At 40.0% G+C, this 144,179-nt stretch overlaps 1 protein-coding gene and 1 non-coding gene across 5 annotated transcripts; one reads left to right on the top strand and one right to left on the bottom strand.

The window, feature by feature from the left end:
* The first annotated feature begins 12,730 nt into the window (after positions 1 to 12,730).
* On the top strand, positions 12,731 to 12,802 carry TRNAC-ACA (transfer RNA cysteine (anticodon ACA)). Its single transcript has one exon. It is a non-coding gene; the product is annotated as a tRNA-Cys (tRNA).
* A 44,505-nt stretch (positions 12,803 to 57,307) lies between these two features.
* Positions 57,308 to 139,454, bottom strand: HIPK3 (homeodomain interacting protein kinase 3). 4 transcript variants are annotated; one of them, XM_069554711.1, is made up of 16 exons: positions 138,840 to 139,454; positions 111,692 to 112,790; positions 80,508 to 80,631; positions 72,334 to 72,453; positions 71,643 to 71,729; positions 70,966 to 71,150; positions 70,052 to 70,211; positions 69,524 to 69,647; positions 63,590 to 63,711; positions 63,225 to 63,352; positions 62,972 to 63,133; positions 62,155 to 62,454; positions 61,554 to 61,694; positions 59,650 to 59,885; positions 59,240 to 59,367; positions 57,308 to 58,887 (listed from the first exon to the last, which is right to left on the bottom strand). In XM_069554711.1, exons 2-16 carry the CDS (start codon positions 112,786 to 112,788, stop codon positions 58,411 to 58,413), a joined length of 3,591 nt encoding a protein of 1,196 aa, XP_069410812.1. In that variant the 5' UTR covers positions 112,789 to 112,790; positions 138,840 to 139,454; the 3' UTR covers positions 57,308 to 58,410. The 4 variants fall into 4 exon arrangements, with proteins under 4 accessions (XP_069410812.1, XP_069410814.1, XP_069410813.1 ...); XM_069554713.1 differs by having other exon boundaries at positions 63,225 to 63,349; XM_069554712.1 differs by lacking the exon at positions 138,840 to 139,454 and adding an exon at positions 137,979 to 138,690.
* Positions 139,455 to 144,179: the final 4,725 nt, after the last annotated feature.

The raw sequence follows: 144,179 nt of genomic DNA, 5'->3' as shown, positions 1-144,179 counted from the left end.
TGTAATATTAGAATCTATCCTTAATGAAATTAATGAATTAACAAAAATGTCAGTGAAGCACAAAGGAGAAGGGAAATATCTTGGGGGGAAAAATGCTACTTTCTTTAATCACCAGGAAAACCAGCAAGAAAAAAAGAGAATGGAAGTTTTCAGAATGGGAAATGTCATCCATTTTCCTTTCCTACAAAAAGACCTTTAGAGAACAATCAATTATAAATCACCACCTTCACCTCAGATAAAGGCTTTTGCAAAACCATCAAACCAATGCTTTAGTACCCCATGACCTAAGAAAGTCTGGGGTTTCACAAATGTTGGCATTGACATGATTTAGTTTCAGTGTTGGAGGCATAGTTCAGAGGCTCTTTCCAATGTTCACAAATACCTCCCCCCACCCTGAAGAAACAAACACAGATACTACAACATCTGGCCCCTCAATCTCCCAGCATCAGTTACACTTCATTTAACCTTTGATTGTTGTGCTGTTTTAAAGGGGAAAATGTTTCCCAAACAAGCAATTTCTGGCCTTTTTGAAGAGTCTAGTTTAAGAGCAGGACACCTAATCTCAAGGAGAGAGGTGAGGTAACCAACCCTCGAACAGAGGGAAATCTGTGTCAGGTGGACATGGAGAGCTGGGACACAGAGACACCTAAGAACTTGCTCACACAAGGCATCTGCGTGTAGAAAGCTTCCCTTCTAGCTCCAGAACATATCAGTACAGTCATTGTCTGTTTCAGAAAAGAAGGTGCTACAAAAGACACTTTGCAATCTTTACTTTTTATATACAACAAATATCTATCCCTTATTTCAGAAGAATAGAATTCTTTGAAATTATTTTTCCCACAAGAAAGTAGATGATTGAGTGTCAGGGTGAATTCTGAGGGCATTTGCTAAGTAAAATAAGTCAGAGAAACAAATACCATAGGCTCTCACTTATATGTGGAATTTTAATAAGCTGAACTCACAGAAACAGAGAAGACATCGGTAGTTGTCAGAGTAAGAGATTGGGTAGTGGGCAGGGAATGGAGGGTAGAGGAACTAGTAGGTGTTGTTCCTAGGACTCAGTCATGTCCAACTATTCGTGACCCCATGGACTGCAGCACACCAGGCGTCCTTGGCCGTCACCATCTTCCGGAGTTTGCTCAAACTCATGTCCATTGAGTCAGTGACATCATCCAACCATCTCATCCTCTGTCGTCCCCTTCTCCTCTTGCCTTCAATCTTTCCCAGCATCAAGGTCCTTTCCAATGAGTCAGCTCTTGGCATCAGGTGGTCAAAGTATTGAAGCTCCAGCTTCAGCATCAGTCCTTCCAATGAATATTCAGGGTTGAAGTAGGTGAAGGCAGTCCAAAGGTACAAACTGGCAGTTGTAAGATAAATTCTGGGCATGTTATGTTTTAAAACTTTTAAATAAAGTCTTCTGTGTACTGTTTGGAGAAACTAAGGATGCACGTGTGAAGAACCAGGATATGGAGCCCCTAATCTGAGCACATTTCGGAGAAGGCAATGACACCCCACTCCAGTACTTTCGCCTGGAAAATCCCATGGACGGAGGAGCCTGGTGGGCTGCCGTCTATGGGGTAGCACAGAGTCGAGCACGACTGAAGTGACTTAGCAGCAGCAGCAATCTGAGCACATTTTCTAGAAAGCAGAAGCCGAGAGGCAGAAGTAAGGGTAAGAACATCACCCCTTAGGAACCTGGAGGAACCTTAGAGCACTGTACTTCCACCAGTGGCCACAGGGGGTGCTAGAGTTCACCCAAGTAGGGCTTAAAGAGCAAGAAGACCTCTTATGATAACTGGGTACCAGAAAGCGAAGGTCACCCCAAGATGAATAGAAGGGGGAAAGAAGGGGAGGAAGAAAAGGTGGAGGAAAGGAGGATGCGGAGGAGGAGGTGGAAGCGGAGGCAAAAGGGGAAAAGGAGGAAGAGGGAAAAGGAGAGGAAGAAAAAGAGGCAGCCCCAGCAAGGGAACTGCTCCCTGAAAAGTGCCCGATGCTTTTCAATTAGACTTGTGAAGAAAGTGGGAGGTAACTCTGCCCGTGCAGGAAGGAGGGGATCTTCAGAAAGAAGCAAGCGTGCAGGGCAGAGGGCAAATGTCAGGGCTCCTGGAATTTCTAGGTTCTGGGAGCTCTGCTGCGATTTCCCTGCCAGATGACAACACAGCGTCAGCCAGGGTACGTGTGGCTTACAGCGCCCCCCGCCACCGCCCCCCTACTACATCCACCTGTCTGAGAGACACACGAGGTCACAGGATTTGGACCAAAGATCATTTGAAAAACAGAGACACCAAATGGAAAGCCAGGGTGTCCCGGCAGCCGCCCCCTCCCTGCACACGCACAGTCGCGTCGCCATATGGCCTGTGCACCGGTGAAGCCTAAGCGGGAGCCCGCGGGGGCCCCCTGCCCTCCCAGCCATGCTAAAAGCGAGCCAAGTGCATTAAGGCAGCACTCAGTTACCAACAGAAATGCCAACAGTGGGGTGTGCAAGGGGTCCATGGGGTTTTGGATTCTGTTCCTCCCTCTTCTCCGCAGGCAACTTGGGTGGGGGGAGCAACATGGTTTTGTTATATTCATACCAAAAATTACAATAAGACCGTAATCGTGTTACTAAAGTTAAAAAAAAAAAAAAAAAAGAACACTTATCACAGTGGTCATTTTTCATTCTTTGACTGTTGCAGTAATAAGTTAGTTTCGTTGCAACTGTCGGAATCACTCAGAGAAGTGGTACACACGGGTCATAAAAAATAACCCGACTTCAGAAACATTAAGCTTCCCTATAGAAAGTCAGGTCCATAACCTACTGACATATAGCCTTTCTCATCTAAAAACTGGGCCAATGACACCTAGGACACAGATAAGATCCTACTCCCAATGCTGATTTTGGTTCTTTTGAAAACAAAAACATATAGAGAGATAACAGAAAAGACATTACTAGAGGAAATTTAATCTGGAATTTTTTTTAACTTATTATGGCAGCTTCATTTAAATTGCTACTCAGAACCACTGTTTACATATTAATTTTGTAGCTCAAAATAATTTTGGTCATCTTGTAATGTCTTTTCTGTTACCTCTCTACAAAACCCCTTTCACAAACTTAGGTTTTTCTATTATTTATTTTGGCATCAATGCATTTATGATATTTATTCTACTTACTTCAATGCTTTATTGATATCCCATTTTTATTTCTCATTCATGTTTTCTGGATTGAAAGATCCATGAGAGCAAGAATATTTACTCTGTTCACTACTATTTTCTTCATTTTCATTACCAAGGGCAGCTGTTGACTTGATATCAACCCCCCCAAAAAAATTTCTGGGTTGTTATTAAATATTTTAGCTGACTTTAAACTATGGTTTTATTAAACTTCCTTCATCAAGGAATTTTATGGTGCCTTGCCCAGCTTTTCACCTTCCCATGTGTATAAGAGATTTAAAGGACCCATTCTGCCCTCCCTGAGAGTCTGCAAATAGCTTCATTTAACAAGGACATGTCAGAAAGCTAACATGAAGGGCCCACATTCAGAATACAGATCACTAACTTCTATGCTTGGGTATATGAAAGTGGCAATGTCTAGTCCCATTGAAAATAAAATATATAAATCAGCAGTTATGAAATGTTTCCTCAGGCCCCTTGGAAAGCTGAGTGCTAAGGCAGTTCCCCTCTCTTCCAGAAAAACAAAGGTAATTTTAAACATATAATTTTAAGGATTTATAGACATCACCCCCCACAAGGCGGTGTTTTTCAATGTATAGGTTGTGAACCATTAGTGGAATATAAAATCAGCTCAGTGGGACATGACCAGCTTGGAAGGAAAAGGAAGAAAAGGAGAAGGAAGGGAAATGACAGAAAGAAAAGGAAAAGGGAAAGGAAGAAGAAAGATAATGGGAGGTATTTCCTGGCACTGTTCTTTTAGTGTAGTGTGTGTGTGTGTGTGTGTGTGTGTGTGAATTTAGAAAACACTCTAGGGGTTTATAGATTCATGGACCCCTGTCCAAATGATCAAGGATGAAACTGTCATCTTACTTGGTTGCCAAGATCCTTGGAAAAGATTTTTACCTCTCATGTGATTTTTTAACCAGAAGAGCAATGCATGCAAAGACAGAGGTATGAAACAAAAGTCCAAGTTTAAGGTGATGGACAGGGAGGCCTGGCGTGCTGCAACTCATGGGGTCGCAAAGAGTCGGACACGACTGAGCGACTGAACTGAACTGAACTGAAGGTACTCCAAGAAATAAAGCTCCATGGGTGCAGATGACAAGGACTGCAATGGGGGTCTTACAGCTAGAGGAGACCCTGCTTCGTTCCACAAACCGAAGACCACCAGCTCAGGGATGCAGAAGCCAGGTGGGCGACATGAGTGAGTGAAACACACCTGGAAAGGTGAGTCTGTGATTAATGGATGAGGGCACACCCCCATCTAAGAGGCATGGTTGTCCTGCTGTCCAGCCATTGGGCCCTTGGGAAATGTAGGAACCAGAATGCCAGGGCTTTTGGTTTTCAAAGATAAGCCAGAAACCTGGAGATCTCTGGGGAAATTTTCTGATATTTTATATAGACAGGAGAAGCCAAAAGAAAATTGTTTTTAAATATGGTCCAGGCTTACACTTTCAGTCAAATAAAACAGATCTGTGGGCTGTTTTCAGCCTTAGGCTGAGGAAGGAGATATGATTTGTTCTATGATTTAAAAGATCTATGGAAGATGGATTGAGGTGGGAGAGGGGAGGGACACCAGATAGGAAGCTGCAGAAATCATCCAGATAGGAGGTCATAGGGGCTCAAGTAAAGGTTGTAGGAGAAGAGGGTGGACACAGGAAATATTAAGGAGACAGAAGTAACAGGAACCTAAGATGTCCAAGCTGAGAGGAAAGAGTCTAGGGTGACTGGCTTCCAGCTCGTGTGGCTAAGCAGAGGCTCCATTCAGCAGGACTGGCAACACAGCAGAAGGACCAGCTTAGCAGATCAGGCTGGGAGACAGCTGAGTGCAAGGTGTCTGGAGAGCATCTAACCAGAAGTACCCATGGGTGAGAAGAGGGCTGGTGTGCTGCAAAAACTATGCTGGAGGTGTGTCACGTGAGTGGTCTCCACCTAGACGTTGGCAAAGCTGGAAGATAGGGAGGCTAGAGCAGAACCTTGGGCAACCTACGTTTAAGGGATGAACAAACGTAGAAGGTACCACAAAAGTCTTCTATGGAGAAGGTGGATTGAGGCTGGAAGCAGGTTACAAGGTTCCAGGAGAATTGTGGGGAATGAGAAGTAGAATTGATGAGGAATCCAAGAAGGGACTGCAAGTGGGGTGGAAGACCTTGCTGAGATGAGCCGTGTTGGACCAGCTGACTACAGGGATACGGGAAACAAATCCAGCAGCCTGTGGGTTGAAGCAGAGGCAGTGAATGCCTGAACTATCCCAAGGCAGAGGGCATGCAAGTTGAAGAAGGCAGAACGACAAGGGGGCTGAGACATGCATGGGGCTTGGCGGGGGATGGATAAGAAAAAGAAGCATGATGAGGGAGGTGGACCAAGATGAAAGTCAGAGGCGGCAGGGGCTGAAATCTCAGAGAATGGGAACGAGAGAGTGTGCACCAGAACATTAAGAGGTGGTAGACAGGTGAAAACTAGAGTCTGAGGCACAACCTCCTGTGGGCGGGCCAGGGTATGTTTATAGGGGAGGGTGGCTGAACCAAAATGAAAATTAAAATGGTTCCAATTGAGACATCCATAAGGTGGGTTATTCCTATGGATCCTGATGTTGTGGGCACTGATGGCAGGATTTAGAATGCTAAGACTCTGAGAAGCTTGAAATCCTCAATAAATGAGGAGCCAGGTGCCCATAAAGTCAGAAGGTGACAGCAACAAGGAGGAGGAAGGCAGGAATCTCAACACAAGAGGAAGCTTTGTATGAGGGTGAAAAAAATAAAGGTAACAGAAAAACGCATAGCAATTCAAGACAGCCTCCCACCCACAGACGCAGGTAGTGCCAGAGAACAAGCAACTTCTTTGCAGAACAGAAAATACCTAGCTTGCCCACCCTGGATCTTCCTCCCATTCACTCACTCTATTCTGCCCCTTTCGCTTCCCCTCCGCCTACGCAGTGGACCTCCCAGTGCACAGGCCTCTCCAGCCAGGGCCTCCGGGCTCTGGGTCTGACTCTGAATTAACTAGCTGAGTGACCACAAGCAGGTCACTTAGTCTCTGTGTGCCTGACGTTTTGTTGATGTTCAGTTGCCAAGTCGTGTCTGACTCTTTGCGACCCCATGGATTGTAGCCCACCAGGCTCCTCTGTCCATCTGATTTCCCAGGCAAGAATACTGGAGTGGGTTGCTATTTCCTTCTTCAAGGGATCGAACCAGTGTCTTCTACTTGGAGGCAGATTCTTTATCACTGAGCCACCTGGGAAGCCCATGCCTGACATTACTCATCTAAAAAACGGGTATTCATCATGACGATCGTTCCCTTCACCCTGGCTGGCTTTTTAGAAAACATGAGAGTCAAAGCAAGAATATGGTGTTTAATATTTATTTATTTGGCTGCACCAGGTCTTAGTTGAGGCACTTAGTTGAGGCACCTTTGATCTTTGTTTCGGCATGTAGGATCTATTTCTCTGACCAAGGATTAAACTTGGGTACCCTGCATTGGGAGCACAGAGTCTTAGCCACTGGACCACCAGGGAAGTCCCTGGAAAATGTTTTAAAGGACAATTCTATTCCTTAATCCTACTTGGGGAGTTTAAAGCTAAGGAGGTTGCAAATCCTAAAATGAAACTGCAATATTACTGGTTACTTAATTTGACCAAATGACTCTTCTCTGGGCTCAATATCTCTCTATAAAGTGAGAGAGATGGATGAAACGATTGTTACCTGTCTACCTAGCATTTATTTATTTTTTTTATTTCCAAGGATTTCCCCTGTGCTCCAGTTCCTAATGGCATTTCTTTAACTGAGATTCCCTCAGCATCAGCCTACTAAATCACAGGCATTTATGGTCATACCCAACAATCTCTACAGTTAACTGGCTTTCAACAAATGTTTGGTGAACAAATGAGTGCTGAAGGTCACTCAGATGTAGTTAGCAGCTACTATGAGAGATGAGATGAGCTGAACAAGGACAATGGTGAGACTTCAAGGTCAAGGAGAGCACAGAATATGGCACGCAGTATGGCACCCCACTCCAGTACTCTTGCCTGGAAAATCCCATGGATGGAGGAGCTTGGTAGGCTGCAGTCCATGGGGTCGCTAAGAGTCGGACACAACTGAGCAACTTCACTTTCACTTTTCACTTTCATGCATTGGAGAAGGCAATGGCAACCCACTCCAGTGTTCTTGCCTGGAAAATCCCAGGGACGGTGGAGCCTGATGGGCTGCCGTCTATGGGGTCGCACAGAGTCGGACACTACTGAAGTGACTTAGCAGCAGCAGGCACTCAGTAGTTACTGTTGAATAAATGAATGATACAAGAAAACTACTGGAACATTTTTGGCGAGGGGGTTTCCCTGGTGGCTCAGTGAGTAAAGAATCCGCCTGCAATGCAGGAGATCACCGTGCAGTGCTGGAGATGTGGGTTCGGTCCCTGGGTCAAGAAAATCCCTTGGAGAAGGAAATTGCAGCCCACTCCGGTATTCTTGCTTGGGAAAGGTCATGGACAGAGGAACCTGCGGGCTATAGCTCACGGGGCTGCAAAGAGTCAAACATGACTAAGCCACCACTACCATTTGAATATTTTTAACTGAGTATACAGATGCAGGAAATTCTCAATATCCGTTTCAGATCCAGTTGTCTAGGACAAATGTATGTGAATTCCACAAAAAGTAGCTGGAAATATAAACATTCTTTTCAATATTGCTGGCAGGAGAAATGCAGCAGCACCGAGGGTAGGGAAAATGGTAAGTCTCCAAGATAAAACCACAATTCACCAAACTCAAAGGGCAAATGCAAAACCATGTGCCATGGCATCTAAATTTTATTTAGATGTAAGCACAGTGTTACTCAGACTTGTGCATTTTTTAAGGGTTCAAACAAGATCAAAATCACAATGGATTTAATCTACCTGTGTGAGTTTTTAAGATTTCTATAAAGTTCTTTAGAATTCTTGCCAGCATACTTGAATTTCAAGCACTGTGGGGGTCAGAACACAATCTAATCAATGCTCATTATCTCCAATAATAAGAGCCTGGAGAGAAATATCATTTAGTGTGTATCTGAAATTGGAAAGGGCCACAAACCCTCTTTGTGGCAGAGAGGGCAGATGTGAAAGGCCTCTGAAAGCATACAGGATGTGCCTATCAACTAAAACCGCTTTATCTCATCCTCAGGATTGGGGTATAGCTCACTGGGCAGAGGAGGAACAAATGCTAATATGGTCACAGAGAATACTGAGCAAAGTACCAAAGCACAGACGTGGGTTCAGAGGGATAGATCCAACATCATCATGCTCTGCGGTCCTGGGCAAGTTACCTCATTTTACTCAGCCTCAGCTTCCCCATCTGTAAAATGGGAATAATTACAGTTTACATCTCATAAAATGACTGTGAAGATTAAATGCCACAATAAGCATGTCAGGTACCCAGCACAGCATCAGGAACACGGTAAGTGCTAACAGTATAAGTAAAAACTATTACTTTCACTGTAACTTACACATCACAGGGTTGTTCAGTTAAGATAGTCTCCATTTAAAGGTAATTCAAGTGTGAACATTATAGAGACAATTTTATTCCACAATTCCAACTGTCTATGGTAAGAATATATTTCAGAAGCAAAGAGCCAGCTTCTCTTTTAAAGGTTCTGTTACTCTGTGTGATTCTCTAAGATTTGCTCTGGTAAAAATCAACACTTTGGAAGTTCCCAGAGGACCTCCAGCACCATCCCAGACCACAGGCACTCAGCAACCACTGCTGCAAAGTAGGTGCTGAGATCAACAGCACAGTCCTTGAGGAATGAAAATGGTTACATTCTTTTAACATTTATTCCTTGCACTACTTATTTCACACCCAGATACTTTACCTTCCATATTCAATTAACTATTTTCATGCAATTGCGTCCTTGTGAATATTCCTTAAAATCACTCTCAGTACCACTTTGGAAACCTCCCCAAGCACTTGATAATACCTGGTTGGTTGATTTCTATTTGTAAATATTTCATATTTGAAAATAGCTTTGGCTCATAAAGGCCAGAAACCAATAAGACTGTCAGAATTATTGTTAAAATATATGGTATCATGTCTAAGTCACAGAAGTTAATTTCCTATTAATATCAAATTCAGAATAGATTATTAAGCATCCTTCTTCAAGACGGCTTGAGAGAGGAGTCAGATGTCAGTTTCCAATCAGTGTGAGTGGGGCTGGCTCTTTTAGCAGCACCAGCTTTATGATGCCGTGAGCCAAAAAGTGAGTCCACAGGCACATAAGTCATAAGAGGAGCTAAGATACCACAGCCCATGGCCAAAACACGGCCACATCCTCCTTGCTTCTTTATCTTTGCCATTCTGAATGCACAAAACCGAGTGAATACAACATGGACCCATTTCCAGGGTTTAGGAAGAGATTTTAAAGAATCATAATAAGACCAAGGTGGGCACAGGTGACTCAGAAGAGATCTCATATGACAGCATGCAAAGCCAAAATAAACCCTGGGGTGGGGGAGAACAGATGGCCGGTGGGCAGTGGATGGAGCCAGGGGGATTCGGAACGATGGCCCTCTGGATGGCATTCCTCCATGGGAGATGCCTATTTGTAGGAGGTGATGTCCATTTCACCAGATGGCCAGCTCGCCGCCTGGAGTCTCAACCACCAAGTAAGCTTGGTGACTTGAGAGAATTTAGCCTCACCTGAACAGAGAAAACCATCAGAGGTTAAAAAGTGCATCTTCTATACCCTTGGGATGGATGAGAATAGAATACTAGAAAGGTAAAGACATTTGCATTATTTTCTAGCAGTTCTTTGCATGACAAGAAATCAATAATATTTAGAAGAAAATCCCCCCTCCCTGTCTTCTCTCAAAAAAAAAAAAAAAAAACTCTTAGGATATTATAAACACTAACTGGAGCTAAAGGAGCTGAAAATTTCTTTTAAAAAGTGACAGGAGACAAAACTGATTAATAAATGTTTAATTCAGACTATAGATAAACAAAAATTGCCCATAATAAGGCAACTAGGAGCCTGATTCTAAAGACGTAGAAACCATGATAGATTGCAGTTACAATTATATTTGTAAAAGGCACGCACACACAAACACAAAGGGTGAAAGGAAAAACACTAATCCTAAGAAGAGTTGTGTCAGATTGCTGTGATTATGGGTGACTTTTTCTTCTTCCTCTCCCTTGGCTATGATTGGAAGAAGAATGAACGATAAAGGCAAGCAGTGGAGAGTGTTATCCACAGCCACGGACTAGTTCTTTGTTTCTTTGTTTTGACCTTCCAATCCATCCCCTACCAATTTGTGGTTCTCCAGCTTAAGCCATCTGGGTCTCACCATATTGGTTCAATTTCACTCAAACTGGCCTACTTCCTGTTTTATGGCACAAGTCCCCTGGATGTCCCAACGGTGTCAGATTGCTATAAAAGTCTCTATACTTTTAGTGCCTGTACATATCTTGCCACAGACTGGTGAAAAGCAATGTGGACCAATAACACAGGTGCAAAGAGGATGCAGGCCTGGCAGTTACTAATGAATAACACACCACCCTATTGGAACTTTGAATGTTCCAACCAGATAAAAACCTATATGGCTGAGGCATTAACAGAGAGACTTTGTGAGTGATTTCTCCTCCTTTCCAAATTTTCCTTTCTTGTTTTAAGATTGCCTTTCAATATATTTTTTTAAATAGGAGGGAAATGTTTTTTAACTTTTAAAGAAATCATGATGAAATTTAGGAAAAGGGAGAAGACCTAAAACAAATGTTAATTATTTGAAGTTTTCTAAAGAAAAAAGAAAGTGCATAATACTGATATGTTAAAGAGAGCAAAAGAATGGGTGCATTTAACTGAGTCACCTTCGTTCACTCTCACGCACCTGAGGGGCCCAGTGGGATGATGACTCAGCAAAACTTCTCCTTGCAACATTCATTCAAGGCCCTCCATAAGATTAACCCATCTCAGATACTCCACCACATTAATTCTCTCACATTAATCTTCTCTTCTCACAGCACTTCTGTAAATGTAGTATCTTTTTTTCAACTTTTTATTAGGTTGCTGCAAACATAATTGCAATTTCAGACTATGAATTTTAAATCATTATAACTTGGCTCAAATACATCTTTATTAATCAAAATAGGAACACTACAATCAATACTTTTTTGCCAATGAGAAATAAGCTTGTTTATTCCTGTAGTGGAAAAATCCATGCTTCTGGATTTGATGAACTCTTGGAAATCCAGCATCTTCTGCCTTCTGATGGTTGTGGAAGCATTTTCCCTGCAAAAAGCTGTTGAAATGCTTGAAGAAGCGGTAGTTGGTTAGCGAGAGGTCAGGTGAATGTGGCGGATGAGGCAAAACTTTTTAGCCCAATTCATTCAGCTTTTGAAGCGTTGGGTTTGTGTGGCATTCAGCTGGGTGTTGCCATGGAGAATTGGGCCCTTTCTGTTGACCAGTGCCAGCTGCAAGGCATTGCGCCTTTCAGTGCACTACATCAATTTGCTGAGCATACTTCTCAGATGTAACGGTGTTGCTGGGATTCAGAAACCTGTAGTGGATTAGACAGGCAGCAGACCCCCAAGCAGTGACCATGAACTCTTTTTTGGTGCAAGTTTGGCCTTGGGAGGTGCTTTGGAGCTTCTTCTCAGTCCAACCACTGAGCTGGTTGCCTCCAGTTGTCATATAAAATCTACCTTTCTTCACACATCACATCCAATCAAGAAATATTTCATTGTTGCATAGAATAAGAACAGATGACACTCCAGAATAACAATTTTTTGATTTTCAGTCAGCTCATAAGGCACCCACTTATCAAGGTTTTTCACCTTTCCAATTCGCTTCAGATGCCCAATGACCATATTGAATGATCAACGCTGAGTTCTTCAGCAACTTCTCATGTAGTTGTAAAAGGATCAGCTTCAGTGATTGCTCTCAATTAGTCAATGTCAACTTCCAATGGCCAGCCACTGCAATCCTCATCTTCAAGACTTTCATCTCCTTTGCAAAACTTCTGGAACCACCACTGCACTGTATGTTCGTTAGCAGTTCCTGGGCCAAATGCGTTGTTGATGTTGCAAGTTGTCTCCACTGCTTTACAACCCATTTTGAATTTGAATTTAAAAAAAAATTGCTTGAATTTGCTTTTTGTCTAACATCACTTCTATAGTCTAAAATAAATATAAAATAAACAGCAAGTAATGTCATTAGAAAAAATCATAAAGCAAGAAATGTACATTAAAATGATGTTTAACATAAACACATTTATTTAAGAGTGTATTCCAATATCAAACAGCAAAGCTCAACAATGCAAAACTGCAATTACTTTTGCACCAACCTAATATATTGGAGTACGGTTGATTAACCATGTTGTCTCAGCTTCAGTTGTACAACAAAGTGATTCAGTTATACATATACATGTGTCTACTTTTTTCCAATTCTTTTCACAATAGGTTGTTATAGAATATTGAGCAGAGTTCCCTGTGCTATACACTGCTATATTTGAAATGGATAACCAACAAGGACCTATTGTAAACACAGTATCTTAACAATCTATTTCTTTTGGTTACGTGTTTATACATCTCTGTTTATTTCATCCTTCCATCCTCTCAACTTCCCTGGTGGCTCAGATGGTAAAGCGTCTGCCTACAATGCGGGAGACCCAGGTTCGATTCCTGGGTTGGGAACATCCTCTGGAGAAGGAAATGGCAACCCACTCCAGTACTTTTGCCTGGAAAATCCCATGGACGGAGGAGCCTGGTAGGCTACAGTCCATGGGGTCACAAAGAGTCGGACACGACTGAGTGACCTCACTTACACATCTCTGTTTATTTCATCCTTCCATCTTCTTATGGATAGTTTTCTGACAAAAGACTAGAGTCTGGGGAAACAGAGACTTGAAGCTAAGTTGCTGGACCACTGGCAGCTCCCTTCAATGAGTGGAATGGTGGGTTTCTAGTGCCCTGATGGTCACAGGATAGGGTATTCTTCACACAAGGGTAGTTACACCTCCTGCTGCCCAGAATGCTGGGTTACCACCTTCAATTGCTCTAGCTGAGGTCTTCAGCCTGTATAGTCCCAGAGCAACTAGCAAAGATGCAGTGCCAGGGGTAATAAGATATAGAAAAAGTATTGTATTCCTATGGAAAAAAAAAATACAATCAATTCCTTCCAGGTAGCCTCAAACCTGCTACTGCTGCTAAGTCCGACTCTGTGTGACCCAATAGACGGCAGCCCACCAGGCTCCCCCGTCCCTGGGATTCTCCAGGCAAGAACACTGGAGTGGGTTGCCATTTCCTTCTCCAGTGCATGAAAGTGAAAAGTGAAAGTGAAGTTGCTTAGTCTTGTCCGACTCTTAGCGACCCCATGGACTGCAGCCTACCAGGCTCCTCCATCCATGGGATTTTCCAGGCAAAAGTACTGGAGTAGGGTGCCACTGCCTTCTCCAAACACACATATGCTACTTCTACCCATTTCCCTTGTTTTCTACAGAACCAGTCTAATTGTAAAACAGAATTATACTTAAGAGACCCTCCAACTGGCCACGGTTCACCATCCTCCAATGGATACCGTGGCCATGCAGTATCACATAGGAAGACCAGGTATGTCTTCTTTAAGCCCTGGGGATCAAATCTATCCCAGTTTTTCAGGATACAGTTCAAAGGAGTTAGGCTGGAATTGTTAGCTCCCATCTGTAAGAGAGAAAATAGCGACCAGAGCCATCTTTCTACCGGAGGCATCCCTCCTTGCTCTAGATGGGGGTGTGGACAGACTTTACACTAAAGCTTTCCTTCCCTGGTCAGACTTAGTCTGTCCCTTACCGATGCAGGCAACCTACTCATCCCTCCCGGTTCTACCACCGAGACGGGGTGGGGATGCACCAGGGGTAGACCTGATGGCATCCCTGACTGACGTCCAGCTCTTCACCATTACCTCTGATGCCACCCGGGATGCAATCAGAGTAACCTTCCAGAATGCCTCCCAGGCTAAACCGCCAGGGGAAACATTCGTCACCTGACTGCCTGTGCATGACCCTGAGTGTATTCCTGACCACAATAAGACCGATACAAACATAAAACTGAGATGTTTCTTCCAAGCGTCACCACACCAGAATGAGTCTACTCTGGTCCACTAAGAGCCAGCGCTACCAAAGCAAAAAAACCCCATTGCAGTTCCAATCCGAGTAACCTTTAACCTCAGAGATGCTCTTGTAGCTGGAGCTCCATCTAGCTTCCAAACTTCCAATTCCTAGCGAGGCTAGGAGCTTCCTGACTACCAATCCAAGTTTGCGACCTAAGTCATAGTACACAGTAACAGCATAGATCACAAGTCCCTTGAAAGTCTATGATCCGACAGATTAGGTTAGTCCTTCTAATAGGCTACCTGCCCTCAAAGAAATGAGTCACAACAATAACAACAAAAAATTACTTTAAAGGTGCCACAATCAAAAACTCAAACCATAGGAAAACTATCAGAGCTTCTGGCCTCCATGCTGTATTCTGCTAAAAGACATCAGGATGACTTTGAAAACCACACAAACTTTTTTGACAAACAAAAGACAGTTGATCACTATCCATCTGAAGTACAAATGAGTACAATATAATCAGAATTTGTTTTACACACAGGAAGGAAAAATCTCACTTTAAGGAGCAACCATCTGTCTTCCAAAACTACAGAGGTTGAAAATAGCTGATTTTTTTTTTTTACCCTAGCAGTGAGCCAATAAGAAAATACATTGAATTTCCTCATCAGTATATAGATGAAAGGGAGCTCCAATATTTTCAGAAAAATATGGAAAGTGGGAGACAAGAGAAGAAGAAATTTAGACATTTACTCTTCTTTCTAATCCTGTGGCCACCATCCATGTCCAAATCTTAGCACCTTTTTTCTGAGACAATTCCCAGCCTACCACCAGAAGTACATGATAAACACTAAGTAAACAGTGGCTATTATCATTGCCCAGGACAGAAGAGGAATTCATTCATCTAATCAAAAAAGATTTGTTTTTTGTTTGCTTTGTTTGCAAAGGGGTATATTTTTTATTATCAAAAAACTTATATACCATTAATCTATAAGGATATATCATAGTCTGTTTATCGATTTACATGATGAAGGACATCTGGGTTGCTAACTTTGAGTGATTATGAATAACGCTGTTATAAATATTAATATTTTCACATGAACATAAGTTTTCATTTATTTCATTATTATTAGGATAAATGCCTGGGAGTGGAATTGCTGAGTAACAGAGTAAATGTATATTTAACTTGAAAAGAAATCATTTCTTAGATGGCTATACACATCTCATTCTGATCAGCAATATACAAGTTCGACTGCTCCAAATCCTCAACAGCAATTGGCACTGGTAATTTAAAATTTTTACAAAATATTACTCATTATTTTAGTATGAAGTGGTATCTTGTGGTAATAATTTACATTTCCCTAATGACTAATGATGTTGAGTATCTCTTCATGTACTTACTTTTAATTTATTCTTTGGTGAAGAATATTCAAGCCTTCCCAGGTAGCTTGGCAGTAAGGAATTTGCCTGCCAATTCAGGAGACTCAGGAGACACGGTTCGATCCCTGGGTCAGGAAGACTCTCTGAAGAAGGAAATGGCAACCCACTCCAGTACTCTTGCCTGGAAAATCCCATCGACAGAGGAGCCTGGCAGGCTACAATCCATGAGGTTGCACAGAGTTGGACACGACTGAGCAACTCAGCACGCACGCCCATCCAGGTCTTTTACCCATTTTATGTTTATTGATTTCCTTATTATTGAATTTTGAGAATTCTGTACATAAGCTCAACAAAAGCTTATTGAAAACCTACTGTATACCAGGCACTGAGTACACAGCAGTGACCAAAACAGATTAAGCTCCCGTCCTGCTGGAACTGATGTTACAGTGATTTGAACCCAGGTTTCCTCATCTCCAAATCCCATAGCTGTTAAATCAGTTTTAAGCACACTCAAATGCCTAAAGAGGCCATGCAGGTAAAATAAATGTGTTGGATCAGATTACTGGCTGGCTGTTCATCAACCCTGTTCTCTTTTCTTCTGGGTTCATCCCATGTTTCCCGGCTTCTTTCTGCAGGCCGACACAGCCAAGCTACTGAGCCCTAATCCATGGAAAGTGGGCAGGATGGTGCACAGCCCTTCCAGATCTGTTCCCCGCTCTCTTTCCGCTTCTATCTGCTGAACGCAGATAAGCACAGCTGCTTTGGAAGCCACAGAGTGACTGTGGAGAGACTACAAAGACAGAAACCTGCTGGGTCCTTGAAATCACCACGTGGTAGCGAGCTCCCGGGCAGTTAGGAGCACTGGTTGGTCTCTATGTGAGTGAGAAATAAAATTCCAGGGCTTTAAGCCATTATAGACTTGGAGGTTATGTTGTCACCACAGTAAATCCATCTCAGCCAAGACGTGACTGAAGTGGGACGGGTAGGGGTTGTGACAGATGGCCCCTCCCCGCCTAAAGGAGCTGCCACTGCTCAACCTTAGCCAGGTGTTGCCACACGAGAATACTGGACCAGTCTTCCCTGATCATTGCCGTCCTCACTCACCAAGCCTCCCCCAGCACCCTGTGCTCCCCCTTCAGCTCTCACCTCTGTTGGTAACGGCATACTCATTCCTGTGATGAGCTAATTAACGTCTCTCTCTCCACGTGAGCCATGTCTTTCTCCTCCCCTCCTGTTCTCCCCGCACCCAGCACTGTGCCTGCCACATACCTCAATAAATACTGCCTTGAATTAATAACACAAGGAAAAGTCAATCTGAAAACAATCAGTTCAGCTCAGTTCAGTAGCTCAGTCGTGTCCGACTCTTTGCGACCCCATGAATCGCAGCACGCCAGGCCTCCCTGTCCATCACCAACTCCTGGACTTCACTCAGACTCATGTCCATCAAGTCCGTGATGCCATCCAGCCATCTCATCCTCTGTTGTCCCCTTCTCCTCCTGCCCCCAATCCCTCCCAGAATCAGAGTCTTTTCCAATGAGTCAACTCTTCGCATGAGGTGGCCAAAGTACTGGAGTTTCAGCTTAGCATCAGTCCATCCAAAGAAATCCCAGGGCTGATCTCCTTCAGAATGGTTGGTTGGATAGGCAACATTATTTAAGACTGCATGATATAGAAACTAAAGTCAAAGTGAAAGTCACTCAGTCCTGTCCAACTCTTTGTGACCCCATAGACTATACAGTCCATGGAATTCTCCAGGCCAGAATATTGGGGTGGGTAGCCTTTCCCTTCTCCAGGGGATCTTCCCAACTCAGGGATCAAACCCAGGTCTCCCACACTGCAGGTGGATTCTTTACCAGCCAAGCCACCGGGGAAGCAAAAAATCAAATCATGATGCCTGGAGAGGTATGTCTGGAGAGGGGCAAGAGGGGATATGCTTCCTAAGGTGATGATCATGTTCTATGTCTTGACAAGGATTTAGGTTACACAGATGTGTGCATGTGTCAAGACTTGGGATTTCTGTATTTCTCTGTAGGTAAAGTTTACCTCAAAAAAAAACAAAAAAACCCATAAACATGAACTCGAATCTGGCATGCATGCTGAAACATTTAGAGCTGAACTGTACTAATGTCTGCAACTTACTTTGAACACATCAAGAAATAAGATGAAGTGATAGAGGGACTGATAGAATAAACACATATATATGATAAAGCATATATAGCAAAACGTTCATAGTACCATCTAAGTGGTAGGTACAGGGCTGTTCACTGTACAGTACTTTCAACTCTTTTGTATGCTTGCAAATTTAATAAAATGGGGCAGGGCAGGAGGTGGGGGGGAAGCCTGCAGAGTAAAGCTAAAAATACATTGACATTGTAGTCAAATCTGGTTTTAAATCCCATTCCCAAAACTTCCAAGCAACAGTGCCCTTAGGCAAGTCAGGTTCATAAATGTCTTCTCAGTCTTTAGTTTCCTGAAAGCAAAATGGACAGGAACTATCTCTTAGCGTCACTGTAGGGTTCAATTCTACAAAACTCTTTTGATCTAGCAACTAACAAGTAGTAGCTGTTTCATAAATGTTTGTCCTCTTATTCAGAAGTCAACATACCCACAAACTAGGGCAAACCTCCAATGAGACATAAAAGAAGTGAGATTTGTAAAATTTCTCCCTTGCTACATCCCCAGGGAAATTAAAATAAATTAATTGTACTATTTTTATAGGTAAAGATGCTGACCTTCCATCAATCAGTAGGACACTTAGAACTCCATGTCTGAGGAGAGATCTACGCTGTCCACACCCCATCACTCGTTTCCCAAGGGTCACCACCATCCTTTGTCAAAGCCAGTTAGGGTTAAAAACAAAGCTGCATCAGGCAGAAGGATGGAGGAATTGTAAGTAAGGCACTGAAGCCAAGGCTCCCAACCCCCTCTCCAGATGTGCAAGGGCGGGCCCTGAAATCATGATGGCGTTTGACATGCTCTCAGAGGTTGTAGTCACCAGACGGTCTTGGCTTTTAGCATAATTACATGACCTGAGAAATGGCCTTTTAGTCATAAATAAAAGCCTCCAATCAAAACTAATAGTGTGTGTGCAGCAGAAAGATGTCTAAGAAGCCACTGCATGGACCTAGCATCTCTGGGTTAGGAAGATGGAAGAAAGGAGTTCCTTAATGACAGCAGCAAAGGAGGGGGAAGTGCTGACTGTGAGAAGCAAGGAAAAACTATCCCCTTGAGACTTCCTTGGTGGTCCAGCAGTTGGGAATCCGCCTGCCAATGCAGGGGACACGGGTTCAATCCCTGGTTCAGGAGAATCCCACATGGTGTGGGGCAACTAAGCCTGTGCTCTAGAGCCCACGCTCCAGGGCGAGAAGCCACCACCGTGAAGCCCAAGCACCGCAACTAGGGAGCAATCCCACTCGCTCCAACTAGAGAAAGCGCAGGCACAGCAACGAAGACCCAGCACAGCCTGAAAGTAAAACACATTAAAAAAAAAAAAAAAAACTAGGCCAATGCCCCTCCAAGAAAATGAAGTCTGGCATCTTAATTTTTTTTTTTTTTTTTTTTTTTTAATTTTTAGTTTTTTATTTTTTAAATTTTAAAATCTTTAATTCTTACATGCATTCCCAAACATGAACCCCCCTCCCACCTCCCTCCCCAATGTCTGGCATCTTAAAATCAGTGAAAGGGTTAATTACATGTCACAAGTGAGGTACTACAGGCAAAGGAAGTTGCATTTTATTTTCTTTTTTAGAAAGCATTTCCACCTGCCCATAGGATGGCACAGTTAGGACAAGCTATTTTAGGCTGCGTGAGCCAAATCTAACTTCCACCCTCTCTTCCTTGAACTCTTCTTCCCTTTTACATAATTACAAGCCCACCTACTTGGTTAGGCTAGACTTCAAACTCCTTGGAGACATCCTGCACTAAGCGTGTAAGTGGCCCTGCATCCAGTCGGAAGATGGATAGGATCATCTTGGTGCTCAGCCAAACGTGTGCATCTCTTCCCAATTCCACTGTCACATCGGTAGCTTCAAATCAGCCACGGTGACAGTATTTATACCATGGAAATTGGCCAAGTCTATAAATCAGGCTATTGGTTGTCATCATTTTTCACAAAATGAGCACATGAGCTTGTTTTTACTGTGATGAGGGAGGAGACACATTTGGGGAAGTCTGCCTGATCCATACCACCTCATTTAAAACTGCACTCTCCCCGTGGCTATAGCCGAAGGAGGGGTCAGCCTAGGAAGGCATTTTTAAACCATGTGCCCCTCCACCTCTGGCCTCTGCTGATCAGATGAGGGGTCAAATCCTTACTTTTTTGGCCAGACTATGACAGCCTGATGCTCCCTCTTGGGAAATATAGGACTAGGACTGAGACTGGAGGGTGGACACATAAATGGAAAAGTCCTGCCAACTCTGGCTGCAGTGAGCACCACAGCAAGCAAGGCCCCCTTGCTAGAGGAGAACCCAGAAGCTACAGGTAAGCAGAGAAAGCCAGTCTGCAGAAAGAGGCAGATGGACAGACCCAGCCTACAGGAAAAGACAGACAGGAGGCCCCCTGGTCCATGAGACACAAATCCAGTAACCTCAGCCTTTCAGTGTCAAGAAAGGCACCATAAAAAGTGAACTGAGTGCTATAGAATCAAACTGCCTGGGTTCAAATCCCAGCCTTGACACTTACCTGTGTGACAACTGAATACATTACTGTTAACAACTGCTCTTTGCCTTGGTTCCCACACCTGAAAGCTGGGGGTCATAACAGAACCTATGTCACAGGGCTGTTGTGAAAATCAAATGAGTTGATACAGGAGTAAATGCTCAAAAATGTTAGCTATCATTTCTATCAATTAGTTATACTGTCTACGTGGCCCCATTATATTTCATTGCCATTCCAAATCTGTCACATGAGATTTCCCTGTGGCTTGGGGCCCCCTGCTTGAGCTAGTTTTAGTTGAGTAGTAGGTAATCTGTTCCTTGAATCACAGAATAATGTAAAACTCCCAGGACCACTGTGTGACTTTTAGCCAATTACTTTCTCAACCCCCTCCTAGGAGTGATATGAGATTCAAACAAGACCATGAAAACTTCTACAATTGTGAAGTGCTCTACCAAACTCTGAGGACAAGTATCCCCACAGGGAAAAGTAAATATATCACATTAACCATAACAGTGGGAAAACCCTCGTTTCAAATGTCATTATATTGCTGGACTAGAGCAAGAACTCATACTCCATACCACTCGAAAAAAAAGCTTTAGTTTCCCTGGTATTCATCAGGTTGATTCATGTATTCATCTCCAGTATTAATAAGATAATAAGAGGAAACTGCCAAAGATTGCTCTATGGCAGTGATTTTTTAATATACTTCCATCCAGTTTAATTATATTCCAAAAATGCTCATAACCCTGGTCCTCCTATTCTTTTCAAAACAAAGACTCATAATTGATAATGCCATCTGTAGGTGTAGAGATATTTTGGCTCAGCTCTTTTCAATAAGGATTTAGAAGCTGTACTATTCATTTCAACACGTTTTCTTCTCAGGCACATTTTTCTTCAGGCTCCCTTGGTTCACTCTTGACATTTGGTAAATAAAAGACAAGTGACAGAGGAGCAGCATTCATTACCACGGACAGAAGTAGAGGGGTCGGTCTGGGAGCCCTGGTTCCATTCTAGCACTTAATTCCATATTTCGCGTTGAAAGAGTAAAGTGAGAAATATCCTAGGCCTTCCTATTTACTGGCACTGCATAAATACCAAAGTCATTCTGTGTTTCTGACGTCAGGAGGTTTTCTTTCAAGCTAAGAATAGATTTAACATATATAAATCAAAATTAAATTCCCCTCTCGTGGTTAGGATGCATTAGGCAAAGTCTCGTCTGAGTAGACAGATGGCAGGTACAGCAATGACCTTGGGCTAAAGCTTGAGGCAGCTCCTTGGCCCTATTTACATCTGCATTAGTTGGTTTATAAACAACATTTGTCCCTGTTCTATTTGGTGTTTAAAAGGGCCCATGATTTTTCTCAAACATGTGTGGAAATATTTTCCAGGGAAGAAGTCAAAGAATAGAGAAAAGAGAAAGAATGGTCTAAGGATGATATTTTAACTCTGTAGGTTTGAATTCAATGGTTTTAAATGTGTTACCTTTTATAATAAAGGCTTTTCTATATTTCAGGGAGAAGTTCAAATTCTCTTATGACACAATTTGCTTTTTCATATGGAAAGAGGGCAACAATACAATGGTAAATGAAAAAAGAAAGGTAAATATTACCCCCTTTATATCTTAGAAAAATTACATGAGAATACGTATATAAATTTTTGTATGAAAAAAAGATTGGAAGGACCTATTATACTTGCTTAACAACAGAACTCTAGCAAATAGCAACTGAGCCACCCAGGCCTTTCTCATTTTGCTGCATATACTGTGCATTACTTGAATTTATAAAGTACTGTATGTATTACTTTAACAATTTTTAGAAGCCAATGAAGATTAAAGATAAGCCAACATTTGTCTGGGCTTCAGGTTGGAACCATGACAGAAAACCATGGGAAATCTCTTCCCTTTTTAGAATGAGAGGCCTAGACTGGGCTTGCCACTAATGTGGCAAGAACGTAAGAGGAAGAGGTAAGAAATGAATTGGTCTAACCCACAAAAACATCTGCTTAGGGCTCATAAACACACAGCAAGGGCAATGAAGGAAGAAGTGAAGATCCTGAGGCTTTTGTTCACAGGTGGGATAACTAAGGCCCCCAAAAGTGACTTGATAAACAGCAAACAATCAGCTAAAGGTGACCCATTTACTGAACTCATTCAACACAATTTCCCCCCACTCAGATCATTCTAGACCTGAAACCAAACCCTGTCCTAATATCTAAGGGTCCACTGGCAGCCCTGAAAATGAGCAAATATACTAAAGATACCTGATCCTTTTTATTTTACTACAGAAATCCTTGAGGGATCTTCTCATTTTTAAGACCATAGGCCTAAAGAGAAAAATAATACTAATTCTACACAAACACTTTAATAAAAGAGAACAGAAAATACTTTCCTACTATTTTATAGAACAGCATTATCCTTATTCCAAAACCAGACAAACATTTCAGGAAAACAAAGCTACAGACCAATATCCTTCAAGAACATAATGCTTTAACAATTCTTAATGAAAAGATTAGCAAATTAGACCCAACTGGAACAAACATCATGACTAAGCTGGAGTTTATCCCAGGAATGCAAGATTGGTTCAATATCAGACTAAAAAGAAAAACAGGCTAAAAAAGAAAAACTTTGTGGTGATTATAAGAGAGAAAAAATTTGACAAAATTTAATATTCATCCATGATAAAAAAAAAATTTCATAGCAAACTAGGAATAGAAGTAAGCTTCCTCAACCTGATAAAGGGCCTCTACAAAAAAACAAAAACCAAACTACAGTTAATACCATTGTAGTGAAAGACTGAATGTTTTCCCTCCAAGACTGATATCAGTGCAAGGATGTCCACTCTCCCCATTCCAGTTCAACAATGTACTTGACATTCTAGCAAGTGTAATAAAGCAAGAAAAAGAAATAAAAGGCACATAGATTTGATAGAAGGAAACAAGACTATCTATTCATAGATAACATGATTTTGTATTTAGAAAAATCCCAAAGAGTCTGTAAAAAGCTACTAGAACTAAAGTGAGTTTAGAAGGGTCACATGATATAGATTTTTTTTTTTTTTTTTTTTTGGCCATGCTGCACGGTTTGTGGGATCTCAGTTCCCTGACCAGGAACAGAACCTAGGCTCTTGGTAGTGAGAGTGCAGAGTCCTAATCACTGGCCTGCCAAGGAATTCCCACAAGATTAATATTTTAAAATCATATTTCTATATACTAACAAAGAAATTTTAAAATACTATTTACCAAAGCATTGAAAAACATGAAATACCTATACAAAATGCATATGCTGAAAGCTATAAAACACTGATGAAAGAAAGAATACCTAAATAAAAAGAGGGAGACATTCACGGATCAAAAAATTCAATATTGTTGAGATATCAATCTTCTCCAGTTGATCTAGATTCAGTGAAATCCCAATCAAAATTCACACAAACTCTTTTTTATGGAGATTGACAAGAAGATACTAAAATCTATATGGAAAAGCATAAACCCTAGAACATCCAAGAAGATTCTGAAAATGAAGAAAGTTAGACAATCCATACTACCTGATTTCAAGATTTATCACAAAGCTTGAGCCGTAGAACTCAATGAGGGGAAATTTTACCCTGAAGGGGACATTTAGCAATGTCTGAAATGTTCAAAATTCTCCAAGCCAGGCTTCAGCAATATGTGAACCGTGAACTTCCAGATGTTCAAGCTGGTTTTAGAAAAGGTAGAGGAACCAGAGATCAAATTGCCAACATCTGCTGGATCATGGAAAAAGCAAGAGAGTTCTAGAAAAATATCTATTTCTGCTTTATTGACTATGCCAAAGCCTTTGACTGTGTGGATCACAAGAAACTGTGGAAAATTCTGAAAGAGGTGGGAATACCAGACCACCTGACCTGCCTCTTGAGAAATCTGTATGCAGGTCAGGAAGCAACAGTTTGAACTGGACATGGTACAACAGACTGGTTCCAAATAGGAAAAGGAGTACATCAAGGCTGTATATTGTCACCCTGCTTATTTAACTTCTATGCAGGGCACATCATGAGAAATGTTGGGCTGGAGGAAGCACAAGCTGGAATCAAGATTGCTGGAAGAAATATCAATAACCTCAGATATGCAGATAACACCACCTTTATGGCAGAAAGCAAAGAACTAAAGAGCCTCTTGATGAAAGTGAAAGAGGACAGTGAAAAAGTTGGCTTAAACCTCAATATTTAGAAAACTAAGATCATGGCATCCAGTGCCATCACTTCATGGCAGATAGATGGGGAAACAGTAGAAACAGTGACACTTTATTTTGAGGGGCTCCAAAATCACTGCAGATGGTGACTGCAGCCATGAAATTAAAAGACTTTTACTCCTTAGAAGGAAAGTTATGACCAACCTAGACAGCATATTAAAAAGCAGAGACATTACTTTCTCAACAAATGTCAGTCTAGTCAAGGCTATGGTTTTTCAAGTAGTCATGTATGGATGTGAGAGTTGGACTATAAAGAAAGCTGAGCACCAAAGAATTGATGCCTTTGAACTGTGGTGTTGGAGAAGACTCTTGAGAGTCCCTTGGACTGCAAGGAGATCCAACCAGTCCATCCTAAAGGAGATCAGTCCTAGGTGTTCATTGGAAGGACTGATGTTGAAGCTGAAACTCCAATACTTTGGCCACCTGATGTGAAGAGCTGACTCATTTGAAAAGACCCTGATGCTGGGAAAGATTGAGGGCAGGACGAGAAGGGGATGACAGAGGATGAGATGGTTGGATGGCATCACCGACTCATGGACATGAGTTTGGGGAGACTCCAGGAGTTGGTGATGGACAGGGAGGCCTGGCGTGTTGCGGTTCATGGGGTTGCAAAGAATCAGACACAACTAAGCAACTGAACTGAACTGAAGACATTTTGGTTGTCACACTGAGGTGGAGGGTGGGGGTAGTTATCAGAGACCAGGAATGCTGCAAATATCCTACACTGCACAGGACAGTCCCACAGCAAAGAATTATCCAATCCAAAATGTCAATAGTGCCAAGGTTAAGAAACTATGAGCTACAGAAAGCAAGACAGTGTTGTATTGGAATAAACAGACAAGTACAGATCAGTGGAACAGACTAGAATCCAGAAATAAACCCACAACATATGGTACCAAGGCAATTCAATGGAGCAAGGATAATCTTTTCAATAAATGGTGTTGGAACAATAAAATATCCATATGAATAAAAGATTAACCTCAACTTGTTCCTTGTACCATATACAAAAATTAATATGAAATAGACCATAGATTGAAAACTATAAAACTTCTAGAAGAAATCATGACAGTTTGTAAACTTGGGTAAGGCAAATACTTCTATCCTAGCACACACAAAAAACACAAACCTTAAATTTAAAAGTTGATAAACTGGAACTATTCAAAATTTAAAACTTCTGTTCTTTGGAAAACACTGTTGATAAAATGAAAAGAAAAACCACACAGACTGGAAGAAAATATTTGCAAAAACCCATATCTGATAAAGGACTTAAAACACATAGTTGATTTTTTAAAATAGGCAAAAGACTTCACCAGGTGCTTCAAAGTAGATATATAAACGGCATGTAAAAGATGTTAAATTATGCAACAATAACATCATTAGTAATTAGAGAAGTTCAAACTAAAATTATCATGCTGCTGCTGCTAACTCGCTTCAGTCGTGTCCGACTCTGTGCGACCCCATAGACGGCAGCCCACCAGGATCCCCCGTCCCTGGGATTCTCCAGGCAAGAACATTGGAGTGGGCTGCCATTTCCCTCCCCAATGCATGAAAATGAAAAGTGAAAGTTAAGTTGCTCAGTCGTGTCCGACTCTTAGCGACCCCATGGACTGCAGCCTACCAGGCTCCTCTGTCTATGGGATTTTCCAGGCAAGAGTACTGGAGTGGGGTGCCATTGCCTTCTCCAAAATTATCATGAGGTGCCACTAAAAAACTATTAGGACAGCTGAAATTTAAATTTTTAAAAAGTTAAAATCGAGTGCTAGTAAAGATGCAGAGGCTCAACTAAAACTCACAGAGACAGGAATACAAAATTATACAGTCATTGTGGGAAAAGATTTGGCAATTTCTTATAAGGTTAAATGCATACCTCACACATGGCCAGAAACCCTCTCCTAGGTATTTACCCAAAAGAGTGAAAACTGCCCACACAAAGCCTTTTATGCCCCAAACTGGAAACAACTCAAATGTCTATCAATTGGTGAATGGATAGCCAACTGTGGTACAGTGAAATATACATGACAATAAAAAGGATAGGACTAGAGGTGCAATGACATATGATTCTCAGGAGTATTATATTCAATGAAAGAAGCCAGACACAAAGCACTACATACTGTATGATTCCATTAATATGACTCTCAGTTAAAGGCAAAATCATACATACAGAGAATAGATCTGCCTAACAGGAATGGGGTGTGTGGGGTGGGGAGAAAATTGCCAAGGGACAGGAGGGATTTTTTGGAGAATACAGAAATGGCCTATAACTGGACTGTGGTTGTAGATCCATGAGGGTATGTTTCTTCCAAACCCCACCATGCAGAACGTCTGAAAAGGGTGAATTTGACTGTATGTAAATTACACCTTAGTTAAACTTGACTTTAAAAACGAAGAGTGGTGGCTCATGGGCGTGCTTTCTGTACAGCATGACATTTCAAAACTCTGAACTTGCTGGTGACATTTGAAAACAAGAGTTGAAATAAAGATCCAGCTTTTCACCAGAAGTCAGAACTCTGGCACCCTGAGCCTCATTGCAGCTGGTCAAAGACAACCTCTTTGAACAAGGCGGGTACTTTCTGTCTTGCCATACCCTTTCTCCTGATCCACTCATAGAGGTACTTTACCCATCCACCACTCCACCCACTAAGTAAGGGTTTCTTGTCCTGGGCTACAGGGTTGGGGCCAGGTCTGGCTTGGTCTCCCCTTGACCTCCAGTATTTAGGGAAGAGTTTGACATGGCATATGCCTGGTGCTTGATAAATATCATCAAATCAATGTGATTCACATGCTACCATCCCATCAGTGACAATAACTGACATTTCCAATACCCTGGTTGCTAGCTGTTCCTTTGGTCCTAGAATCCCCACAGGGAGCCATCATCCAAGGCAGCCATCCCGTGATCTAGAATAATGTGTCCCTCTGTGTGTTTAGAAATCCCCTGTAATGTGTTGTCAAGCAACGAAAATGTTTTAGGGTCATTCCAACTATTCATTTTTGTCTGGAGAAGAGTGGAGTTGTTGTTTGTTTTAAAAAAAAAAAAGAAGAGGAGGAAGGAAAGACAGAAAACCACAATGCAGGCTGGAAGGTTGATGAAAATGAAAAAGGAAGCATGCACATTCATTGCGAATATTCTCAGATCACATTCTAGTAATTTAAGACTTGCGATAAGTAGGCTTCTGAGAGGTTCTCTTGGAAGGATTTCAGTATCTCAGTTTCTAAAGTGATGTTCGTCTTTAGGAAGAGTATGGAGCAGGGAAGGGACACGACTTCCGTTTGATGTCAATATTAAAAGCACAGACTCATTGGTTCTCAACTCTTCTTCTTTACATTGTTGAGATGGGGGAGAAAGGGGAGGCAAGTTTGGGATACTTTATAAGTATCCTTGAAGCACTAATAATTAATACTGAGAGTGAAAAAGTCCAAATATATTTTATTGGATTGTCTTAAAGTGAAAAAAGTACAAGTATACTGAAATTATATCCTAACTAAACCCTCTTTTGACCCACCTCCCTTATGACTCTGCCTTTCTTTATAGAAAAGACTAAAAGAGTTCTTTTTCACTGTCTGATTTCCCTTCATTTCCTTTTCTTTACATTTTGTTATTGTTTAATTACTGAGAGAATGTCTGTATACTAATGCATCTTTGCAATCATCAGTGCTGAACAATTATGTGCACTTAATGAAATGATACTTACCGAAATTTGAAGTTCAGCAAAACCAAAGATATGAAGTGTATACTGAATGACTTTTTATTTTTGAGAACTGCCTTGCGGACACAGTGGGGAGAAGGATAGGGTGGGATGAATTGAGAGAGTAGCATTGACACACATAGACTGCCATGTGTGAAAGAGCGAGCTAGTCGGAAGCCACTGTATCCTGTATCACACAGGGAGCTAAGCTCGGTGATCTGCAATGACCTCGAGGTGTGGGATGCGAGGCGGGAGGAAGGTTCAAGAGGGAGGAGATATATGTATATATACAGTTGATTCACACTGTTGTCGAGCAGAAACTAACACAACGTTGTAAACCAACTGTACTCCAATTCTTCCTTTCTTTCTTGAACCTGTTGCAGTAAGACTTTTGTCCCCTCCGCTCTCAGGGCCAACAAACAGCTCCACATCTCCAAGCCCAACATCCATTGCTGTCCCTATTTAGCCACCTTCAGTCTCTCTGGTTGGTCCCCCCTTCTCCCTGAACCCCTAAATGCTGAAGTATCCTAGGGCTCATTGCTGACATCTCCCCCCTTCCCTATACTTTCTTACTTAGTTCCATACTGATGACTCCTAAATATATATCTCTGGACCCAATATCTGCCTGGAATTCCAGACTACTTTGTTCAATGAGCTATTTGTCATCTCCCTTGGATGTTTAATAAACATTTCAAGCTTAACATACCCAAACCCAACTCTTTATTTACTATCCCAAACCTAAGCCTCCTGTAACCTTCCCGATCTCAATGGCAACTTCACCCTCTGAGTTGCTTGAGCCAAAAACCCTGGAGCCATATTGGTTCCTCTCTTTCTTTCCCACTCCACCTCTAATCCATGAGAAAATTTTATTAGCTTCATCTTCAAAAGATGTCAGGACTTCACTGGCAGTCTAGTGGTTAAGACTCCAAGCTTCCCCTGCAAGGGGCGCAGGTTCAATCCCTAGGTGAGGAATTAAGATCTCACATGCCATTCAGGATGATCAAAATATTTGTTTTTTAATCTGTCCAAAATCTAACCACTTCTCCCCACTGTCTAAGCCTTCCTACCTGGCCTCCTCATTTCCACCCTTGACCTTAAAGTCTTTTGTCTCCAAAATAGCCAGGGATTTTTTTCTAAAACTTGAGTCAGATTATCTTATCCCTTGCTTAATCTCATCCAAAGTAAAACACGAAGTCTTTACTTTGCCAAAATGTTTTACATGATCTGGCATGTAAAACATTTCCCCTTCAACACCATTTCTTACCACCCTCCCCCTATTCACTCAATTCCATGGGGCCTCCCTGCTGTTCCCTGCCTTGAGGAGAATCTCTCCTCAAGGCCTTTGCAGTCACCTAAATATCTTTTCCCAGATATTCACATTTAGGTATCTACTCAAACGTCACCTCATCACGGGGCCTTCCCCCATCACTCTGGGTAACTGAGCACATGCCTGAGGGCACGCATGCATGTGGGCATTAAGCTCTTATTATCCTCTTACCCTGGTTTATTTTTCTTACCACCATCCAACCTACATTTATTTGTTTATATTCATTTGCTGCCTTCAGTGGGGTAACAAACCATGAGCATCAATATCACCTTGGTGCTTGTTAGAAATGTAGAACCAGGCTTCCCTGATGGCTCAGAAGGTAAAGAATCCTCCTGCAATGCAGAAGACACAGGAGACACAGGTTCAATCCCTGAATTGGGAAGACCCCCTGGAGAATGAAATGGCAACCCACTCCAGTATTCTTGCCTGAAAAATCCCCTGGACAGAGGAGCCTGGCAGGCTACAGTCCATGATGTCACAAAAAGTCAGATACGACTGAGGGACTAAGCACAGCACATAAGCCTTATCCCAGACCTACTGTGTCAGAAGCTGCAACAGGATGTTCAAGTGATTCAAATGCACAGTAAAATCTGGAAAGCACTGGGCTACTTCCTAATTGCCATGAGAATGGGAGTTTGATTTCATTCATTATTGTAACCTCAGAAAGCTGAGGCACTCGAGATACACTGAATGAACGAATGAACTGCTGCACTTGTTTCAAATGGGACCCCAAGCTGATGACGTGCAAAAGGCTGCAGAGGGGCAAAAAAGACCTCCTAGGTCAAAATTATCCCCCATGTATTGCACTCATTTAGAGATTCCAAACCCTTCTTTCAAAATCCAAATACATTCCCTGAATAAAGCAGTCATTCACAACTTGCTGTGGATTACTTAAATAAGATAATTATTCTAACATTTAACAGAATCAGCCAAACTGAGGGAATAGGAGTGAAAGAATGCTGAAACTTCCACAAGTGCCTAGTCTGTGCTACACATTGTAACAGGCCAGAGGGAAACAGAGATAAATCAGGAACTTATAAGCTGGTGGGAGAAGCAGAGGACCCTTCAGGGGAGGGGCAGGAGGGTGGAATGCCTGTGAGGGGGACTTGGGAAGGCTCTAGGGCAGGGAGAGAGTCCAGGGTATTCCTCCCTATAGCATCCTCTGCTCTGGTCACAAAGAACCCTTCTCCTCTGCCTGAAATACCATCATCAACTCTGTCAACATCTACTCATTCTCCAAAGCTCCCAGCCTTTCAGAATTAACTGTACCTTCATTTCATCAGCTCTGACCACACCGTATCACATTTCAAGGACTCAGAGCACCCTGTTCAAGAGGGACTTCTATAAACTATATCACCCTTATTCATGTCTGTATCCCCTGCCCCAGTGTAGCACCTGGACAAAGTGAATATTCAGTCGGTTTCTGTTGTTTTATAAGAATAGTTGGCATTCACTGAGCATTTACTGTGTACCAAGCACTATTTTAAATACTTCAGCTCTATTAACTCATTGAATCTTCACAACAACCCAGTGAGATTGGAGCTATTATTACCCCCATTTTATAGACAAGAGAGCTGAGGCCCAGAGAAGCCAGGTAAAGGAATCACCACAGTACCCGCACCTAAAAGACACACAGGAAATGTTTACTAACATCAGTTCAATGGAAGATCAGCAGTTAAGAAGATCGGGGAGTCAAATTTGAACGTTACCAATCTTCCTAGAGCATTGGAGGGCAAAAGAGAATGGGGAGGTGTCAGAGGTCGCTGCTATAAAGAACCATCTTTCCCACACCAGCCTCCCACAGGCAAAACAGAAGTCACTGCCTGAGAGCAAGGGTTCCCTGGGGACGGAAGTTAGGAGAGAAAGGCGGAGAGAAGAAACTCCAGACCACAGTCTGGAGACGGTACCCCAATTCCTCAGGGATATTAAGGCAAAAGACTTTGGGGCCGAGTGGGTGGAGATGGGCTGGAACACACAGGGGCTCCAGGACACAAAAGGCCTGTAGCACTGTCCAGAAACAGATCTACTTTTACCCACTTGTCAGCCAAGACAAAGGTCTGGCTAGCCTTGCTTAGAAACAAGGTGCAGCAACCGTGCAAATAGCATGACTGTAGCAAGCCAGCAGCCTCAGGAGGACCCAAGCATCATGGGTTTGGCCTCTCAGGCAACTCGGTCTCAGACCCACTCTGCAGTCAGTGACAGTACCAAGCCACAGCTCCACCTGAGAAAAAGTTCGAAACCAGGGAGTCTGGTGAAAGCAGAAGGTCTCAGGAAATTGTCATTGGTTCTCCTGCCTCCCTCCTGACACTAGTTCCTCCACAAATCCCACAGGACTCCCTGCCTTGGGTCCAAGACTCACTCACCCTGCAGTAAAGCTCCTCAGGTAGACATCAGAAAACAAATGAAAGCAAGCAGGAGGCAAAACAGGGAGCCCAGTGCTTAACTCCTCCACTGAGAAAGAAACAAGTCCTGACGTTGAATGAGCGGCAAACATACAGAAAACCCTCGAGCCCGGCAGTAGACTTTGGATCCACAGGTAAGCTGGACCATGGGGAATTGGTCATCAAGGGTGACAGAAGAAAGGACACCCAGAAAACACAGATGAAGCAACGAGTCACTCCAGTGAGAAAAGACAGAGAACTATGGGGAACAACATCAACTTCACTGATTTTTGTTGTTGTTGTTTAGTCACTAAGTCCTGTCTGACTCTCTTTGGGACCCCATGGACTGTAGCCCATCAGGCTTCTCTGTCCATGGGATTTCCCAGGCAAGAATACTGGAGTGAGTTGCCATTTCCTTCTCCAGGGGATCTTCTCAATCCCAGGATCCAATTTATGTCTCCTGCACTGGCAGGAGGATTCTTTACCACTGAACCACTTAGGAAGCCTTTACTGAATTTTACCATCATTTAAATCAAAGCATCTTTCCTAGGGATCCCCACCCTACTATGAGAATAAAGGAAAAGGATTCCTAGGCTAAAGCCGAAAGATACAGATCCGAAGTTCCCTAAGTCAGGCTCTGGCAGTCAGAAGGGGCAATGTACAAAGGTCAGAATAGAGATGAGAAATTCCAAACTGATCAAAGGAAATCATCTGACATATCAGGGCAAATAGGATCAATACACAAAAGTCTAAATTTCAAATATTACAAATGGTTGAACAGTTTTTGATATCTGCATTCAAATGAAGAACATCCACAAGTTGGCATATCATAAACTGTTCACAAAACTATTAAAACTTTGATTTACTTAAAATGAAACTCAAAGCATGTTTCTGATCCAATGAATACTAAGGTATTTACATGTGTCTGACTCAGAATTTACCTTTTAATCATTATACCAAATACACATCATTGAAAACTGAGAGAGGTGTAAAAACTGGGGGCTGAAGTTCTTCAGAAGCTTTTCCCAGGTCTTTGGCACACAGCCAAAGATTACTGAACTTTCTAACCACTATAATCACAACAGACAATTCCTGGACAGCAACTTGCACACAGAGACACCTCATGTCAGTGACCCTTTAAGTGAATCAAAGGAAAATGGGCTTTGAATTAAGCTTTGTAGACAGGAAATATTTTTAACCTAAAACAGTGTGAGCTCCTTTATAATAAGGAGATTTAATTTAACTTGGGGGATGGGGCACACTGAGGGATAAAAAACAGTCCTCATTAATCGCTTCTAAAAACCACAGAACTACAGGGTCATATTGGCTGAAACGAAGGCTAAATTCCTTAATAAATGAAATGTACGAAGAGCCCAGAAGTTTATCACAAAAGCCTGCCCTTTACAAGTGCCATAGTAATCATTCTTATTTCAAAGGCAATTGCTGACAGCAGAGTAAGTTTTGAAGAACATTAGCAGAATAATCTCCCCTTAACAGAACAGATTTTTCAAAACAGCCCAAGAAATTACAGAAATCTACTTCCGGAGGATTCTTGGGAGTCAGAGTCAAGTGTGGTTACTTTTAACTAACGTTCCTGCAAACAGTGAATTATATACTCGAACTCTTTGCAAGATGAAATTATTTTAGGTACCTCTATCGCCAAAGTAAAGGAGTCTCCTGTCAAAATAGAGAGGAAAACGCCGACATGGGAATTAATTGCCTAAAACTCTCTGGGCCATTCCATGCGGTCAAAACACAGTGGCCACGCACCAGAGAGCCCAAGTCATAGTGGAGGTCCCCACCCTGAAATGTGTCCTACCAAAACACATCCCTTTTCAGGTGTCCCAAGCACAGCGTGTCTTTATCTAAATGAAGCATGCCTGTGGGACCACTAGACAGGATCTGCAACTTGTCCAGAAGGAACACGCGAATGCACTTCTTTTTACTTCCCCGCCCAACAGTGCCTGCCTTCCCGGGAGACAGATTTCTGACAGTTCGCCTGCTGTTGCAGCAGCAAAGGGCGGGGAAAATCCTAGCGCCGGTGCTGCAACGATCTCCCCATCCACCGCCACCCGATCAGGTACCGGCCTGGATGGGCCGTCCCGCTCCTCCAGAACCTCCGCGGGCGCAAAGCAGCCGCCAAGTGCTTACCCTGGTCGGCCAGGCAGTGCTCGGGGAGGGCCGCCAGCAGCAGGAGTCCCAGCAGCAGAGGCGGCGCATCCTGGGACGCGGCACACGAGCCCCTCACGCCCGGGAAGCGCGCAGCTCTCCCGGCGGCCCGATTGAGCCCGCGCGCTCGGAGCCGGCCCCTGCGTCCCAGCGCCGCCGGCCCACCTTCCCTCGGGCCCTGGGGCTTTGCCTCCTGCCGAGCCATGGGGACGCTTCACACATCCAGGCCGCTGCCTCGCTCCGCACCGCTCCGGGGAGCCCAGCCTTTGGCACCCCGGTCCTCACCGGGCATCTCCGGCCCGGGCGCCGGAGGGCGGGGGCGCCGGGAGGCGCGACTCGCTGGCTCTTGCTGCTTTGCCCGGAGCGGGCTCCGCGGAGCCGCGGCTTCACCCGTGCAGCGACCGGGGCCGCATGGAGCCGCGGCGGGAGCGGGCCGGGGTTCCCACAGCGCCTGTCTCCGCGCGCCGGCGCGCCCCGGGCAGCGAGGGTGGAACGGGCGCCGCCCGGAGCCCCCACCCCCGGGAGGGCTTCCGCAGACTGAGTGGGTGAGGCTGCGAGCCGCGGGGGCCGGCGGCTGCTGGGCGCGCTCGGGACCCTCCCTCCGGCTGCTGCCTCTCCGCCCGGCTCTCCTCGCTCGCTTGCTGGGGCTCGGGCTCGAGCTCCGGCTCCGGCTCCGGCTCCCGGGCCGAGAGTGTTACTGCAGCTCAGAGCGGCGTCTCATTGACAAAGAAAGCACGTAGCCACCCGAGCAGGCGAGGGAGGCGAGGCAGGCGCGCGCGCGCATCCCCGCGCGGAGTCACCGCGCGCCCCCCGCACTCGCGCGCCCCGCCTGGCTCCGGACTGGGGAGGAGGACCCCTCGCGGCAGTTCAGGCACCGCGGATGTCCGCACTAGGGCGCTGAGGTGGGGGGTGAGGGGGCTTCTTTTCTTCGCTATCCTTCGGCCAGAGAAGGGGAGATCCGCAGGAGAGGTCCTCCGGCCCGAAAAGGGGTGTGGGGGGCGTAAATAGTTGTGGTCAAGGTGCTGAAGAGGTCAGAAAGCTCTTCAGCCTGGGTTTTGAAAAGTCCTTTAGAAGGGAGGCGAGCTTTGCTATTCACTACTTCTCCAAGGGGCCCTCGACATCCGTATGCCTGTTTTACCGCCAAGGAACTGAAGAGCCTGTGGTCTAGCTGCAACACGCTGAGTTAAAACGCATCACAAATGTTTATAGCAGCCACACTGTGTGCAAAGCCGTGCGCATTGGAAAGACCAGGGAAACGTCTCTTCCTGAAAATAGGACAATTAGGCAGTCAGTTACCGTGCGAGACACCGGAGATCTAAGTGGTCAGCAGAAACACAGTCCCTGATGTGAAGAAGTCCCAACTCTTCATTCAGCGGTTCTTCCTGACTGCCTGCTATGTGTCAGGCACTGTCCTAGACCCTGAGGACAATAGCCGCCAGCAATATCCCTGCCCCCTTACAGCTGACATTCTAGTGGAAGTACACTGGCGATAAACAAACAGGTAGTAGACAAGAGGTCAGCTGGTGAGGGGGAGGGAGGCCTCACTAAGACGCTGACATTTGAGCAAAGACCTGAAGGAGGTGAGGGAATAAGCTTGGCAAGAAGAGCATTACAGGAACAGGGGGCAGTTCAGTTCAGTAGCTCAGTGGTGTCCAACTCTGCGACCCCATGGATGCAGCATTGCCAGGCTTCCCGGTCCATCACCAACTCCTGGAGCTTACTCAAACTCATATGCATCGAGTTGGTGATGCCATCCAACCATCCCATCCTCTGTTATCCCCTTCTCCTCCTGCCTTCAATCTTTCCCAGGGTCAGGGTCTTTTCAGATGAGTCAATTCTTCCCATCAGGTGGCCAAAGTACTGAAGTTTTGGCTTCAGCATCAGTCCTTCTAATGAATATTCAGGACTGATTTCCTTTAGCATGGACTGGTTGGATCTCCTTGCAGTCCAAAGGACTCTCAAGAGTCTTCTCCAGCACCACAGTTCAAAAGCATCAATTCTTCCGTGCTCAGCTTTCTTTATAGTCCAACTCACATCCATACATGACTACTGGAAAAACCATAGCTTTGACTAGACAGACATTTGTTGGCAAAGTAATGCCTCTGCTTTTTAATATGCTGTCTAGGTTGGTCATAGTTTTTCTTCCAAGGAGCACCATCTGCAGTGATTTTGGAGCCCGAGAAAACAGTCTCTCACTGTTTCCATTGTTTCCCATATATTTGCCATGAAGTGATGGGACCAGATGCCATATCTTAGTTTTCTTAATGTTGAGTTTTAAGCCAACTTTTTCACTGTCCTCTTTCACTTTCATCAAGAGGCTCTTTAGTTCTTCTCTTTCTGCCATAAAGATGGTGTCATCCGCACATCTGAGGTTGTTGATATTTCTTCCAGCAATCTTGATTCCATCTTGTGCTTCATCCAGCCTGCATTTCGCATGATGTACTCTGCATATAAGTTAAAGAAGCAGGGTGACAATATACAGCCTTGACATACTTCTTTACTGATTTAGAACCAGTCTGTTGTTCCATGTAGAGTTCTGTTGCTTCTTGACCTTCATACAGCTTTCTCAGGAGGCAGGTCAGGTAGTTTGGTATTCCCATCTCTTTAAGAATTTTCCACAGTTTGTTGTGATCCACACAGTCACAGACTTTGGCAAGGGTGAAAATCCAGGACAACAAGGGTGAAAACCAGGGGCAGCACCAGCTGGGGGTACTCAAGTCCTGGAAAGTGTTGACTCTCACTTACTGTGCATCTGTAGGATAGAAATCACACCATATTTCATCGAAGACTCACATTGTTTCACATATTATCTTTTCAGAAATCAGATACATCTTATCATCCACCTAAGATATGCTGAAACACAGTAATACCTGTTGGTGTTATTATTATTTAAGGTTGCTGTTCAATTAAATCAGTTCTACTGTTGTTTTTAAAGTTGCAATCTAATTGAGGCAATAAAGGGCTTCCCAGGTGGCAGTGGTAAAGAATCTGCCTGCCAATGCAGGACGCACAAGACATAGGTTGGATCCCCAGATCAGGAAGATCCACTGGAGTAGGAAATGGCAACCCACCCCAATATTCTTGCCTGGGAAATTCCATGGACAGAGAAAGCTGGCTGGCTACAGTCCATAGGGTCACGAAGGGTCGGACAGACCTAAGTAACTGAGCATTTCATTCCATGAGGCAATAAAAGAACTCCCAAAAATCAATTTGAGCCACTAATGAGAAAGCCATGATTCAGACAACACGAGATAGGAGGCACGGTGCTGGCCACGAGGGGTGATCCCGGGGATAGAAGGTGGGGGAGACAGTGCAGGCGGTCCAGGCAGAGGTGGACGGAAAGATCCCACGGTTTGGAGCAGCACAGAGGTGCTGAGGAGCAGGGAGCCTGGAGGGAAAAGAGAGCAAAGCTGGGAAGTAGAAATATGCATAGGTGGAGCCCTGGGGCCACTTATTTGACGCAAAGAACTCTAATAGGGAGAAATGGGAGGTAGAGGGGGAAGGAATATGGGGACCAATTAGTGGAAGACTTCAGACACATCTGGGCTTTTCCCCAAAGAGAGGGGGAGGAGAGGGGGAAGTCACTCACAGAAGCACAGGTCATATGCCAGGCTCTCAGTGAGAAGCTGAGGGCATAACAGCCAGAGTGATGTGAAAGTAAAAGTCGCTTAGTTGTGTCTGACTCTTTGCGACCCCATGGACTGTAGTCCATGGAATTCTCCAGGCCAGAATACTGGAGTGGGCAGCCTATCCCTTCTCCAAGGGATCTTCCCAACCCAGGAATCGAACTGCAGTCTCCTGCATTGCAGGTGAATTCTTAACCAGCTGAGCTATGGGGGAAAATATAAACCCTTTAGTAGTCATAACCTCAGCTGCTCTACCCCCAATCCTTTATTGTAAACTGAGGAAGCTTGAGGAGCTGACTGAATTCGCATGGAAAGGTACAGAACATTGTTGGCCTGAGACAGAAAAGATCCAGGAGGGGAGAGGCTGTGAGACAAGAGAGGCAAGACTCAACCAAAGCTGGTTCTCCACAAGCATTGAGAGACAGTGGAGAGATTTGTGGAACAGAGATCTGGGTTGAGAGGTAGCAAAGTATATCTTCTGTGTTGTACATGGAATTTTCCTTTCAACAGTATTTACCACAGTTGGACAAGGTATCAATTACTTGGCAGTGGTTTTGGTGGTTAGACTGGTGTTTTATTGAATTTTTCTCCCTGATGATGCTGGCTTCGAGAGCAGACACAATCCTGTCCTCCAGAAGCCCACAGTCAAGGGTCTTTCCTGGCAATCCAGTGGTTAAGACTCTGAGCTTTCACTACAAGGAGCACAGGTTCCATTCCTGGATGGGGAACTAAGAACCTGCATACCAAAAACAACAACAATAACAACAAAAAAACAAAACCCCACGATGTAGAGTCTAGTGAGAGAGGGCAACACACAAAGTGTCAGCTTCAGAGAGACGCAGCAAGTGTGCGCTAGAGGCATGTATGCGCAACATGATGTGGGCATGTGGCGGGTGGCTGGCTATTTCTGCCTGGAGGAAGAGGAGAGCGAGGAGAGGTGGAAAAAGGGAAAGGCGGCATTTGCCAGCACCGCAAAAGGCAACCTAGAAAGGCAGGGGGGGTCTGTAGTATTTCGCAAGGGAGGGTAAAGCATCTACTGAGGGTGGCACAGAAGGGACCTCAGGAGATCCTGCTTCAAGGCAGGAGACCTAAGCTGGAGGCAGAGGTAGGGAGGCTGGGTTTGTACCTTTCCCTCATCCAGTAGGAAGAACACCAGAGAAGCTTGCTGCTGGCACAGGAAGGTTGATGAGATCCCTGTCCTTGATTGAGGGTACAGACTGACCCTTGACTTCTTAGATTTAAATTCTGCTCTAGGACTTCCTTCGGAGAAGGCAATGGCACCCCACTCCACTACTCTTGCCTGGAAAATCCCATGGACGGAGGAGCCTGGTAGGCTGCTGTCTATGGGGTCACTAAGAGTCGGACACAACTGAGCAACTTCACTTTCTCTTTTCACTTTCATGCATTGGAGACAGAAATGGCAACCCACTCCAGTGTTCTTGCCTGGAGAATCCCAGGGATGGAGGAGCTGGTGGGCTGCTGTCTATGGGGTCACACAGAGTCAGACATGACTGAAGCGACTTAGCAGCAGCAGCAGGACTTCCTTGGTGGCAGAATGGATACAAATCCACTTGCCGATGCAGGGGACATAGTTTGATTCCTGGTCTGGGAAGATTCCACACGCCACGGAGCAAGTCAGCCCACGTGCCACAGTTCCTGGGCCCGCACTGTCGAGCCTGTGAGCCACAGGTGTGTAGAGTCTGCACACTCTCAAGCCTGTGCTCCCCAACAAGAGAAGCCACCGCAGTAAGAGGGCTGTGCACCACAACCAAGAGTAGGCCCCACTCGCCACAACTAAAGAAAGCCCAGGAAAAGCAACGAAGTGTGCCGCCATAAATAAATAAAGCCATGAGCTTAAAGGATCCCCTAGGAAGCCATAGTAAAAATAAGTTTTAAAAAATTTTCAATTAAAAAAAATCTGCTGTACCATTTTACTAGCTGTATAACTTTGGGCAAATCATATAATCTCTGTCAGTCAGTTCAGTCGCTCAGTCATGTCCAGACTCTTTGTGACCCCCATGGACTGCAGCACGCCAGGCTTCCCTGTCCATCACCAACTTCCAGAGCTTGCTCAAACTCATATCCATTGAGTCGGTGACACAATCCAACCATCTCATTCTCTGTTGTCCCCTTCTCCTCCTGCCCTCAATCTTTCCCAGCATCAAGGTCTTTTACAGTGAGTCAGTTCTTCACATCAGGTGGCCAAAGTACTGAAGTTTCAGCTTCAGCATCAGTCCTTCTAATGAATATTCAGGACTGATTTCCTTTAGATGGACTGGTTTGATCTCCTTGCAGTCTTCAAGGAGGGACTCTCAAGACCCCAATTCAAAAGCATCAATTCTTCGGCACTCAGCTTTCTGTATAGTCCAACTCTCACATTCATACACAACTACTAGAAAAATTATAATCTCTGTAGATCTCATGTATAACACTGGAAATAGTAAGAGTACCTACCTCTTTGGGTAGGTAGTACCTATCCACTTTTAAGAATCGAGTTGATACATGCCAAGCATTTACTCTTAATAATCAGAGTACACACAATAAGCACTCACTCTTACTGGGCAAAGTGTGACTTAGTGGCTGAACAACAACTATATACATAGTTGTTCAGCCACTAAGTCGTGTCTGACTCTTTGCAACCCCATGAACCACAGCATACCAGGCTTCCCTATCCTTCACTATCTCCTGGAGTTTGCTCAAACTCATGTCCATTGAGTCAGTGATGCCATCCAACCACCTCATCCTCTGTGGTCCCTTTCTCCTCCTGTCTTCAATCTTTCCCAGCATTAGGGCCTTTTCTAATGAGTCACCTCTTCGAATCAGGTGGCCAAAGTATTGGAGCTTAAACTTCAGCACCAGTCCTTCGGGCGATGAGTATTCAGAGTTGATTTCCTTTAGGACTGACTGGTTTGATCTCCTTGCTGCTCAAGGGACTCTCAAGAGTCTTCTCCAACACCACATTTCAAAAGCATATGACAACTGCAACCTTCTTAAACCATAAACCCTTTTGTTAATTTTCATCTATTTAAACAGGGCTTTGAGACTTTCCTTATATGTATATTTATTGCTACATGGCTTTATAAAGTCAGTATCTTTTGTGCAAAGTATTTACAAAGCAAGATGGTGGGGAGGGGTGGAGAATCAATCTCTGGTAGTGGTTTTAGGCCCTCAACTTGACATTTCCACCATTGCTATAGAGGGTAATGCCTGGGCCTGGTTCATTGTTTTTGCAACAAACAGATATTTCTCTTCTCCTTCAAATCTCTGTTACTGACACTCCCTGCTTGTACAAAGCCCAGGTCTGCACCGAAGTCCTTTTTTCACATACACAAAGTCCGAGAGTCCCTGTGTTGTGCAAGGCCCTGCCCCCGCCCTTGAGTGAAGGAGTCAAGTCTTACATGATTGTGCCTTGCCTGGCAAGTGCTGTTAGACAGGGTCAGTGCTGTGGGCACACATAGAAGGGAGCTAAGAAAGGAATAATCTGGTAGAATGGACTAGAGGAGGATGAGACAAGAAAGGGCCACTGGGAAGGAGGCCGTTGCAGAAATATGGATCATCTCAGTTTCCCCTGTTGCTCATCTCTCAACCTATTTTTCTAAGAGAAGTTCCCAAAGGTCACTCTAAGGCTCAGCACAACAGGCCCAACAAGGTGGAGCCAGCACCCATTAGCACCAGTCCATGTGCCCAGGTTGGGGAGGCTAATCGTGGTCCTCGATGTGGCCCCTAACAGCAGCCTGGAGATTCAGTGTTTGTTGATCTGACCCAGTTTCCCATTAATGACATTTCAATTCCCGAGGTTCTGGCTAATGGTTCTTCAAGTCCTCCGGTGGGAAGAGAAAAGTAGTTTTTTAACTGTCAAAGGTTAATTCATCTTGTTAGTATACTTCTTGCTTATAGGGCTCATCCAATCACAGATCCATTCCAGGCATTGGCTCTGGAAGGCCAGCTCATTTTCACTGCACACTTTGCCTTCATGTTCCAGCTTAGCTACATTGAGCCCTTTCCTCCAACCCTGTGGGGTGGGAACTGGGATTGGCCATTGATAATCTCACTGATTCACAACCTGGGTTTCAGTCCTAACTCTATCACCTAATAACTGGTGACCTAGGGGAAAATTTTTAAACTCTCTGTGCCTCAGCATTCCTCTTTCAGAAAACTGGAGATATCTACACAAGATATCAAGGTATTTATCCGACATAAATAAAACCATGTCCACACAAATACCAGTATGTATAGCAGCACTATTCACAGTAGCCAAGAAGAGGAAACAACCGAAATCTCTATGAATTGGTGAATGGATAAACAAAATGTGCTCCCAAAACCTGCTATTCATCAATAAAAAGGGATGAAGGAGGGATTGGGTGGAAGGGAGGCTCAAGAGGGAGGGGATACATGTATACATATAGCCAGGTGGCACAGTAGTAAAGAACCTGCCTCCAAGCAGGAGACACAAGAAACACGGGTTTGATCCCTGTGTCAGGAGGATCCTCTGGAGTAGGAAATGGTAACCAGCTCCACTATTCTTGCCTGGAAAATCCCATGGACAGAAAAGTCCGGTGGGCTACATGGCTACAGTCCACAGGGTCACAAAGAGGCGGACATGACTGAGCATGCATGCACTATAGCTGATTCACTTTGTTGTAGACCAGAGACTAATACAGCATTGTAAAGCAATTATACCCCAATAATAAAGTGAAATAAAGCAAAATAAAATAAAGGAACGAAGTTCTGAAACATACTACAGCGTGCATGAACCTTGCAAATATGATGCTAAATGAAAGGAGTCAGTCATAAAGGGCCTCACATTGTGTGATTCCATGTATGTAATGTCCAGAAAAGGCAAATTCAAAGAGACAGGAAGTAGCACAGTGGTTACCCAGGGCTGAGGGGCGAAACGTGCAAAGGGCACAAACTTTCTTTGATGATAGAGATGTTCTAAAATTGGATCACAGTGATGGATATATAACTCTGTGACGCCACTGCTACTAAGTCGCTTCAGTCGTGTCCAACTCTGTGCAACCTCAGGGATGGCAGCCCACCAGGCTCCTCCATCCCTGGGATTATCCAGGCAAGAACACTGGAGTGGGTTGCCATTTCCTTCTCCAATGCATGAAAGTGAAAAGGGAAAGTGAAGTCGCTCAGTCGTGCCCAACCCTTAGCGATCCCATGGACTGTAGCCCACCAGGCTCCTCCATCCATGGGATTTTCCAGGCAAGAGTACTGGAGTGGGTTGCCATTGCTTTCTCCGATATAACTCTGTAAATATACCAAAATTCATTAACTTGTACACTTAAAACTAGTGAATTTTATGTTATGTAAGTCACATCTCAATAAAGCTGTTTTTAAAAAAAGACTAAGCTTGGCACAAAGTACTCAATAAATCTTTGATGTTATTTTTATATATAAAGTCTTTCTCAATGCATATAATGGAAAGAATATTTACATTTCAAATTTCATTTTAAAGTTCTATCATTTTTGAAAGGTCTAGAAGAAGTGTAATATAAACAGTACATATTCTAACAAGGATATTAGCCTGCTAGCAATAAATGCCAGCTCCTCCAACCAACCAATGTGTTTTTTTGCCAAAAGCACTTCTATTTTATTAGAAATTCCAATCAAGTGCATCTTCAGACCAGGTGACACCAGCATCCCTTTAGAGGCAATACCTGGGAATTCCATGGCAATCCAGTGGTTAGGACTCTACGTTTCCATTGCAGAGGGCATGGGTTCAATTCCTGGTTAGGGGAACTAAGATCCCACATGCTGCACAATGAGGCCAAATAATAATAATAATAATAGAGGCGATATGCACAATAATAACGTCTCCCATTCCTGAGTACCTATTACGGGACTGAGAGCGGATACTTTCTGTATGTTAACAAAATCACATCTGACATTCTTCCCAGTCTCTGATTTAAGCCACCATTTTTTCTTGACTTCTCTATTCATTCAATAAACCTTTATTGAGGTCTAGCATGTGTCCAACATGGTGCTCACTGGGACTATGAAAATGAGTAAAACTCCCTCACCCTCAGGGTCTCAGGACACAGCAATGGATGAATTAAATTATAAAACATTGATGCCATAGGTGAAAATGACATAAAGTAGGACATATGAAATCTCTTCCTGAGTCAAGGAAGGCTGACAGAGGAGGTGACATTCGAGCTGGGACCCATCTGGTAAACAAGAATGGAGTAAGAGACCGGGCATCTGGGCCATGCCGAAGTACGGAATTAGAAGCCAACAGGTACCTTCCCACAAGACCAATCTGCTGATATGGCTGCTTAGCATGAGAAGGAAAGCCAAGAGGGATTCTACTGGTGAGGCAGACAAAGGATATATCACAGAGAATCTCCTCCTAAGAGACTTGGACATTATCCTCAAAGTGATCATCACAGTTTTAAAGCAGGCTAGCGTCCAAAGGCAAATCCAAGGTTTCCACGTGAGGAGCTTGTGGGGAAATAGTCAAGGACTTGACCTGGACCTGTATTTGATGGGCAGAACTCTGATTTCAGAACTTTGCCCCCTTTGACTGATGAATAGTTCCTTTTCATTGTGTTGTTAGACAGGTATTTACTTGCATTGCCTCCCTTGCCCCAAGCATCTCCTTGTCATCTCCACCACTGCTGTCTTAATCAGAACTGAATTTTAATAAGACCACACAGCAAGTAATAAGGAGGTTGGCTGGAGCTGAGAGAGGAAGGTGAGCTGGAGGCAAGGAAGTCAGATAAGAGTGTTAGCTTCGACAAGTTCCTTGGGCTTCTCTGGTGGCTCAGATGGTAATCTGAGTCCTCCCGCCAATGCAGAGACCTAAGTTCGATCCCTGGGTCAGGAAGATCCCCTGGAGTAGGAAATGGCAACTGACTCCAGTATTCTTGCCTGGAGAATTCCATGAACAGAGGAGTCTGGCAGACTACAGTCCACGGACTTGAAAAGAGTCACACGCAACCAAGTGTCTAACACTAGGTTGAAGTAGATCTACCAGGCATAACTAATGATAGGAGGAGGAGGGCGGTAGAAACCAAAGAAAACATTCAGTTTTGGGACTGGAGTGAAAGGAGATTTCATATCAGAAAAGGAGGTTTGGAGGGGGAGGGGCTCAGAAAACAAGAGCTAGAAAGGGCATCTAGATATTGATGTCCATTAGGCCCAATTTTCACCCATTTTAATGGGTGCATAAATTTATAGATCTTGTTTAAAAAGAAGATTTTGATTAACTAGATCTGAGGCCACCCAAGAAGCTGAATTTCTTTTTTGTAATGTGGATAATTTTTAAAGTTTTTATTGAATTTGTTACAATATTGCCTGTTTTTTTAATATATATATATATATTTTTTTTTTGGCCACAAGGCATGTGGCATCTTAGCTCACTGATCAGGGACTGAACCCACACCCCCTGCTTTGGAAAGCAAAGTCTTAACCACTAGACCACCAGGGAAGTCCCTGCATTTCTAAAACATTCCAAAGAAATGAATGATACTCATCCTAATCAATAGATCCCACTTAACAGAACATTAGGTCATTGAACACAGAGCTTATATCCTATGTCAACAAATGAATTTCTAGAAAACAAATTCCTGATCTTTGGTAGTTTTGAGAAAATATTCCACCTTCCCATCAGTTAAACAAAAACCAGCTTTGTTTCAGTTCTTTACCTCCACGTAAGAAGATTATACCTCCCCACCCATTACTATGTGACTTGCAGAGTCTTATGGGCTTCCCTGGTAGCTTAGGTGGTAAAGAATCTGCCTGTAGTGAGGGAGACCCAGGTGTGATCCCTGGGTCCAGAAGATTCCCTAGAGAAGGGAATGGCTACCCACTCCAGTATTCTTGCCTGAAGAATTCCATGGACAGAGAAGCCTGGAGGGCTACAGTCCATGAAGTGCCAAAGAGACAAACAGGACTGAGCAACTAACACTTTCACTTTCCATCCTGTCCTGATTACTTTTCCCTCCCCACTGATAGGAGACTTGGCCACATGACTTCTTTGGTTAATGGCATATGGCAGTAGTGAGTGCACCAGTTCCATTCATAAGCTTTAGGAACAACTCCAAGGTCCAACTCTGCGTCTTTTCCCTCTTCCATTAAAAGAGCACGCCCAATGTTCACTACTCCTTTAGTCCAGATACAAAAATGAAGAAAATGCATGGACTATACAGAGCCTGTGGCTGGGAGCAGAGCTGCCACCAGTCTGAGACCAACATAAAATAAGAGCAAGATATAAGGCTGTGTTGCTCTTAGCTACTGAGGTTTTGGGGGTCATTTGTTACTGCAGTATAACCTAGTGAAAGTTGACTAATAATAGTCTCTCTGCTATTAATGAAAAATACAAGGCTAGGAAGGAAATAGAATAGCTAAATAAATATTCCACTTTTTTAATTATTAAACTTTCTTAGATATCTTTTTTATGGATACCAAGAAGACATATAACGAGGTTGGAGGCTTATAGTAACACTTGAGATTATATGAATGCAAGTTATCAGGAGAGTTTAAAGAATACTAGTCAGTCTTGGATATGTCATTTTGCCTTTAAACTCGAACAAGTAACAGCCCCTCTGCTGTTCATACAAATGAGGGAAGCAGAAATACTAAATGCTTTGTGGGGTTTTATAAATATTCATTTATTTACTTATTTGGCTATGAAAAGTGAAAGTGAAACTCGCTCAGTTGTGTCCAACTTCCAGGCCAGGATACCCAGGGGTCAAACCCAGGTCTCCCACATTGCAGGCAGATTCTTTACCAGCTGAGCCACAAGGGAAGCCCAAGAATACTGGAGTGGTTAGCCTATCCCTTCTCCATCACATCTTCCCGACCCAGGAATCAACCAGGGCCTCCTTCCTGCATTGCAGGCAGATTCTTTACATTCTTTACCAATGTACTATGTCTTAACTGGGAGAAGGCGACGGCACCCCACTCCAGTACTCTTGCCTGGAAAATCCCATGGACGGAGGAGCCTGGAAGGCTACAGTCCATGGGGTCGCCAAGAGAGGGACACGACTGAGCGACTTCACTTTCACTTTTCACTTTCATGCATTGGAGAAGGAAATGGCAACCCACTCCAGCGTTCTTGCCTGGAGAATCCCAGGGACAGGAGAGCCTGGTGGGCTGCCGTCTCTGGGGTCGCGAAGAGTCGGACATGACTGAAGCGACTTAGCAGCAGCAGCATGTCTTAACTGAGGCGTGTGGGATCTAGTTCCCAGATCAGGGATTGAACCTGGGCCCCCTGCATTGGGAGTCCAGAGTCTTAGCCATTGGACCACCAGGGAAGTCCCTTTATGGGATTTGTAGTGATGTGCTGGATCTGGTTTGTACAAGAGTCAACTCTGAAAGTTGCAACTATTTTTGAACCAGTTGTTAAATACATTCATTATACTAAAAATTGAATTTGATATAGTTACATGATACTAAAAACAAAAGTAATAACATAAGCAGCTCTCATACACACAAATAACATAAGCAGTTCCAATACGCACAAATTTCAGTTACCACAGTTTAGTTAAATAACACCAGTCTGTCAACGTGTTTGAATTTTAGTTACCGCAGTATATTTGCTGTGAGTGATTTGCGGAAAGTACAAACTTCACCGCTGGCGGCTCAGTCCATAATCACTAGGTTAATAAAGAATGCGCTTCATGATCAGTGACCAGTCACATCGCCCCTTCCAAAGACTGTTGGTAATTGACCACTGCTCATCTGTTCATCAGTTCATGCCAACAGCAGAGTATGTAATTGTGTTAGCTTCTTGTCTTCCTGTAATAAGCCCATGTGACATTTTATAAAAATGGATAATGGAAAGAGGGAATTGGCCAAAAAAAGAGGAAAGCGTAGCAGAGAAATGAAACATGACAAGGCTAAAAGTCAAATTTGAATCAAATGTAAATGGAGTCACAGAAGACAAAGCTAATTGTGAGAAGGCTGACATGGTGCTGTTTGAGAGACTGTACATACAGCCAGAGGAACTTAGTGGAAACAAACTCATCAACACAAACAGCAAAGTGGTTGTGACAAAAAAGATGAAGATATCCCAGAGAGGAAGTGATGCCAGCGAAAGAATTCACATTAGAGGAATTCTCAGAGATATTTCATGACATTCAAAGCACAAAGGATAAAATGTGGAAGCCGATCTAAAATTAAAAAGGAGCATGACATTTTACCAAGATATAGGAAGACGCATCATAAGTTCTACAATGAGAAGAAAGCAAGCACCATTTAAACGTTTTAGTGTTTTACAAAGAAATAAAACTTTAAAACTCTAATTCTTAATCCTTCTAATGTCTTAAATTAGTATACTAGTATAAATATTACCCTTGGTACTATAAATATTAGACTTACTAATTTTTTCTTTTCCTAGGTACATTTATAACCAACAGCAAGAGAATTTTTAATACTTTAACAAAAGATACTCAAGTTCAGGTAACAATTACATAATCCTTCCTATTAAGTATTAAGATCACTTTGCATCGTTTCAACTTGCATGGTCCTTTTTACGGTCCACCACTACTGTCCAAAAGGAGAACTGCTTGTCTTCAAAACTTACCTCTAATTATTTCACTACATTTTACTATTATCTGTGTTCTTGAAGATATTTAGGTCTATTGAATTCACATCTATTGTAACCATTTGATGGACGTACTAGCTAATGATGCACATCTCTCCCCAACATTATGACATCATTCATGTAAGTAGCTTGAAATGCTATGATGGGAGTATTTATACCACGGAAACTTGCAAACACTAAAAATTAGACTTTTTATTGTTTTGTTGACTTCCAAGACTTAAGTGATGAAGAAAATGTTACTGCAGTTAAAAGTATATCATGTGTGTAGCTGTACATTATGAATAGCACCAAAAAACTGAGGGAAAGCACATTCTGTGTATTAATATTGGAAAACTATCATCAGACTGGACGAAGAATTCACTCACGTTGTTGATGAATAAGTGAAGTTCCAACATACATCTTTTTTATTTCACTTTGGTGGTAAATGTAAAAGAAAATAGCAATGAATATTCAGGTCAGAGCTGCCCTTGTTCATCAATAATATAAGCAATTCTTTGCTAAATCAGATAGTAGTAATATAGTTATTCATAGCCTGATTTTGTCAAATTGCAGCTGAAATTATAACCATATAAGAGTTTGGCGAAACTCAATGAAAGCCTTCTGTAAGAATCAACAGACTAAATGAAATTTATAATAAAAATTATTGTATATTTGGGCTTCCCTGGTCGCTCAGATGATAAAGAATCTACCTGCAAATGCAGGAGACATGGATTTGATCCCTGGGTTGGGAAGATCCCCTGGGGCAGGAAATGGCAACCCACTCCAGTATTCTTGCCTGGAGAATTCCATGGACAGAGGAGACTGGTGGGCTAGAGTCCATGGGGTCACAAGTTTGGACATGACTGAGTGACTAGCATTTTCACTTTCATTGTATATTTTATTACTTGTCAGTTATGTGCTGCATATTCTTTATATTATAAAGTGTATAACAAACTTATGTATGTACATATACACACAATCCCTACACCCTGCCTCCTACCACAGGCAGCTGTTAAATATTCACCAACATTGTGTTTAGTCAAAGTAATGAGGTGAAATGTCCACAGCTTTGGAGTCAAACAGGGACTTGCATTTCAGCATTGTTTCTGTTTCTTTCTGTGTTGCTTTATATAAGTTACTGAGCCACTCCAGGCCTTTTCCTTCTTCTGAAAAACAATAAAAAATAAAGAGGGATTTGGGCACAGGAAAGGGTGGTCATGAGGAAGACAATGAACATTAACAGGCTTTGGTACAGACTAGATACTGAGCGACTCTTGCTTTGTCCTGTTATCATTTCCTTCCCCTTCTGGTTGCAAATCCTCCAAGGCTGATTTACTTTGCTGGGAATGAAGTAATTCACACATTTTTGACCACGTGGCAGGTATACAAAGTAGCAGAGGAATGGATGGATGAATGGATATCTCCTTTCGATTCCATGATAAACCAAACCATCTACTAACTCAAGGATTCATTGAGACTGGAAATCCTTTCTCACTTTCTCAAATTCTATTTGCAAAAGTCAGGAACATCTCACTTTATATTTTCAGTGTTCATGGGACATAGCCTACACTGCCCCATCTCTAATGTTCTTTAATGTCATGGGACGAAACCGGAAAGAAAATTACTAGAGAACTCTTACGCCCCCTGCTGGCCATATTACAATATAGCAATAATGAAATGAAGGGAATGATCAAATGTCAAAACTGAAAGGGAACTCAAAAAATAATAATTATTCCAGCAAACTGGCTACCCACACACCAACTCTGGCCTGCAGATGACTTGTGTTTGGCTTACACAATATAAAACAAAAAAAATTAAGTTTAATTGGCTGCCAATATCTGACTTCCATACTCATTTTCTCAGAAAACTAGAAGTTGGTAGTCATTGGATATGCCACACCCCACGTGTGTCCTGCTCCCTTTGGATCTAACATCCCACTTGGCTGCAGGTCCCACTCAGTCTGCTCTACTTACTTTGTCGTCTGCTCAGCCCTCACTGCTTTTGAAAATTTGCAACCCCAAACTATTACCAAGGAAGCCCAAACTTGCTTGAAAACGACCACCTAAATTAGTAGCAAAGCAGATAATAAAACTGTGCTTCCTAAATTCTGATCAATGGATTTTATTGATCTCATTCATTTATTTAACCAATGTTTTAGTGCCTGCTATGGCCAGGCACATAGATCCAAAGAAATGGTACATACAAGATAAAAATGTCCTTTGCATGCAGAGTTTTAGTTAGTGGGAAAAGCAGACAAGACAATTACAAGAAATATGATAAAAATGATGAAAGAATATGCGGGACTACAGTAGTGAGCTGGAGCAGAGTTCCTGTTTTCACTTCATCACCTCCTTTAAGTTAATCATCATCATAACACAATTATTTCTATGATTTAATAAATAATGTCCCCAAACCCTAGGCTCCACATTTATTCCATCTTCATTGGACGTAACTGCTGAACAATGAAGAAACAGCAGTAGACATGCATTTATTAGATGAATTTTCCCAGGCACGCCCTCATCCTTCTCCCTGGTCAACTGCAATCAGTGTGTGAGACTGAGAGCCACAAGATGGTTAAGGAAGGTGAGTAGTAGTCGCTGGGCAAACATCTCTCTGCAAAAATAGGAGTCAGGGACTTCCCTGGCAGTCCAGCGATTAAGACTCCACCTTCCAAAGCAGAGGACTGGGTTTGATCCCTACTCAGGGGCAACGAAGCCTGATGTACTGCAACTAGAGAAAGCCCACATGCCGCCAACGAAGACCCAGTGCAGCCAAAAAGGAATTTTAATTTTAAATTTTTATTTAAAATTTTTAAGTATTAAAAAAAAAAAAAGAACCAGAAATGAGCTTGAGTAATGGGGATGCAGGATTAAAACTAAGAGAAAAGATCTGTCAACAACACCCATGACACCATGTAAGTGGACAAAAGACAAAGGAACTACCTCTGTCTAGTAAACATTACTCAACTGGGTCCTTTGAAACCTGGGATAAATGACTAATTCCAGATTGAAGGCAGAAAAAATACAAGGTGAGCCTAAGACAACTTAAGAGGCCAGAAGGTGAGGAAACATTCAGACACTAATGTGGTAATGTCAACAAATTCCAGCCTTGATCCATGAATCCACAATGGTGAAAGAGACAGAGACAGAGAAAGCAGCTGGAGGGAGCACAGGGAGAAAGGCAGAGAGCCTTTATAGAAGAATATGATGCCAGGTAAAGAAGGACTGATGGAATTGAAAAACCACCCTCTTGCAACCCCCAGTGTAGTAACTGATTCTGACAACAATCATGAATGGACCCTTAAAGCCACTGAGCAAAATATTACTGATGCTGCCACAGTACCAACCCCACAGATGACGAAAGGAGAAATATGCTAGGAACCTCATCTTAGTGGCATAGCTGATACTGGGCAACCTGAGATTACGCGTGCACCCCTTAATGCGAAGCAATAAGGCACAACTACTCCTACGGTTCTTGCAGAAGAGCACTGAGTCTAATCAAGCCACTAGCCCCAACTTGTACTTAACAGAAATTCATGCTACAATTAGCATGAAGAAACAATCAGAGGGAGAATGAAGGCTATTCTAGCCTGAACTCTTCAAAAAAAAAAAAAAAGATGTCATTAAAAAAAAGACTGTCTCTAAAACAGAGACAAGTGAAGTTGCTCACTCGTGTCCAACTCTTTTCGACTCCATGGACTACAGCCTACTAGGCTCCTCCGTCCATGGGATTTTCCAGGCAAGAATACTGGAGTGGGTTGTTATTTCCTTCTCCAGATCTTCCCAACCCAGGGATCGAACCTGGGTCTCCTGCATTGCAGGCAGACGCTTCACCGTCTGAGCCACCATAACTAAATATGACGAGTGAATCTTGACTGGCACCTAGACAGGGGGAATGGGGAGATGGCTATAAAAGACATTCTTGAAACATTTGGGAAATTTTGAATATGGACTGGAAATTAGATGTAACACCTAATTTTGCCAGGTGTTATACAGTTTTGTGATTAATTGAACAATGTTATTCCTAGAAAGCGATGCTCACTTGCCTAAGTGTTTAGGGGCCAAGGGCTGCTTCAAAACCTCTTTTCTGGTCTTCAGTGTTCTGACCGCACTACTGTTCGCCACAGTGGTCAGTTCACGGTGTCTGCTCTCAGGGAACATACACAATAAAATCCAGACCTTTGGCAAAAGGCCTGCATTCCTATGCCTCTGGTTCTGTTCTCAAGCTCCTGCTCCACTTACACTGAACTTGGACCTCACAGGCCACTTTCCTATTCTGCCCGTAGTAAGTCTCATTCCCACTTAGTGCCTTTGTATTTGCTGGTCTCTCCACCAGAAATTTTTCCCTTGCATGGTTGACTAGCATCTTCTTGCCACAATTCAAATGTCATCTCACTGAGGCATTCCCTGACACACACCCTCTAGTCATTTAACCAGGTTACTCTATTTTCTTCATTCTCCTTAGCCTAACTAAACTTACTTTAAATCATTCTCTCCCTCAAAAAGGAAAGATCTGTAAGAGCAAAAGAATCTTCTGCTTTGTCCACTGACATCTCCCTAGCATAGAATGCTGGGAAATGGTAGATGCTTCATAGATTATTAGGACTTCCCTGGTGGCTCAGACGGTAAAGCGTCTGTCTACAATGCGGGAGACCCAGGTTCGATCCCGGGGTCGGGAAGATCCCCTGGAGAAGGAAATGGCAACCCACTCCAGTACTATTGCCTGGAAAATCCCATGGACAGAGGAGCCTGGTAGGCTACAGTCCATGAGGTCGCAGAGTCCGGACACAACTGAGCGACTTCACTCATAGATTATTACTGACTCATGACATACCTGCCATGTGAGAGGCACTGCTATGTGCTAGGTACTGGCTTAATGGTTTACATGTGTTGCTCAAAGAATTTTTAAATCTCTTTAGGAATAAATATTTTATAATCCTCAATTCAGTTCAGTCGCTCAGTCGTGTCCGACTCTTTGCGATCCCATGGACTGCAGCATGCCAGGCCTCCCTGTCAGTCACCAACTCCCGGAGCCTACCCAAACTCATGTCCATTGAGTCGGTGATGCCATCCAACCATCTCATCCTCTGTCATCCCCTTCTCCTCCCACCTTCAATCTTTCCCAGCATCAGGGTCTTTTCCAATGAGTCAGCTCTTCGCATCAGGTGGCCAAAATACTGGAGTTTCAGCTTCAACATCAGTCCTTCCAATGAACACCCACGACTGATTTCCTTTAGGATGGACTGGTTGGATCTCCTTGCAGTCCAAGGGACTCTCAAGAGTCTTCTCCAGCACCACAGTTCAAAAGCATCAATTCTTCTGCACTCAGCTTTCTTTATAATCCATCTCTCACATCCATACATGAACCCATTTAAATAGCTGAATATTTCCTAACTCTCAAGAAGCCAATTTACCTTCAAGTGAATTGCAAAATCTGGATTTTACCTACATGTAGGATCAGGATGTTCACATAATTTTTAACAATTCATGGCCATGACTAAATTGGAAGAAAAACTATATACAGTGTGTGAGGATGTAAAGTAACTAGAACTCATATACTGCTGTTGAGTGTAAATTAATTGCTTTGAAGTACTGTTGGCAGTATCTAATAATGGAAAACATCTGTACACCCTGTGACCTAGGAATTCCACACCTACATATATGCTCAAAGGAAATGCATTCGTGTTCGCCAAAGATGTGAAAAAAAAAAATGTTTGTAGCAGCACTAGTCCTAATAGTCAAAAAGTAAAAACAACACAAATGGCTATCAACAAAACAGATAAATGATTATATATGCACACAGATGAATACTACATAGTAATGGGGATAAATGATTCGTAACTACATAAACACGGATCAACCTTAGACATAAAATGTTGAATGAAAGGAAGCCAGACACCAAACATATAACAAACATATAACAAAGTATGTATATCTTATATATGGCAAGTAAAGTTCACTGAGATAGAGAGTATGTATTCTCACCGGTGTGTGCTGGGGCGGGGGGGGGGGGGGGGGGCGCGCTCCTCAACAAACTTTCCTACCAATGTTTCTCTAAACCTAAACTTTTAAGTATAAGATGGTATTCGAAGGCAACCTAAACTGGCTTACTACAACCACATCCCTTTGAAGTCTCATGTTTTATGTCTTAAAAACACATGTGAGTTCCATATCCTTCACTCATGCACAATGAACAGAAATATTTACCTCAAAAAATATTCAAGGAAAATGGGCCCTGGTTATCTTGTGAATTGGGTTTCCCTGGTGGCTCAGACAGTGGCCAAAAAAAGAAAAAAATCTGCCTGCAATGCAGGAGACCTGAGTTCGATTCCTGCATCGGGAAGATTCCCTGGAGAAGGTAATGGCCACCCGCTCGTATTCTTGCCTGGAGAATTCTATGGATAGAGGAGCCTGGTGGGCTACAGTCCCTGGGGTTGCAAAGAGTCAGACAGGCTGAGTGACTCACACAGTATCCTGTGGTTACAGCACTCTGGTACACTCCCTCAGAATTTAAACCAACTGCCGGACAGTAGTTTGGTGGTTTGGTTACGGTTAGGGGTTAGGCAGCCTGTTCACATCTCAGATCCACTGGGCTTTGGGCAACTTACCTAGATATTTGGAGCCTACTTCTTCATTAACATAATAAAGATAATTGTATATCTGTCTCACAGGTGGTCTTGAAAATTAAATGAGACAATGTAAATTGGGTAACTCAATCTTCCTAACCTCTTCCTTCCCTAGTCTGGAAGTAGTACTGGGGTGGAAAAAAAGTCAACAAGCTGTTTGCTGCAATATATATATTTTAATTCAAAGTGAATCGACAGTAATACACCATAAATTCTTATTTTGACACTCACCAAAATAGTCACCTGGAAAACCCGCTTTTTGTGACAAAGTACAGAAGGCTTGGTCACATTTAAATCACTGAGAACTAGAGAGAAATACTATCGCAAACCGTAATAGACATTACATCCATAAAAATTTTCCCAGTCCTTATTGTAATATTGCACAGTGCAATTGCTACATGGCAAACTAGTGTAGCATAGAAGTAAAAGCAAAAACAAACAAACCAAAGAAAGAAAGCCACAAGTCTAAAATTGTTAAACAGTTAATAGCTCAAACTTAGTCATCAAACCTATATCATTGGGTTCTTTAAAACAAATCTTCCTACACCTTGCAGTGTATGATTTAACTTTTACTTAACACAAACCAACTTTAGAATTAGTAGTAGAGATTTTTTAAATGAAAAAGTTTTGCTACTACAGTAACATACTTAAACACCCTGAAAGAAAAAGAAACAAAATACCAGGATATTTGATTAAAAACCAAATTGTAAATTAAAATAGTATGCAAATATGCAACTTGGAATTCATGCAGTGTTTTATTTAAGAAAGCATTAACACAAAAGAAAACTGGTAAAAAAAAAAAAAGGCTTTAAAGAGGGTATAAATCCAGATTCTTTTGTCAATATGCTAAATTTAGACTTTAGCAGGATCTTGGAATTTTTTCCTTTTTAAAAAGCCCATGATTAGAATCAGCTAAGAGCAGTGTACTTAACTCGGGTACGCCTTTATCAAAAAGGACTGTAATATTATGAAAACACTGAAGTTTATCATTTACTGTCAATTTAACAAGACATCACAGTCTTGGAACTGAAATACAGAAAATATGACATTTCAGGGTAGTAAACACGGCCCTGAACAAAAAGAAAACTGTGCCAGTTTTGTACCTGGTACAATCATCAATCTTTTGCCCTTGGTGTTTCTTAAACATGAGCTGCCAACACTGATTCTTCTCCAACAAGCGAGCAGATACCAGTAAACTGCTGGACCGGATAAATAAAATTAGAAGGCTGTGGAGGGCAGCAAGTTTACTTAAATAGTGACTCCATAAATTTGCCATCTGTAAATAATCTTTTAAATTAATCTTAGGCTATTCCTTTTTATGTGTAATATATATATATATTTCTATTTATATAAAATGCATAGAATTGATTACTAAAAACACTGAAACTTGTGGGGAAAATTAAGTCCTTCATTTTCAGTGTGACTAAAAATGTACTGCTGGTTTTTATTTTATGATCTAATACTGTAATTTTTAAAATTAATATCAGGCACATTTATTTCATCGATGATTATTAAATAAAACACTGCTTGTATTAATGGAGTAAAGAAAAGTTTATCCATTATTAGCTTATTGTCAACGCTGTACTAGATCTGTACTAGTGGTATGCAGTTCATTCATCAAAGAAATGCTGTAAATCCAAAACATTTGGAGTTTTACACTCAAATGCTTTGTACTGTTTCTTCCAGTAAATGGTATAGGATTATATTCCAGATTTTTAAGGAAAAAAGTTAAGTCAAGCCTGCAAGATACAGCTTTCTCAAGTGTCTACAATGCCAGTATGAAAATAAAAAATTAAGTTACATTGATACATCCAAGTTTTTTATATGCAGTGATGAGCACAAACATTAATAGAGATAAAATACTGATGCAAATAACACACCCCAAAATAACATACGCAATTATTTTCCATCATTTACAATACAGTAGTTACAATGACACTCCAAACAGAAAAGCAAAGTAAAAAATCAAAACCCCAACTTCTATTTCATGTAATTAGACTTATACAGAAATTAGAAGGCTAAATAACAACTAGTTAATCACCTAATTTCACAGCTATCTGAAGTGGCAATCGTTATATAGCAGCTTATCTATGATACATTCAAGATAAATGATACAATTTATTACTTGCCCATAAGCTAAAACACAGCCTGTTTAATACCTTCCTTTAAATTCCACCTCTACACTACAATATACTTGAGGTCTATGCAAAAAGTAGCTACCTTTTATATAGGAAATGGATGATTAAGTCTTTGGTGCTGTAAAAGCAACTTCATTTAAACATAACCACCACCACCACCAAAAAAAAGTAAAGAATAAAGAGGGAAAAACCCAAGACATACTTCCTAGGAAAAAAAAGCATGTAATTTCTGTCCCTGACGGAATGTATTAAATAAGCAAACACCACCAACAAGCAAAACAAGTACTACAATGTAAAAATACTAAAAAAAAAAAAAAAAAACCCTCACATGCATAAATGAAAAATTGCACACAAAGAACTCACATCTTTTCAAGCTTCAATAGTAAATATTCTGCTACTATTTATTAAATACTGCATGGTTTGCCCAAGCTAGGATGAAACCACATCATGAATCAATGAGCATTTTGCATTTTCTTTCATTATCTACTCAAAGTCATGCCTACTGCATCTCTAAACATTTCATTAAATCCAATTATACAGCAAACACTCCCCAAATAAACTTAGATTGTATTGCAGTTTCACTTAACAGTATATAAAATGCTGTGTTGTGACAGATATCAACTATTCATTAGATACTGAATCAATTTTTCTTAAGCACTACTACCTGCTTGCTTTTCTTGAAGCTAGATCATTCTGAAAAAGTCAGACAGCAGAATTCAGCTATTGCAAACATGCTGCCCTCTTAGTAAGGAAAAATAGCTACAACCTGAAATCATACCACACAAAACCAAAAATGAACATTACTCTATCGAAGGAAACTAAAGAGTAAGTCTGAATTTTTAAGTGCTGCAGTCCTCAACATTTATATATAGTAATAACATTAACAACCTCAAATATTTAAGGCACTATGTGTGGGAACGGTTTACAATGCAGCTGAGATTATTAGAACAACATTTAAGAGCAAAGTCTAGGCAACATTTTGCCCATGCAAAGACACATGCAAATGTAAAGAACAATAGCTCAGTTTCTTAGGTAAGTGACCCAACATTTATACACTAAGACACAGATAATACAATTCACTTGTATGCTGTAATTCTGACGTATGTGCATCTGTTGCTCTAAGTCTGTACACAGAATGGCTTCCCAAATATGGACGTGTCTTGCACTAGTTAGAAGGCAATTTTATAAAAAATAGCGGGAGCAAAAACTGGACTTCTGCTCCCATAAGTCACCTGTCTAGAGTTACAACATAAGAAGATAACATGACCAAAGACAAGTTATACCAAATGTGCAAAACACATTAAAAGTGAGTTTCTTTTTTAAAGCTCAAAGTTGTTTAAATTGCACCCAAGTCTACATGATTCAAAAATAATTTTCTTGTGCCATGGCTAATATTTATTAAATACCATGTTTTATTTTTAATCAAATGTTTATATCATTGAGCTTCCTCAATATACGCTTGTGAGTTTTCACATATATGGATACTGGCTGAGTTTGGTTGGACTCAATGGAAATCCAGTATACGCAGGTGATGCTGCAATGTAAGAATGTGGTGGGAAGATTGGTTTGTACTGAGTCTGATGAATGGTTGGGGATGGTAACAGACGGGGGTTTATGCCCACTGGGACTTGGTGAACTATGCCACTGGGATGGGAGATATTGTAAGTCGGATGCTGTAACATAGGTCTTGAGGTACATGGAGAGGCTAAGAGGTGGGCCACTGGCGCGGCACTACTGAGGGGAGCTGATGACGGGTATGCAAGTAGAGCAGGCTGTCCTCCGAGGTGCGTGCTTGCAGCCAGATGGGCGTGTACAGCTGTGTGATTAGGACTTCCATGAGAAAGAGTGAAAGGATTACTGGTAACGCTAGTAGGGATATAAGCTTGCTGCCTTCGATGTCCAAAGTTTCCATTCCACTCCTGATGCCCAGACCCAAAGTGCTGAACCTATTCAAAAACAAAACAAAAGACTAATTACATATTTTATAAGTCACAAAGAAGAAAAAAAGGGAAATTAAAAGATACTGTGACTAAAATCCCATAGGGGATCTCTCAGATCTTAATGTAAGCTTTCTCTCAGGTTCTCTTAAGAAAACCCAAGAACCTAATCTTTCTAAGAAATTCAAGTTCCATGGCTAATCTGATAATTATCCTATTATTAAGCCAATTACTTTTCAGTCACTTGGAAAAATGAAAATGGAAGTGTTTATTAAGATTTTATACAGTTTGAGAATCTTTTTCTCCCAATTAAAAAACTGCTGATTTTGAATCCCAAAGACTCATAAATTCACAAACATACCTGACTAAAATTCAAATGCTGCTGCTGGAATGCTGATGTCAATTTTTGCTGACGATTACCAACTGTGGAAGGCTGGTTTAATCTTCCAGGGGCAGATCGTCCTTTTATTAATGGCTGGCATATAGAATCTGGCAACAACAAAATATTAGAGTGTAAGTACTCTTTCCTTCTCATATAAAAATTATGAAAGGTCTTTAGCTGTTTTACACAACAGTGATTTGAAAACCTTAAAATTAAATAAAAAGTAAAGATCTCGTACTTTCCAAGCACTGGATAATATTAGAAAGTATTTCTTTTGTACAACAGATTTGGCAGGGGCAAGTCAGAAATTCAGAGATGACTTTTGGTTCTGATGTTCCCAAATTAGGACCTTTTAAGGGACAATCAGGGAAAGAGGGGACTCAGTTTACCTGTGTTTGCCATATGCTCATCGGCATTTAATCCATTTTCCAGTCCCATTGGTGGCACCACAACAGTACAAACAGCTGGTTTGGTTTCTGTGTCAGTAGAAGTTACCAGTTCTGAGTTTTGATGGGTGTCCTCCACAAAACTGCTCTCTGCAAATGGACTGTCATGTCCTGAAGAGTCTGATGTTGGAGAGCCATCCACAGTATCACAACCACTTTCTTGTTCTTCGTCTGACATACTAGAAGGAAATATTCGTACCAACAATGTTTTTCAACCTTAAATCTACAGTTAAATAATTTCCAAACTCCTCCAAATTGATAAGATCTTATTAAACTATTTCATACCTAATAATAACTTCTTTCTTACCCCAAACACATTCTTCATAGATTCCCTAGACTCTCACATTAGTTCTCTATTGGGACTGCTAACGCTATTTCTCTGTTTAGGAACACCCTCTTGGCATTTAATTTTCCCTCCTGTCTCTTTTCACTTGATCCTCAGTAGCAGTTCATAAAATCCCATATTATAAATCACAGAAGATTTCATCAAGATACTACAAAAGTAGTACTGTTCTGGACTACTGAAATGAAATGTACAAATATATAAGCAGGCAACTTGGATATTTGAGATCAAATTCTAATAAATTAGATTAATAATACTGTAATATTAGAGTAATCACTAATAATTTAGTGATAATTTGGGTCTTTTTAACTAACCAGTTATTCAAAAGGCCTTTCCTAGCTCTCTGAAAGTCTAACCACCCAGAGCCCAAATTTCTCTTCTTGTCCTGATCCTTGGGCCCTGGCCCCCTCTCACCTTGGGATTTTTATTGCATTTATTCTGTTTTAACCACTCATTTCATACTTAAAATTTGAAGCATATCTTTTTATATGTATATTTTACTTATATATATTTTTATACCTTATGTGTGTGTGTGTGTGTGTGTGTGTGTGTGTGTGATGCGTGCACGCACGCATCACACATACACACACATCTCATGGGGCTTCCCAGGTGGCTCAGTGGTAAAGAATCAGCCTGTCAAAGCAGGAATATACCCTGGAGAAGAAAACGGACACCCACTCCAGTATTCTTGCCTGGGAAGCCTGGCAGGCTATATAGTCCATGGGGGTCACAAAAAGAGTTGGACGTGACTTAGCAACAAAACAACAACAAATGCATAGCATCAACTTGCAAATCACATTATAAACAACTTTAAGAAGGAGATGTGTTAATACTATTTTATATTTTCCACAGAGATTTGACTGAAAGTATTAAAAACTATATTTCCTAAGGAAAAAAAAAGAATAAAATTATAACTGAAAAATTTTTCCACTATACAAAGAATGTCAGTGGAAATCAAACATGTTTCACTGAAATTTTTACAGCTCATCTTTTAATGAGATAGTACATCATGCAGGTTAGGAGTCATTCACTACTTCAGTGGCAATGCATATCCCTGGCCGAAAAGAAATACAGATAAAACCAGGCAAATCAATCACTAAAAGAAAAAAATCACAGCAAATACTCTGACAGTAGGTCATTACTTTATAATGCAAAACATTCCTTTTTGTGCTGTTAACGTATATGTTCTTATTCTAAAGTTACAATGGTAGTCTGTGAAGCTAGAGCTGAGGATGTGACTTTTTTACACTTTCAAAAACAAATGATTTTTTAAAAACCATTTATTAGAACCTCAGTTTTTCATTTAGATCTGTTCTGTAATAATAAAGAAAATTCCTACTTAAAACCTGAGTTCATAAAAAGGTGATCTAGTTCAAAACTCACGAACAAGAGAGAGCCACTGTGGTAAACTGGCAGGTACTTACTAATTTCAACACCGAAGAGAAAACATAGGCTTTTTAGTAGACTTAATGTTTATAACACACTGCTGTTAAAATTCCTTTACCTGTTCGGTCTCTTGCAAGGGGATGGGCTGGACTGCCCCGAGGAGCTGGTGCTCAGAGTGCTATCTGGACTACTTAATGAACACATCCGATCTATGTTCAAAGTGCTCTGGCAAGCTTCACAGTCCAGAGTACCTTTACATCTAGTGAAGAGGGAAGGGGAAAACAGGTCAAAAATGAGAACCTACTCCCCAGATATGAAACAGTTAAGAAAGACCTACATGGATAAAAATCTAAAGCTCGTAAATACAGGAAAAATGCTATAGTAATCATGCTAAATTGGCAAAGAATCCACCTGCAATGCAGAAGACCCCGGTTCGACTCCTGGGTCGGTAAGATACCCTGGAGAACGGATAGGCTACCCACTCCAGTATTCTGGCCTGGAGAATTCCATGGACTGTATAGTCCATGGGGTCGCAAAGAGTCGGACACAACTAAGCGACTTTCACTTTCAATCATGCTAACTACTACTCAGGAAGTTTACTCCAAAGGACATGAGCAGACAATAATAAACCACAAAGTTTTTTTCCATCACAGCAGAGGATACCATCATCATTATTTAAGAATGTCACAAAAATGCAGGAATCTGCTTTCAGCACTTACTCTCGGAGTGAATGTCTCTGCGAGGATGTCTCTTCCTCATCGGTGTCACTGCTGATGGTGATCACACTCACTGCAGGACTCGGGGAGTCAGCAATGATGATGGTTTGCCGCTGTTTATCTGAAACTGATGAATCAGAGTCTTGCCTGATAGACGTGTCACAACAATTTCTTGCCTCTCCTTCTGAGTTACGATTGTCCTGTGTTTCTATACAACTTACTTCCTCGACATCTTTCCCAGTTACTGTCTTTGGGGAAATAAATGCTGATTGTGGGATATTGGTATTCTGCAATGAATTACTCCTGCAACCAAAGGAATAATGTGTCATTTCTATAATCAAAATATATACATGACATTTTTCTAAGATACCATGTTATAAGTAACAATACAAACCTTCACTTGTTCAAGATTATGTATATGACACACTAACACACAGATCATGAGTTTGTGATATATCAGATCTCTAGAAACGAGTGTAGACTGCATTTACTTATCTTCTAATGGTCTTTTTTTTGGGCAAATGTGATATCTGAGTGTCTAGAATTGTCTAACATTATAGGTAGATAATAAATCAAAAGGGCAATAAAGACAATCTTACCAACTGAAAGCATTTATTTCCTCTCTTCCTGGCTCCCATTCCATTAGTTTTACCAAAATACCTCTGAGAAATTGAGAAGGGAGCTTGGCTTAGTGTTTGTAGCAAATCTATCAAAGAGGTCATTTTGAATACAACAGGGCGACCCTTTGGTGTGCACGCAAAACTTATTTTAATGATTCATTTTCAAAATGCAAAGGAAAAGTTAAAATATCAATACCAACCTGTTCGGGCACAGTTTATTTTTCTTGGTAGTGGCTGGCTGAGGCCAAACAACATGTGCAATGCCCACACTAATTGGCTGAGGGGCCGATAAAGTGATCTGATTAGTTAGAAGAGGTTGTGGCATCACTGAGCTATAATGACTGCTGTGTGAAATCATTTTCCTATGGAGAAAATTTAGAAAAATTGAATCCCTACGTTACCATACGTATTTTGCAAACGACTTACAAGGAAGTATTATTGTTTTTAACTCACCCCCAGTCACCGAGCCTTTGTGAACCAGCCACACCCTCAGAAGCTAATGCAGTAGTAGCAGGAGCCAGGGGTGTTACCTGTTGCCAGGCAGGTATCAACATCTGCTGTGTCCTACCAGACCATGTCTGCTGCAGCAAAAACAACAAGAGCAAAAGAAAAGCCAGTCTGTTACAAGTAACTCAAAGTAACAATCACCTAATAATCACAAAAGTTAAATTCAATCATCTGTAAGGACAGAATTCCTGTCTAGGTCATTTTCATTATTTCCAGTAGCACAAGCCTATGTATTACCAATGGAAGAAGGCCTCTATTTGAGTATGAGAAGGACAGCACATATGCAAAAATCATGAATGATTATCACCAACCTGAGAAAGAACTCCTGGTCGGATCTGTAGTGGCTGCACGGCTGGGGCCTGAGTTACAAGGGGAACTGTATTATCTACCCTTATTGAATAACTAGTGGGTTTACCATGTGTTGCAGGAATACCTGTGAAATAGAAAAGAACAGTTTTCAAATAAAAGAAAAACTTCTCTCTGAGTTAACTTACAAAACTCTTATAAATTTATGAATTGCTAAAATTCTTATTAGGATTATAAAAAAATCCCCTGCATAATACGCTATATACCTTGTGGTACATCATTCCAAAAATCGTTATAAAGCTACTCTTTCTATTTTACAATACATACAGCTGAACCATTTATTGTTTTTAAAATTTCTAATTCCTTTTAAAGTTTGCTATTATACTTTATTTTCCTTTTTTAAAAGTTCTGCCATTGATAAGACACAAAAAGATGAACCTGACTCAAAACCCTTAATCCTCTAGCAGGTAAACGTTCATCTTTTTGTACAAACTTCAAGCTGTGCTTGGTAATCTCTTCTTTAAAACTGTAATAGGATCTTACAGCTAAGTCACCAAAGGGGGGACTGTATCACAGCTTCAGTGGCCATGATAGTTTACAGGAGTCAATAAAATTCAGGATGGCACACTCATTTCAATCTCCTAAGGAAAAGCAAACAGTAAACTTTTCTGCCTAATATGATGATGCAACTGAGCTTTGATCATTGTGATTTAATTAACTATTATTTCTAGTGGAAAGCTATTGGAACTCCAGGAGAAACACATTCCATTTTGCTTACCCCCTAGGAAAATCAGAGGCAGGATTACTACCCAGGCTAATACTGTTAATGTTAGTATGTCTATCATACATTGCAAGAGCACCTTGCAAACATTAAGACTCACAGTACCAAACTTTAAGAGTAAAGAAGTGTTACTCAACTAAGAACTTAAACTAACAAGATAGTGGGGATATCTCCTAAGATCAGAAAGCTCAGCTACTAAAATAAATTCACTATTTCAAAATTCCGGTCTATTGTAGCATTTACTTTCAATATGGGCTGGCAGATTATTTAAAGATAATTAGTTTTTGGATAAAAGTGATCCTGGGTGATCAGCCATTAAAAAAAATTATTTTCTTTCCCATTGAAAAATAACCTTACATTATTTATTGCATGAATACACAGTAACTGATAATTCTAAGGAAGTTAATTTTATTGTGTTTATTTTTTTCAGAGCCTTAGACCTATGAGTTATTTTTTAAAACTGACCTTCTTACCCTTTCCAAAAAGCATGTCTTGAACAGCAAATTTTCCAAGAAATGGAATATAAGTACACCCAGGCTGTGTAGATATATTGTAGCAATAGAGAATCTTATCAGAGAAAAAAGCAGAATTCACTTTGATATGGATGAAATCACAGAGCGAATTCTTAAATCCCATCCCCTCAAAATCAGGTTGCTCTTAAATTCTCCTCATAATCAAAGCCTTAAGATGAGAAGAATTCTCCTACAATCTCTCGAGAGGTTGAATCTTTTTTTTAAATCATTCAAAAGTAGGTTAAAATTCCAATTTTCTATATGGTTATAAGCTGAAACTTTAATGATTAGATTTGCTTGATATCTGGAAAGCATGACACAAAGAGCTCAAAGCTTATTCTAGCAAACAGAGGAGAATTGTGCTGGAATGTATTTGATTCTGAAATAGCAGTTTTCATCCAGAAGGGATGAATTAACTAGCTTTTCAGATCATGAAGTAATGTGAAATGTTGTTCACTATATACAACCTATACTCAGATATGTTAAGTAAAAGCTTGTCTGAGTCTTCTGTACATAAAAACTGCATAACATTAGGGATGTAGTACCTATTTAGCTGCACCTACATATATCTATAGTATCTAAAATACATGAAGCACATGCTTAATAATGTAGCTCCAAGGTAAAAAATATAAGGTGAAGCATAACAAACATAAATAACTATAATGGTACCATAACTGCTACTCAATAAGCATTTTAAAATGTTTCATCAAAATGTTGCTGTCATTCAGTCATAAAGTCATATCAACTCTTTGCAACCCCATGGGCTGCAGCACACCAGGCTTCCCCGTCCTTCACTATCTTCCAGAGTTTGCTCAAACTCCATCCATTGTGTTGGTGATGCCATCCAACTATCTCATTCACTGTCATCCCCTTCTCCTCCTGCCTTCAATCTTTTCCAGCATCGAGAATCTTTTCCAGCTCTTCACATCAGGTGGCCAAGAACTGGCGCTTCAGCTTTAGCATCAGTCCTGCTGATGAATATTCAGGGTTGATTTCCTTTAGCATTGACTGGTTTTATCTCCTTACTATCCAAGGAACTTCTCAAAAGTCTTCCCCAGCACCACAATGCAAAAGCATCCATCAGTTCTTTGACATTCAGCTTTCTTTATGGTCCAATTCTCACATCTGTACATGACTACTGGAAAAACCACAGCTTTGACTGTATGGACCTTTGTTGACAAAGTGAGGTCTCTGCTTTTTAATACACTAAGTTTGTCATAGTTTTCAAGGAGCAAGTGTCTTTTAATTTCATGGCTGCAGTCCCCATACACAGTGATTTTGGAGCCCAAGAAAATTAAATCTGTCACTGGTTCCACATTTTCCCCGTCTACTTGCCATGATGTGATGAGACCAGATACTATGATCTTAATTTTTTAAACATTGTGTTTTAAGTTAGCTTTTTAACTCTCCTTTTCAGCCTCATCAAGAAACTCTTTAGTTCCTCTTCCCTTTCTGCCAACAGCATGGTATCATCTGCATATCTGAGGTTGTCAATATTTCTCTTGGTAATCTTGATTCCAGCTTTTGATTCACCCAGCCTGGCATTTTGCATGATGTACTCCGTAAAGAAGTTAAATAAGCTACAGCCTTTCCCAATTTTGAACCAGTCTGTTGTTCCATGTCCTGTTCTAACTGTTGCTTCTTTACCTGCATACAAGTTTCTCAGGAGACAGGTAAAGTGGTCTGGTATTCCGATCTCTCTAAGAATTTTCCATAGTCTGTTGTGATCCACACAGTCAAAGGCTTTCACGTAGTCAATGAAGCACACAGATAGATAGATGTTTTTCTGGAATTCCCTTGCTTTCTCTATAATCCAAACGATATTGGCAATTTGATCTTTGGTTCCTCTGCCTTTTTAAAATCCAGCTTATCCACCTGGAAGTTCTTCGTTCACATACTACTGAAGCCTAGCTTGAAGGATTTTGAGCCTTACCTTGCTAGCACGTGAAATGAGCACAAAGAAATAGAGGGAAACAATAGAATGGGAAAGACCAGAGATCTCTTCAAGAAAATTGGAGCTATCAAGAGAACATTTCATGCAGAGATGAGCACAATAAAGGAAAGAAATAGCAAGGACCTAACAGAAGCTGAAGATATTAAGGAGAGATGGCAAGAATACACAGAACTATACAAAAAAGGTCTTAATGACCATGATAACCACAGTGGTGTGGTCACTCACCTAAAGCCAGACATCTTGGAGTGTGAAGTCAAGTGGACCCTGGGAAGCATTAATATGAACAAAGCTAGCGGAGGTGATGGAATTCCAGCTGAACTATCTAAAATCCTAAAAGATGATGCTGTTAAAGTACTGCACTCAATACATAAGAAAATTTGGAAAACTCAACAGTGGCCACAGGACTGGAAAAGGTCAGTTTTCATTCCAATCCCAAAGGTAGGCAATGCCAAAGAATGTTCAAACTACTGGACAATTGCACTCATATCTTCAAAATAGACTGGCACATTATGAGATAAAGAGGTAGGAAGACCAACACTGGGATTTTCTACAGAGATGCCAAAATGGATTAGAGGGAAAACTTTCCTTTCTAAGCAGCCACTATACTAAGATATGAAATAATGAGACAACATATTATAAAGCCTGCCTGTTAGGCTGCTGCAACCACACCTATTAGTTCAGTAAGTGAACAAATATTTTGCTTTGTCTTATTATTAATTCCAAAACTATTGTTCTTGACATCTGATGAGTTAATGAGTCTGAGAATATCTCCTTTTCCTTCTGTTATCCTTGTTATGAACCACTCACAGCTGTTAATGTATTATGGCTTGCAGGATCTTAATTTACCCACCAAGGATCAGACCAGGGCCCCCAAGAAGCAAAAGCCCAGAATTCTAACCATGGACCCCCAGAGAATTTCCTGCTATTCCAAATTTGGATGAAATACACCACACTGTAGGCAGAAGGCAATCCCCAAATTAATTTTGGTACATGGAAGAAAGAGATAGAACCTAACAATGTATTTTTTGTTGTTTAGTCACTAAGTCCTGTCTGACTATAGCCCATTAGGCTCCTCTGTCCGTGGATTTCCCAGGCAAGGATACTGGGGTGATCTGCCATTTCCTCCTCCAGGGGACCTTCCCAATCTAGGGATCAAACCCATGTCTCCTGCACTGCCGGTGGACCCTTTACCACTAAAGTCACCAAGAAGGCAACAATCTATTAGTACAGATTAAACACGTCTATATGAAAATGTATTTGTCACGATACCACTTAAGTAGTAACTGATTGAAAAAAAAAGCATCAGTTTTGTGTGCTCAAGCATTTAGAAGTAAAACATCTATGACTTACTATTAACAGTGTGTGTATGTGTAATAGAGAGAATAAATACAACATGTTAATATTTGTTGAATCTAGAGTAGAAGGTATTACTATTATTTGAATTTCTCTATATGTTCAAAATTTTTATAACAACAGTTGATTAAAAACAAAGAAACACAACAGCATCTTTAAGAGTGTTGACAATATGCTATAGATATTTTTATTACCGGATAAGCCACGGGTCACTGTCACAGCTAACAGACCAAAGCCACCCTGGTAGAACCAAAGCGGCTGAAGAGCTGCCATGTTTTCACATCTCTCATTACTAGTCAAGCAAGTCAACAAACATATTCTTGGTGCTTTTTAGATACTGTGCGCTTTTTAGATACTGAGCAAAAAGTTGCTCATATCCTTAAATCAAACAAATATTTAAAATATCACCTTCAGAATCCAGAAATATTACAGCTGGAAATGATCAAGAGAGTCACCATTTCATCCGTTTTCTTTGACTAAGGCTGAAGCAAGATAACAAACTTGTCTGGGATGGCAGAGCAAATAGAGAAAACAAGAACTAGGTCCCAGGCATCCTGTCTTGGCATCAAGAGCTCTCACTTATTATTAACAGTATTACAACACTTCACACAGTCCTCTCACGCCCATTTGGAATCAATCCCTTGATTTTAAGATTTAGACATCACAGCCTAGCAGGGACAAGATGCTAGTAAAGGACCTAGGAAAGAGAACTTTATTCTAGTTATTCCAGTCAAAAAGTTCACTGCTATCATTCTCTTACCACAAAAAAGTTCCTCAGTGTGAGAATGTATGCCTCTTCAAAGGTATTCTGTCATTATTTCATTTGAGGATTTGATAAATTTAACTAAATAAGGGCAATTGGATAAAAATCAATATTTAAAAAACAAAAACTAAGCTATGGGTAAAGAACAAGACTACAATATTTTAGGAAAGAAATCCCTTGGCCAAAACATAAAGATCTGAGCTTTTGGTCACGGTAATGTCTAGAGATGACATGCAGATGTTAAGTATTTAACCTGAATATCTGGAGCAGTTTTACCCAGCAGAGGACAATCCACAGCTTTCCCAGTCCATTAATTCCTACTAAAGTATTTTATCATGCTAGACTCTACAGAAAATACAACTGTCATATGATCCATTTTGTTAATGATGACTATAATGGAACTCCAGTCAATTAATGAGTATCAGTGGTTTAAAGGCTACTGACCAGCTTAAATTAAATGTAAATGTAGCATTAAATGTAACAAAACCCATGCAGTATATCTAATGAATAGATGCCTAAACTTATTTTAAAATAATCAATGCCAAAACTCAAAGTGTAATTTAAATAAAAGAGTACCTTGAATAGCTGGGGGACAGATAATCAGTGTCTGCTGAAAAGCATCACCACAACCAAAATGAGCGGTTCCGGCTTGCAGAGGAATCCCATGGTGCACGACTGAATGAGCAGATGTGGTTAATGCCTAGAACAATCGATGGGCGTGGCATTCATTATACAGAGCACGCTTCTAATAACTGTGTACACATGCTTTATAAGTAGAAATCAAATGCATTTTAAAAAACCATAATTCTATGATAAAGATGGACCCAGAAATTGATCTTACTGAAGTCTACTTTTTGTAGACTTGAGATATAGAAGAGCCAGTAGATTGTATTGAAAGAATAAAAGGTGAAGGAAAACAATAAATTTGAGTAGATATGTTCCAACTGTTACCCTGAAATATTAGAGATTTAATAGAACAGCCATAGTAAGACCTCATCAGCACTTGGAAGTGCTGATATGGAAACTTATGTATATTTCAAAAGCAAAATGATTAATTGTTAAAGAAAAGAGAAGCAAAAATGACCAAATACTCTAAGTTCTTACCTGACTTCTTAATGTGCCAATTTTAGTAAAATTTGCTGCCAGATTAGTAGTACTGCTTGGAGCAACTGGTCTTAAAAGTGAAGTTTTATTGTGATTATTTGCATCACATGAATTTGGATGGGACTTACAAATATCCATAATATGAAAACAGGACTTTACACTGCAAAAGAAAAAGTGAAAAGTAATGGTCATATTATTTTTTAAATGTTTAGAACAGTTTAAGATTAAAAATTATTTTTAAAAGAAAAAAAAAAGTCTATGGCTTGCACTTAATCTGCAGATTTCCAATACTATGTCTACCAGGAAATCCTATAAGATGGAAGCTTGAAGCAAGAAGCAGCATATGCTTCTATCTGAAACATTTTCTTGAGACAGTAAAGTAACAGTGAGCACATTTTGGTGAGCACACTATAATTTGTGAACCCCATTTCAATTTGGGCATATATTCTTCTCTACCAACCCATTAAAACACCTCCTTCCACAAGGAACAGAGGAAACGGGGGCTGGGGAATGGAGGAGAAAAGCAAATGGTACGAAGGGAAACTGAAAAAAGGAGTTTTTCAATTTGGGAGTTTGCAGGACTCAAAATTGAAGGAGGAAAAACTTAACACTTTCTTTGATTATAAATATGTCCGGTCATTAACGTAAGAATATTATGTAAAAGCGATTATCACTCAGTCATTTTCAGCATGCTACTTTGGAAAAAGAACACTGGACTGTGACTTAGATTTGCATTCTAGTTCTGCTCTGCAATTTACTGTCTATGCGAGCTTGCTCAAGTTAGCTTAACCTCTTTTGACTCAGTTTACTTATATTTAATGAAGAAACTGAATCATTTTTCTAACAAACTGGTTTACTACAGACAGCATTATCATTTCTTCGGAATCATTTTAAAAGATTTTAAAGTAACATACTGGTTGCTATGAGGGAAATCAAGAAGATGCTTCATATTAACAAAAGCATGGTTCAAAGTCTCAGCTGGAGTAATTCTTAAATCTGCATCAATCAGCAACATTTTTTTCAACAGACCAACAAACTCTCTTCTATCAGCTTTCTCAGCCAAAAGATCACTTCCTTCCAAGTCCATCACTGTGTTCACCTGCAATATCAAAATTTCAAGACATCAAATAAAAATAAGCCATACACCGTAGTATATGTTAAAGTCTAACAATTTAAAAAAAAAAGAAAACCTCAACACAGGAAAGAACAAAGAACTATAATTATTTTCAAATAAGAAAGAACACATCTCACAAATATTTTGAGATATCAAAAAGCATTCAAAACAGGGGGAAAAAACTGCTTTAACTAAACAAACATTCAATTCTACAGAGATGTAAGTAAAAGAAATATGTTTGTGAGGGTTTTCCTTTCTAAAGAAAATACTGAAGAACAGGATAATACAAATCAAAATATTAGATAAAGATGAATGAAATTTAGTTTCTGAAACCTTAGAATCAATTTCATTTGAAGAGCTTAAAAATAGCAAGCACTCTGTCATGTAGAAAATGATTAACGTGTTTTGGCATTCTTGGCATTCAAGTCCACCAGTTTATATGCATGAAAAATTGACAAATGTGACTGTGGTACTCACATGCACTATATCATCCAGGCTGTTGAATATGTACTTTCTGGCTTCTTTAGACTTCATTCCTGTCTCTGCCTCATGTTCTTCCAGTGTCTTATTGAATATATCAGAGAAGGAAAACATCTTATTACTACCATTGGTACATTCTTTATTTCTTCAATTCTGGCGCATTTAGTCTAATATACTGAATATTCTAGGCAAGTAGTAGTTTCAAAAGAATAACTATCAAAATATAATTTTTAAAAGTATACAGAAAATGACACATTCAGGTTCAGGTAAAAAAATATATAGATAAAATCACACACATAGATAAATTCCCTAACAAAATTACTAAAGTTAATCATTAAGGATTTACTGATCCTGGGAATAAATTACATACTTGGGTTACAGCGTAAGTGGTTAGGTTCAACCCTGTCCCATAAAGCTTGATAAATGTAGAGCTGGGTAGGGAAGAACTCAAAATGATACACATAAAATTTTTGAAACTATTTAAAAAACATTACTAATTGTGTTGCCAGGTTAGAGAATGAGCTAAGCTATTCAAAAAAGACTCTTATTAAAAGTGGTATTGGGGAATGGCAAAAAAGAAAACTCAAAAGAAACAAATGTAATAAAGTAAAAATAGGCACAGAGAGTACTATCCATGAAGGTAAGGCATCTTAGAAAACTGTTTTTCTAAATATTTTAAGTGAGTTACCTTTAATCTCCAACCAGAATGGGAGAGATCTGTTTCTCTGCAAAAAAATCTTGTGGATTTTGTACCCACATTTAACAGCTGTTCTCCTGGTAAACCTTGAGTCTGAGAAATGTATCGAATCTGAAAGATAATTTACAGAAGAGGAAAGTTATTATTCTATTGCATTAAGACATTAATTGAATAGCTATAATATATCAGACACTAAGCTAGATGTTAGGTCAAGAATTAAATGATGTAGAGTGTGTGCCCTAAGAAATCAGTCTGTGTGTGTGCTAAGTCACTTCAGTCGTGTGACACTATGGACTGTAGCCTGCCAGGCTCCCCTGTCCATGGGATTCTCCAGGCAAGAATACTGGAGTAGGTTGCCTTGCCCTCCTTCAGGGGATCTTCCCAATCCAGGAAGTGAACCTCTGTCTCTTACTCTAGTGGAGAAGATACAAGTAAGCAATTACAAGGCAGTGTAATATATGTAATACAGGTATAATAAAGGCATGCCTCATGAGAAGGCAAAGAGATGCATAAAATAATGGTAGTCATATAAAGTTCTGCTCAAATCAGGCAGTAAAGAACAGTTTGTTAGCCCTGAAGGAGTGGAGAAATATGACCCATTATGATACAAGGCTTCCCTGGTGGCTCAGACAGCAAAGAATCCACCTGCTAATGCAGGAGACGCGGGTTCAATTCCTGGGTCGGGATGATACCCTGGAGAAGGAAATGGCAACCTACTCCAGTATTCTTGCCTGGGAAATCTCATAGACAGAGGAGACTGGCAGCTATAGTCCACGGGATCGCAAAGAGTCAGACACAACTGAGCAAGTAACACTTTCAAGGTTATAATATGGAAAATAAAAAGAATATATCCACACATTGAGAGACTGAGGTTCACTAAGGGCAAAATGGCAAGAGACGAAACTGATCTAGTAGGCAAAGGGTTTTAGCAATAGGTTAAGAAGTCTGGGTTTTAATCTCAGAGGTAATATTCGGAAGCCACTGGAGAAACAGAAGAAATCTACACAGGAAATTGACAAGCTACTTGACTCAGTGACACGTTAACCTGACTGGGAAATCAGGACTATGGGAACACTGGAGGGCATGCATGCATCTATGTCATTACCTATGTGTGCTTGGGTCAGTAGGGGAGGAGAGACAAGCACGGATGAGCTCTCTCAGAAGGACACTGAAAAGGTCCAGCCTCAGGGCCTCTGAAGTTAATATCATTCTGTTTGAACACTCTTCCCCCACGCACCTGTATGTCTGCGTTTCGCTTCCTTCAGCTCTCAGCTCAAATGTCACCTTATTTCTGAGGCCTTCCATGACCCACCAATAAATAAGGACAAGCTCTCCCCTCTTCAGTACCCCTACCTCCCCTTCTCTGTGGTATTTTTCTCCACAGTGCTGTTTACCATCTGACATTCTGCACATTTACCTTGTATTTCCTTATCCATTCTGCAGTAGAAGTCGGAAGGACTTTGTCCTGTTTCCTTACATATACACCCATGACAGTGTCTGATACATAGTTGGCCCTAAAATAACTGTTCCCCCTATAATATCTGTTCCCCAACTCAACAACTGGGCAGCACAGGAAATAAACAGAGGCTTAACCCCTTGAAATTGTGTTTGAAAACACAGGGCTCTTTCTTTAAATCTAGAAGACAACTACTCTATCCTCTCCTGCATCTTGTATTTCTTCTTCTCTATGAGATTTTTGCCCTCAAGCTACAAAAATGTTTAATATCTTTGAGCCTAAAAACAAAAAACTCCCTTAACTATTTGAAACATTTAACTGAGTAAATCTTAAAATAATAACCTATAGTTTCCTTTTCATTCTAAGCTCGACACACAACAATTAGAACTCTATTACGCTCACAAAACGATTAAGTGATGTTCTGTCATTAACTGAAACATTTAATAGTTGAACATTAAACCTTATCTTACTTTAACACTATTAGCTATTATCTTTTTCACTTAAAAACCTGTTCCTTTCATTTCCACATCATTCTTTTCTAGTTGTCTTCCTACTTCTTGGCACTCTTTAATTGCCTTCCTCCATAGCTTTATCTCTAATTCTATGTCTATAAATATTTATCTCTAGCTCTGGAGACCTAACTGCTTAAGTGAAACTCTCCATCTGGAAGGCCTTTTGGTACCTCAAAGTGAATACATTCTAAACTGATTTTTCTTAAACCTGTTAACACCTCAGGTATTTCCCCTTTGGTGATCACTATCACAATGCCTGAATCAGAAACCTGAAATTGATGCCTGACAAGTACCTCTCCCACATCACCCTCTTCCCAACAACCAAAACTCCTAACAATTTTATCTCATTTGTATTTTTCATAACTACCCCTCCTCTCCATTCCTCTTCCAGGTCTTCTTCAATTCTAGTTATACAGTCTCAGTCGACAGCCTCCTAATTAGTCTACATGCCTCCCTAATGGGCTTCTCTGGTGGCTCAGTGGTAGAGAATCTGCCTGCCAATGCAGGAGACACGCGTTCGATCCCTGGGTCAGGAAGATCCCCTGGAGAAGGAAATGGCAACCCACTCCAGTATTTTTGCCTGGAGAATCCTATGGACAGACGACCCTGGTGGGCTACAGTCCATGCAGTCCCCAACCCCATCCACTCATCCCCAATTCATTACTCACATTGCCAAGAACAAGAAATTGTTAACAGCTATTTTGGTAAAATGCAAATCTGATTGTTACTCCTCTGTATAAAATTACTTTACTGCCTACAGGCTGGATTCCAAATCTCTAATTGTGGCATACAAGTCCCCCTGCCCCCGGCCCGCTTTATCTCCTCCCAGCTCTTCACACATTCCGCACCTGCTGAACCTTGTATGCGCCAGTCTGTCTTGCCAAGATTGCTCTCTAACTCCTGCATCTCACGCCCCTGTCCCTTTCCCTCCTTGCCACTTCACTAAGCCAATGTGCTAATCTTGTACTGCTCCTTCTTCAAGACTCAATTCAAGAAATTCTCCTTTGTAAAGCTATCCCTAACCAAAACAGAGGCAATCATCTTCTTCTGCGCTACCACCACACCTAGAATACAGCAATTTTAATGCATTTATAACACAAAACAACTAACTTTACACGTCGGTTTTCCTTGCTAGACTATGTGCCTCCTGACAACAGTCTATGTTCATGTATATTTGTATCCCCAATTTTACATGAAATGATAATTAAAATCTTCACCTTACAAATGAGTTTCATTTCATTAAAGTGCAGTGCCTTTCCCTCACTCAGCAACTCAAGTGCCTGAGTTCCTTGTTTTATGGAATGAAAAAATGAAAAGTACCCAGATGCTGCATCAGAGTCTCTCAAAGTAGGGAAGGTGGTCAACATCAATTTCAACAAACATACACAGGGCATTTATTATGACAAAGACATGTGGATTAATAGAATATGGTGTCACTCTTCAACAGCATTAATTCAGTAAAACAGATAAGTATTTAAGCCCATAATATGCAATTAAACTAGGAAGTGCCATTATAAAGGAGAAAACAAAGTGCTAAAAGAACCCAATAGAGCAGTTAATATACCTTAGAAGTAGAGACAGCGCTGAAGAAACAGCAAACGAACCTGCGGAAGTTTATTTTTGGTCCTAATGCCTGCCAGTCATTTGAAGAGAGAGAACTTGTTCCACCTATCTGCCCCTCCCATCCCCAGTGGATGAAGGGCAGGGACTAGACTTAAGACGCATTTTGCCTTGTGAATTCAACTAGAATTAAGCTAAGCAAATCAGATTTACAATGTCAGAAACATAAACTAAGAAACTCCAGACACTGTTGGAGGATGAGCTGAAGGGCATAAAGCAGAGCTAGAGTTTGATGACTATGCTAACATAACCAGAGTAAGCAGAAGATCTGAGTAGCAAGTCAGACTCAGAACAGATAAAAGCACCTACAGAGCAGCTTAATTATACTCATGATCTAGCACCAAAGTGAGATTCTACCAATGCCTACTAACTCTTCTAAGTGTTGCTGTGAATCCAAAACCACCTTCAACTCCAGACTCCAAAAAATCCAGTCACAGTAAAGCTCATTCTTGGATGTATGTGATAGTCCACACAAATGGGACTTCCCTCACAGCTCAGCTGGTAAAGAATCTGCCTGCAGTGCAGGAGACTAGGGTTCAATCCCTGGGTCGAGAAGATCCCATGGAGAAGGAAATAACCCAATCCAGTATTCTTGCCTGGAGAATCCCATGGACAGAGCAGCCTGGCAGCTGCAGTAAATGGGGTCACAAGAGTCGGACACGACTTAGTGACTACACCACCACCACACATAAATAAATGAACTCTCATTTGCGCCTACTTGAGAAAGGCTCTTTGAGACCTGAATAGCTTGATGACATAGAATTCCTTGAAGATTCTCACCCCACTCTAGAATTGAAATAGGGAGCTTTATTTTTCTTATGTAAGATATAATTTGATATTATTACCAAGTGTAATAAAATTTGAATATAAATTCAGGCTTTTAGCCATCATGGATATGGTTCTATCTAAACTCTAACAAACATTCTGTAAGACCAATCAACATTTATCAAGTAAATATTGCCATTCATCCATAAAAATATTATTTAATTTCCTGAACGATATTGACATTTTCCCGGTAAATATAAATCAAATTCAGTACATAAAGCACTAGTGAGACAGTATACCTACAATAAAGACAGGAAGGGATCCAAAGCACAGTACCAATTCATGAGGCAGCCATCTCTAAACAAACACAGTACATACAATTGTGTACAAACAGAAATAAATGCATATGAGAAAAATATAATGTAAAAAATGGTCAGTGGCAAGTTGTAGAATCCAAAATTCAAAGAAGTAATTGCCTTGGAAAGACTTCAAGAGATGACATACAATCAAAGAACAGAACAGAAAGCTCATAATAAAGAATTAAAATAATCTGGATAGTTTTTCCTAGTGACACAAATTTGGCCTTGAAGTATATAACTATAGGTATACTGTTAACTCTCTTTCACCTCCTCTGGAAAAAAACTTTGGGTTAGAATGTTAAATAAAGACTACATGAAAGACATTAACAACAAGGGTTAAGAAAGAGATATTATAACACATTTCACAGAAGTCTTTATCTTTGTAAATGTTTCACATGCACTTAAATGTACCCTGCACTTTTGCGTGTTGTATTGGGCGTAGTGCTCTATGCCTGTTTTAGCAGTTCAGCTTGGTTAATCATGTGTTCAAATCATTCATATTCTTACCGATTTTTTTCTATCTACTTTCTCTATCAATTACAGAAAAAAATGAACTGTAAATCTCTACTTATGATTATGGGTTTGGCTCCCTTTTTTTGGTTCTATCAACTTTGACTTATAATATCTTGAAGCTGTTGCAAGGGATATAAAATATAGAATTTCTGTGTTTGTGATGCATTGAATTTCCAAATTAATTCGCTGGGCTTCTGCTCTTTATAATCAATACTGATATATTTGTAATATAAGAACACTCCTGTTGTTAAAAGCAATGTTATTATTAAAAGCAAAACAGAAGAAGAGTATCTAGTACAACATACAATTTGAGAGAGAAATTTGTACGAAATGTTATCACAGGGGAAAATGATAAACTAGCAGAGGCTGCTGGCTCCTTCCCTAGAGCTCAAACCTGGAGACAGAATACCAGTGGAGGTTGATGAATTTGAGGAACTAATATAAAGACAGTGAAAACCCTCTTTGAGCGAGGAGCAGATTGGCAGTGGCAGGGTGGAGGTGGAGTCCAGAAGAGGGCTAGTGCCAGGGAGTCAGGGCAGACTGGAGTAGGGTTCAGCTGGACGCTTATTGCCCTGAAAGTATCATTATCAATGAAGTAGTGTAGAGGCAGTCAACTGCTAACAGCATAGCTGTTATTAAACCTGCAAGTTATTAAACTTCCCCACACCTTGGCTTCCTCATCTATAAAACTTCATAGGGTTGTTGTAAATATTAAATGAGTTAAAGTGTTGACAGTTTCTGGCACATAAAATAATTCAATAAGTATTAATTAGTAATGTTACTACTACTGCCCACTGCACTGCCACTGAAAGGCAAAAAATAAATTAAAAAAAAAAAATAGCAACAATGCCCCAACTGGGTATCCAAGTATATCACAGGAGCTGATGCCTAGAACAGGAAACAGGTAACAGAGAGAGGCATGCCCTTTCACATCCTGATTAGATGATCATAATCCAGGGAGCTGAGGAAATTTTATGAAATTCAACCACATAAATAAAGTAAAAAAAAAACAACCAAAACAACAACAACAAAATTCCACTCATGTGAACATTTTAATGCAAAAATGCACTTCAGAGTCCAAAACCAATTTAGGATAAAAAATAAAAAATAAAACTTCAAATTAGGAAGACAAGGGATAGCCCTTCTATTTCAGGATAGCCCTGAAAACAGGCATTCATCAAAACCAAGCAAGCATCATATTTGAAAATGAGTATGAAGTCTAAGACTGGAACAACAACAAAATCATCATTCCTATTGGTTTGCATACATTTATTTTAGAAAATAACTTTTAAAATACTGGGTTGATAACTCTATAACTATTGATACTGTATGCTAGGAACTTTTTTCAATTATTATGACCTTTTGGAATTAAAATAATACACATTCTGAAAATATTGTTAATCTGAATCAGATAACAATTTTTTCTCACTTTTGTTTTTTTTTTAATTTATTATAGATTTTAGAAAAACTGAATTTATAGAGTCCTTTTCAGTATCAAGATGAGTTGTCCAAGACTAACTACAAGGTCCAAATTCAGAGTAAAATAGCAATTATACTCCCACTAGATGGTGTCCTGTTCCAGAGCACTATTCATGCCATAACTGGCGCTCCACAAGCCAAAGGTGTATTTCCAGCATCTGACAGGTTCCTCAGTACTTCAGCACCCAAGGCATTATGGGACTTTTCAACCAGATCATTAATTCTTTCAAAACTAGTTAGCTTGGCATCTGAATCAAAGTTAATGATTGGGTTAAAAGATGAAAGAAGGTAAAAATCTATGGAAATTTTTACAGAAATGGTCTTTTAAGAGGTATGTTGAACAGGGAGAGGGAAAGTTAGAGAATTTAAAAAAAAAAAAAAAAACTGGCCTAAAAGAAGTTTCATGGGTAGAAAGTTTTTGGAAGAGGATGAGATTAAAGTTAACAATAACACCTAATAATTAATATTAAATGATTTTTAGAGTCTCAGCAACATTTGAGTCACTAAATTAACTACCTCTCATATCCCCTTTTATGAAGAAAGCTAAACCCTAGAAATCAGCTATCTTGCTAGTTATGTCATGCATGCTTTTAAAATGTTCTACTTCCTATTTTTTCATATCTAAAAGTTAAATAGTATATCATTTAAATAGAAATATAAGCCAAACAAAATTTATGTAACTTGTTAATGCTGACTAACATTTTTCACTAAAATATGAGTTGAGTATATATCTCTTTCTAATAAGGGAGGCATGCTATAAAACCCTTTCAAAATGTGAAGAAGACAAGTACTTCAAACGATAATCTTGGTAATAAAAACCAAGCGAATAGCAAACAATATTGTCTAGTAGCTTAGAAAGACTAATGAATATACCTGAAAACCACCATGAAAAGTGTGTAATGAGGTGACTCGCTGGATTCTATGGAGAATCATTTCAAATAATCTTAAGCCAGACTTTTAGCACCATCAAAAACAGTGAAAAATACTAAACAGGGGTCAGGTAACTGAGTTATTTAAGACCAACAAAAGGTGCTGGCTCAAGACCAGTAGTTAGGATGCCTTTTATTTCTTGGGACAGGCTGACACTGCATCCATCACCAAAATCTGTCACCCAGGCAAAGCATTATTATTTAAATGGACACAGTCCAGCCCTTTGTATATATACCTACAATATAAAAATTGGGACTAAAAAAAATTCTCCCAAGAGATTTACAAAACTGGTTTTCAGGCACGTGGATTACAACTTTGTTTATGAAATTACAACTTTGGTTATGAAAACACTTTAAAAATCAGATTCTGTTTTGAGATCTTGAATTTCAATTCCATAAGATCCCTGGTTTTGCTATTTTATTCTAATAAGAGCTTCACATGTATTGTATGCCTGGGGAAATATTCCTGTAAGTCTACTGTTTTTCTATACATTCTACCAACTCCACTGGATTATCATAACAGTTCTGTTACCTGGTCGTACTCCAAGGCTCCTGGGTAGAGAGGCCATCCAAGGAATAATTCTGCAATCACGCATCCCAGTGACCACATGTCTATGGCTTCACAAAATGGCAACCCCAATATAATCTCTGGAGCTCTGAAATTCAAAAAATTTAAAAAATGATTGTAAAATTATCCAATTCATCTTATATTCAAAGAAAAGCTCATAAAATGAGAGAAAAATCATCTAGTCACAGTAATTCATCATTTTTCAGAACTCTTTCACACCTAACCATAATCCTGAATTAAACTTAAAGGGATGCTATGAGTACAATGGGGAGCTTCCTTGGTGGCTTAGCAGTAAAGAATTCGCCCGCAGGAGATCCAGGTTTGATCCCTGGGTTGGGAAGATCCCCTGGAAAAGGAAATGGCAACCCACTCCAGTATTCTTGCCTAGAAAATCCCACAGACAGAGGAGCCTGGCGGGCTACAGTCCATGGGGTCACAAAGAGTTGGACACAACTTAGCTACTAAACAACAACAACATGAGAACAACACCATGATGATAAAATATCTATACCCAATCTAAATTTTATTAATATGACAGCAAAAAAAAAAAAGGAAAAGCGTAGATCTTGTCTTTTGAGATGACAGCAGAAGTCACACACTAGAAAGAGACTGACAGATTATCAGATACACACACCATGACATCAGCAGAGCTGAAAGCCAGACGCTGAGAGGCAAGACGCAAACCAGACCAGACCAACCCCGAAGACCAGGAACGGATCTAGGCCGAGGCCTTACTCCAGAAGATAATGATAAAACTGGGTTATTTGTTCTCCAAAACAGACAAGACCAAGTTCACCATATTCTGCCTTAAAGGGCAGAAAACTACAGAGTACATCAAAACAGTTAAAAAGCATTTTAGCACCTACAGAGCTTTGATTATCTGGAAAATGTATTCCATGAAAGATACAATTCTCAGATAAATTATGTTGCTACTTCCATGACTTTCCCTTAAGAAAATTAACATTCTAAGAGAAGTTTCACGTACAGTTCTCTAATTCCAAAGTTATACAATCATGGTTATCCTGAACAATCTCAATGGTACAGAGAAGTTATAAAAACAGTACAATAAATACTTTTTCCTAATTGTATAAAACCATTTCTACTACTGAGAGTAATTTGCCAAATAATGGCATGCTTTGTATTTCCTACATACAAGATTACATTAATCACAACACAATCATCAAAGTCAGGAAACAAATACTGATACATTTTCACCAGCTAAGCCTTAGACTCGAAGTTGGGCCAACTGCACAGATAATGTCCTTCATGGCAAAAGAACCCAATTCTGAATCATGTACTGCATTTAGCTGTCATCTCTCTTTAAGTCTTTTCCAATATGGAAGAATCCCTCAAGTCTTTCCTTGATTTCTATGATCCTGGCATAAGATATTACAGGCCAGTTATTTGTAGAATATCCCTTAGTACAGGTCTGTCTGACATCTTCTTATCATTAGATCCAGGTTATAATCTTTGGGAGAAATGTTTTAAAAGTGATGGTTTTCCTTCCTCATTATATGCTATCAGGTGGTACAAACCTTTGCAGCACTACTGATAATGCTCACTTTGATTACTTGATAACATGGTATCTGATAGATTTCTTCACTATCAAGTTTCTTCTTTCCCCTTTGTAATGAAGTTTTTTGTGAAGCACTTTGAGGCTGGAATCCAATTTCAATTTATCCATTTATTTACCTATGTAAGTATAATGGATTCCTATTTTATTCAGTGGGTTACAATTCAATACTATAATTACTTATTCTGATGCTCTAAGTCGGAACTCCTTCAATGAACAACATGCGTCCTCATTACTACTGGGGTGACACTGTTCCCAGGATCTCTCAGTATACTTATTTAATACAGTTTACAAAAGTCCTTCTGCCAATTTTTTTTAAACTTAAGAGTGCTGATTGTCATTATCTCCTAATGCAGTGGTTCTCAATCTTGGCTGCACATTACAATTTTTGTGCTGGCCACACCCATACCAATTAAATCAGAAACTCTGAGGATGGGACAAAGGCATCAGTGGTTTTTAAACCTCTCCAGCTGATTCCAATATATGACAAAAGAACCAAAGCCCTAGACTCAATAGTTAAACCCAATGGGAAAGACAATTCCATCTCCTCCCTACAGTTCTGTTCGAAATAAGTTCAAAAGATAATAAATTGCTACCATAGATTTGGGATCTGTCTATTGACTCTACTTCTGAGCATCTCTGCTGTAATTAATATTTAAGATTCAATAGATTCTTAATCCACAGTACTTGTTAAAAACAAGTAAGTGTCATGGGGAGATACTAAGAGGAATAAAAGAACCTTAAAACACAGTTATAAAAAGCCTTCACTCTTTTGACTACTTAACTCTGTAACTGTGTAGATGTATACATGTAAATTATATTCAGACGTAATCAAATGCTAAACTACTACAGAAAGAAAAGGCTTACCCTAAATAATATTTATTATCATATTCACAAGATTTTACTTTTGTTCACTATTTTATACACAGAACATAGCAGAAAATATGCACTCAATAAACATTTAAATAAGCCATGCCAACACAGGTTGATTCACACAAAGGAAAGAAAGCATCAGTGTGAAATGTGGGTCTGAACTAGGCATCGGAAGAATAAAAGTCTAGGCAGAAAGAGAGAGAAATGAGCACAAGAGTTTATAAAGTATATACTAACCTATATACTATATAGGTATATATACCTATATTCAAAAGGTTCAAAGCAAAAGGCAGCTTGTTTCAAAAAGTATGGAGTAAATGCGATTCACTAGTAATAGTTAATCATGTATTAAATTGAATCCTAAAGACTTACAGAGCTATAGCTGTGTGTAAGGGCTTCATGGTTATTTTGAAATAATACAAAAAATTCACAAGACTTGAAATGGACTACTGTAGAAAATTTCAACATTGTATTTGGTAATGCAAGAAAACTAACAAAATGATAGTATTTAGGACATACAACTTAAAGAGACAAAAACTGCTTGAAATCTGGTCAACAATTAAGAAAAGAGTTCTGTCAAGTGGACAAAGACTGATGAATTCTTTCTGCCATTTGCTACCATTTAGTGAGTGAGCCACTTTGATCGTGATAAGAATATAGACTTATCTTTTAAAAATCTTGATTACAAATTGTATAAAACCATTTCAAACATAAAATCTAAGATTCAAAAGTTATATTTAGGGAAGCAAACTCAAATATCTCCTTTTTAAACAAGAATTTTAATTGCAAATTTTATACAAATTCATTATGTATTATTGCATCAGTTTAAAATCCTGAGAAGCAGATGAGATGTGCAAAAAATTTCTTGGGGAGAAAATGTCTCTGAAGGATACAGAGGGAGATGAAGCAGGAGTAGGCGAAGAGAGCCTCAGACCTCGAGCAGTTCTGACAGCTGTGAAAGAGGGGCAAAGGAAGAATTAGAACTTCTATGCGACTGCAGTGCTGTTAAGAGAAGAGTCTTGGCAGGGTCAGTGGAGAGTCTCTAAGCAAAAATTATCTGCTAGAGTAGCTCCCCATCAAACTAGCACAGCATAGCTCTAGGGCCCCCAGTGTGTTTGGTCACTAGCTGGGAGCAGCCCAGAAGAATGGGCCCCTGCCCAGCACTGCTGCCTTATCTAACAGGCACAACAGGTGGAGGCTGCCAGTTAATCGCTCTTCACAGCAGGTTCTCTTGAAGTGGATCCAAACAGCACAATTCCAAGGCTGCCACAGCCATCTTCCCCTAAGCTTTTGTATTTTATTTTGTAAAACATAAATATCATAAAGAAAATGCAATACATTTCTTCACCAAGTCTGAGTCAAACATACTCAAATTCTCTTCCGTTTACCACAGCATACCACAAAATGTTATATTTTCTATATGTATCATCACATGTGGAAACACCTTCAAGCATTTACAATCTAGATGAAACTGCCAGAGCTATCAGAGCTCAGCCAGCCAGTCTTACAATACAGTAAACCTTAAAAATCAAGCTACGCACAAAAGAATAATATACCCAGCTGTAACGTAATGAATAAAGCTTAGTTTTCTGAATATATCTTAACTGGCTCTCCAATTACTTCTCTGGGCTAAATATACTTTTGAATATAAATGACCATGGCAGAAAGTCTGATTTATGGACGACTCTCAAAATAAACCTTGTGTTCTACACCTAAAGGAAATTCTTCCACTTCTTTTCTTATCCACCTTAACTCCCTTCTGAGCATCTGTAATGTGAGTGGTGTGCCAAGGATATGGCAGGGAACAGACACGTGTACTTCTGTAGACAGGCAAGGCACACGTTAAACACGTCCACTGGATAGAGAGTATAACTAAGCCACTTTACCACTCTATAAATAATAACACAATTAGAAGGCAGGTGTCAAATCCACAAACAAATTCAAAAATTTAGGTTATACGGTAAGAAAGGCTATGCATAAATGCCATGTTTCCTTTTTTGCTATGTGACTAATAAAACTTACCAATATTCATTAAAACCAAGTCATTTTTACTTTTCTGAAGCCTTGAAATACTGATATAAAATCTAGGTAAAGTGGGTAAGCTAAAAAAAAATTTTTTTTAAGTGGGTAAACTAAACTTTGAATGGTCTGTGGGTCTTTGCTAGAGAACTCAAAAAGAATGTTAGAGGTAGATAGTTCAAATAAGAACATGGTGAAATACTGTCACTCAGAAAAGGTGACTATTAATTGAACATTTTACTTTATTTCATTTTTATTTAAGTTGAAAATTCAATTACTGGCAGAGAAGCCTAGCCCTGTTGGGAAAAAGAATGTCTCAGTTCAGGAACTCGGTATGTCAAGTTTGAGGAACAGTTGTATATTCTCATAAGAGAAAGATGCCCTGGGTTATCCTGGCAAATGCCATTAGGCTAGGATCATGCAATGATTTCAAGGCCATCAAGAAAGTGGTGACCATGATATGGCTCCTAATCTGTCTTTTCAGATACAGAAAATACAACAGTTAGGCCAACCTGACTATTTAGCCTGCCTAATGTTTCTCACTAAAGTTAATAAAACTAGCATAAAGCTGATATATTTCAGTCTCTTGAGAGTTTAATGACAGGAACAACCCAGGTCTGGTTAAGTCTAGGACACTGATCAAATAATTTCTGAAACGACACAACTAAAGCCCAGATTCTGATGATGCTGTCAGGGATGTCACTCAGTAAAAATGAGAACTACAGTTATCAGGGCGTCTCTCGATGATACTCCTCTGGTTTAGTCACTAAGTCCTGTCCGACTCTTGCAACCCCCTGGACTGTAGCCTGCCAGGCTCCTCGGTCCATGGGATTTTCCAGGCCGAGAATACTGGAGTGGATTGCCATTTCCTTTATATACAAATGTACAGCTACATGCTTCGCTCTACTTTTGACAAGAAGACACCAGAGAAAAGCAGCACAAACTTGGAAAAGGTAAACAAATGGTAAACTCAAAAAAGATAAAAATAATAAAATTAAAACATAGTCTTCCTTGAGGTAGGTGACATAGAAGGTATTTCTAAAAATAAACAGTTTTATTAAGACATAATTCACATACCATACGATTTATCTGTTCAAATGGTACAATCCAATGGCTTTTAGTATATCCACAGAATTATACAACCATTAACCCAATCAACTTTAGAACATTTTCATCACCATCACAAGAAGTCCTTTATCCATTACCAGTCACTCCCCATTTTTTCCAAACTTCTCCATCCCTAGACCACCACAAATCTCCTTTGTCTCTTTAGCTCTGCCTGTTCTGGACATATCGTACGAATGGAATGGTACATGTGATCTCTTATGGCGAGCTTCTTTCATCTGGGGTTCAACCATGTTACAGCATGTACCAGCACTTCTTTTTTACTGCAGAATGATATTCCATTGTATGGGTATGCCAAACTTACTTATCCATTCATCAGATGATGGATATTTGGGTTGTTTCCACTTTCCAGCTATATGAAAAATGAAAAGTTAACCAGGAAAGGCCATGCCACCTCACCAGGCTATTGAGCAAGAATGTACTCCAGGGATGAAGAAGGTCGGAGCAGAAAAGCTATACACCAAAAACAATCACTTCCTCAGAGAACTGATTGGTACAGGAAGAAAATGCCTTTGACGAAATATATATCCAAAAGGGGGGAAAGGGTTCTAGTGTTAAAGAAACTGCTGATTTTCAATGCATCAGGCTTTACAATTGAGCTAATCCTGCGCTACACCTCTTTTTCAAACCTCTAGGGCACTAAAAAATAATAACTTCTTGACCATCTACTGGGAACCCAATATAAAAGGAGCATGGGGTCATGGGTAAATCTAAGGGTAAATTTCCTAAGAATGTTTTGCTATAGTGCTACTACGCAGAAAGTTCTGGGAAGACAAATCTTTGCGTCTGGTAAGGATTCATGACTCCAAACAATGAAAATCATCTAGAGAGAGCTAGATTTTAAACACTTTAGATACCTAGCAATCCCGCCAAGTAATTTACCCAAAGCTTAGTATTTTCATTTTTGAAATGGGTTTTACTGATGCAGCACACTCTGAAAATTATCTGAACGACTAGGTAAAAGAATCTGTGTAAAATGTAAAACAGCATATACATTTACAAATTTATTCATACTCCCACTGTCCTAATTCACACCTCCTCTCTTCTCAAACCATCACCTCCTCCCCATCCTCATTCCTGACTGTTGTCCTTGCATCCAACTTCATTTGGCGGGGGTGGGGGGGATATCTGAAAGAAACTTCTACATTCTCACCACCACATCTACTAGCCCACTTGCATCTGTCAGTACTTTTATCTAAGGTACCCATGCTCACTCACTGAAGTACATCATTCCACCAATTTCCCAGTCTCTCTCATCACCAATCTCTCCCTCCCTTTTTCCCTCCCTCCCTCTCCCCACCCCCCAACATAAAGACATGACTATTCCATATCTCCCATTTTGAGAGAAAAGAAAAAAACGTTCTTGTTTACATAACCTCCTTCAGCCATCATCCGTTTCTCTGTTCCCTCTTAAACCAGGCCTTCTTAAAAGCATTGTTGAGAAAAGCTGCCTCCAATTCTGCCCCTGTCTTGAACTCAGCTCTAATCAGGCTTTCATTACCCCATCATTCCACCAAAATAGGTCCTGTCAAAGCCACCATCAGCCCCTGCATTGCCACATCCTTGATTTATTTGGCTTGCAGCATCTGACACAGTTGACTTTGCTCTCCTGCATTAAACAGTCTGCAGCTGAGTGCCAGGACACCACTCTGCTCTCTTGACCTCACCAGCACTCCCTTCTCAGATTCCTTTCCAGTTCCATCTCATTTCCACCACCTTTAAATTCTGGGGTGTCCCAAGGCTGTCTTTAGATATCTGTCTTCTCTACCTACATTCACTTCCCTTAGGTGATCTCATAAATCACATGGTTTTAAATATCACCTTTATTCTTAAACCCAAATGTGCATCTCTAAACCAGACCTCTCTCCCCCAACTTTAGAATTCCCTATCCAACTGTCTAATCAATATCTCTTACTGTCAATTATTAGATATCTCAAACTGAACACGTTCAAAACATCTTCACAGTTCCCTCCAACCCACTCTTCCTCCAGCCTTCCCGATCTCAGGAAATGACAACTCTATCCTCCTAATTTCTCAGGCACATAACTGGTGTGAGAATCAAATCTGACTCTCACTTTTCACAACTATCAGCAAATCCCATTGACTTTATCTTCAAAACAGATTCAGAATTTGACCATTTTGCCCCACCTTTACGGCTAAAACCACAATCCAAGCCACCAGCATCTCTTGCTGCAAGCTTCCTAACTGTTCTTGGTTCCGCCCTGTCCTCTACCATCTACTCTCAACTTAGCAGCCAGAGTGATCCACTTGGTACACAGGTCATACCACATCACTCTTCGCCTCAAACCTGCTAGCAGCTTCTTTCTGCCTCACAGTAAGGTCAAATTCTTCACAATGGTCTATACAAGGTCAGACGTGATTCTGCCCTCAGGAAATCTATTTAACATTTCCTACCATTATCCCATTTGCTTGCTCTGATCCACCTGTACGGGCCTCCTTACTGCTTCTAATCATAGTTGCTGCCTCAAAACCTTTACATTTATTAGGAGAAGGTTACTGTCAGAGGGGAAAGCAGGACGCGATCCCTGCATTCTTACTTTGTGTTTCTGTCCAAAGACCGGATAGGAAGGTTTTCCTTTACCACCTTAAACAGAAGGGTAAGCCCCGCCAGCGCATATATTTACCTCTCCTCCTTTATCTTGCTTTTCTGTTGTCTATAGCACCTGCCACCAACTGATATGCTTCCTTATTATGTTTTCCCCTCCCCTACTAGAATATAAAACCATGAGGGAAAGAACTTTAATTTTTTCAGTTCTATATTCCCAGCACTGAGAATACTGCCGGCATATAGTATGTACTCACTCACCTGTTTGTTCAGTGAATTACTTGATCAAACAGTAGAAGCTGTTAGCATTCTGTTATAAATATCTTTATTAAATACATGAGCCAAACAGGTATCAACCAAGAAGACCTTGACATGCTAGCCACTTCACATTAGGGACAATTGAAATGTTTTGACTATAAAATAAAAGTCAACACAACTTACTGAGCTTTAACAGCAGCCAACATCACAGAAATCATTTTTAACACTTTATCTCACTTAAAGAAGATATTCTAAAAATAGATTTCTGCCTTGTTCCTCTGTTTTGAGATCAAAAATGCGGTAAACAAAATGTTCCACGTAAAACAGAAGAACCCCTCAACTGAGTACAGTCAGTCCACAGAATCATGAGAAATAATAAATTGTTTTTGAAGCAATTAAGCCTTGGAGCTGTCACCCAGAAACAGATAACTGATACAGTACCAAAAGTTACCCAGAAAGTGATGGAATTGAGACTTCAAATGCCTTATTCCAAAAACCTTTCTCTATACTATACCATCTCAATGATAAGATTTTGTGACTGAAAGAAACACAGAAAGTCAAACAAACAGGAAACCTAGAAACAGACACCAAAGTTACTTGTAACAACTCAACTAAAGTTATGTTCTAGCTTTGTTTTCCACAGAATTAGAAGATGCTAGGGTTCTCTGGTGGCTCAGAAGGTAAAAGGTCTGCATGCACTTCAGCAGACCCGGGTTTAATCCCTGGGTTAGGAATATCGCCTGGAGACGGAAATGGCAAACCACTCCAGTATTCTTGCCTGGAAAATCCCATGGATGGAGGAGCCTGGCAGGCTAAGTCTATGGGGTCGCAAAAGTCAGACACAACTGAAAAACTTCATTTTCTTTCTAAGAAAATACTAACTGACCTATGTTTTCTAATAGTTCTATGCCTTTTTTGATTAGTCTTTAGCTTTCTAGGACAATCAAATTTAAGAAGTATTATGCTGCCATTTTCTAAACCCAGTTTTCATTCAGTATAAATCCTTTAAACAGTGTAAATCCTTTAAAATACATATAAGGACAGCAATAACATCAAGCAAAAACAGTCAGCAAAAACAAGACTGGAAGTTGACTGTGGCTCAGATCATAAACTCCTTATTGCCTAATTCAGACATTAATTGAACAAAGTAGGGAAAACCACTAGACCATTCAGGTATAACCAAAATCAAATCCTTTACGATTATACAGTGGAAGTGACAAACAGATTCAAGGGATTAGATCTGATAGAGAGTGCCTGAAGAACTATGGATGGAGCTTCATGATCTTGTACAGGAGGCAGTGATCAACACCATCCTGAAGGAAGAGAAATGCAAAAAGACAAATGAAAGTCTGAGGAGGCCTTACAAAAAGCTATGAAAAGAAGAGAAGCGAAAGGCAAAGGAGGAAAGGAAAGATATACCCATTTGAATCAGTTCAGTTCAGTTCAGTCATTATGTCCGACTCTTTGTGACCCCCTGGACTACAGCAAGCCAGGCCTCCCTGTCCATCACCAACTCCTGAAGTTTACTTAAACTCATGTCCATTGAGTCAGTGATGCCATCCAACCATCTCATTCTCTGCTGTCCACTTCTCCTCCCACCTTCAATCTTTCCCAGCATCAGGGTCTTTTCCAGTGAGTCAGTTCTTCACATCAGGTGAATGCCGAGTTCCCATTTGAATGCAGAGTTCCAAAGAATAGCAAGGAAAGATAAGAAAGCCTTCCTCAGTGATCAATGCAAAGAAATAGAGGAAAACAACAGAATGGGAAAGACTAGAGATCTCTTCAAGAAAATCAGAGATACCAAGGGAACATTTCATGCAAAGATGGGCACAATAAAGGACAGAAATTATTTGGCTTAACATGGACTGAGGAGCCTGGTAGGCTGCAGTCCATGGGGTCGCTAAGAGTCGGACACGACTGAGCGACTTCGCTTTCACTTTTCACTTTCATGCTTTGGAGAAGGAAACGGCAACCCACTCCAGTGTTCTTGCCTGGAGAATCCCAGGGACGGGGGAGCCTGGTGAGCTGCCGTCTATGGGGTCAAACAGAGTCGGACATGACTGAAGTGACTTAGCAGCAGCAGCAGCAACAGAAGCAGAAGGTATTAAGAAGAGGTGGCAAGAATACATAGAAGAACTATACAGAAAAGATCTTCACGACTCAGATAATCATGATGGTGTGATCACTTACCTAGAGCCAGACATCCTAGAATGCGAAGTCAAGTGAGCCTTAGGAAGCGTCACCACGAACAAAGCTAGTAGAAGTGCTGGAATTCCAGTTGAGCTACTTTAAATCCTAAAAGATGATGCTGTCAAAGTGCTGCACTCAATATGCCAGCAAATGTGGAATACTCAGCAGTGGCCACAGGAATGGAAAAGGTCAGTCATCATTTCAATCCCAAAGAAAGGCAATGCCAAAGAATGCTCAGACTACCACACCATTGCTCTCATCTCACACGCTAGCAAAGTAATACTCAAAATTCTTCAAGACAGGCTTCAACAGTACGTGAACCATGAACTTCCAGATGTTCAAGCTGGATTTTTAGAAGACAGAAGAACCAAAGATCAAATTGGCAGCATCTGTTGGATCACCGAAAAAGTGAAAAACATCTACTTCTGTTTTACTGACTATGCCAAAGCCTTTGACTATGTGGATCACAACAAACTGGAAAATTCTGAAAGAGGTGGGTATACCAGACCCCCTGATCTGCCTCCTGAGAAATCTGTATGCAGGTCAAGAAGCAACAGTTAGAACTGGACATGGAACAACAGAATGGTTCCAAATCAGGAAAGGAATAAGTCAAGGCTGTATATTGTCACCCTGCTTATTTAACTTCTATGCAGAGGACATCATGAGAAACGCTGGGCTGGATGAAGCACAAGCTGAAATCAAGATTGCCGGGAGAAATATCAATAACCTCAGATATGCAGATGACACCACCCTTATGGTAGAAAGTGAAGAAATAAACAGCCTCTTGATGAAGGTGAAAGAGGAAGGTGAAAAAGCTGGCTTAAAACTCAACATTCAGAAAACTAAGATCATGGCCTCTGGTCCCATCACTTCATGGGAAAAAGATGGGGAAACAATGGAAACAGTGACAGATTTTATTTCTGGGGGCTCCAAAATCACTGCAGATGGTGACTGCATCCATGAAATTAAAAGGCACTTGGCTCCTTCGAAGAAAAGTTATGACCAACCTAGACAGCATATGAAAAAGCAGAGACATTACTTTGCCAACAAAGGTCTGTCTAGTCAAAGCTTTGGTCTTTCCAGTAGTCATGTGTGGATGTGAGAGTTGGATTATAAAGAAAGCTGAGCACCGAAGAATTGATGCTTTTGAACTGTGGTGTTCAGAGTTCCTTGAGAGTCCCTTGAGCAGCAAGGAGATTCAACAAATCCATCCTAAGGGAAATCAGTCCTGAATATTCATTGGAAGGACTGATGCTGAAGCTGAAACTCCAATACTCTGGCCACCTGATGTGAAGAACTGACTCAGTGGAAAAGATCCTGATGCTGGGAAAGATTGAAGGTGGGAGGAGAAGGGGACGACATAGGATGAGATGGTTGGATGGCATCACTGACTCAATGGACATGAGTTTGAGTAAACTCCAGGAGTTGGTGAAGGACAGGGAAGCCTGGCGTGCTGCGGTCCATGGGGTCACAAAGAGTTGCACACGACTGAGCAACTGAACTGACTGAACATCAAACAGGTACTTAGCACTAAGAACTGGGCATTGCTCTAAGCACTTTATAAGTATTAGCCCATTTGATGGTCATGTCAATCCTTTTAACAGACAAAGAAAGGGACACAAGCATAACGAACTTGCCTAAGGGTCATAAAGCTATTTTGAAGTATAGCCAGAATTCAAAGCCAGGTTTTATGGCTTCAGGATCCATAAGTGTTGCATGTTAAAATAAACAATCTCCAAGATTACTAAAACTATCAGACTTTTATCGTGCTCAAAGTCTTCCCACTCAGATGCTATACTTATCATTAATGTGTTCTTTTTTCTCTTTCAACATGTCACCTTTGATTTTTAGACTAACTGGGAAATGTGAGATATATACTTATGTGAAAAGAACTACAGTTGACATTTTACTTAGTCCTCTTCCTGATCTTTAAGCATTTGCTCATCTTATCCATAAATAATCTTTCATGTTAAATACATAGATATCTGCAGGACACTTCTCAGTTAAAATAAGGCTCTTATTTTGGCAGATGCTGTGTTCCAAAAGATGACTGCAACAATCTTTCACAAAAGCTATTAGGGAATGAGCTCAATAGTGTTCTAGATGTGGCCATCCAGTAGGTGTGATTACTAATAAATACAGCGTCATGCACTCAACAGGCAAAGTCTTATACTTAGCAAAAGACAGCAAAGACCTAAAGTGGTTACAAAATACCAGTACTAATAAACATGTATTTATACAAACACAACAAATCTAGCAAAGGATACATACCCAAGTTTTAACAGCAGTTATCTTTCACGAATCAATCTGGAAAGGAGACCGAAGCACACATCTCCACAACACTGGTTTCTAAAACAAGCGTCTCCCAACTATACAATGAAAGACTAATGTTTAAAAATTGTCAATCAGCTAAATTTTACAGGAATTTCATGTTTTCTTCTAACATTACTACCATCAAAGTAGACCACATAATCAGTGTTAAGCCAGTTTTTTTATTTTCTTTTATTATCAGCAATAACTTCCAAGTGTGACTCTCTGAAGCTAGGAACGCAGTCTCGGGAGGGAGGAACGCTGGAGATGGCCCTGAGAGGCTCTATACCGTCTGCAGGGGACACCATGGAGAGGATGCCTCTAAGTACAACAGGGAACTGGAAGATCTCCAAGAATCTTTCAAATCATAACGCAACTAAAATTTATGAAAATATGAAAGAACATTTGTACAACCAGACCTTTAACAGAAAGAAAACTTAAAATGTATTAGGTAGCTTGTTTCTAGCTTAATCAGCACTCGATTCAATATTCTGCAGAATGGTGCTTTTTAAAAAGAAAAACCACCAACAAAACCTCAACACTGACAGAAAGGCAAATAAGTTTTAAAAGAACCAATCAATCACTTCTAGAAATATTTTCTTTTTGAAGTCACGAATGTTTACCATGATAAGAAACTTGTTGCCATAGGCAATAACAAGGCTAGAGAATATTGGATATTCACACAGATTGCTTTCATGATTGTAACTACAACTATTCAATAACATGATGAAATGTAATCAAAGTACAAGCTCTTAGAATAGACACTCATTCAAATGTAGCTTGAGTCGTAGGCTAAAAATAGCACAATTAAAAATATCCTTATTGCAAGGGCACTTAATCTTTTAAGTATGCTGCACAATGCTCCAGATCAAAGCGCCAAGTACAAAGGACTGCAGTAATAAGTATCTTCAAAATATATTAAACGTAAAACCTCAGAGGTAGAGGATAGGAGACAGCAAAGATTTAATAGCTATTACCAATATGCCAAATGTATCACTTAGACCCCAACATCCAAAAAGATGTACACATCAATGATTTGCAAACCTATGAATGACCAAGAGCTAATATTTTATAAAAGTAGAGTCAGAAATTTATTTCATTTACAGACAGTACTATTTTTCATGGGTTGGTTTTGCTTTTTTTTTTTCCTGTTTGTTTTTTTTACTCTTTGGCAGCACCTTGAGGAATGAGCGGGATCTTAAATCCCCGACCAGGGATCGAACCCAAGCCCCTTGCAGGAGAAACATGGAGTCCTAACTGCTGGACCACCAGGGAAGTCCATGTTTTGTGTTTTACCTATCAAGCATGGTAGGCAAGATCTTAAAATTGCATTTTACAAAAGAGAAAACTGAGAACACTGTTGTTAATAAATATCAAGAGAGAAAAGCCAAGGAGCTGAGTTGGTGCTATACTACAGGCGATCAGGAGGGGGTACAAAACAATCCCGAACTTCTCAGTTTATCTGACTATGCGATATAGTTAAAATTATAATGTATCATCAGTGGGTGTCAACAGAAGTTCATAATCTATATGGTGTGTTTAAATCAGACAACAAAAATTATTTAATGAAATTATTTAATTTGCAATTTTTCAAAAATATTGAAAATAACAAAAATGTGTTTACTGAGCTCCACTGAATAATCAGATTTTGTACTAAATGTTTTATGCTCACTATCTCATTAAATTCTAACAAAATCCTCTAAAGTGGGCACTGTATTATCCCATTGTAGCCATGAGGAAACTAAAGCACAGAAGTAACTTTTCAAGTTCTCGAAGTAGGAGGGCTTAAACACATCACTGAGACCACGCAGTCTCAGTGAAAATCCAAGTTCGTCAGCATCATCAGATAGATCACTATATTTTGTGAACTACTGCAAATGCATTATTCAATCATAAGACCGTGCAGTAACGAGCAGGCAGAAGATTAGATACTGCTCACCAAGTGAGCGATCTCTCAATCTGGTGACACATTTCTTAAAGGTGAAATTCTTAAATTTCACTTAACTCAGCAAATATATCACTATTTTTCTCATATTTTTTCTGTTATAACTTTTTAAGTTGACATACAATACAAAGAATTCTTATACACTCTCAATCAGATTTCTAAACATTAGCATTTTATCACACTTGTATTATCTTTTATATACACATACAAATATGATTTTTATAAATCATTTGACAGTTAAGATGCAAACACTGAATCCCTTTACCCTTAAATGCTTCATTCAGTGTTCACCTCCTAAAAACAAGGGGAGTCTCTTACATAGTTACAGCATGTAATTCCTGTCAAAACAAGGAAATTAATATTAATGTGATACTACTATTCAGATTTTGCCAACTGTCTCAATAATGCCTTCTTTCACAATAAACAATTTTTAAAAATAAATCCTAGACCCATGTCTCTTTAGTTCCCTTTACCTGGGATAGTTTCTCAGCATTTCTGTGGTCCTTATGAGATTGTCATTTTTTAAGACTACAAACTAGTTATTTTGTAGACTGCCCCACAATCTGTGTTCAAATCAGTCCTGGGTGTTCTTTGGAAGGAATGATGCTAAAGCTGAAACTCCAGTACTTTGGCCACCTCATGCAAAGAGCTGACTCACTGGAAAAGACTCTGATGCTGGGAGGGATTGGGGGCAGGAGGAGAAGGGGATGAGAGGATGAAATAGCTAGATGGCATCACTGACTCGATGGATGTGAGTTTGAGTGAACTCTGGGAGTTGGTGATGGACAGGGAGGCCTGGCATGCTGCCATTCATGGGGTCACAAAGAGTCAGACACGACTGAGCGACTGAACTAAACTGAATGTTTCCTCACGAGGAGGTTCAAGTTATCTATTTTCAGCAGGAATAGCACAAGAATGATGCTGCTGCTGCTAAGTCGCTTCAGTCGTGTCTGACTCTGTGCGACCCCATAGACAGCAGCCCACCAGGCTCCCCCATCCCTGGGATTCTCTAGGCAAGAATACTGGAGTGGGTTGCCATTTCCTTCTCCAATGCATGAAAGTGAAGTCGCTCAGTCATGTCCGACTCTTAGTGACCCCATGGACTGCAGCCTCCTCCATCCATGGGATTTTCCAGGCAAGAGTACTGGAGTGGCGTGCCATTGCCTTCTCCAAGAATGATGCTGTCTAACACTTAATAATACCCAAGGTCCAGTACTAAAGAAACAAGCAAACAAACAAAAAGTTACCAGCCTAAGAGTATTGGAGTGGGTTGCCATTGCCTTCTCCGAATAGGAACTATAATCAAATGCAAAGAAACAAAAAGAGGAAAAATTAACAGAGGCAGCCCTAATTATCAAGTTATCGAAATAATAACAGGCACCTTAATGATAAAACTGTTCAAGAGAATGAATTAAATGATAGACAGTTTCACCAAAAAAAACCTGGAATCTACTTGTTAAAACAACAAATTCTTGACATCTAAATACCATTCCCATACTTAAAAGGAAGTAGGGACCCTTAGAGAAATGGCTGATTCCAAAACTGAGAGGCAAAGTATAAGGGAGGCTTGGAAAACTTCTTGTGCCAGAAAAACTTATCAATAAAAAGAAATGATCTACTGATACAAGAAAAAATACCAAAAATCACAAAATCCTTGAGTAAAATAAACTTTAGACAAAAGGTGTGTTCCACTGACGTGAAGTTCTAGAAGAGAAAAACTAATGTGTTGTGAAAAAATGAAAAGTCAAGATGGAGGGACAGAGAATGAATGGAAAGAGACATGAGAGAATTTTCTAGGATGACACACGTGAATTTGGGTTACACATGTGTACGCATTTGTCAAAATTCAATGGGATATAATGCTTAGATTTGTGCATTATACTATATTTAAAAAGTCCTTACAAAAAAAGAACCACAAATAAATACTAAGCTATTTTATGAGTAGCATGCATAATTGTATAATGGTACCATGTGCAGACATCTATAACTTTGAACTGTCTCGTGAGAAAAGGATGGAATGATAAATGGACAGAGGGAGTATCTGTGATAAAGCTATGTAGCAAAATCTTAATTGCAGCATCCAAGTAGTAAGCATATGCATGTTCACTGTAAACCCTTTCACATTATTTGTAAGCCTGAAAAGTTTTAACAGTAAAATATAGAGAAGAAAGGGAATTTACATAAGGCTAGGCAGAATTATACACACACACAGACATCAATTGCTTAAACCAAAGAAAAACCCATAAATGTACCCTTCTGTGTACATACCCATCATGTATGGTATGAAGGACATACCATCATCAAAGGAGCCAATTCCCTATAGAAATAATGGTCACCAGATTATAACATCTTTAAAGCTCTGAAAGAAAATAACTGCCCAAGCATTCCCAGGAAATATGTCTATATTTCAAAAATGAAAGCGTCTTTTGTAGGACTGACACATTCTGCAAGTCATGTAGAAGCCTTTAAGGAAGAGCAGGAGGACGCACACTGTCAAGCGTGGTAATGACACCATGACACTGGCCCAAGGAAAGACGGACGGAAGAACAGTGAGTCCCAAACAGATGCACTCACACAAGGTCACCTGGTTTGTGGCAAAACTGCCCCTTCCGTGTGGTGGAATAATAAATGTGGCTCACTTAAGGGACAGCCATGTGGAGAAAAATGGACATTAATTTTCCCACTACCCCAAAGAACGGCTGAATTAACCATTATGAACACAAATTCAGCTACTTTTTCTAAGATCTCACAGGCTCTGCTTCAAAGAATAAAGCAGCACATATACCCAAGGCAGGCCCAGAGGGGATAATTAGGGAGACTCCTTATTACCTTGTCACCACTACACATTTCCTTTAAACCATACACTGTTTTTAAAAGTAGCTTCTACTTATAAAATTGTCCTAAGACTGTATTAATTGCTTTACATGCATTATGGAGTTTCACTTTCATAAGACTCTTTGAGGTAGCTAATATTTTACATATGGGTAAACTAGGCTCAGAAAGGTTAAACAACTTGCTCTAAGTGATACAATAAAGTAGCAGAGCAGACGTTATGAACCTATGAATAAATAATCTGGCATTATTTAGCAGACATAAATATAATGTTTCACTTCGTTTTTTTTTACTAAAATCCTGTCATTCCTTGCAACACTCTTTTAATGCCTCATACAAACCACTAAAAAGTATTTCCTCATAAGCCCTAAAAAGAAAGACCATCATATCTAAAATACTACATCGTGTTTAGAATCTTGTTACTAATTCAGTGGCATTCTCTCTGAAGGACTTATATTGATGAAAAGCAAGTTAGAGCAAATAAAATCTTTAGAAGATTCAAACACACATTTCTGTCATATTACAGTTTCACCACCATATTATTCAAATGAGTTTATTCAGTGAGTTTATTCCTTTTAAATACTTCTAATATGCAGATGACACTAACTACCCTCATGGCAGAAAGTGAAGAGGAACTAAAAAGCCTCTTGATGAAAGTGAAAGAGGAGAGTGAAAAAGTTGGCTTAAAGCTCAACATTCAAAAAATGAAGATCATGGCATCTGGTCCCATCACTTCATGGGAAATAGATGGGGAAACAGTGGAAACAGTGTCAGACTTTATTTATTTGGGCTCCAATATCACTGCAGATGATGACTGCAGCCATGAAATTAAGACACTTACTCCTTGGAAGGAAAGTTATGACCAACCTAGATAGCATATTCAAAAGCAGAGACATTACTTTGCCAACAAACATCCATCTAGTCAAGGCTATGGTTTTTCCAGCGGTCACGTATGGATGTGAGAGTTGGACTGTGAAGAAAGCTGTGTGCCAACGAATTGATGCTTTTGAATGGTGGTGTTGGAGAAGACTCTTGAGGGTCCCTTGGACTGCAAGGAGATCCAACCAGTACATTCTAAAGGAGATCAGTCCTGGGTGTTCATTGGAAGGACTGATGCTGAGGCTGAAACTCCAATACTTTGGCCACCTCATGTGAAGAGTTGACTCATTGGAAAAGACCCTGATGCTGGGAGGGACTGGGGGCAGGAGGAGAAGGGGACGACAGAGGATGAGATGGCTGGACGGCATCACCGACTCGATGGACGTGAGTTTGGGTGAACTCCGCGACTTGGTGATGGACAGGGAAGCCTGGCGTGCTGCAATTCATAGGGTCGCAAAGAGTCGGACACAACTGAGTGACTGAACTGAACTGACTGAAGAGTATTTTGTTTGAAAATGATACCTGTTTTCAGATGGCTTTTGCAGTCACTGATTGTCAACTTCTACCATTATGTTTTACTATTTATAAGGATAATTTACTATTACTTTGTTATTTCTCAAAATCAAATATAACCCTATTACATACATATTACATACAGTTATTTATAAACATTGATATGACAATTCTCATTTAGGTATATTGGATTTCACTGGTCTCTTCTATAGACTAAATGTCTGTACAGCTGTTTGGAAACAGCTCCATCTCTATTTGCTTATACATCCAACATCTTAATACAAATATTTTTATCTTTATGAACTGCTGCTAAGTAGCATAACTCATGTCCGACTCTGTGCGACCCCATAGACGGCAGCTCACCAGGCTCCCCCGTCCCTGGGATTCTCCAGGCAAGAGCACTGGAGTGGGTTGCCATTTCCTTCTCCAACGCATGAAAGTGAAGTCACACAGTTGTGCCCGACTCTTATCGACCCCATGGACTGCAGCCTACCAGGCTCCTCCATCCATGGGATTTTCCAGGCAAGAGTACTGGAGTAGGGTGCCACTGCCTTCTCTTTATGAACTACTGATGATTAATTTAGCTTTAGAGGAAGGAAAGGGGAAAATCCACATTTACTTTACAATCCCAGGGAGCATTCTGCTACAATATGAAACAGCTGCCTACCACAGAGAGACTCGTGATGTGACAGAGATACAGGGCTCATGTTACCAGGGGGTGCACTATGAACCTATTGAAAGTTACCAAATGCTTCCTAAGCACAACATTCTATTCACACATTTTTAAAGTAAAGGAGTATGTCAAGGCTGTATATTGTCACCCTGCTTATTTAACTTGTATGCAGCGTACATCATGAGAAACGCTGGACTGGAAGAAACACAAGCTGGAATCAAGATTGCCAGCAGAAATATCAAGAACCTCAGATATGCAGATGACACCACCCTTATGGCAGAAAGTGAAGAGGAGCTAAAAAGCCTCTTGATGAAAGTGAAGGAGGAGAATGAAAAAGTTCGCTTAAAGCTCAACATTCAGAAAACGAAGATCATGGCATCCAGTCCCATCACTTCATGGGAAATAGATAGGGAAACCGTGGAAACAGTGTCAGACTTTATTTTTGGGGGCTCCAAAATCACTGCAGATGGTGATTGCAGCCATGAAATTAAAAGACACTTACTCCTTGGAAGAAAAGTTATGACCAACCTAGATAGTATACTGAAAAGCAGAGACATTACTTTGCCTAAGGTCCGTCTAGTCAAGGCTGTGGTTTTTCCTGTGGTCATGTATGGATGTGAGAATTGGACTGTGAAGAAGGCTGAGCACCAAAGAATTTATGCTTTTGAACTGTGGTGTTGGAGAAGACTGTTGAGAGTCCCTTGGACTGCAAGGAGATCAGCCCTGGGATTTCTTTGGAAGGAATGATGCTAAAGCTGAAACTCCAGTACTTTGGCCACCTCATGCGAAGAGCTGACTCACTGGAAAAGACTCTGATGCTGGGAGGGATTGGGGGCAGGAGGAGAAGGGGACGACCCAGGATGAGATGGTTGGATGGCATCATGGACTTGATGGACGTTGAGTCTGGGTGAACTCCGGGAGATGGTGATGGACAGGGAGGCCTGGCATGCTGCAATTCATGGGGTCGCAAAGAGTCGGACACGACTGAGCAACTGAACTGAACTGATCCTTTTTTTGATTACTTTATCAGTGCCGTCCAATTGTGTACAACTATTTCAAGGCCAAACCTATGCCATAATCTTTTTTTTTTTTGGCGGGGGTACTGCACAGGGTCTTCATTCCTGCGCATGGGCTTTCTCTAGTTGTGGTGAGCAAGGGCCACCCATGGTCGCAGTGTGCACCCTAGAGCACATGCTCTGCAACAAGAGAAGCCAAGTGGCTTCCAGGGTGCACAGGCTTCAGTAGTTGTAGCACAGGCTCCAGCAGTTGTGGCGCACGGCTTTAACTGCTCCACAGTATATGGGGTCTTTCTGGACCAAGGATCAAACCCATGGTCCCCTGCATTGGCAGGCAGATTCTTATTCACTGTACCACCAGGAAAATTCATGCCATAATCTTGATGCCACTGAAATTAGGTTTCCAAAAGGTCACTATTCTGTAACATTTGCTGATCAGAACTGAAGGAGTAAAAAAGAGCAGAGTAGTTTTAAAAACAAAAAAAGTCTTCTAGCCTATCTGTGTGTACACAATCTTGTGATCTCTCAAACCAATTCACAATACATCTCTAACAATTCAGGATAAGAAGAGTAAGAGGCAGAGACTACAGGTTTAAAAAATCAATGACTAATCTAGTACCAAAGTCCAGAACAGAACAAAGCAGTGAGAAGAACATGGCAAAAGTAACATATGAAGATAACAGAATTTGGTCATAAAATGATTAGATACATAGGACAGAAACATCCAATGGAAATGGTTCTTTCAGTAATTCTGATATGCAATAAGGGAGATGAGAAGCCTTGGGATAGAGAGGAATCATTTGAACATGAGTTAGTAACACCCAGAGACTGTCCAAGGAGGTAACTGGAAACAAATTAGGTGTTCAAAGGGAGATCAGGGCTACAGGAAGGTGTTTGAAAATTTACCACACAACAAACAAATTGAAGTCATGGGAGAGAGTAAGGTCTCCAAAAGGCAAGTATATTAAATGAGAAAGTGGCCCAGACTGAACCCTGAGAGGTGTACTCATTTAAGAGGTGTAAAAAAGAACAAAAAAGCTAGCGAAGTGAAAGAATAATCTGAGGGTTATGATGTTTAGGAAGCTAGCAGAGAACATTTCAATAAACATTTCAATAAAATAAAGCACTAACGGCATTGAAAGACAGAGGTCCAGCCAGATGTGGACTTCTAAAAAAAAAAAAAAAAACTCTCAAATTTGGTGGTTAACAAACAAGTCATCAGTGTCCTCTGGCACAGGAGTTTCAGGAAGATGAAGGGAAATCTCTGGAGAAGGAGCACAGTAAACAGATATAGGCTGAACTGTGCTCAGATCACAGCTCTGCAGTTAACTGTGTACCACTGGGCAAGTTGCTTAACATATCTGAATCTCAAATCCCCTATTTGTCAAATAAAGACAACACTACCACTCACCATGATTGCTACGAGGGTAAAGGGTAAAAGTTTCCAGCACAGTGGCTGGTACTAAGCCATCAATAAATATTGTTTTTATATGAACTGTGTTTATTTGGACATTCTCATTCTCCATATAAAAGAGTATCTACCAGTATAACACATGACAAAGAAGACATACATGCTGCTGCTTTTAAGTCACTTCAGTCGTGTCTGACTCTGTGCGACCCCACAGACGGCAGCCCACCAGGCTCCCTCGTCCCTGGGATTCTCCAGGCAAGAACACTGGAGTGGGTTGCCATTTCCTTCTCCAATGCATGAAAGTGAAAAGCGAAAGTGAAGTCGCTCAGTCATGTCCGACTCTCAGCAACCTCATGGACTGCAGCCCACCAGGCTTCTCCATCCATGGGATTTTCCAGGCAAGAGTACTGGAGTGGGGTGCCATTGCCTTCTCTGGAAGAAATACATAAAACTTTTTTAAACGTAGTGAAGAGTGAAGGTAAAATTTAAATGATTTTCTTTTTTGCCTATTTACAGCTACAGCTACCAATCAAAAAAAAAAAAATGCCCTCATGATGACAAGAATGTGAAGAAAAGGACATTTTCACACGTTATTGGCAAGACTGTAAACTGGAACAAGACAACATTTCTGAGAGGAAATCTGGCAGTGCCCAATAGCACAATGTTAATATCCTTTGACCCAACAAGTCTCCTTCTAGAAATGTTGTGGACTTACAAGAAGGTTCCCTATAGCAATATCAGAAAACAAACGAAACATACACCACAGAGAAGTGCTTATAAAGTATAGAACATATTATAAAAATTACAAGGCAGAGTCACAGTAAAGGGGGAAATTGTTCCTGTTTTGCTTCTTGGCCTTCTCTATTTTTGAATTTTTTTCTGACACAGAGCATCCATAACTAATATAATTTTAAAAACATTAAATCAAAAAATTTTAATTAGTACACTGGTTTTAGATAAATAAATCTGAAGCTCTCTGTAATTCACTGTTCTCTCAAAAAAAGAAAAAACACATTTATTCTTTTTAATGTCAAAGTTTAGCACATGTATTAGATTCTCTCCTAAGTAACACAATCTCGCCACACCAACTGATGCCTAAATTATTCACTGGCCACTGAACTGGTACTCTCAACATCCCAGGAGCTGAATTCCATTCACAGCAAAATGCTGAAGACTCAGGAACAAATAGGCACGTGCATCCTGAGGTGTGTGTGGTCAGGACTGACATCTAATCCATGATGTCATCACATTCTATTACAGCACATTCATGAGACTACTACATACACCTCTGAAACAAAGCTATAGAGCACAAGAAAAACGAATAAAACCTTAGAAATTGAAGGCTTTCATTCGACTTAATTTTATAAACCATCACAAAAGTTTTCATTTTAACCTGTGAATAACTAACAGTTATATGCAATTCTAGAATACAGTCATTCCAATCTGACATAAAATATTGATCAGCTGTTTATACGGCATTACATTTATTACATATTTTACCTCTATAATCAACAGAATTAACAAACTCACTCTGTGACCAAGCTTTTACAAATTTTGTCCTATACCTGACTATATTACTTAGTAGCACATGTATTATATATTGTTATCTTATAAACTAATATCACACGTATATAGCAAGAGTATCATAAAACTTACTTTAAAACCTATTAATGTGCAAATATATAAAGTGTCATCCTCACAAGTCATATATACTAAATAACGTTGACTATTTTAATATTTCATATCATCTAATAAATAAGAACACAGAGGACCCAAAATGGAATATAATGAAATGAACTTAATTATATTTCAAGTAAAAACAATCACACTGAAGTTGGGGGAAGGGGGTTAAGGAAGAAGTAACTCTAGAATATAGTACTTTGAACACATTCTCCAAGTCTAAGGCTAAGAATAAAAAGTATAAATAAATGTGTACTCTTGTTAGCAAATTAGCAGAGGTATGGGTTAGAAATTCCAAAACTACTTGAAGTGTATTCTGAAATTGAGCAAATAAGTAACACTGTGGATAATGAGAGCCAAGTTTATTGATATAAGAGAAGAGATCATAAAGAAGGATAGAATGAACTCTGAGGTGAGGGAACTAAACATATCAGTATGAATTCATTGCTTTACTATAACCTCCAATAAAAGGAAGTAGAGCGCTTTAGAAAAGGAGCCAATACAAAGTATGAAACAAGAAAAGCACAAAGTAAACCTGGACACCTCCGACGCCAGCAAGTAAGCTCTTAAGGAAGGATGGGGCCACGTCAAAGGTAGACGAGAGCAAACTTCAAAAGGCTCTTCCTAGGGCCTTCCCTGGTGGCTCAGCAGTAAAGAATCCCCTGCCAATGCAGGAGACACGGGTTCAATCCCTGGTCCAGAAGATCCCACATGCCGCAGAGCAACTAAGCCCATGTGTACGGAACCTGCGCTCTTGAGCCCGTGCTCTGCTACAAGAAAAGCCGCTGCAGCGAGAAGCCTGTGCACCACAGCTAGAGGGCAGCCCCCGCTCACCCCAACCAGAGAAAGCTCACACAGCCACAAAGACCCAGCACAGCCAAAAATAAAGGAATTCAATTTTAAAAAAATTAAAAGGCTCTTGCTAGACAGTTGAGGACAACTGAGCAGTAAAGCAAATGACAAGGAATGAATTACAACCCACTGCATACGAACCTGTAAGTCTATACAACAACAAACAGAGCAAAAGAAAGCTCTTCCTCATAGGAGAATTCCTTACACAGAGGAATGATAGAGCTTGAAAGTCATCATTTTGCAACCCCTAAGTTAATAACTGTTAAAGGCCATATTCATCAATGGATGCTAAAACTGGCCTGTGAAAATAAGATAAGAAAGAGTATCTGCGAATAGTCTCAAAGTATCACAAGATACAAAAATAAACCTTATGGTAGAAAAATCTGGCAGTCACCCTCTCAATCAAGTGATCAAAGTTAACATTACTAGTAATGAGACAAATTGACAGCATATGCCTCCCAATATTTGAGGACAAAACATCACTTCTGTAAGTGAAAATACTTAACCTGCAAACATCAGACAAACTCAAACTGATAACATTGTACAAAATAATTGGTCTGTTCTCTTCAAAAGCGTCATATAGTTGAAGTACAATAGTGTATGTTTTAAGTATATAAGCACATATATACTTAAGTATGTAAGTTTTAGTATATAAGTACAACAAACACAGTGATTCACAATTTTTAAAGGTTATACTCCACTTACAGTTGTTACAGAATATTCGCTATATTCCCTGTGTCTTACAATATATGCTTGCATCTTATTTATTTCATATGTAATAGTTTGTGCCTCTTAACTCCTTACCCCTATCTTGTTTCTCCTCTTCCCCCTTCCCTCTCCCCAGTGAGAACTAGTTTGTTCTCTAGATCTATCTTGTTTCCTTTTTGTTACGCTCGCTGCTGCTGCTGCTACTAAGTCACTTCAGTCGTGTCCGACTCTGTGCGACCCCATAGACGGCAGCCCACCAGGCTCCCCTGTCCCTGGGATTCTCCAGGCAAGAACACTGGAGTGGGTTGCCATTTCCTTCTCCAATGCAGGAAAGTGGAAAGTGAAAGTGAAGTTGCTCAGTAGTGTCCGACTCCTAGTGACCCCATGGACTGCAGCCTACCAGGCTCCTCCGTCCATGGGGTTTGCCAGGCAAGAGTACTGGAGTGGGTTGCCACTGCCTTCTCCTGTTACACTCACTAGTTTGCTTTATTTTTTAGATTTCTTATGTTATCATACAGTATTTGTTTTCCTCTGACTTATTTCACTTAGCATTATACCCTCCAAGTACACCCATATTACTGCAAATGGCAAAGTTTCATTCTTTTTTATGGCTAAGTAGTATTCTATTGTGTATATATGGCAAAGAATGACAACTGGTAAAATCTGAATTAAGTCTGTAAAGGTACTAGCACTGAATTGATTTTAATTCCCTTAAATCAAATAGTATTGAGCAGTTCAGTTCATCAAATCAATAACACTGATGTCAACCAACAATGATTCTGATTATTGCACTGGGGTTATGCAAGAGCATGTCCTTAAGTTTAGGAACACACACACAACCTCTTATATATAGTTAAATATTTAGAGATAAAGGGTTTTACATCTAAAATTTGCTCTCAAACACTGTAACAACAAACGTACATGTGTATCTGTGTATGACGCACATAGAAAAAGAATGAGGATGAAACCGGGGTGGTAAATTTGAAACTTGGAGAATCTAGGTCAAGGGCATAAAAAAAATTCTTCTCACTATTTCTGCAACTTTTTATTGCCTAAAATAATTAAGACAAAACAAAAAAATAAGTTTATCTTGTTAGTCTCTCTCCCTGTTCTTTTCCCATTAGAATACTTTACTTTTCTGGTTATCTACACGTTAGATTGTAAGCATCATAACAGCAGGGTCTTTACTTTTGCTCCTCAATGAATAACCAGCACCCAGCACAATATTTACACTTTATAGGCACAAAGTATTTTGAATGAAAGACTTAAACATGGGCCAGATTAGAGTTTTCTATTCACATTATCTTTTCACTGAGGTCTCCATCAACTGATGGATATACAAAATGTGGTATATCTATAAATGGAATTATTTGTCAACAACAAAAAAATGAAGCGCTGATACCTGCTACAATATAGACGAATCTTGAAAACATTATGCTAAGTGGGGTAAAAAGCCAGTTAAAAAGAACAACATGTTGTATGATGACATTCATATGAGATGCTTGGAATATGCAAATCTGTAGAGACAGAAAGTAGATTTTCGGTTGCCTAGGGCTAAAGGCGGAGAAGGCAATGGCAACCCACTCCAGTATCCTTGCCTGGAGAATCCCAGGGACAGGGGAGCCTGGCGGGCTGCCGTCTCTGGGGTCGCACAGAGTCGGGCACGACTGAAGCGACTTAGCAGCAGCAGCAGGGCTAGAGGGGTGGGAAGATCGGGGAAAGATGCCTAAAGCGTGCTAGGGAGCAGGAGTGGGGGTTCTTAGGGGGTAAAGAAAATGTTCTAAAATTGGGGTGATGATGCACGACTATGAATATACTAAAGGATGATGAATGTACACTTTAAATAGGTAAAACTCATAGTATGTGAATTATAGCTCAATAAAGCTGTTAAAGAAAAAACTTTTAAGAATTCTTTCAAATTTTTCATTTGAAGGCCTGATATATGGAGTAATTTATGTCTATGACCACAATCTATGGCATTGAAAATCACATTATAGACTTTTGGAATCGTCTATTAAAACGTCTGTTAAAACTAAACCCAACTGACAACTTTATATTTGTCTAATAAAGATTCCCAAACAAAAACAAGTTCTTTGATTCAGACAAGAAGCTACCAGCAATTTCAGCCAATATTGAGCTTTTAGGTAAGGGTGTCTGTGGGACAGAGAACACTCCTTAAGACTAGTCCATCCTTGGGATTCCCTGGAGGTCCAATGGTTAAGACTCAGCGCTTTCACTGCTATGGCCCAGGTTCATTCCCTGGTCACGTTACTAAAATTCCACAAGCCAAAAAGAAAAAAAGACTAATTGACTACAACCCCTTCTCTCCTTTCAAGGCTCATTCAAGTCAAGAGTCATCTCTCCCCAGACCCCTCTCTAAACCCTCTGATTAGGCTCAGTGCTCTCCTCTGGGTTCGCAAAGCACCCTACACAGGGCTCTGCCCTAGAACTTCTTGAGACAAACTATTTTTCTCCTCCATTAAATGAGGAAACTGTTTTTTATCACCTCTGAATCCCTAGCATCTAGCACAGCATACAGAAAAGGCTCAACAAAAATTGTGATAAACTTGCACTGTAAACGTGGACCTGTCTGACTTGTCTAATAAGCATGTTTTCTACTTTTTAAACAGGAATTCCACCAAGTGTTTTATCTAAGAACACAGAAATTGAGATAGGAAAAACAAACTAGGAATTTTATGTAAAAGCACTTGAGAAAAGTACCCTATATAAAATACTGGTTATTTTATTAATAGGTCATCCTGTGTGTCTTGATTTTGTTACAGAAACTTTGATACTCAGGGTTTAAAAAAGGCATGAGGGGTTGGGAATGATCTAAACAAAAGCTGGTAAGCCTGAATTGTTTTTTTACCTTACCATATCTCTTTGTCAACTATTATATGCAAAAAAAAGCAGCATTTACTTCAACAACCACTAATAGTTGTTGACTAAATTATTCAGTCAAGTAGCAAAGAATACAACCGCTATACAGGTTACTTTCCAGCCCACTTTCCTGTCTCTATGTTCTGAAATGACTCAGAACCACAGGCTAAAATTCTATATTTAAAAAAAGAAGAAAAAGATATTTATGACCTGAATGTTGCCACCACACCTCATAAATACAGCCCCTTCTGCTGCTAAAACCTTTTATGCATTGAGGAGCCCTACGTGTTCTTGACAGAAACCATACTCAAGCAGCTGAATTTAGAACATGCTGACCTTGAGCAAATCAATGCCCTTAGCATGTACTTCTGGCTTATATCACTACAAGAGCTAGACAGCCTCACCATCTATAGCAGTCAACAATTTCTGGCCACCATCCTCTGTCTATTTTAAGATATCCCTACTATGTTTCTGTGCTGCATGGTTCAAAGAAACAGTAACACATGAACCTGTGTTTAAACACAAATCGTTTACTTTGGAACTTGGGCTGCGTGTTCCCACTGTGATTAGTTCAAAAATATTTAATTTGGTAAGTTGCCACTTCCTGCTTTCGTTTTTTAAGTACAATATATTTTAAACAAAGAGTAAAAAATCAAGTATGAGACACTTTTGCTTCTTGCCTCATCAGGTTTATAAGTAAACTCAGTCAAACCAAGGTAGAACTGATGTACACACCAATGCTGGAAAATAATGGTTACCTGCTATTTTTATACAAAATTATACAAAACATTAAAACAGTACCTGGTTAAAGACTACATTACATTTTCCCTAATTTACCATATTTCCTAACTCTTTTAACCTTGAATCCAACTGACAGAAACACCATTTTAAAATTCTTGTTATCCACGCAACAGCAACCAAAATGCTAAGTAACACATCTTTTTATAATTAAGAAACTTTTTTTGTTTAAACTCTAAACATTATAAGTCCAGCACCTATATAGCTTCTGAAATTCAGGTAAATTATTTACTAGAAATTTATGTATAAAAACAAATTAGAAACTACTAGCTGTACTCAGCAATTATTCACACCTTATTTTTCCATTCCCAAAAGAAGCTATTTGTGCAAAAGCCTAAGGTTAAAAACCAATATCATAAAATATTTAGTATTTTAGACTGCTTTTTAAAGGATTTCTTTTACTCTCTTGAAACATTTAATAAACCGATCATCTCAAGTATAGAAACAAAGCTCTTTTTTTACTCTCATCCAAAAGAAAAGATTTCAAATAAAGAAAAGGAATCAAGGTATTACACATAACTAAATCTGATATGCCGAATAATGCAGGACCCAAATATAATGAAGTCATTTACTAACAAGTGAACTAAATATAGAGCCCAAGCAGCTGGAGCCTGGGGGTTTATATAATATGCTAGCTGACTGCTCAAAACTCATAAAAAGAATCCACAGAACACAAGGGAAAGGGGAAACACTATTCCTCTCATGCTGTTAAATCAGATATTAAAGTAATTTTTCCAGAGAAAAATTAACTGAAAGTTAACCTTTTGTTGCATTAAATTGGGGGAAAAAATTTGGTTTTGGTCAGGAGCACAGAGGGTCAAATAAATCCAATTATAGGAAATATCAATTAAGACTCATAACACTGTTACAACTACAATACCTTTTAAACCATCTAAAAAGTTTTAAGAACAGTACCTAGTACTTGCAGACTAAAAATTATAACATTAGGTATATAAAGGGTAATTTAGGCTATACTTCTAATTTCTAATATATATTTTAGTAAACTTAATTATCAACCAAGTGACATAAATGTGGGTTTCCTTTCTCCTAACAGTTTCCAACAATAAACTTCATGTTTCTATTTACAAACTTATTAATAATGGCCAATATTGTCAGATCTTTTATTTGCCCGCTGAGTTGGGTCTTGTGGGGCTCCAGAATACACCAAGACCATAAAACTCATTTAAGCTGAAATGAAAAGAATTTCTCAAAATTATATAACTATGAATTTTAAAACATTTACAAACTTAAGATACTCTCAATCTTGGTAATGATTAGCTACCCTCAAGACCATTTATTGTACTCCAGGCTAGCATTATATTAATCATGGCATTGCAGTACATGGAAATTATTTTCTTCTTTAAATTCCACCCATAGTACAAACATCAAAATAGCATCACCTAAAACATATGTGTAAAGAACATAACCAAACTTCTTACAAAAGAGCAGCTTGAACATTTGTGGTAGCCATGGAAGTGAGTTTAAATCTTAAAATTACTAACCAAAGTGACTTTCCGTCTTTTTAAAACTTTTCTAAATGTTCAGTTATAGCAGATGTGTCTTTAAAAAGCTAGTTTTCTTAAGCACTGAAAAATGCCCAAGTAAATGACTGCTGCTCAGTCATGCCTGACTCTGCAACCCCATGGACTGCAGCCTACCAGGCTCCTCTGTCCATGGAATTCTCCAGGCAGGATTACTGGAGTGGGCTGCCATTTCCTTCTCCAAAGAAATGTACAAAATTTACTATAAAGCCTTTCTCAATATTTAGACTTCTGTTCAATCATCATTAACCATCTATCAATCCTTCAGGTCTTCTATTAACAATAAAAATAACCAGATGTCTTTAAGCACAGAAATTTGTAGTAGAAATTTCTATTCTGCTTGAGCAGATTTTATGCCTAAATTTTTAAAGCTTCAAACCTAAACTGAACTTATTTTGATCTCTATGTATTCAAAGCAGTCTTTTTCACCACACACACACACAAAATTATTTCATTCTACAAAAATTCAACACTTACCAAATAACCAAAAAATAATTATCACCTACCTGTAGTACCGAGATTGCAGATATGTTGAACAAACAGTCTTTGACACGTGACTGGCTGACCCAAAGTCTATTACTTTAACCCTGTATGGCTGTCGAACAGGATCCACCAACATAATATTCTCTGGTTTGAGGTCTGCATGAATTAATCCAAGACTTTTCAATTTTTTCAGTGCAGTAGCCACTTGCTGAAGAATGGGTCGAATGACTTTTAGTGGCAGCGGACTGAACTTATTTTGTTTCAGAAAGTCATACAAATTTTGTTCCAGCATCTCAAAGACTAAACAAGTATGGTTACGGTGCTGAAAGCATTCGTAAGCTCGTACAAAGTTATATTCATCAGCATTTTCAGTACTGAGCCTTGCTAATATGCTCACTTCTATCTGACCCTGACGTGCATACGAAGGGTGGTTCTTCAAAATTTTGATTGCTACAATTTCATTTGTCCCTCTTTTCCAGCATTTGACTACCTGGCCAAAAGTGCCTCGACCAAGGAAATCAAGGACTTCGTAAGTATTTTTCATGGAGCATAAGACTTCATGCTGTACTAACTGATAGTCACCTTCTCCAGTGGTACAATTCTGTTTGGTTCCTGTGGTAGCTGTCACAACTGTCACTGGATTTCCCATGTTGGTTTGCAACATTGCAGGAAGTATGGACACCTCATCGACAATCTGCATTGCGCTGCTATGATTATCCAACTCCTCACTCTTGCGCTTCAATCCACATCGCTGGGGGCCTTCCAGGAAACTGAACCTGTGCCGCCACGCCCCAACCTGAGGTGCCTCCACTTGAGTTTGCCGCGCCTGAGCTGCTATAACCTTTGTAGCACCCGCAGTGTTTTTTATAACAACAGCACTTGTCTGCAATGAAAGGTTGTGTCCCCGAGGTCTGTTAAATGGTATCTTTGTCTGAAAAGCACTACCCTTCGTGGGAGGATGAGAATTTCCAACGTTTCTACCATTCACATAGGTCCGAGGATAGTTTCTTTCCTGGAATACACAACTGCTTGGCTCTACTTTGAGTTTCTTCACACTACAAAAGGCACTTGACTGAGTTTGATAAATATACGGTGGGTAGACCAAGACTTGTGAGGCCATACCTACAAAAACAAACAAACAAAAAAAGGTCACATTAGCTACAAAAGTTCAATACTTTAACTCTTGTGAACTTTTAACAAGTCAAGTCCATAATTTATAAAAACAGTTAAGTTCCATGAAGATTTTCTTCACCTTGGAGAAAATAAACATTTTCACTGTCTCCATTGTAGTTAATTAGTGTTTCAGATATTTTGTGCATTGCATGAAAGGTTGGGACTAAATAGTTGAGAAACTTCATTCAATCAATCAATATTTATTGACAAGCTACAATGGCTAAGATATGCCCAAGGAACTGTACCAACTATTTTCCCTCCAAAAGAAAATGTACAGATCCTTAAGCTGTATACATCTAGCAAAAGTAAGCATTCTATTACCAATATATCATTTATGAACCAATGATCAAACCAGAAAATATATATTACACAAATGTTGTCATATTCCTTAAAGCTCAAGAACTACCTTGGGGGAAAAAAAAATCAATTGTAAAAATAAGTATGTGAGTCATTTTCATGATTTCTCTTTAAAGTCCTTTTCACATCATCCCTGAACACGTATTAACAGTAAATTCCTTTACATTCAAATCAAAGTGATACAGTGGTTGTCCTTTTTTTTTTTTTTTGGTCCAGCCCTCGGCAGTGAAAGCACTGAGTCCTAACCACTGGATCACCAGGGAATTTCTAATACAATACCTTCCTGATGAAGCCTTTCCTAGAACACATACACTCACCGCTCATGTTCCAGGCAGGATATGACATGACTGACATTTTGTTATAATTGTTAGTGTATAAAACAGTCTTTCTCACTAGATCTAAAACAAAATACTCAGAATATAAAGTTGGTTTTTAATAAACGTTGTTTGGGAACTGATTTCAAAATATTTCCATTCTTCTAAAAAATGGGACTTTCCTGGTGGTCCAGTGATTAAGACTCCTTGCTCCCAATGCAGGGGATGTGGGTTTGGTTCCTGGTTGGGGAACTAAATCCCATATGCGGCAACTAAGACCCAGAACAGTCAAGTAAATAAATAAAATAACCAACAGATTGCCATTACAATATGTAATATATGCAACACTTAAAATAATAAGAGCTACCACCTACTATACAACAGTTTGACAAATGCCTTATTTGCAGTATTTTATGTAGTCCAAGTTTGCTGTTAAGAAAATTAAAGCTCAATGCATGCATGCTAAGTTGCTTCAGTCATGCCCAACTCTCTGCGACCCTACAGACTGCAGCCCACCAAGCTCCTCTATCCATAGGATTCTCCAGGCAGAAATACTGGAGTGGGTTGCCATGCCCTCCTCCAGGGGATCTTTCCAACACAGAGATCAAACCTGCATCTCTTATGTCTCCTGCATCAGCAGGCAGGTTCTTTACCACTATCGCCACCTGGGAAGCCCAAAGGGTGGTTAAGTGGTTCAAGGTCATATACCTAAGGTGAAGCAAAATAAACAGGAAGATGCCCTGCCCCTTCAGGTAAAAGGCATAAATTTATGCCTCTTTCCACTTCCTAAACAATTCTTGTTGCTAACTACCACTTTCCTAAGTTGACCTGGCTTTAGTAAGAAATCAGCCAAAAAAACTTATTACACAAATTAAAATTTGTGGTTCAATATATATGAGAAATTGTAAATTGAAATCCTGATCTAAACCTTTTCATCCATTTTCTTAAATTCTTATTGGCATCTGTTCTATGCTGTTACTCAGGGGAGCTTTTCAGACTCCACCAATTTATTATCTTTTTAATGATGCAAAGCCACATCAATAACTCCTTCTGAACATATCAAGCTCACCTGACACTGCGAAGCTCCCCACCCTCATCTTCGATAACTTAACATGCCCATTCTTCTTATTTCAAATCCCTTCTGTAACCCACAATCACAGAAACACACAGAATGACAGTCAATAAACAAAATTCCTAAAATAGCAATTGTAAATATACTAATAGATTTAGAGAAAAGCATGAACATAAACAGGAGAGACATGAAGATAATTTTTTAAATGGAACTAGTGAGCCTGGATAATCCCATGGATAGAGGAGCCTGGTGGGCTACAGTCCATTGGGTCACAAAGACTCTGACACGACTGAAGTGATTTAGCACATGTGCATGCATGTTCTCTGATCAAGAATCATACAATTCAGATATGGTACAAGGTATTCACGGAGCACCATGTGCAAAGGGATACAACACTGGAAACCTAGACATCCATGCAAAAGGCATAAGTTAGATACACTTTGATACACAGACCAACTAGAATCTTTTTGAAAAAGAATGAAAACAACCTATTTAACCTGCTATAACCTGATTCCCAATACTGTAATATGAAAAAGGCAAAATTTAGGAAAATGTATACAATAGATATTACCATATATGTTTAATTGAAGGGGGAATTATATATCTATATTTTTGCACATATATTAGTATCTATACAAACATAAATAAGTTATAGGCTGCTTTGCCTTAAAGAATAGTAAGACTACTGGGGGCAATGAGAAAGACTTACTTTATATGTTCTTTTAACCACCTTGTATTTTACTTTGTACATATATTAACTGTTCAAAAGTTTTTTAATCATCTGGAAACCTAATAAAACATATACATAAAAAATTTCAACATGAAATAATATACCTGGGATATGCTTCAAAATAACAGAGAAGAGAAAGTGGATGGGGATATAGATAAAATGAGATTAGCCATAAATTATCATAGGAGCTCGACTGTAAGTAAAAAGGGGTCATCATACTATCCTGTCTCCTTTTGAATGCTTACATTTTTCCTTAATATGAAGTTCAGTAAAAATAGATTTAAAATTCCAGAAAGATTCTGGTTCAGTAAGTTTGCAATGAGGTTCAAGTATCTACATGTGTACAAGTTCCCAAGGCCATTTAGATTCACACTAACATCTGAGAATCAATGATCTAGTCTGTACAAAACCCTAGGCAAATTCCAGTCTGACCAATTCAGGGCCCTCAGTCTGAAACATCAGGTTGAAGTTCTACAGAATAAAAGATATACCCTCCTAGGCCAATCCATGCCAGGTTAAACCAAGGTGTTACATGGACAACTTTATGCCATAAGGGTGGTATCATCTGCATATCTGAGGTTATTGATATTTCTCCCAACAATCCTGATGCCAGCTTGTGCTTCATCCAGCGCATCATTTCACATGATGTACTCTGCATATAAGTTAAATAAGCAGGATGACAATATACAGCCTCAACGTACTCCTTTCCCAATTTGGAACCAGTCTGTTGTTCCATGTCTGGTTCTAACTGTTGCTTCTTGACCTGCATACAGATTTCTCAGGATGCAGGTCAAGTGGTCTGGTATTCCCATCTTCCTAAGAATTTTCCACAGTTTGTTGTGATCCACACAGTCAATGGCACTCCACTCCAGTACTCTTGCCTGGAAAATCCCATGGATGGAGGAGCCTGGTGGGCTGCAGTCCATGGGGTCGCTGAGAGTCGGACATGACTCAGTGACTTCACTTTCACTTTTCACTTTCATGCATTGGAGAAGGAAATGGCAACCCACTCCAGTGTTCTTGCCTGGAGAAAACAAGGGACGGGGGAGCCTGGTGGGCTGCCGTCTATGGGGTCGCACAGAGTCGGACATGACTGAAGCGACTTAGCAGCAGCAGCAGCACACAGTCAAAGGCTTTGACATAGTTAATAAAGCAGAAGTAGATGTTTTTCTGGAACTCTCTTGCTTTTTCTATGATCCAACCGGATGTTGGCAATTTGATCTCTGGTTTCTCTGGCTTTTCTAAATCCAGCTTGAACATCTGGAAGTTCACGGTTCACATACTGTTGAAGCCTGACTTGGAGAATTTTGAGCATTACTTTGCTAGCGTGTGAGATGAGCAAAGCCAAGAAAAACCAAAGAGTCTCTTGATGAAAGTGAAAGAGAATGAAAAAGTTGGCTTAAAGCTCAACATTCAGAAAACTATGATCATGGCATCTGGTCCCATCACTTCATGGCAAATAGATGGGAAAACAATGGCAACAGTGAGAGATTTTATTTTGGGGGACTCCAAAATCACTGCAGATGATGACTGCAGCCATGAACTTAAAAGACACTTGCTCCTTTGAAGAAAAGTTACTGACCAACCTGGACAGCATATGAAAAAGCAGAGACGTTACTTTGCCAACAATGGTCCGTCTAGTCAAAGTTGTGATTTTTCCAGTAGTCATGTATGGATGTGAGGTGGACTATTAAAAAAAGCTGAGCGCCAAGGAATTGATGCTTTTGAACTGTGGTGTTGGAGAAGACTCAAGAGTCCCTTGGACCGCAAGAAGATCAAACTAGGCAATCCTAAAAGAAATCAGTCTTGAATACTCACTGGAAGGACTGATGATGAAGCTAAAACTCCAATACTTTGGCCACCTGATGTGAAGAACTGACTCGTTGGAAAAGACCCTGATGCTGGGAAAAATTGAAGGCAGGAGGAGAAGGGAACAACAGAGGATGAGATGGTTGGATGGCATCACCAACTCGATGGACACGAGTTTGAGCAGGCTCCGGGAGCTGGTGATGCACAGGGAAGCAGGGAAGCCTGGCATGCTGCAATCCATGGGGTTGCAAAGAGTTGGACACAACTGAGTGACTAAACTGAACTGAACATGGACAACAGCTGAAAGCCAGATAATTTACCTAGAGATATTAAAGAAACTAATGCAATTTCTGAATCCAGCTGTCACTACTTTTACTTTCCCAACATGCCAAACCAGAAGGCAAACAATCAGCTTAATCCAAGGGCCAACTAAAGGAAGCTTAGAAAAAGTAATTACCTCTCACCAACCACTGTGCTCTGGAGTACCAATCTCAAAAAGTATTTTAGGAAATTCTTTCTAAAACACAAGGTAGACGTATCACATAATTTACACAGCACATAAGAAAAAGGGGGGAGGGGGCAATGCTGGAGATAGTTCTTATAACAGACCACAAGAAAGGAACTCTAAATTACTAATCAAACTGACTAATCAAACTGACCACAAGTATTAATTATTTCCCTTCTCCCACCCACCATCACATTAACTCATAACCTGAGAGGAAGGAGTCTCTCATCCTTGGTGTTCATGAATTTTACTGAGTATAGTTGTTACTCCCAGAAGCTGCTTAAGTTCTAAACACTGGTTTAGTTCACTACTATTTCCTATTATTTTTCATTGCGATACATACTGTTACACCTCTGCAGCTGCATTTCATAAACTCTTGTCATTTGTTCTTACCATCTGACTAAGAAATGGAAGTTTTTAAATACTACCCTTTTGAAAGCTGAAGCTACCTGTACAGGTACCCTAAGGACAGTCAAGCCTCCTGGTAGAGCAACCATTAAGCTTCCATTCCTCAGGTTTAATAACCTCAGGTACTTTAATAGGCCTTATTTTCCCACTCCTCTAAAAAAAATTTTAAGACTCATCTGATATCTAAATTCTTCACATCCTTTTACAATTACCGAAACAGCAATGTAACCAATGGTGATAACCAAACCACCACTAACCATAAAGAGACGGTTTTTCTTATAATAATACATTATAATATAATAATATTCTTATATAATATCAGATCTTCTGAAAAGGGAGGGAGGGAGCAGAGATAGAAATACTCTGACTATCTTGCATGCTCATGTCACTTCAATCATGTCTGACTCTTCACAACTCAATGGACTGTAACCCTTAGGCTCCTCCGACCATGGGATTCTCCAGTCAAGAATACTGGAGTGGGTTGCCATGTCCTCCTCCAGGGGATCTTCCTGACCCAGGAATCAAACCCGCGTCTCCTGAGTCTCCTGCATTGCAGGTGGATTCTTTACCCACTGAGCCAATATGAAAATTCTGGGTCATTTTCTGCCAAACTTAAACATGGTACTATGTAATCAGGTTTTTATTTAAAATATTCTATCAAAAATATATTTAATAAAGATAACAATGCCTTGCATTCTCCTTACTCAACTTTCTTCTTCTACTTGTTCAAACTTCATTTTTTTCCCTTAAACTGTGGTAAAATACAGATATAGCATAAAATTTACCATTTTTAAGTGTACAGCTCAGTGGCATTGAAGTTATCCCCACTATTGTGCAACCATCACCATCATCCATATCCAGAACTTTTTTCCCTCTTCCAAACTAAAATTCTACCCATTAAACAACTGTCCATTGTCCCCTCTCACTAGCCCCTGGCAACCAGCATTCTATTCTCTACATCTACAATTGTGACTACCCTAAGTACCTCATATGAGTTTAGTTATACATTTATCCTTTGATGACTGGTTTATTCCACTTAGCATAATGTCTTCAAGGTTCATCCATGTTGCAGCATGTGTCAGAATTTTCTTTTTAAAGCTAAGTAATATCCCACTGAATGTCTATGTCATATTTTTATCCATTCAGTCATCTAAAGATACATGGGTTGCACCTACCTTTCAACTACTGTGAATAATGCTGCTGTGAACACGAATGTACAAACCTCTCTGCACGACTCTGTTATCAAAGTCTTATACTACTTCTGCATTCTTCACAAAGTCTAGCACAGAGTTAAACGAATAAAGACTCAAGGTGTTCCACAGTTTCGAATATTTTCACTTATTTTTTATATGATATTGCAAACACTAGTTTTATCACAACTCTAATTTTTGTACTAACGACTGTCTGATTCATAAGGTCTGACAAAGAGATCAAAGGAGACAAATGGCTTTAAGGTAACAATACTGTCTCTAATCTAGTTTCATGTAAATAATAAATTGTTCCAGTTTGGTTTATCCACAGACTTAAAAGTTTTGTTTTCATAAATATACTTACAAAAGGTTTCCATTTTTTTTTCCATTTTTAAAATATTTTCAGGTACATGAATATTTGGGGGCATAAAAAATATTAAGACATCAATAAAGTTTCATTCAGAATCATTTTTATGATATTTGTAACTGGACACCATGTAATCAATAACAGAACTTCATTTCCATTTCAACTGAGAATTTGTCAACATTTTATTGAGGGATAAAAGGACATTCTTCTTAAGAGCTTTAAAGTTGAAGGACAAGATATCAAACAGAGAGAAGAATGCTAAAAACAAGTATCACATGACTTGACTTACAGTGACTGAAAAAAGCTATTAACTGCACAACTATTTATTATTGTAATGCCACTTTAACCATTTTATCTTGGATTAGCTCATAAATATAACTTTAAAATTAATATTAGTTTATTATATAGATTTTCTAAAACATCACCCTGTGAAATAATTATGATGATACCACAAATGAAAACCTTTCCAAACACTGTATTATTTGGGCGGAAGTTTGAATTCCTGTTAACTGACCTAATTGTCAACATATATTTCAAATGATAAATGAGTTAATAATCTATGAGAGTATTTTAATGTCTAAAAAACTCACAGAGATTAATTAATTCACATGTATCCAGAGAAAAACATGGCCCAAAAAGATACACGCACCCCGGTGTTCACTGCAGCACTGTTTACAATGGCCAAGACACGGAAACAACCTAAATGTCCATCTACAGGAAAGGATAAAGAGGACGTGGCGTATATACACATATGCACACACACACATGCAACGGAATACTACACATATGCGCGCACGCGCGCGCGCACACACACACACACAAACACACACCAGAATACTACTCAGTCAGTAAAAAGAATGAAATAAGGCCGTTTGCAGCAACATAGATGGATCCAGAGAGTGTCATACTGAGTCAAGTAAATCATACACACACACACACACACACACACACACAACATGGAATACTACTCAGTCAGTAAAAGAATGAGATGGATCCAGAGAGTGTCATACTGAGTCAAGTAAATCATACACACACACACACACACACACACACACACACACACAACATGGAATACTACTCAGTCAATAAAAGAATGAGATGGATCCAGAGAGTGTCATACTGAGTCAAGTAAATCATACACACACACACACAACACAGAATACTACTCAGTCAGTAAAAGAATGAAATAAGGCCGTTTGCAGCAACATAGATGGATCCAGAGAGTGTCATACTGAGTCAAGTAAATCATACACACACACACACACACACACAACACGGAATACTACTCAGTCAGTAAAAGAATGAAATAAGGCCGTTTGCAGCAACATAGATGGATCCAGAGAGTGTCATACTGAGTCAAGTAAATCATACACACATACACACGCAACACGGAATACTACTCAGTCAGTAAAAGAATGAAATAAGGCCGTTTGCAGCAACATAGATGGATCCAGAGAGTGTCATACTGAGTCAAGTAAATCATACACACACACACACACACACACACAACATGGAATACTACTCAGTCAGTAAAAGAATGAAATAAGGCCGTTTACAGCAACATAGATGGATCCAGAGAGTGTCATACTAAGTCAAGTAAATCATACAGAGAAGGAAAAACATCACATCTCATCCCTTATATGTGGAATCTAAAAAGAAATGATACAAATGAACTTACTTACAAAACAAAAAGAGAGTCACAGAAAACTAACTCATGGTTGCCAGGGGGAAGGGACAGTTAGGGACTTTGGGAAGGTCATGTACACACTGCTATATTTAAAGTAGATAACCAACAAAAACCTATTGTTTAGCACATGAAACTCTGCTCAATGTTATGTGCCAGCCTGGATGGGAAGGAGTCTGGGGGAGAGTGGATACACAACTATGTGTGGCTGAGACCCTTCACTGTTCACCTGAAACTATCACAATATTGTTAATTGGCTATATCCCAATACAAAATATTTTTGGTGTTTTAAAACAGTAAGAAGGTAAAAGCACTAATCAAACAAACAAAAACAGGTAAAATAATGTTCTCTGCTGCACAGGAACAAAATTTTGAAGCAACCTAACTGTCAGAAAAGGAATGGATATAGTTGTTTTGACTTTTTCATGCAACACACAACTATGGCTTATAGCACAATCATCGTGTATTTCTGTACTGCAAAAAGAAAACAAGTATAAGGTTAAGACACTAATTAAGATATTATCCCAATTTCAAAGATGTTAAAACGTGCGGAAAATTGTGCTTGTTAGAATTAAAGACATGCAGCAAAGTCAACTAATGTAAATTACACATATCAACATGGATAAACCTCAGAACAATGTAAAACAAGAAACAAGTTGCAGAAGCATATGTATTATTTATTTAAAGTCAATAGCAAACAAATCTATATTGTGTTTTTAGATATATTAAGTATGTGGCAAAAGTATAAAATCATGCACAGAAATTATAAACAAGCCAAGAAGAAAGGGAAAAGGAGAGACTTCAACTGCAGGAACTATTTTGTACCCAGGTGGCAGCTGCAAAGGAACTGGTTCTCTTACTCTCTATACTTTCATAGCCTACATTTACATTAATTTTTAAATATAGAAGAAAAAAATATACCAGACAAGAGGATATCCTCTTTAAGAGCTAGAAAACTATAACCATTTTAGATATATTTTATTAGCTTATTCAGTCAGCCATACAGTATTTCATCCCATTCTTTCAACTTTTAAATTTTTCTTTCAATTCAAATCAAGTAAAAATATTTAGGAGGAGGAAGATTTAACAATGAAGCATGTTTTTTCATCAATGAGCTCCTTCTAGGAAAAGGCAAACACATGTATACATATAACTATATTACTAATGAGGGCAGTAACAAAGATATATGGTGCACACAGGTAGCAAAAAATGGGGGATGATTTAACATACGCCTGAAAGAACACAGGATTCACTAAGAAGTTAACCTGAGCTAAATTTTGAAGGATGATGGAAAGAAGTCTGCTACTTAGGAAGGATATTCCAATAGCACAAACCAATAGCACACATAAGAGAAGAGACTAATGAAAAATATGACACATTGGCTTTGTGTGGCTAGAACAGGGGCCCACAAATTACAGTTAGCCAAATTCAACTCAGACTATTTTTGTATGGCCCACAAGCTAAGAATGTCTTTTATATTTTTAAAGGTTTAAAAAAAAAAAAAGAAAAAATGCACGCAACCGGGATCATATGCCACTTGCAAAGCCTAAAATATTTCCCATCAAGCCCTTTAAGAAATTTGCCAACCTCTGCTCTAGAATATACTTGCTGCCAGGGGCAGCTGGAGAAAAAGATTCTCTTGAGAAGAAGGACAACTTTAAAAAGAAAAATCACAAAGAACTTATCTTCCATACTAAGAAGCTATGGGTGATGAGGTGTCTCTGAAATGTTTTAAATAGGAAATCAATATAATCATATTTGCATTTTTTAAATCTTATTTGTATTTTAGAAAGATAACTCAGGAAAATTTGTGAACAATAAACTGGAAAGAGACGGCAATGGAAACAACAGTTGAAAGACTACCCTAATAATCCAGATAATAGCTGATCAGAGTCTGAGCAAAGGCAGAAGTAATGGAATGAGAGAGTACCGATTACCAACAGTGATAGGTGACTAGGAGATAAAAGCCACAGAACTTGGTGAGGAATGAAGGAAGTGTCACCATCATGCTTCTGACTTGAAAAAATGATAACCAAATGTGAACAAAAAAATTCTTTTAAAGGAGAAATGAGAGAGGAAAAACTGAATTCAGTTTTAGATCTGCTGAGTTTGAGGTATCTTATCACTGAGCCCAATTAAATGTGGATTCTTACAAAAAGGCCTCCATTCATTTGAGTAGTTTACTTAGGAAGCTATCCCATGGGGCACAAGTAAGCGACACAGGATAATTAGTCAGGAAAGAGGGAAAAGCAATAAATGTAAAGGAATGATGGAATTAAAAATTAACTACTTGGCAACAATCATAATAATTGATTCAAACAATAATTATCAATTATCAATTATGCAAAAACTAGTGGGTAAGAAAAAGAATGAATATATGTATAACTGAATCACTTTGCTGTATACCTTAAACTAACACAATGCTGTAAATCAACTATACTCCAATAAAATTAAAAAAAAAATGGTGAAAGTTTCAAGAATAACAGGATATTATTCTTGGGAGACATTTCACCATGGATCTCTCATGCTTCTCCGTGTCTTGTAAGCAGGGACACTGAATGCCTTTGTTTTGGAGTCTCTTCTCAAGGATATTTGTATACTGAACAGCCTTGCAAGGTAGAGATAGCGTCTTCCTGAGCAAAGGTCAGGTTGCTTCATGCCAAGATAATGACTCCCTCCTGCGCACATGTCAGGGGGGTTCACTGCCCCTAACAAAAGATTTGAGTTTTCCAAACCTGGGGTGCCACTCTTGCAGCACAACTCCTCCTGTGCCTGAGTCACCTGGCCCTGTTTGCATCACCCTGTGGGAACTGAGCTGGGGAAACAGAGGAAATACTGACCCGCTGACTGCTACTATTGCTCAGTAAGAAATAAGAAAGTCCTTTATCTCTTACCTCAGAGTTTGTCTTCTGCAGCAGCCATTCCTAATCTGTCAGTTTGCAAGACCTTTCATAGTTCTTGACAATCACACATTTTAAAAGTACATTCCCACAAGATGCACAATAATCAAAAAGAACAAACAGGCAGATGTCACATTAACCGGGTGATCAATGTTAAAATCTCTAGTAATGGGATATATTGCTGTCACATGACTCCTGGTATGATGTATTGAGAGGAATACATTTCACTGTGCTGCTTCTAAGCACAAACGAACATCCAAGTTGACGGCCATTCTACAAAATAACTACCAGTATTCTTCAAAATACCAGTATCAGGAAACAACACAAAGCCTGAGAAACTTTCCAGATTACAGAAAATAAACATAAAACAAAACAGCCTTTGCTTTTATGGAAGAGAAATTAGGGGTATACGGACATCGAGTCTGCAACATACTCTCAAAGTGTTCAGGGAAAAAAAACAGATATAGAGAGGAAAAGGTAAATGCAAATGGGGTAAAAGTGTTAACATTTGAAGCATCCAGCTGAAAAAATACACAGGAATTCTTTGTACTACTCTTGCAAATTTTCTGTAGGTCTGAATTTTTGTCAAGTGACAATGTTTTTCTTGCACAAGGCTGCTCTTCAAGCATTACTCATTTGAAAATGAACTGCTTAATATCTTAGGTATGGCCTCAGTTCAGTTCAGTCGCTCAGTCGTGTCCGACTCTTTGCGACCCCATGAATCGCAGCACACCAGGCCTCCCTGTCCATCACCAACTCCCCAAGTTTACCCAGACTCATGTACATCGAGTCAGTAATGCCATTCAGCCATCTCATCCTCTGTCGTCCCCTTCTCCTCCTGCCCCTAATCCCTCCCAGCATCAGAGTCTTTTCCAGTGAGTCAACTCTTCGCATGAGGTGGCCAAAGTATTGGAGCTTCAGCTTCAGCATCAATCCTTCCAATGAACACCCAGGACTGATCTCCTTTAGAATGGACTGGTTGGATCTCCTTGCAGTCCAAGGGACTCTCAAGAGTCTTTTCCAACACCACAGTTCAAAAGCATCCATTCTTCGGTGCTCAGCTTTCTTCACAGTCCAACTCTCACAGCCATACATGACTACTGGAAAAACCATGGCCTTGACTAGACGGACCTTAGTCGGCAAAGTAATGTCTCTGCTTTTGAAGATACTATCTAGGTTGCTCATAACTTTCCTTCCAAGGAGTAAGCGTCTTTTAATTTCATGGCTGCAGTCACCATCTGCAGTGATTTTGGAGCCCAAAAAAATAAACTCTGACACTGTTTCCACGGTTTCCCCATCTATTTCCCATGAAGTGATAGGACAGGATGCCATGATCTTAGTTTTCTGAATGTTGAGCTTTAAGCCAACTTTTTCACTCTCCTCTTTCACTTTCATCAAGAGGCTTTTTAGCTCCTCTTCCCTTTCTGCCATAAGGGTGGTGTCATCTGCATATCTGAGGTTATTGATATTTCTGCCGGTAATCTTGATTCCAGCTGGTGTTTCTTCCAGTCCAGCGTTTCTCATGATGTACTCTGCATAGAAGTTAAATAAGCAGGGAGACAATATACAGCCTTGACGTACTCCTTTTCCTATTTGGAATTAGTCTGTTGTTCCATGTCTAGTTCTAACTGTTGCTTCCTAACCTGCATACAGATTTCTCAAGAGGCAGGTCAGGTGGTCTGGAATTCCCATCTCTCTCAGAATTTTCCAGTTTACTGTGATCCACACAGTCAAAGGCTTTGGCATAGTCAATAAAGCAGAAATATATGTTTTTCTGGAACTCTCTTGCTTTTTTGACGATCCATCGGATGTTGGCTATTTGATCTCTGGTTCCTCTGCCTTTTCTAAAACCAGCTTGAACATCTGGAAGTTCACGGTTCACGTATTGCTGAAGCCTGGCTTGGAGAATTTTCAGCATTACTTTATTAGCGTATGGCCTAGATCACCTAGAATTGCCAGGCACAGAGCAAGTCCCTGGGATCATGTGCCCCCGTTAATAAAAAAGTATTCATAAGCAGTGACAGGAAATCTTTTCATTCAAATATATTACTTAATTCGCACTTGCTTTTGAAGCTTTGGGTCATTATGTAATTTCTTCAATTAATAGAGACTGAAACTAGTATTTCACTATATGGTCCAATAAATTGACAATGAAAGAGTCTTTTTATTCTTGAAAGACCGAAAACCTTAGTACTAGCCTAAACAAGGTTCTACAATAGGAATTAGAGAATGAAACTATATGACTAGCAATATTTAGTCAATAAAAAGTAGTATCTAGTCACGCTTTCCTTTTTCAATTACTTTGTTTAAAGTACATATTTATAAAAAACAAAACAGCAAGTCTTCTTAGAAATCAAAGACAGGGTATGCCAGAAAATAAGTTTTTATTGTGACTAGTAAGTTTAACTCTTCACTGGGCATTTTTAATATCTATATTATTAAACAGGTCACTGTATCTATTATATACAGGACTTTACTGATACTAAAATATTTCACGTAAGATACCACATATACATGAACCACTTCAAACTGTAAAGCTTCATAAAATAAACCTGCTGTCTCAGGTACCTACAAAACATTCATTTGAAAACACTAAAGTCTTGGGTATTTTCCAGCAGTATTGTGAACAAAGCATCTAGGGAATGTGTTGACTATAACACAAATCAGCATGTTAAATAACAAGCTTCATCTGACTTAGCAAAACATTCCAACTTTTGGAACAGAAAGTGATCCGTTGGACATTTCAAAGCTGCTAGAATTCACCCTGCCAATACAAGTCTTTAGAAAGGCTAGAAGAGAGTTAATGAAAAATAGTTTTTAAGAACTACATTTTCTAAAGCATATAATTCTCCAGATTTTTTTGAAGCTATGTAAAAATCAAAACTCAGAAATGGAAATATTGACAGAAAAGCTGACTAAAAATGAAAAGTTCCTGTGAAGAACTCTTTTTATTGAAATAAACTTTAAGATTCATAATTCAAATCTAGTTTATAAAACAAATACAAAAGAAAATTTCCTTAAATTCATCACACAATATCTACCAATGCTAGTACCTACCAGTGGATTATTAGAAATATTAAACAGCCTTACATCTTTCAGTTATGAATAACTCCATTCTAGAAAGCCAAATGAATTGTCTTCTACTTTGTAGGAAAGTCTGTCCCAAAAGAATCACTACAAAATTTTTATTTCTTATTAAAACAAAAATCCATGTAACCAACTGTTAAAGCATGAATATTTCCTAACCTAAAACACCTCTGAAGCAATTCAGAGGAAGCTGAACCATAGATTAATAATTTGATCAAACATCCACTGCTGATCAAGCAATATAAGGAAAAAAAAATGCTGCTGACAAGTTAAGATTTTTAAAAGTGATAAGAGTTCAAAGTTCTAAATGAACATTTATAGAATTAAAGGTCAAGTTCTACAAAAAAATTTTAAATTATGGGCTATGCTAAATAAACAAATTTAAGATTCCCCTTCTATACAGTGTTCTTCATAGATAACAGTACTATCACTCAAGAGTTACACAGACTACAAGAGTTGAAAGTCTAAAAACTAGTGTGAAGTGAGAACAGTAGCTGCCCACCACCATGCACCACTAATAACAGTTTTGCATTTCTAAGAGCTGAAGAGACAAAAACTTACAGTTGCATAAGCTTGATTTTAGTACTTTTGGTTTTGAAAAATCTTTATGAAAGACATTTTAGGACTTGAAAAAATAAACTGGAACAAAAAAGTCAATTCCTTGTTCTTTCCAAATTATGTTAAGACCCTGTATGTTCCTGATGCAATCTACACTGCTAAATTCATAATTTTTTTTCTCCCTTCAATTACGTTCTCTCTCTTCATAGCTGGTTGCCAGATAAGCCATTTTATAGAAAAGTCCTTTTTGAGGAATTTAGTGAAGTACCTTCAAAAACCTTTCTTAAGTAAAGAAACTTTACTTTCAAATTTTAAATGTCATATACCTCTTGTGAAGATGATCTTTCACAATGGCATCAGGAAATCCTGCGCTTCTGGAACCTCTATGGTATCAAGCGAGAAACAATAGAAGGAACAGAAATGAGACTATGTTAAGAAAAACAAAGACCTCACTCTTATTCTCATGACAAATTTGAGGAAGAGGACAGGGCAGAAATTTACAATGGATATCCTTAAGAAAGCCAGAAAAAAAAACTAAAGAACAAAGCAATTCATAAAGCCCTACAGAGGAAAAACAATCAGCTTCTCAAAAGTACTCTTAGAGGACTGCTGAATTCTTAGAAACTATTACAACTGCTTCTGTTTGGCTCTGACTACCTCTAACCATTAACTTCTTAAAGTGACACATTGTTGGGTTGCACGTAATAAGCTGTGAACTAAAACTGCAGATTTATATCCATTTAGCAAGGGTCACATAAACATTTATTTCTTCCACAACAAGCTCACAGAAACCATACAATTATATGTATCAGAATTACAATGATAAGAAAAACTCAAGATTTATCTGGCTAAAGAGTTTTCTTAACAACACTAACGCATTAAAAGATAAAAACATGATTAAGAAAGTTTAACTCAAAAAAATTTTAATTCAAAGAAACAGACTCACAAATATAACAGACTTGTGACTGTTAAGTGGGCAGGGGCAATGAATTGAGAGCAGGGACTGCAGTGCCAACTATTATACATAGAACTGGTAAACAGAAAGGTCCTACTATATACCACAGGGTATACAGTATACTCAATATCTATATTCAATATCCTATAATAAATCATAATGGAAAATATGAAAAATGATATAGATATGTGTATATATATGTATAAGCAAATCATTTTGCTATACATCAGAAATTAACACAACACTGTTAATCAACTATACTTCAATAAATTTTTTAAAAAAGAAAGTAATTGAGATTCAAGTTGCCTGTAATATCTAACACATTTTTTCCCAAATAATTTATTTTATTTATTTTTGGCTGTGCTGAAGTAAGCAGGGGCTACTCTCCTTTGCATTGGGCAAGCTTCTTATTTGCAGTGGCTTTTGTTGTGGAGTAAAGGTTTGAGGAAAGCTGGCTTCCATGGTTGCAGCACGTGGGCTCAAAAGTTGCATTTCCCAAGCTCTAGAGCACAGGCTCAATAGCTGTGGCCAAGGTGCTGAGTTGCTCTGCTGCATGTGGGATCTTCCTGGATCAGGGATCAAACTTGAGTCTCCTGAATAGGTGCACGGATTCTTTACCACTGAGCCACCAGGAAAGCCCCCTAATTTTTAATTCAAAATTAAGGCTAGCTACTGATTCCATGGCATAAAACAAAAACACACTAAATCATTTAAAAATGGCCACAAAGTAGTTATAGCTTACTGATGAGAAATTTATCCTCCAGATAATAACTAAAAATTTCTTATTGGCCAAAACTGACCTCATGCCATTTTTCAGGCAATTGTGTAAGAGGCTAGATAGAATCTCATATGTAAAACTAATGATTCCATATTAACTATACATGATGACTATGCCAAAATGGTCATATCACAATGTTATGACTTAAATGTTATTTATTCATAGAAGTCTTGCAAATTCAGAGAGTAAAAATTATCACTAAGCCTTATCGTTACTTGAAATCAGATGGCTAGAATGAGTGGACTAATCTGTGAAATTTAACATTTTGCATAAAAACATTTCCTTCAGTCATTCTAATGTATGTTTTATTACATGCTTATAATCATAATACATGTATAACCTGATGTCAATTTGTTCTCTTAACAGCAGCATAATATTCTACCACATATGCATACCGTAAGCTGCTAGACTGCTTTTTTCCCAGTTTTTTCACATTTATAAAGTTGTAAATAATATTTTCATATAGTTTTTATACATACTTTATTTTCTTAATATGGATTTCCAAAAAGGAGACTTGATAAAAACTGAAAGATGTTGTTTTGCAAAGCAGTTATGGCTGTTTGTCTTTAGTATTTAGTATTTATTTTTTTAATACACTCATCAGAAAAAAGAATAGTTTAAGACTTAAAGTTTCAAACATTAAAACCACAACAGAAAATAAATATGAATACCAAAAAGGAAATACAGAAAAAGGAACAAATTTGGAAGTAAGATTATTAATTCAGTTTGAGCTACCTGTACAGGAAACAGTGAGTTCAGGAGACAATTCAGAAGATGAGCTACAAGAAGCTGAGAACTGAATAATGACTGGATGCAATCATCTGGAGAAATACACAAAGCACGAATAAAAGAAAACTACTGGAGAGCTTAGCGGGAGTAACTTCACCAGAGTGGCATGGACAGAGAGCTACATTGTCAGGTAGAGACTGCTGCTGCTGCTGCTGCTGCTAAGTTGCTTCAGTCGTGTCCGACTCCGTGCAACCCCACGGACGGCAGCCCACCAGGCTCCCTCATCCTTGGGATTCTCCAGGCAAGAACACTGGAGTGGGTTGCCAGTTCCTTCTCCAATGCATGAAAGTGAGAAGTGAAAGTGAAGTCGCTCAGTCACGTCCGACTCCTAGCGACCCCATGGACTGCAAGTAGAGGCTAGAGTACACATTAAGAAATGTGGAAGAAATAGAGTAGGGAAGATAGGTCCGCAGACCTTCGGAGGCACAATTAAAAGATGCCTGTTTAAGATCGAAGAAAAGGGGTCAAGAAAAAGAGGGAAACTGAAGTTACTGGATAGGTTCAAGATGCTGAAAAACATTTTAGGATGAAATCCACAAAAGAGAATAGGGAGTAGTCTTGGAGGAAAAGAGGTATTTCTTTTCTTGAGAGATTAGTGGAAAAACAAAATGGGTGACGGTAGAAGTTATACTCGGAAGCAAAGGGTTGGAAATCTGGAGGAAGTTGATGTCTGTTGACCTCTACCTAAGAAACAAACTCATTTGCTAGAATTAAGGAGGTAAGGGGAAAAATAGCGTTTTGAGAAGTCAAATGGGTCTTTGATACATTCACAATTGCCTGGTCAGGTACCAGTCAAGCTACTCAATAAAGTATGCCAGTATTTGACTACTTTTATGATTTATGACTACTTTTATTAGAGAAGGAAATGGCAACCCATTCCAGTACTCTAGGCTAGAAAAATCCCATGGACAGAGGAGCCTGGTAGGCTACAGTCCATAGGGTCGCAAAAGTCGGAGACGATTGAGCGACTTCACTATCACACTATCAATGATAATTATATTTGATTTCCCAATGTCAAGCAGGCAGTTGAGGAGATATAAAAACCTTTGAGACATGGTCTCTGACCAAAGAACAGTTTAGATATGATTTTATATTTTTTAATGTAACCTTTCCCCTACAATGGAATATATTATTTTATAAAAATAGGTTATAAATTGAGATATTTTATTTTCTTCCAATCAGATTAATAGGAAACAATTTCAAGCTAGATATAACTTCAGGTATGAGATATTTTAAAAGTGATTTTGCAAGTTTCAAAGTAGCCACTAGAAATACTTCCAGCACTGTCACACTAGGCTTAGGGCAACTGACAAGGCAAGCATTCCAACTATTTCCTACTCAAAAGCTATTAGGAAACCAATTATGTTATAGTCCCTAATACTCTGAGTAGGTTCCCATACAGAAAACAATTTTAGAGAATTCCCTGGTGGTCCAGGGGTTAGGACTCACAACTTTCACCGTGGGGGCCTGGGTTCAATCCTTGGTAGGGGAACTAAGATCCTGCAAGATGTACAGTGTGGCCAAAAAGAAAAAGAATTCCATTTTAAATACACATGTATAAGATATCAAAATGTTACCAAATTATCAAAGTTCATTAAGAATTTATCATACACTATTGTAACAGCAGAAACACAATACAACACTTGCCTTTTGCATGACTGTTAAAAGGACTTCAACATAAGACAGACTTGATTTACACAAATTAAGTACACAAATAACATCCCTCCTGAAGAGTGGTTTTAAAATGAGTTATAGCCAGAAATTTCAATATTTTTAAAAGTACCTTAAAATGAAGTTCTATCTATACCCAGTTTTCACCTGTTTTCTTCCCACAGATGGCATAAGAATGAGATTTGGAGAGCCGTACTCCAAGCTGAGAAAGTAATAATATAATTAGAAGAGGCAATCCTATAATAACTTTCTCAGGCAATAGAAGAATTGGGCAAGTCCAGAAGGAACCACTAGAGAATAAGAGAATGAAATTAATCGTATTTGAGAAATGACCCTCTCCGTCATTTAAATTAACATATGTATGTCTCCATAAGGCAATAAAGGCAATTACACTACTCAACCGCTTCCCTGGTGGCTCAATGATAAACAATCCGCCTGCCAATGCAGGAGACGCAGATTTAATACCTAGGTTGGGAGGATTCCCTGGATAAGGAAACGACAACCCACTCCTGTATTCCTGCCTGGAAAATCCCATGGAGAGAGAAACCTGGTAGGCTACAGTTCTCAGGTCACAAAATAGTTGGACACAACTTAGTGACTAAATAACACAACACATCTCTATTAGGCAATATAAGCCTATTACAATACTAAATTGGCTAGACTTGATGGAAAGATTATCACAAAAATAAAATTCATAGCATATACTTCCTCAAAGCAGAGATTATCATGTCTTACCCTTAATCCATAGACAGTAATTTGCAGTTAATGGGCACTCAAACATGTACTAGATAACTTTCATATACTTATTTATCATTGTTTTACCTATCACAATAAAATTTCATTTATTTGTGATCAGAGTCAATGATCCAGCTACAAAAAAATATTTAAAGCATACTAACTGGATTAAAAACCCAATACTTTTAAACCCAATACTATTCTTATCTAACTTAAAATACAAAACTATAATTAATATACTATAGAGATACCTGTATTGTCTCCACTGAGACTGGCCCAAAACATGTTTTGTTTTAAGAATGTAGTGAAACACAGCATCATAGCTATAGGCTATCTAGCACATAACCTCTAATTTTCATTGTGGTTTTATGTCACTGTACCCTATTTAATCTCATTAAAAGTTACAATAAATTACAGATTTAAAGTCCTCAGAAGTATTATACTCTTAAAAAAATGTCTCTAGAAAGTCAGGTTCAATTTTCAATGTTATCAGTCCATCTAACTTATTAACTATGTAAGACTGAGCATTATTTATCTAAAGTAGTATAGTTTACCAGACCTACAAGACTCTTGATGTATTATTAAACAGATAACACACAGTCAATATATACGGTAATTAAATTTTTACGCCTTTAAAATAATTGCTTTATAGGGGAGGAAACATTTTTAAACAAGTTATTTTCTGCAAAGTTTACCTTCTGTTTTTCAAAAACTGTAACATTTTATTTATGAACAATATGCAACAAAGCAGGAAGAAGTTGAAGAGTTTGAAGTTAATATAAATGCTTTTTTAGTAAATCAAATACTTTTTAAAATTTCTAAAATGGATTAATTGGCTAGTCAAATACTAGTCAATTAATTAGCCAAGTTTTATATTTTCTATCAAATCCTGAAGACAATTTCCTTGGTAATCCGTGTGTAATCAAATATAATTTATAATAAATGATTACAAAATTTTAAAGGAGGGAGAGAGTGATTCATAGTCTGCTGATTTGATTATTTCAGTATCTATCAAACTTAAAACAATTTTTTTCCAATTAGAAAAGGTACTCCAGCATTAATAAGAACTAAAATACATGAAAAAGAACTAAATCTGACCACCCCTGGCAATCTCTTATTTTCAATGTGACCAAAGAGTTATACTAAATAACCGTTTTTTCACAACTTAGATCCTCACTTCCCTAGTGGCTCAGACTGTAAAGAGACTGCCTGCATTGCGGGAGACCCAGGTTCGATTCCCTCTGGAGAAGGAAATGGCAACCCACTCCAGTATTCTTGCCTGGAAAATCCAATGGATGGAGGAGACTGGCAGAGTACAGTTCATGAGGTCACAGAATCGGACACAACTGAGCAACTTTACTGCACTTAGATCAAGGAAAAGGTACAGTTCAGAGGAGCCAAGTACTATTTTTCCCTATTCCACAAAACTCTACTTCTTTTAGGTGTAACCACCTTTTCATTTAAAAAACACACACACAAAAAAAGACAAAGCAAGAAAGAAAATGCAACACCAAAAAGTATCTGGAAGTCTAATCTTTAAAAGAGATGTTCCTCTTAGAATGTAAAAATGAACTGTGTAACAAAGAAGCCTGTGTTTCGAAAAACCTAAATTCACGTATTAAGTGCACTTCAGTTTTATTTTTAAGGGTCTCCAAAAACTAAAAATTATTCCCATAAATCAAACTCATCATAATGGCAATATGTTCTGTTCTTGTCACACCTCTAATTTCAAGATAGGCCTGTAACATGTTCTTTTTTTTTTAATTGTATACAAAGTTTATCTTCCCTAAATTATACTTTAAGGAAAATAAATTGGGGGCTGGGGAGGATTTAAAAACTGGTCAAGGATGATAAACATATTATTTCACAAGAATGATTATTCGGCAGGTGCCAATGCCATATTCATAATCTTTCCTCCAAGCTACCACAATATTTCATTGCCTTTACAACTAAGAGAACTCTGGTTTGTAGCAACTTGAACATTTAAAACAGATTTCTTAAGTCTCTCAAATCCAATGAAACCCACGCCTCACCATCACCCCCACCACAGCCCAGCTTCCTCTGAAGCATCTCCCCTTTCTCTACCTTCCCTTCCCTTCCCCTCAGTCTCCCTGAGGAGTGAAAAATGCTCACTCAGAAAATTAGATAAATTGTTTGGATCAAAATAAAATGGACTTAAGCTAAAAAAAATATTATCTTGGTTTGTTTCATTCCAAAGACTTTTGCATTAGAAAAAGACAGCTTTCAAAGAAAAAAAAGACAGCTTTCTTGCCATTAACTACTAAATATGAAAGACAAAGTAAATCAGCTTAGTGTCGTAACTGTACACAATCTATAAATGCCACCCTAAAAATACAGTATTTCCAATACTCATCCAGTTCTCTTAATTCCCACAGCAGTAGTGAGATCAGCTCTAGCGCCCTAGCACTCAGTGGTGTGCTTCAGAACCGAGACAACATGTTGCCTTTGTGTAGTCACACATGGCCCAAGTAGCAATTGTGGAGAACAGCCTGATCCGCCAAATTGGTCAAGGTCTAATTCAACAAATATTCGGGTAAAATGTGTAACATACATCCTCCAAATGTCTTTCTGTCTTGACAGTGATTAAGATTTTTTAAAAAGGACAGCTGTGACAAAGCTACTAATATTAAACTGTTCTTCCCCCAAATCACTCTTAATTATACCAATCCAACTAAAAGGAGTGGACTTTGGCAAATCCTAAAATCCTCCACTAATTTAAAACTTCTATTCCAAATCTATAGCCCTATATTCAACTTAAATTGTATGCTTTAACGTATTAGACAAATATATATATATATATGCATGTGTGTGTGTATATATAAATTTTTTAAGCAGCTGAATCCAGAATCAGAAAGGACATTTCAAATAACTCATTTAGACTTACATTCGCATTACACAGAAAAGGTTATACCCACCACAAAGCTTTCAGCAAGTGGGGGGGGGGGGGCGAACACGAAGGAGAAGGGAGGGGCTCTTTTAAAGTAAAATACACTGATAGGTTTCTTGATTTTTACAAAGTTCTAGGGTTTGTCATCAAAAGTAACTTCCAAGTTAAACATATCACACTGGGAGTCTCAACTTCAGACATTAGGAAACTAGGACAGCTGCAAACACAGAAATTTCACATAGATTTCTTTTGGTACCAACAATATAATCATGCAGTAAAGCATCTTATGTCCTTTAATAGTTAAGAAGCAAAAATAATTCTGGACAGATACTTTAAATGTGGAAAAATTCAAAGGTCCTTAAAACACCCTTCAATCTAAATATTGCCATGATATTTTCATCTCCAAATCCAAACATAAGTAAAGTTACAATGGAAACTATATATTTTTAAAGACTCTGAATTATCTAACCACCAATAATGCAATTCTAATCTACCATATCATCATATTTAGAAAATTAACGTCAAAAGTTACCAGAATAAATCATTCTAACATTCAAATGGAAACACAAGTATTACATTCAATGGATGTGAAACAGGATTGGGAAACAGCATTTTAGCACTCTGAAATTTACATTTTCTTCATCTGTCCTTCCATAGAGATGCCCTCAATGCTGATATATCAAATATTTAAAACAAAGCTCAATGAAAAAGTTCACTTGACAGCTGCTGCTATTTTAAGGTGCAAGAAAAAAAAAGGGGGTGGGGCTTTCAATAATCTGCATTCAACAAATACTTATGTGCCCTGCCTTACTAGCTACAGAAACCCACCTCTGTAATTTGCACCTTGTTTTATGATACCCATGACAGAACATCCAAAAAATTAAAATAGTATGATCTGAAGCTTCTTTTCAAGCATGTTTACAAGAAGAATTATTCCATAAAAATCATCCACTTTTATGTGACTCTAAAACTCCATGCCCAGAAGCCAATGACTGGTTTATAAGCAAGATAATGACAAGTTCTATGGAAAAGGTATTATGACAATAAACTAAGACTGGCTCACCAGGTTATGATCTGCTTGCCTAATATGTATGTTTAGCTACTATAGTCAGCAGTGTCCAAATATAAATCTGAAACATTTAATGGCTGACTCTGTTCTAGAGTTCAAGCTCATTTTATCTTTCTAAAACATAGTTTTAAGCTAAGGCTCTCCACAAAAATTTTTTAAATATAATCCCTAGAGTATAAAAAATTAAGGAACAAATTAAATTATTCAATTTTTCCCAAAAAAGAAACACACACAATGAAATATCCAAAATATCAAATGTATCAGCACATCTTTACCTTTACACAAATTAAAAACGTTTCAAAAATATGAAAAAAAAAATAAACCTCAACCATCGTATTTCACAAACAAGAGTACCCTATACTTCACGGATACACCCATAACTATACCAAGAAACAGCTTGTTGATTAAAAAGCATGGAACTTTACCTGGTTGGTACATCTCAATTACTCTTAAGTGGCATGAAGGCATGAGGTAACCAACAAAACTATAAAAACTATTTTTTTTAAGAAAACAAAAAGGGTCAGTCTTATTTTGTTTACTTAAATCCTAAGTTTAATCATGACCTATCAAAATCTTATCATGGCTCATTGTATAAAATTAGCACCGCACTTGCAAGCATAAGCAGAATTTAGACTTATCAAACATATGGTGAGGCTTGCCTAGCTTCTGAAAAATTGAGAATGCAGGATTAAAATGTTTTTAGTTGGGTAACAAAACTCACCGATCCTGCTTAAAAGTTCTCATCAAAAATTTGATTAAGAGAACCTCTTAAAAGTTTAAAGCGCCCAGTAATTAAAACTTGGAAATAAACGGAAACGGTTTAAATATAAATCCTTCATCTTCAGAAGCTACAGCTAACAAGCAAATACCTAAAATAGAAAATAATAATAATCACAAAACTACTAAACAGAGGCACAGGCTGGTTTACCAGCTAACTTTTCTGGCCCTAGACCAGAGAGACATCAAAGTTGACAATGGAATCAACCATGAGCTTTGCCTGTAAACTGGACGATAATCTGAAAAACTTCTCTGTTGCTAACAGAAGCTCCTTTTAATGAGAAGCAGCGACTGACAGGTGGAAAAATACATTCTAACAGGGCAGCAAGAGGTTGTGAAAACACGGTTCAAGGACTGAACGTGTTGTGACTGCTCTGTAACAGGTCCAAGGTAATTTACGCACACACCCTTCAGCGCAATTCCTCAAGCAGAGATAAGATTGGGAAACAACAGGCTTCGCCGAGAGCTACATACCATGTTAAAACAGCCGTCTCCCTCTCGACAGGAAAACAGACATTCTCTCCTCCGAAGTCTTTCCGCGAGTTCTCCCAGCGCCGCGAAGGGAAGCGGGCGGCCGCCACCGTAACGAGAGACGCCGGCAACAGACCTGCCGCGCGGCCGCCACGCCTTCCTCCGGCCGCGGCGGGGGACGCGGAGCGGCGGATCACATTTCTCCTCCCCAACAATCACACGCACTCACGTCCCTCGAGTTGACACCCTCCGGACCCGCCGCCCGACGACGCTGGGGACTGGGCCACAAAGCCAGGGACGCAGCCATCGGCCGCGGCGCTCAAGTTGCGTGCGTGCGTGTGTTTGTGTTTGTTCCCCTTAATGAAAGACAAGAGGTCTCCGTAGTGACGGCCCAGGCTGCGGGGAGGGAAGAGCCCCCCCCCCACCCCCGCCACCAGTGGGACTAAACAAAACTTCGGTTGCTGGGAAGAGCCGTTGCGCAACCCTGGCAGGGGGCGGCGGGGGCCGCCGGGCCCAGCCCCAGCGCGGCTTCCCGGAGGCTGCGCCACCGCGCGCAGGAACCACGCGCGGCCCCCCGCGTCCGGCGGCCTCGGGCCTGGGGCGCCTCGGCCTCGAGGGAGACGCCTGGAGCCGCCACCCCAAGGGGGCCTGGCGGAAACGCGGAGCACGAGCGCACAGGAGATGCGGATCCGGGTGCGGAACGCGCGACGGGTGCGGACCGCTTAGGGGGCGTCGGGCCCAGGGAGGGTCTGGAGGAGGGGCCCGCTGGCCCTCCGAACGCAGGCGCGGCTGGTGGAGCCGTTCCCCCCGCCACCGCCAACCCCCGCCCCTGGGTGGGGGCGCCCCCTTACCCTAGTCCCTTACCTTCCTAGAGGCCTGCGCTCTCCCCTCTTCGGGCGGCCGCAGCCCTGAGCATGTCCGGGGTGGGTGCGGGGCCGTGCCGGGGACAGGGAGCCAAGCGCTTCAGCAGGCGGCACCACCCAGCCCGGGCTCAGCCCCTCTCCGCGGACGCTGCCATCTTGTCCTGGCGGCTGAGAGGAAACGGCGAAACACCCTCCCCCGACCACTGCTGCTGCTGCTGCTGCTCTGGCTGCTGAGCGCCGGGCCCGTTTCCCTCATCTTCCTTCCCGGGGATTTGGGGTGGGGACGGTTCGGCTGGGGTGAGGGTTGGTGAGAGGCCGGCCGGCCGGCCTCCGATTGCTGGGGGGCCTACGGACGGCGCAGCGTGCGGGGCCCGCGGCGGTTGGGGCCCATTCCTGACGCCCCCGCCGAGACTGGAGGAGAAGGAAGACAGCCCGAGGCGGCGGCGACGGCGGGGCCCGGGGCTCGGCCTCCTCTGGTCGCCGCGCTGCCGGGAGTCGTCACCGAGGCGGCTGCCGCCGGCCGCCCCAGTCTCGGGCCCCTCCTCCGCGCCCGCCGGCCTCGGTCGCCGCCTCCGCAGCGCCACCGCCCGCCCGGCAGCTCTGCGCGCCGAGCCCCGGCGGCCCTGCTCGGGTCGGGCCGCGGCGCCTCCGCAAAGCCCCTCCCCGGGGCCCGCCCGCCCGCAGCCGCGCCCTTGTAGCTCCTAGCCCGCCTGGCGGCCGGCTAGAGCCCGATCCGGAGCTGCCCGACGCCAGCACCCCCTCTACTGTTCTCAGCCTCATTCTTGGGCCCACTCCGCCAAAAATCTATTTTTTAAAAGGTCCTAATGCCAAAGAAAAGATGAAAATGCGGAAGCGCATTTTACAGGCCTTTCGAGATCCCGTAATCATAGTTTCCCCCTGCCACCCCTTTCGGATCTGTTTCTTGGCGGTTTTTTTTTTTTTTTTTAAGATCTAACAATAAGGAAATGCTTGAAGTGAACAATCCCAGTCTGAATAGGTTCTTCCCGCTCCGCCATCCCAAAGCTTCAAGAGAATTGTAAAATCAGGTTAAACAACGAGGGAAAGGCCCTCGTGGAAATTCTCCAAAAGCATCGCTACGGTCCGAACCCCCGTAAATGAGAAGTTCACCCACCTCTGCGTTGATAATTCTCCATCAAGGCAGTCAGCTCCTCTCCCAGAAACTAGTTATCTCCCTCTTGGAGACTAGGAAATCAACAGAATGGCCCTTCTAGGATGGTTCCATCCTAGAACCATAGAATTTTATAGATGAAAGAACCTTAAGAGATCCTCGGTCCAAACTCTTTTAAGTAGGGCAGGGATTCAAAGAAGTTTAAGTGACCTACCCAAGATTATCCAGCCGAGTCCTGGTCTGTACTCCCTCGCTGCTTTTCCTTATTGAACAACTGACCTTATAGGTATCATTCAGAGTTAATCTTCTTAAATGTTAATTTCCTCTGTTTCTTTTTATCCTGAATTAGTGTTTATGAGAACACCTTTCTCTGAAGCGTGGAAGGGCCCTCTCTTTGTTCCCTTCATAATCACTAGGAGGATTGACTCTACCACACAAGGATTTATCCCCAGATGTATGCTCTTGCAGTAACTGAGGCAAGGGCAAGGGGAGTGGCAACTTGCAGCCTGACTTAACTCCACACCTTGACTCCCTGCTGCTTTTCCATCTGGGAGAAGAGTATTTTGAAGGATGCCTTTAAAAGAGAAAAGGATAGTATGCCCTGAGGCGGTAGGAAATAACGTTTTGGAAACAGTTTTCAAGTTAGGGAGGATAACCAGTTGCAAAGGTTTCCAAAATAGAAAAACAAAACACTGACCGTCTCTCAGATAGCAGCATATTAGCCATTCCTTTTTACTTAGTATTTAGTTACTTTTGATTTTTTTAAAAAAGCAGTAGTCAAAAGAACCAAAAAAGGATAAAAGCATGACTCAAAGGAGAAAGTTACAATAATAGAAAAATCTATCAGTGAAACAAGAAAAATATTCCACTAGAACTTCAAACTTTCACAATTCTTGCAAAACATTTCTCTGGGTCACTGCTAATGGGACACTTCTATTCTGTCTATTACAGCATTGCTACATCTATGAAGGAAGCTGAAAAGAGGAAAGATTTTTTTTTCCTTTCTAGCCCTGTCGCTGATACTCAGAACACTAAGTTCAAGGAGCGGATCCTATCATTTAAAAAAGAAAAAATGATTGTTTTGTGAATGCCTATTACACTAGCTCATTTATAATAAGTCTTTAGTAAATGTAGCTGAATAAGTAAATGAACACTTAGTTTATATGTATTGTCTCTTAATCTCTTTACCTCCAGTCTCTCCCTCTCTTATCCATTCAGAACACCAACCTCCATATAATTCTTCAAAACCCCTGATTTAGCCAGTTCATGAAATTTGTTTTAGAAAATGGAAAGTATCTCATAGAATTAAGTTCTTTTTAAAATGCAGACTACTAAATTGTACATGAAAAGTTTATGCGTAAAAAGCTTATAGTCAAAAAATAATCTTTTTGTTCAAAAATATTGCTAAAAATTTTCATTCAAAAGCATCACTTGCTCCTTGGCAGATACGCTGTGACAAACCTAGACAAGGTATTAAAAAGCAGAGACATCACTTTGTCAACAAGGGTCCATGTAGTCAAAGCTATTCTTAAAGAGGTGGAAATACCAGACTACCTTACCTGCCTCCTGAGAAACCTGTATGCAGGACAAGAAGCAACAGTAGAACTGGACGTGGAACAACAGACTGGTTCCAAATTGGAAAAGGAGTCAAGGCCGTATGCTGCTTTAACTTCTATGCAGAGTACATCATGTGAAATGCTGGGCTGAATGAAGCACAAGTTGGAATCAAGATTGCAAGGAGAAATATCAACAACCTCAGATATGCAGATGATACCACCCTTAAGGCAGAAGGCAAAGAGGAACTGAAGAGCCTCTTGAAGAAGGTGAAAGAGTGAAAAAAGTGGCCTAAAACTCAACATTCAAAAAATGAAGATCATGGCATCAAGTCCCATTACTTTATGGCAAATAGATGGGGAAACAATGGAAATAGTGACTAGCTCTATTTTCTTGGACTCCAAAATCACTGTGGACGGTGACTGCAGCCATAAAATTAAAAGATGCTTGCTACTTGGAAGAAAGGCAATGACAAACCTAGACAGCATATTTAAAAGCAGAGACATTACTTTGCCTTCAAAGGTCCGTATAGTCAAGTAATAGTTGCTCAGTCATATGGTCAAAGCTGTGGTTTTTCCAGTCATCATGTACAGATGTGAAAGCTGGAAAATAAAAAAGGCTGAGCACCAAAGAATCTATACTTTTGAACTGTGGTGTTGGAGAAGACTCTTGAGAGTCCCTTGTATAGCAAGGAGGTTAAATCAGTCCATCCTAAAGGAAGTCAGTCCTGAATATTCTGACTGACGCTGAAGCTGAAGCTCCAGTACTTTGGCCACCTGACTCGAAGAGCCAACTCCTTGGAAAAGACCCTGATGCTGGGAAGGATTGAGGGCATGAGGAGAAGGGGGCAACGGAGAATGAGATGGTTCGATGGCATCATCAACTCAATGGGCATGAGTTTGAGCAAACTCTGGGATATAGTGAAGGACAGAGAAGCCTGGCGTGCTGCAGTCCGTGAGGTCACAGTCAAACACAACTGAGTGACCAAACTCTGCTGAGAATACAGTGAGAATACACTATATCTGAGAATACAGTGTGAAAAATGAGACATGTGAGCTTATATTCTCCCTAAAAGTTGGCTATCATACTAATAATTAGTAATAATAACAGTCAAAAAGAAAAGTACAGGACACAAAGAGGGGCCAGAACAGGAACCTAATCAAATGCAGGGAAAAGGGCAAGCTATGGAAAGTCTGGTTCATTTATTATCCTCCAGGACTTGATTAGTGGCACTATTGCTAAAGAATCTGCCTGCCCGTGCAAGAGACCCAAGAGATGCAAGTTCAATCCCTGGGTAGGGAAGATCTCCTGGAGTAGGAAATGGCAACCTGCCCCAGTATTCTTGCCTGGAAGATTCCATGGACAGAGGAGCCTGGCTGGCAGGCTACAGTCCATGAGGCTACAGAGAGTCAGACACAATTGAGTTATTGAACACACAGGACTCAGCTAAATAAAATACTTACTTCCTTGGGGAATCCCCTGGCTTCTCTGACTCAAATTTCCATATATCTTCCTCTGTTGCTTTTTTCTCAATTGCAATTTTATGTTTATTTTCTGATTGTTTGACTAATGTCTATCTCTTCCACCAGTATGAAAGCTCTGCAAAAGTAGGGAGGACATCTTTTTCTGGTACTCCATTATATGCTCAGCATCAAGGCAGTGGTGCATAGTAGAGGATAAACAGGACTAGGTATGTACATATGGATACAGGGCCCAGCGCAAAGTGAAAAGGCGGGACCCCTTGTTCAGAATTATTAAGCATTTCAGGTTGGTGACAAAAGAGCATTAAACCAATCATTGTTGTTCAGTCTCTCAGTTATGTCCTACTTTTTGTGACCTCATGGACTGCAGCACACCGGTCTTCCCTGTCCTTCACTGTCTCTCGGAGTTAACTTTCTAAGCACAGGACTTTGTACCAGTACGCAGGCTGAATTAAAGTTAAGATCTAAAGGATATAGGAATTAGCCCTAACAGAGAACACGTGAGAGCAGAAGATAGGATTCATGCAAAAGTCATAGAAAAAAAATGTGGTAGAGAGTAGAAATTTGAGAAACTGATTGTTTTTAGTCAGAGTGAGGATAAATCAGAAGCAGATAAGAGTAGGGGGAGAAGCAAGATCCAGATTAGCATCTAGGACTTCATTCTGCTGGCAAAAGAAACTACTGAAGGATTTAACAGAGACACAGGCCTTCCCTGATAACTCAGTTGGTAAAGAATCCACCTGCAATGCAGGAGACCCCAAATTGATTCCTGGGTCGGGAAGATCCACTGGAGAAGGGATGGGCTACCCACTCTAGTGTTCTGTCCTGGAGAATTCCATGGACTGTATAGTTTGTGGGGTCACAAAGAGTCAGACACAGCTGAGTGACTTTCACTTTCAGCATGATCAAAAAAGCCATTGGCTTTCCGTGTCAAATCCATCTGTTTCATTCACTTCTTTGCTTTTTTTCTGTGTTTTTCAAATTTTCCTTCCAGTCTCATTCAGATTAAAAGCTAAAAAACCTTGCAGTGGACCTAAAATGGTCTATAAAGCTCACAAGGAGCTCACCTCCCACTTTCTTTCACTCCAGCCCCAGTTTCACAGAGACTCCAGTCACTGTCCCTCCTCAGCTATCTGGATCACACTCTGTCCGCACCTCCTTTTCAGAGCCTTAGTCA

This window comes from Ovis canadensis, chromosome 15 (genome assembly GCF_042477335.2).
Source record: "Ovis canadensis isolate MfBH-ARS-UI-01 breed Bighorn chromosome 15, ARS-UI_OviCan_v2, whole genome shotgun sequence".
Taxonomy (NCBI): domain Eukaryota; kingdom Metazoa; phylum Chordata; class Mammalia; order Artiodactyla; family Bovidae; genus Ovis; species Ovis canadensis.
Note: the sequence above shows the minus strand (reverse complement) of the source record. Positions and strands in the feature narration are given on the sequence as shown.

What these genes read in the sequence shown, in the direction of transcription:
- HIPK3 (XM_069554711.1), bottom strand. Translation starts at nt 112,788, where the DNA reads ATGGCCTCACAAGTCTTGGTCTACCCACCGTATATTTATCAAACTCAG. An exon ending in CTGCAATCTCGGTACTACAG is followed by an intron (nt 80,632 to 111,691) that starts GTAGGTGATAAT and finishes TTTGAATTTCAG; the next exon opens with AGCTCCAGAGATTATATTGG. An exon ending in CAAAGGCTCGGTGACTGGGG is followed by an intron (nt 63,134 to 63,224) that starts GTGAGTTAAAAA and finishes TTTTCTCCATAG; the next exon opens with GAAAATGATTTCACACAGCA.